Source organism: Hyperolius riggenbachi, chromosome 7, assembly GCF_040937935.1.
Source record: "Hyperolius riggenbachi isolate aHypRig1 chromosome 7, aHypRig1.pri, whole genome shotgun sequence".
Classification (NCBI taxonomy): Eukaryota; Metazoa; Chordata; class Amphibia; order Anura; family Hyperoliidae; genus Hyperolius; species Hyperolius riggenbachi.
Genome location: NC_090652.1, coordinates 31584117 through 31728295, shown reverse-complemented (window position 1 = coordinate 31728295; position 144179 = coordinate 31584117). Strand labels below are relative to the sequence as shown.

At 45.0% G+C, this 144179-nt stretch overlaps 3 protein-coding genes across 8 annotated transcripts in view; 1 reads left to right on the top strand and 2 right to left on the bottom strand.

The window, feature by feature from the left end:
- EIF3CL (eukaryotic translation initiation factor 3 subunit C like) overlaps nt 1–1935 on the bottom strand; it is a 41817-nt gene extending 39882 nt beyond the window's left edge. For all 5 annotated transcript variants that reach the window (XM_068243860.1, XM_068243863.1, XM_068243862.1 and 2 more), the window contains exon 1: nt 1836–1935. The gene's annotated coding sequence lies outside the window, so the exon portion shown is untranslated. The remainder of the gene's footprint in view (nt 1–1835) is intronic.
- A 6194-nt stretch (nt 1936–8129) lies between these two features.
- CLN3 (CLN3 lysosomal/endosomal transmembrane protein, battenin) lies at nt 8130–39122 on the bottom strand. 2 transcript variants are annotated; one of them, XM_068243858.1, is made up of 15 exons: nt 38996–39122; nt 36614–36686; nt 34152–34242; nt 32887–32937; nt 32087–32166; nt 29391–29476; nt 29226–29298; nt 26460–26603; nt 23816–23937; nt 20245–20291; nt 16836–16904; nt 16695–16750; nt 13777–13870; nt 12249–12395; nt 8130–11123 (listed from the first exon to the last, which is right to left on the bottom strand). In XM_068243858.1, exons 1-15 carry the CDS (start codon nt 39105–39107, stop codon nt 11004–11006), a joined length of 1365 nt encoding a protein of 454 aa, XP_068099959.1. In that variant the 5' UTR covers nt 39108–39122; the 3' UTR covers nt 8130–11003. The 2 variants fall into 2 exon arrangements, with proteins under 2 accessions (XP_068099959.1, XP_068099960.1); XM_068243859.1 differs by lacking the exon at nt 38996–39122 and adding an exon at nt 38299–38317.
- A 7067-nt stretch (nt 39123–46189) lies between these two features.
- Nucleotides 46190–110772, top strand: LOC137525964 (uro-adherence factor A-like). Its single transcript, XM_068247174.1, has 6 exons — nt 46190–46246; nt 52075–52218; nt 61051–61129; nt 66533–73914; nt 76030–76349; nt 110618–110772. Exons 1-6 carry the CDS (start codon nt 46190–46192, stop codon nt 110688–110690), a joined length of 8055 nt encoding a protein of 2684 aa, XP_068103275.1. The 3' UTR covers nt 110691–110772.
- Nucleotides 110773–144179: the final 33407 nt, after the last annotated feature.

Genomic DNA, 144179 nt, shown 5'->3' with positions numbered 1-144179 from the left:
AGAGTGGCCAGCGAGCGACTTCTTCAGATGCCAACAGTGAGCAGCATCAGGTTGTATTGCGCCAGCTTCATTCATATCCTACTAGCGTGGGTGATTGTACTCCGGGCGTCTTCATTCATATTCTACCTGCTGGTATAGGAAGAACTGGGCAGATGAATGTTCTGGGCTAATGGAGGCTGCAGGACACTTGGGCTGTGCTGCGGGGTCCTTGCAGCCTCCTTCCACCACAGCACACCCATCCGTCCACGCTTCCTTCACCAGCGAGTAGAATATGAATGAATGTGAATACCACGTGATGCTGCTCACTGTTAGGAAGAGGAAAAATAATCGCAAAACAGCCCACCATAAAATTACATACATTTGACAAACAGCTATTCAGTGGGGATTTATCAAGTTTGGATGGAGCTGTAATCTACTCTGCTCAGAGGCAATTAAAACTGGGGACCCAAGGTGAGAGTGCTAACCACTATACCGCACTGCATGCTTTTTCAGGGTTTACGGCTAAGGGCTCGTTCACACTAAGGACGTTTTTGCCCTTTTTTCAAAAGCAGGCGATTTTCAAAATTGCCCACAAACCGCTTGTGCAATGAAGGTTCATATCAGCGCATTGTGCCCACTTTGCAGTCAGCAAAGCTGTGCCTGTACCATTTTTGAGGCAATTCCACCTCAATGAAAGGTATAGGAAGAGTGCTGAACGCTTACAAAATCACTTTGTGGGGCGATTGCGTTCATGTTTTAAAGAATAAATACATTGGATTTATTCTTTTCCGGGTCAAAGAGTTCACTTCCTGACAGGGAGTCAAAAAATTGCTCGGGTAAAGCGTTTAGAAAAGCGCTTTAAAAAAAAAAAAAACAGCTTGCAGTGGAGCACTGGGGGAGGGGAGCGGAGCAATGCTTTTCGCCGCTGCTAGATTTGGGTGCAGCCAGCACCGCCATAGACTATAATGGGAATCAGTCTATAGCGGCGCTCAGTGAGTAACTTCGGCGCCGTCAGAGGACGGAGCAGAAGTTGCTTAAAAAAACACAATAATTCGTCCTCCAGCAATCACTGGAAGCCGAATTTTTTCATTCCCCCACTATCCATGGCGGCCTGGAGGGGGGAATAGTAATTAAAACGGCCCTGACTTGTGCAGAAGCAGGATCAGCCATATAGCGCTGTATCCTGCGCCCAAGTCTACCGGCGCCGATTTTAAATGTACTCGAGGGGAGGGGGGGGGGGGGGCAGCGCACAAAAAAAGCTTGCATTTTTAGGTGGGAATGAGGCCTAAGAGTATTAGAAGCAGAGAATCAGAAGGGCATTGTTTAAAAGGGAATAAATATGGCAGCCAAAACATCCCTCTCTATTTAGGAGTACTTTAAGTGTAATAGGTACTTCCTGATCCCAACACAAGTAACTCCATGGGCAGAGGTACCTTGATATGAGATTCTAGGTGATAGACTACAGCTGTGCATTAGATGACAATTCCTGAGCTAAGTTATATTTTCATCAGCAGTAAGCTCCTGGTGCCAGCTGATTGTTATCTCCTGGGTCACAGCTGTGCGTGCAATCCCTGGCTCCTGGGGTGAGTCATGCTATATCTATATATCTCTCATCTCGTGGGGTCGCTCCCAGCTGATTGCTAGCCCATGTGACCAGCACTAAGCTGAGGCAGACACTGCAGGCAGCTCCTGGGATGGAGGAGGGAGTCCCAGCTGGCCTGGAGCCACCATATTGCCGCATTGTGCGCCCTCATCCCCGCTCCCCAGCCCAGCAGGCCGCAGAGGACCCTCCCACGCTCGGAGTGACCCGGCTGTACGGTCTGCAGGCCCTCCCCAGCCGCCTCTCCCACTCTCACCTCTTAAGCCGCTCACACGCGGCAGTCCAGGCTGATCTATTCTACAGCGCCGAAAAGGCTGAATAAGCAGCGAGCATGCGCGAAGCCGGCGCAGCAGATATTACCTCACTTCCTGATCGAGGACGACTACACTTCCCGGCATCCTCTAAACAGTGCACAGCTCCTCCCTGATATCTGGGATGTCTCGTATTACTTCAGCTCCCTGCCTTCCAGGACTTGCCAGACTACATCTTCCAGCAGCCTCCGAGTACATCTATCTACTCCCTGACTTCCGGGATATCACCTGACTACATTACACCGCATGTCCATTCCAAAAGCAATCTGGTTATAGTCTCTAATATAGTAAACCTCTGGCTATAGTAAACCCAGGTTCCAACCATGTTCCTGTATACAATGTATGGCCAATTCTGATGTAGTAAACTTCTGTTATAGTAAACTACTTGGCCAGCTCCCTTGGGTTAACTATAAAGGGATTCTCCAGAGCTAGAAATTAAATTTGAATTATTACTAGAAATTATTATTAGAAAGAATGGTACTTTTATCAACCTGACCTGCAGAACGGCTAGGCAGTCAGACCCGCTGGAATGGCTAGGCAGTTAGAATCGCTGGAACGGCTAGGCAGTTAGAATCGCTGAAACGGCTAGGCAGTTAGACCCGCTGGAACAGCTAGGCAGTTAGACCCGCTGATACGGCTGTGCAGTTAGACCCGCTGGAACGGCTAGGCAGTTAGACCCACTGGAACGGCTAGGCAGTTAGACCCGCTGATACGGCTAGGCAGTTAGACCCGCTGGAACGGCTAGGCAGTAAGACCCGCTGGAACGGCTAGGCAGTAAGACCCGCTGGAACGGCTAGGCAGTTAGACCTGCTGGAACGGCTAGGCAGTTAGACCCGCTGGAACGGCTAGGCAGTGAGACCCGCTGGAACGGCTAGGCAGTGAGACGCGCTGGAACGGCTAGGCAGTGAGACCCGCTGGAACGGCTAGGCAGTGAGACGCGCTGGAACGGCTAGGCAGCGAGACCCGCTGGAGCAGCTAGGCAGTTAGACCTGCTGGAACGGCTAGGCAGCGAGACCCGCTGGAATGGCTAGGCAGCTAGACCCGCTGGAAAAGTGTAATGTGTCTCTTGAATGAAGTCTCGGCCGGATTGATTGGTATATTTCAAGCTGTGTACATTTGCATAACGTAAACTTCAGTAAAGATCAACAGCAACAAAAAAATATATAACTGGGGCTTCCTCCAGCCCCCTTCAGGGTCATTAGTCCCTCACAGTCCTCCGAGGTCACCTGGATCCGCAGCTAATTCCTCTGGTAATTCAGCGAGTTGGGGGTAACTATGTATGCGCAGCTCAGCTGCACGTGCATGCCCCAGTCACCGGGAGCATGTATGACCGGACTGCACGTGAGCCGACCGGCAGAATTACCGGGCCATGAGATTTGGCACACACATAGTACATAACCTGGAATAACATATACAATACTTTTTATCCCCATAACCAAAAAGTGGATGGAGACAAATACAAATTTCACTGGGAAAATGTAAACAGCCATTCTTACACTGTTAATGGTAGGGTTCTCAAACTTTGCACAGTTGGTCATTGGGTGACTGGGATTAATATTCAGAAAAGTGGGTGGGGGTGTTGTATTCATAATAATATGGTGGAACATTAGACTATGACTATGGTAGGGATTAGAGTGTGAGCTCCTCTGAGGACAGGCAGTGACATGGCTATGTGCTCTGTAAAGTGCTGCAGAAGATGTCAGTTCCATATAAATAAATAATAATATGGTAAGACATTAGACTATGACTATGGTAGGATTAGATTGTGAGCTTCTCTGACAGTCAATGACATGACTATGCACTCTGTAAAGTGCTGCAGAAAATGTCACTGCTATATAAATTTCGCTAATAGCGAATAAATAAGTTTGGATGTTTGTTACTCGATCACACAACAAAGGCACCTATCCCTACCTACCTACCTATGCTAAAGGGACCTGTACCCAGCTACCTATGCTAAAGGCACCTGTACCCAGCTGGCCAATGGGAAACGGGGAGGAGAGAGGAGGCACGGCTGAAGAGAGGCAAGGGGCGGTTCTGCCCTGACGCGACGTCATGGCTGGGGGCACGACACATACACACGCATGCATGCATGCTTCACTCACTCGCACTGCCCGCCGGAGCGCTCCATCAGCTGCCAACATGTTTCTAATCTGCCTTGCAACTGAAAGAGGGGAGACCAGACATCGCCGCTGGAGGGAGGTAAGTGATTGAGCACCTATCCCTACCTACCCATGCTAAAGGCACCTATCCCTACCTATGCTAAAGGCACCTGTACCCAGCTACCTATGCTAAAGGCACCTATCCCTACCTACCCATGCTAAAGGCACCTATCCCTACCTACCTATGCTAAAGGGACCTATCCCCATCTACCTATGCTAAAGGCACCTATCCCTACCTACCTACCTACCCATGCTAAAGGCACCTATCCCCACTTACCCATGCTAAAGGCACCTATCCCCACCTACCTATGCTAAAGGCACCTATCCCCACCTACCCATGCTAAAGGCACCTCTCCCCACCTACCCATGCTAAAGGCACCTCTCCCCACCTACCCATGCTAAAGGCATCTATCCCTACCTACCTATGCTAAAGTCACCTATCCCTACCTACCCATGCTAAAGGCACCTATCCCCACCTACCTATGCTTAAGGCACCTATCACTACCTACCCATGCTAAAGGCACCTATCCCCACCTACCTATGCTAAAGGCACCTATCCCTACCTACCCATGCTAAAGGCACCTATCCCTACCTACCCATGCTAAAGGCACCTATCCCTACCTACCCATGCTAAAGGCACCTATCCCTACCTACCTATGCTAAAGGGGCCTGTACCCAGATACCTATGCTAAAGGGACCTGCACCCAGCTACGTATGCTGAAGGGACCTGTACCCAGCTACCTATACTGGAGGCACTTGTGCTTGGGGGCTGTTCATGACCCGGAAGGGGGGGCCGGGGGGGCACTTTAAATGTTGGCAGATCTCCTGAACTCGGCAAATTTTAAAGTAGCTCGCAAGCCGAAAAAGTGTGAGGCACCTCTGGTATATAGTGTGTGTGTTTTCCGTTGATCTCAGGTACCACCTCATGAGCAAGTTAGCAGTGCCTGTTCTCTGGAAACTACGCATAGGTTAGTGATCAGTACAGACAGGCGCACAGCTGCAGTATGGATAACTGAAACCTTTAGGGCCCTTTTCCACTTGCAATCGCTAGCGTTCGTGCTAAACGCTAGCGATTAAGCAAAGTCCCAAATTTCCCGCCTATTTGCACTGCATAGCAAAATCGCAGTAAAAATTGCTCCGCAGCGAGATCGCGCTTCAGTAAAAAAAACGAGTGGCGATAGTGGAAAGTATCTACTGCGATTCCTGTTAAAATGCAAACTGTAGTGATTTTAAAATCACTAGCGGTTTGCGGTTTTGCGATTCAGCATCGCAAACGCCGCTAGTGGAAAAGGGCCCTTAGTGTATATTACAAATGAGCACTAGGAGAATGTGCTCTGTAGGCGTTTGGGATTAGCTGGGTTGTAGCAGCTGTGGCCATGTTTGCTTTCACACTGGAAACATCTTGGTTATTTTCTAACACTTACCAAGAGTCAAGTAGTGACTTTCCCTATTCCAAGCAATCAAATATTTGTTTTTTTATTTCCTAAGATACTAGAGACCCATGATGAAACACGCTTCCTGCGTCCAGCACTGGCGTTTTATTCTTTAAAGTGTACCTGTGCCCAATAAAGTCGTTTAAAGAGGATCTGCACTGAAAATAGCGTAATGAATAAAATTGCTTACGGTAGATTATATTTTTTTTGTCCATTGTAGCCAGCAGTGGTGTGCCGAAATTTCGCATATGTGAAATCTCGCATTGAAATTTGCATTTATGCAACGCACTTGTAATGCACAATTTCAGAGAAAATCGTAATTAATTTGTTATGTAATAGTAATATTTCATAATTTCGCTTAATTTTTCGCAAACTTTGTGCCTAGTCTGCCGACTTTAGCAGTTAATAGCAAAGACCCCATATATGCTATTGCCACCAGAATTGCTACATATGTTAAAGCTAATGTAACCCGTTTTTTTTTTTTTTTTTAAAGTCAGATACTCACCTAAGGAGAGGGAAGGCTCGGGTCCTAATGAGCCTTCCCTCTCCTCTCCCTGTGTCCTCGGTGCTGCGCTGGCTCCTCCGTTCGTATCTCCCGCGGAGGGGACTTCGGAGGTCTTCGGGAGCCAAGTCCTCCCGAAGACAGGCGGCGCACACGCGAGTGCATCATAGAGGGCGCGCGCAGTGTAGAGCGTCCGTCTTCGGGAGCACTCGGGTTCCCGAAGCCTCCCTTCGGCCAGGAGACAGCGGTATTTGACCAAAACGGTCAAATACAGCTACGGGGGAGCCAGGACAACAGCAGGCACCGGGAGAGGAGAGGGAGTGCTCTATGGGACCCAGAGCCTCCCTCTCCTTAGGTGAGTATCTGACTTTAAAAAAAAAAAAAAAAACGGTTTTCATTAGCTTTAAAGGGGAACTGAAGAGAGAGGTATATGGAGGCTGTCATGTTTATTTCCTTTTAGACAATACCAGTTGCCTGGCAGCCCTGCTGATCCTCTGCCTCTAATACTATTAGCCATAGCCCCTGAACAAGCATGCAGCAGATCAGGTGTTTCAGTGGTTCAGACTTATAAGTCTGATCTGACAAGACTAGCTGCATGCTTGTTTCTGGTTTTAATCAGATACTACTGCAGAGAAATAGAGGGCTGCCAGGCAACTGGTATTGATTAAAAGGAAATAAACATGACAGCCTCCATATACCTCTCTCTTCAGTTCCCCTTTAAGAAGAATATTAAGTATAAGTCAAAAATTTTTTTCAAAAAGTCATTGTAGTTTTTTGAAAAAATTGATTTTAAATATGGAAAGTAAAATGGTTTTTAAACTGTCATTTTTTCTTTGCATTTTTAAAATCGATTTTCTCAAAAACTACAAGGTCTCTTTGGAAAATTCTTTTTTGTACTATTCTCCTTAACATACTGTGTGTAGCAATTTTGGTGTTACTACCACTGCCAAAGTCAGCATCAAATTACGCAAAAATTAGCCTAGGCCAAGTAGCACTGTGAGGGCGGGGCTACATCCAATATACAGCAATATATAGAAAGTGTTTCTGGTGCTTTAAAGGATACTCGAAGTGACATGATGAGATAGTAATGTTTATGTACAGTGCCTAGCACACTAATAACTAGGCTGTGTTCCTTTTTTTTCTTTCTCTGCCTGAAAGAGTTAAATATCAGGTATGTAAGTGGCTGACTCAGTCCTGACTCAGACAGGAAGTGACTACAGTGTGATCCCTCACTGATAAGACATTAAAAATGTCACCATGTAATAAATGTCAGAATGTAAATCAGGGATTTAAAAGATTTTACAATGGGCAAACACTGACTAAATCATTTATACATAATTATTGTAAAAATGAAGCACCTTTTTATTACATTATTTTCACTGTAGTTCCTCTAACAAAGGAAAGGGGCGGGGGAAATACTAGGCTACAGGAAGGGGAGTGAATAACTGCAGCACTTGAGGGCCTGGAGGAGGTATTGGCTGCACTGAAAATTCACTAGTAAATTTGTACGCGTTTTATGCAAATTTTCATACACTTGCATTAGTCAAATATACATAATCTGCCTAGTAACAGCTTAGTCGTGATTGCTGACAACTTCCTGTAACCCTGAATTTGCACCCAAATAATGCGAAAATTTGCGTTGCTGTGCGTTGCCTATGCAAAGCATTTTACGCGAATCCTACGCGAGGTCCGAAAAAATTATGCAGGACGTCAGATATTTTTCACGCATACGAAAATTTGAATTGAATGGAAACAGACCCCATTCACTACCATTAGTTTCCAAATCAATGCAAATTTTCTGAGAGAAAAATCTGACACAAAACGCACAAGTGGAAACCAGGCCTTAGAATAGGAAGGAGAATATGATACAGATATTGCTGAAAAAGTAACTTCGCACTATCCGGAACCAAAAAGAAGAGGCGTTGGTAAGAAATGGACCTAGCGTCATATCCTCTTGTAGCCACCAGTCAGGTGAGAAGCATTTATGGAACTCACACCTATAGCATGACATACAGTGCCCACAGTTACAGCAGATAAGTACATTTTATCCTCGCACAATCACATCAGAAACCAGAAAAGTTTACATTTTTATTTTTTATTGTTCTTACTTTGAACAGGAGAGACTAAATCAAACCTTAACTATAAAAGATTAAAAAATATTGCACTTTTTTTTTAACAAAATCACAATACAAAGATATTTACACCTTTTTAGCAATAAAATAAACACCTTGTAGAATACCAACCAGTAAAGAACCAGAGCTAGATCTTGTTAAACAGATGCACCAATGAAATGAAAAAGCACATAAAGCGATAAAGTTTTTTTTTTAGTATTAGTGGTTTTGGTTTTACATGCTTTTCTGATTGATAGAATCTGCAGCTACAATTTGAAGGATAAAAACGTATAACTGATATGAATTGCTGATCGATCAATAACACAATTAATATGCCTTAGTGATTTTGCCAGTTTACTTGCCCTTTAATTGTACAAAGTTAGGTATTAGATAGAAAGGATCAGTACCACATTAACGTTCTCACGCTGCCCCATGTAGCAATAATTTTCCCACAAGCCCTGGATGGCATTCAATGGGGCCGATATACTAATTCTAGAGAAGTGATGCATCAAAACTGCAGGTGCGGAAAGATTGCAAACCCTGCCTGGGTCATATCGGACCATAGTGAAGGTGGAAGGTCAGATCTCAATTTGGAAGTTGAGAACAGTAATTTGCAGGACCTATCATGAGATTTTCATATAATAAATCCAAATGTCTATGGGATTGATACATTCAAAATTCTTGCTGCAAGTGTACTACAGTAACACAAACTCGAATGGATAAACCATTGGGCAATCCCTGCTATATTCTGATATGACCCAGGAGAAGGCTGAGGGTCTTCTAACCTCAGTAAAACAATGACATTTCACAGTCCTTCCCTTCTCTATCCAAAACTAGAGAAAAAAAACATTGGGGGCTGCAGTTTAGCAAATCATAGGACAAAACAAAAACATGTCAGTTAGTTAAAGGAAGAGTAATGGCTGGTACATCAGTCCATGGGCATTATAGATGGTTGACCGCTAAAGAGCACCTGTGTATCCTGAATAAAAAGCCCCACCAAAGACTGACCTTAAGGACAGACCAGCAGAGCTAGTGCTGACGGGATCGGCACTGCTCAGCACATTGTACCTGCCCCGCCCCTATTGACATTGAGTACTAGGTGAGCAGCCTAATGTTAAAGCACCGGCTCAGTTGTGCGTTGCCATAGAGACAATACTTTTTTTGTAAGATCGTCGGTTCCGGCTGTATCGGTTGAGTTTGGTGTCAGCTCTCAGGTTTTCAATAGCCAAATGTCAGATATAAATTATGGTGTACAGCCAAGCTCCATCTACTGACCAGGTGGCTTCCAGGGTGCCCAAATGATACCCTTGCCAATGAAGACAGCAGAAAGTGAGTATCTGTTAGTGTTAACAGGGCTAGGAAGGTGAGCTGATAGGCTACGGGGTGGTCAACAGTTAGGGTTAGGTGTCAGGATAGACCATATGTTGGTGGGGGGGGGGGGGGGCCGGCTTTGGTAAGAGAAGATGCTTACGATAGGTGGGTGTTCAGGTTGACCATCAGGAAGTGCATAAGGTTAATGGGGGCATTAGGTGTTAGGAATAACTGACTATTGGATGTGAAGTTCAGGCAAGGCATCAGTAAAAGATGTCCCACCCCCCCTTCCCCGACGCAGACGGCGTACCAGCGAAACCTAGGTCGGGTTGGAGAGCGGAAAAGCTTACACTATCTTGAAAAGAGCACTTTGGAAGTGCATTTTATTGACCGTGGTTTTACGTATATGGGACCCACAATGTAAGTGGTTTTTATTGACTTTTCATGGTGGACAATAAATGTTTGAGAAACTATACACAACCGTTTAATTGTGACAGTCTGTTGTACACAAGGTGACTAAACATTGTGCACAGCGCTGAGAAATGACTGTGTATAACATCGGAGGAAGGTACTATTAAGTAGAAGGAGATTTAGGGATAGCCAGTTCATGGGACAAGCCCTGGAAACCCTGATGGAAACCCTGATGGAAACACAGTCACAAGGTGAGAGTAGAAGGCTGGTAATCCTTTTTGGGCACAACCATTGCTCGATCAATCGCCTATACTTCCGTTTCCTCTCCACCTGCGCTCGTCTGTCAGTCCAGAGGTCCCTACGCAGTACAAGTATGTGGGCGCCACCCAGTGTTAATCTATGGTGAACTCTGACTGGCCAGATATATGCCAGAAACCTCAATCAGTGCTCCAAACTAAGGGCTCAGACGATCAATACTGAAAGAAATAAAAGCATGTGATCTTATTGCAAACCCCTCAAGCAAGGCACAGGGGACCCTGAACCTCACTATTCCATACTGAACGACTCCAGGCCTTTAGTGTAACCTCACTATTCCATACTGAATGGCTCCCAGGCCTTTAGTGTAACTTCAATGCATCAACTGGCTGTCTCTGTATTGGGCCTCAGTAGTTAAAGCATCACAAATATCAGCATTGAGTGAAAAATGTGTCTCTTTCCAATGCCTTCCAATCAGATTCCTCAATACTGACCTAGAAAAACAGGAGGATTTGATTGGCTGTTGAGCTAATACTTCCCTCAGAAGCTAAAATAATAATAATAAATTACATATATAGTGTGTGTCACTAACTAATGTACCTATGTCTTAATGTACTAATACTAACAGACTTGGGTATTTGTGTGGCAGTGTGGAACAAAACGGTCATGTAGTAAAGTTGATAACAATCAGTTACCCGGTCACGGACAGCATATTTGCTGTAGCAAAGGACCTCCGACTTTTGAGGAACAACATGTCTAAGCATGCCCTGCCAACCAGCTTGTGCCGAAACCTGTAAATTGTCAAGAGGCGGAGGTTCTACACAGGTTTAAGGCTATATCACAGTGACTGTGGCCTTTTATCAACTTCATGCAGATTGGTCCATGAGCCTTTGTGCCTCTCTACCCAGAGTCCTCTGCAGCACTGGTGACATCACGGCAGGCCACAGAAATAGTTGTGAACGGGAATGGCCACGAATCCGGAGATTGAGATCCCCAGAGTGTCCGATACGCAGGCAGCAGCCATGGCAAACTCCTTCTCTTCTGGTTTACTCTGTAGGAAAGACGGAATAAATCATGAATAATACATATCTGCTGTTTCAGTGAGCATACCTTTTATATCCAGAGAGGATGAGCTTCCCTAGGAGAGGTTCTCCTACAGAAACATGGCTGAATGGTCAGGTATACCATTTCTACAGCTCTGATTGGCTGGCTTGACTCATGTGATCATGACCAACTTCCTTCTCTTATGGGCAGATTGTAACATGAAGCAAGTTTGCTTCTCTGCCTTCCTTTTTTAAACAGGTAAATTTATTAGAAATTAAAAAAAAAACAGAATATACAAACATATAGTACTCAGTACAATCAGGGCCGGTTCTAGACTTTTTGCTGCCTAAAGGTAGTCATGTGAGGATGCCCCCCCCAACGATTTGGAATGATTGCACATCACCCAACAATTTACTCTGCTTCATTTAATGTTCTCACATGACATGCTGCAGCTCAACACAATAGCACACTGGCTGGCTGTGAGTCTGTGACAAACTAACTGCTCACCCTCATCCACTCCATTCCTCCTCAGTCAGGACAGCAGTGCCACCTCCTTCCTTCTGCTGTGCAAGTCAAATGAAACACTGCTGCTCTCCTGCCCCTCCCCCCCTCTCCTCACTCACTGTCAGACTCCTCACACAGCACAACAAGCTGTTTTTTCCAATGATGACCTCTTCTCCTCGCTCTCCTCTCGCGTCTCCTCCTACTCTGACTGCATGCTGTTAGTGTAAATACAGTACAAACATGCTGCCCCTGTAATTTCTGCCGCCTGATGCAAATGTTTCACCTTGCTTCATGAGAGAACCGGCCCTGAGTACAATCATTTGGAGAGGCAAAGAGAAAGAACTTATGTCATATGTTATCCATTTTGCAGCTTCATACAGTGCTTTTCAATATATACAGTGGAGTCCCCTCCCCCCCTCCCCCTATGTTTTCTAATATTTCCTTTTAGAAGCCTAAAATAAACGGGTAGATCATCTGGCTCCAACCCACTGAACTTAGACTAGCAAAAGAGGACAGTGAGTGATGCGAGATGTTTATGGGACTATGTAAAGCTTTGCAGGAAAAGTCTTGGCTCTACATATTTGTATAATAAAAAAAAAAACAAAACAAAAAAAAAAAACAGACTTACCTTCTCAGCAATATTATTGAATGTGTTAACGTAGGCCGCACCTCCAAGCAGGCCCTCGAATATAATAATGAGGAACATCACCGGCAGCGTGAGCTTGGGAAGGAACAGGAAGTACACTCCGAACAGGAGGAAGATGGCCAGACCACACTGAGGAAGAGTAAGACAGATACACGAATGAGGCGGTAACCAGGAAAAGGACGATGGTGAGATTAGAAGAGGAAAAAGGAGAGAGGAGGTGGAGAGCTCAGAAGCGTGACACCACTTTATTGGATAAAAGCACACAATACAAATCGCACTTACTAAACCTTAGCAGTAAACTCGCATCTCATGGGCATTAGAATCTTGGCTACTACTGCTGCTGGCCACAGCGGTTAGAAGGGCTACCGTCTGATATAAATAGCAGCAAATGAGCCAAATTAGGTAAAAAAGTGCCATGGATGATTGTAGTCACAACTCAAACCAAAAAAAGAAAGCCATCCATATAGCAAGTGATAATAATAATAAATTGTAATACACTAGGTACCAGCAAATATGAACAAGTTTATTAGGGACTTATCCCTTTAAAAACAAAAATAAAACACATAGCAGGGGAAACGGGCTAGCTGTCACGGCTACCGTCTGATGACGTAGTATTGAAGAAAAAGACAGGTCACCACTGTGAAGGTGCCAAGCCTTATCTGGACTTTGGGCTGTGTGATACTCCTGTTTAATGCCTGAGGAAGCTGGATTTTGCCCGTGAAACGCGTCGCAGCTTGTTCTCGGAGTATGTGAATAAAATATTTTTGACTTTAAATGACAGCATCGTGTCTGTTTTTAAGTAGGCTGGTCCACCACCACCACCGGAATATTTTAAACTTTTTATTGTATTTTACACTACTGGCGCCTCTGTACATTGTTATATTGTGTGCTAGGCACTGTACATACACATGTCTATCTCATCATGTCACATGTCACGTCGATTATCCTTTAGGAAATAGGAATCAGGAAGGAGATAACATTAGGCCCTTTGTACAAGCTCACACCACCTATTATTCATACATACGGAGGGTGGCGCATATTAAACAGCCCCGGCTGCCTACCACTCAGAGCCAAATTGTCCACAAGGCAAACCTGGAGAGAGACCAGGGCCCTGGCAGGTGCTAGACCCCACCAACTCTTACTAAAAAAGCCAAGTGATCAGCAGCAGTGGGCAAAAACTGCTATCTTGCCTAAGGCTCTATGTGTGTGTGTCTGTAGTGTGTGTGGTGTGTGTGTGTCTGTAGTGTGTGTGTGTGTGTGTATTTTCTCTGGCTTTGTTGCAGCCTATGTTGCCTTTACCCATACGGCACCAAATACGGGCAACAAAGACTGTAAGCCAGAGACACGACACTCACAGCAGGGATGGAAAGAGTACAGAGATGGGCTGGCAGATACTCCTGCACTGGTGGCCGGCAGAGAGAGAAAGGAGAGAGATTCCGCTCCTTCTGTTGTATTGTCCTTTTGCTGGTTGTATCTACAGTAGCTTGAGCAGTTATGTGCTCTTCCTCACCTGCATGACGGATAAGATCCAGATGCGTCTGATGGCAAAGCAGCGTACGGATGACCGCGATATGAACACTCCGGCTTGGTACAGCAGCTGATAACTGAGGGCGGAGACAATCACACAATGCGATTAGTGCACAGACCAATGTGCAGGAGACAGGAAAGGTACAGCAACCAATCAGAACTCAGAATACAATGATCTAACTTCAGTAGCGTACCTGTGGCTGCTATGCACAGAATCAGTGCTTCACCCGCTGTCCTTATAAGTGACAAACTACAGATTTCAGAGGAAGCAGGATTGGAGACGTATAAAGAAAGGGACATTCAATACTGCCCTCATCATATCACCATTTTTTGGAGGCAGCAGAATATATTGTAATACGCAAGGTGTGGGGAAAAAGCAGAAAGCTATTGGAAAAACGTGAATGCGGAATGCAAAGTGCAATTCCGACCGGGAACATGGATTATAATGGCCAATATTATTATTTAGTATTTTATATAGCGCTGACATCTTACGCAGCACTGTACAGAGTACATAGTCTTGTCACTAAACTGTCCCTAAGAGGAGCTCACAATCTAGTCCCTACCATAGTCCTATGTCTATGTATGTATCAAGTAGAGTATGTATCATAGTCTAGGGCCAATTTTAGGGGGAAGCCAATTCATTTATCTGTATGTTTTTGGGATGTGGGAGGAAAACCAGAGTGCCCAGAGGAAACCCACGCAGACACAGGGAGAACATACAAAACTCCTTGCAGATGTTGACTTGGCTGGGATTCGAACTGGAGACCCAGCGCTGCAAGGCGAGAGCGCTAACCACTATGCCACCAGATGCAATAACGTGGGTAATAGATGGCAGACGAGGCACCACTCATATGCAATTTGGATTTATTGTAGGCTCAGCAATAAAGGTACACCAAAGCGTATACATTTTGGTCTCTGAAGAAGCAGGATTCCCACGAAATGGCTGTAAGGCTGGCATCTTTGTACCTTTACGCTTTGGTGTGGTTTTCTGGCTGAGCCCACAATAAATCCAAATTGCATATGAGTGGTGCCTCGTCTGCCATCGACTATCCACGTTACTGCATCTGTTACGAGTGTAAGCTGGTCCTGCTGGCTGGGTACTGGGAGAACACAAAGAGCACACAAAGGGCACAGAAGAAAACACAAAGGGCACACAAAGAGCACACAAAGAGAACACGCAGAGCACAGAAGAGTACACGCAGAGCACAGAAGAGAACACGCAGAGCACAGAAGAGAACACGCAGAGCACAGAAGAGAACACGCAGAGCACAGAAGAGAACACGCAGAGCACAGAAGAGAACACGTAGAGCACAGAAGAGAACACGTAGAGCACAGAAGAGAACACGTAGAGCACAGAAGAGAACACGCAGAGCACAGAAGAGAACACGTAGAGCACAGAAGAGAACACGCAGAGCACAGAAGAGAACACGCAGAGCACAGAAGAGAACACGCAGAGCACAGAAGAGAACACGCAGAGCACAGAAGAGAACACGTAGAGCACAGAAGAGAACACGTAGAGCACAGAAGAGAACACGTAGAGCACAGAAGAGAACACGCAGAGCACAGAAGAGAACACGTAGAGCACAGAAGAGAACACGCAGAGCACAGAAGAGAACACGTAGAGCACAGAAGAGAACACGTAGAGCACACAAAGAGCACAGAAGAGAACACGCAGAGCACAGAAGAGAACACGTAGAGCACAGAAGAGAACACGCAGAGCACAGAAGAGAACACGTAGAGCACAGAAGAGAACACGTAGAGCACACAAAGAGCACAGAAGATAACACGCAGAGCACAGAAGAGAACACGTAGAGCACACAAAGAGCACAGAAGATAACACGCAGAGCACAGAAGAGAACACGTAGAGCACAGAAGAGAACACGCAGAGCACAGAAGATAACACGCAGAGCACAGAAGAGAACACGTAGAGCACACAAAGAGCACAGAAGATAACACGCAGAGCAGAAGAGAACACGCAGAGCACAGAAGAGAACACGTAGAGCACAGAAGAGAACACGTAGAGCACACAAAGAGCACAGAAGATAACACGCAGAGCAGAAGAGAACACACAGAGCACAGAAGAACACACGCAGAGCACACGCAGAGCACACAAAGAGCACATGAAGAGCACACGAAGAGCACACGAAGAGCACACGAAGAAGAGCACACAAAGAGCACACAGAGAGCACACGAAGAGCACACGAAGAGGAGCACACAAAGAGCACACGAAGCGCACACGAAGCGCACACGAAGCGCACACGATGCTGCTGTGATGTAGGTAACATAACATGTTACTACACAGCAAGCAAACCTCTTCTCGGTTCAGAGGTGCTTTAGATACTGTATATACTCAAGTATAAGCCTAATTTTTGGGGCCAAAAAAAGAAGTGGCCCAAAAGTTGGGGTCTCGGCTTATATTCGAGTCACTACTCTTTGAGTAACACCCACAGTGCTCCCACTATATGCACAATGGTGCATCATCTGAGCGAGACCACACACCTGACATTTCCATGGGAGGTCCCAGCTAACCTCATCTTGAGTTGTAGCCTTGTAAGGCATACAGGGACAGTGTCTACTGAGTGGTGAGAATCCGTGCATTCCTATATCAAGTTTTAGATACAAAGGCTCTGCATTTCTTGCTTTATCTTTAGAGTAAAAGCTTGGGGGGGGGGGGGGGTCGGCTTATACTTGAGTATATACAGTATTTTGAAAAGCTAATTTACTAGAATGTGGTGAATTGTGCAGAGGGAAAAGGTTATCCGGAGCAGGGCCATGAGGTGCTGAAAAAATCTGTAGAAAAGGGCTGTGAGGAAAGCGTGGTGCAGCAAGCCTTGCCGAAGGTACAAAGACAGGAAGCTAAAGAAAAGACTGATGGGGTTCACCATACTCCAGGCCACTTACCATCTGTACTGCTCCGAGTGGCTTAATATACTTTTCGGGAAATAGATCAGCTCAAACTATACAGAGGAGAAAACAGAGATATTTATTGTGCAATAGTGACATCTCTCTCTCCATCCACCACCCAGCGTGACAGGTACTCACCAGACCCTGGTTAATGAAGTATTCCGCAAAGTACACCAGAGACAGCGGAATCATGTACTTCAACAGAGACTGTAAGGGGCAAAAGGAAGACACTGCATGAGAGTTATTGCTGCAATAAGACTGGAAGAGGCAGAGGAAGACATTGTACCAGATACACAACCCCTTTTACCCTACCACTGACACAGACTGGCAGAGAAAGACATTGTATGCGACACATAACTTCCTCTATTCAACCACAGACACAGACTGGCAGAAGCAGAGGAAGACATTGTACAAGATACACAACCACTTTTATCTTACCACTGACACAAACTGGCAGAGGAAGACATTGTACTAAACACACAACCTCCTTTGTCCTACCACTGACACAGACTCAAAGAGGAAGACAAATGGCCTCAATTCACTAAGCTTTATCAAACACTTTATCAAACGTTTGATAATTTACCTCATGAGTAAAATCTAATTTTGAATTCACTAAGGTGTTATAGATTTATAGAACATTTTATCGATAAAACATTTGATAAATCTAGAACACCTTAGTGAATTCAAAATTAGATTTTACCCATGAGGTAAATTATCAAACGTTTGATAAAGCTTAGTGAATTGAGGCCGTATGAGACACTCAACCTCCTCTATTTATCCACTGATACAGATTGGCAGATGCCAACTATCTCTCACTATTTGCTTTATTTCCTCAGGGTATTCCAGTTTCCACCCAAACTGGCCTTAGACTATAAAAGGGACATTAGACTATGCCTATGCATTCTCAAAAACACCAATTCAGAAAAGCCTATAATATGCTATAGGAAGCATTGGAGGTTTACTGCCTCATCCGCTAACCCTTGTTTCTCCTCCCCTGATGACTCCAACCCACTACCACTAGATTGTAAGCTCATAAGTAAAGGGACTACCTCATAGTGTTTCTTACCCTGCTGTAATAAGGGCCGGAGCTACCATAGGAAAAAATAGGCAATTGCCCCAGGGCCCCAGAGCCTGTAGGGGCCCCCAAGGTGTCCCTCCCCCATCCTAACTGTTGCTCCCCAGGGACTCTGCAGAGTCTGTTAAGTTGGGAGGTGATTGGGGGAGGGTCAGCAGCCAGCTCAGGGCCCAGGAGGGAAATTTGGCTGCAACAAAGGGCCTCTAATGACGCCTTTTGGTCGGGGGGTGTCAGTTGAGGGGCCCCCAGGCTAATTTTGCCCTAGGGCCCAATTGTTACTTGAACCGGCCCTGGCTGTAATTTATCATATGAACACGTACCAGTACTACAAAATGGAGACACAGAGAGCCCAATATAGTTTAGCAAGTACTGGTAAATGGATATGACAAGTAAGTATGTATTTATACTCACAAACATGGTTTCCCGTCCAGGGAACCACTATATCAGCAGGTGAGGAGATTAGACCTGTCCCCACTCAGGATTAAGAAGTCACTCTCTGTAGATAGGAAAAAAGGGGCAACACCCTCCACCAAGGGTGGACTCAGGAACTGTATAAGCAGACAGAGGCGCCAGAAGAATATACTAAAAACTTTAAGGGCTCATTTCCACTATCGCGAATTCGCATGCGTTTTTCGCATGCAAATTCGCATAACAATACAAGTGAATGGGACTGTTTCCACTTGTCAGGATTCCTTTGCGTTTTTCTGTACAGAAAAAATTCGCATGGCAGAGCCATCAGAATTCGCATACCGCTATGCGAATCGCATACAATGTATTTAATAGGAAATTCGCATGAGGTTTTGGTATGCGAATTTTCATGCAAATTTTAATGCGAATTCGCATAGAAACAATGGAAAAGCACACCAGCACTGCCATGGTTAAATTCGCATACATCGTCATCCACGCGAATTGACGTGCGAATTCGCAAGAAAATTCGCATGGACCCGCATGCGAATTTCGCATCCGCATGCGAATTTTTACCGCTGCGATTCGCACCGCACAAGTGGAAATGCAGCCTAAAACGAGAGGAGGCAGTGGTGGACTTACCTCCTCCAAGCAGACACATACAGTACGAATGCTGTATAAATTCAAACAAGAAAATATTTGTATACTCCAGAAAGCGCAAGCACTTGCACTTTCTGAAGTATACAAATAAATCTTTTGTTGTTTGAATTTACACAACATTCGTACTGTATGTGTCTGCTTGGAGGAGGAAAGCCAACCGTTGCCTCCTCTCAGTTTAAAGTCTTTAGCATATTTTATTCTTCTGGCGCCTCTGTCTGCTTACAACGTACCAGTACTAGTGATGTCTCAAACCACTCATTAACTAAGTATGCATTTGTATTGCTGGATGTCCTGATTGTACAGAGTTTTGAACGTCTCATGTATCCTTGCTCCCCACCATTGATTACTTAGTACTGCGGCGCCTAAATTACCTAAAATATGATCCACCCCTATGTAATGTTATAAGCCAAAAGTTCACAAACTGGGGTTTATAAGAGCTGACCCAGTGAGTAATTGTCTAGATAGAGATCACTTTATTCTTGTATAGTTTTCAATTTTTTTCTAGTCAAGATGTAGACTAACATTCAGGTTTGATAAGCAGATTTCCAGAAACCGCGAAAACACCCTGACACGTTTGGTGGCAAGAAGCCACTTCCTCATGTTTCGTGTGTCTCTGAGGAGGCGGCTTCTCACCGTAAAACATGTCAGACGGTTTTGCCGTTACTGGAAATCTGCTTATGAAACCTGATTGTTACTCTACATCTTGTCCAGAAAAAAAAATAAAGACTGCACAAGAATAAAGTGACCCCTATCAAAACAATGACTCACTGTATCGACTCCTATCAACCCCAGTTTGTCAACTTTTTGGCTGACTGTTGTTGGCTGGCACTTGCAGTTGTATCTCCTTTTCAATGTCATCGCTAGACATCATCACTGAAATGCCTGCAGAAGGCTGTACAGCAAAGCCTCTCGTAAGGTAGAAGGGTGGGACGGAGGCCCCCAAAATATATGGGGGTTAAAACTTAAACATAATGTGTAAACAAGAGCTAATCGTTTACCTCTCCAGAAGATATAGACACCAGTTCAACTGGAAAAATATGTATTCAAAAAATTGACAACGTGTTTCACGGGTCATGGTCTGCTTCCTCAGGTCAATACAAAAATGGCTCAGCAGCATAAGAAGTAGAATGCAGATGCCTAAACACTCTACTCCTTATGCCGCTAAGGCATTTTTTGAGAGCTACAGAAGGTGAAAGAGTTAATGCAAATTTGATGCAGCTTGGAAATAGATCTTCCAAATGCAGAAGTGGCTGCATAAAATTAGCATACGATTTACATCAACTTGGAATTTTTAGCATCTCATTGGGGAGATGATGTAGTTCATACATTTTGCTAATGCTGAGGACTTATGCTGGGGTGTTGGATGAATGGAGAGGCGCTTGCATAATTATTACATCTTTATCTCACCTTAACAATCTGCAGCTTCTGTAACACGGTCAGATGAGAATCCTCCCCTGCAAGAACAATCATCAAATCAAACCTCCGTATCACTGGGAACCTAAAGTGAGAGGGATACGGAGGCTGCCATATTTATTTCCTTTTAAACAATACCAGTTGCCTGGCAGCCCTGCTGGTCTATTTGACTGCAGTAGTGTCTGAATCACACACCAGAAACAAGCATGCCGCTAATCTTGTCAGATCTGACAACAATATCAGAAACACCTGATCTGCTGCATGCTTATTCAGGGGCTATGGCTAAAAGTATTAGAGGCAGATGATCAGCAGGATAACCAGGCAACTGGTATTGTTTAAAACAAAATAAATATGGCAGCCCCATATCCCTCTCATAAGACTTTCAGCCAAAATAGATAGGAAGATCCAGGATTACTGTGATGTTCTCTCCGATCACCTTATTTCCTCCTCTTAAAGAGGAACTCCAGTGAAAATAATGTAATAAAAAAGTGCTTTATTTTTACAATAATTATGTATAAATGATTTAGTCAGTGTTTGCCCATTGTAAAATCTTTCCTCTCTCTGATTTAAATAGCGACATTTATCACATGGTGACATTTTTACTGCTGGCAGGCAAAGTTTGCTTTTTTTTGGCAGTTGAAAACAGCTATAAACAGCTATTTCCCATAATGCAACGAGGTTCACAGACAGGAAACTGCCAGGATCATGGTCCTTACAGTTTCCTGTGGGAGGGGTTTCACCCCAATATCAGCCATACAGACCCTCCTGCTGATCCGTTTGAGAAAAGGAATAGATTTCTCATGGGAAAGGGAGTATCCGCTACTGATTGGGATGAAGTTCAATTCTTGGTCGGAGTTTCTCTTTAAAGGAAACCTGAAACAAATACTCTCCCAGGATTTATACTTAGTTGGGGCTTCCTTCAGGCTGTTTGGCCCCTTTCCATGGGGGCTGGAGGAAGCCTCAGGTAAGTATAAATCATGGGCCAGAATTCATCTCAAGTATGTTAAAGCAAATGTGTGGTGATTAATATAAAGTCAGGTACTTGCCTATAGAGAGGGAAGGCTCTGGATCCTATTGAGCCTTCTCTGTCCCCTCTCTGTGTCCTCGTTCCCCCACTGTCCCCCAGTGATGTTACGCCTCCTCTATAAGCCCACATGTCCCAGAACACAGTACAGAGCCGCCTGTCTTTGGGAGCACTCCGACACACAAACGCTCCCGAAGACTTTCCGAGGAGCCCCGAAAGCGTACAAATGAAATTACCGCCGGAAGACTTGGGTGCAGGATACAGCCGATATATGGCTTACCCTGCTCCTGCATAAGCCCCGGCGGCATTAATTACTATTCCCCCTCCAGGTCCACGTGGGTGGTAGGGAATGATGTCATTTGGCTGCCAACTATTGCTTGTGTTTTAAAAGTAACTTCTGCTCCGTCTTCTGACGGCGCTGAAGTTACTCTTTGTGCTCTGCTATAGCTGTAATTCCTATTATGGTCTATGGTGGCGCCGACTGTGCCCAAATCGAAGTGTTAGGGTTGAATACATACAATGGGCGTGAGAGCGCTGGAACAAGGTGAGCGAGACGGGACTGGGAAGGTTCTATAGCATCCAGAGCCTCCACTCTCCTTAACCCCCTTGCCGGTTATCCCGAGCTCAGCTCGGGGTAACCTGCGCAGGAGGATTCCTCAGGCCCCGCTGGGCCGATTTCTATCAAATAAAAAGCAGCACACGCAGCCGGCACTTTGCCAGCCGCGTGTGCTACCTGATCGCCGCCGCGTGCAGCGGCGAAAGAGGGTCCCCCCAGCCGCCCGAGCCCAGCGCAGCCGGAACAAACAGTTCCGGCCAGCGCTAAGGGCTGGATCGGAGGCGGCAGACGTCAGGACGTCGGCTCACGTCCATGACGTCACTCCGCTCGTCGCCATGGCGACGAGGAAAGCGAAACAAGGAAGGCCGCTCATTGCGGCCTTCCTTGTTACTTTTGATCGCCGGAGGCGATCGAAAGTGCGGATCCGGAGCGCCCTCTAGTGGGCTTTCATGCAGCCAACTTTCAGTTGGCTGCATGAAATAGTTTCTTTTTAATTTAAAAAAAACCCTCCCGCAGCCTCCCTGGCGATTTTAATAGAACGCCAGGGAGGTTAAGTATCCGATGTTTTTTACCTCGCTTTAGCGTTACTTAAAAGTGAACCTGTGGCAGGGGGAAAAAAAAAAAACTTACATACTTACCTAGTTAGCGGGAGGTTTCTGTTTAGATCAGAGGATTCCATTATCCTCCTCAACCCCACCACTGCCACGCGCACACCCTCTGAACATATCCGACAAGGGCTCATCTGATATGTTTTTGTGTCCACGCTCCCTGTCATCTGCTACCATGACCGTACTGCACCTGCATGAGTACAGCCACCACGCCTGCTCAGTAAGACCTCGTTCAGACTATACGCGCTGCTGTGCGCATTTCGGCAGCGTGGATAGTGTGCGACGCGCAAGAACGGTAGAAGGGCATAGACGGCCCTTCTACCGTTGCCATCATATGCGCTGTGCAACAGTGCGATGCATTATCGCACTGCTGCATGCATTTTTCGGGAATCACAGCGCATAGTAGCGCAGATGGCGTGCGATAGGTATCCAAAGTACACTTTTTTTGCTCTGAGAGCTGCCTTTGCATTTTATTCATAACTGTATATTTTCATCTTGTAATGTAAGCAGAAATGCTTTCTGAGTGTCTGACTGTGTTCAGGAGAGTCTGCTGTGTTAGAAAAGTGTTTACTTCATTGTATCAAGTGAGGAATGTAAACACAAGATAACATTAGCTCCAGTTGGGATGCGTCCAGCTTTCCCTGCAGGGAACTTGTTAGTCCTGTGTTTAACCCTTTTAATGCTGTTCTAGTAAAAAAAAAAACCCGGTGCTAGTATATAATATGCAGTAAAAAATGTTTTAGAGCAAAGAAGACATGCTGGTTTCATTCCGCTTTAAAGTAAACCTGAGGTGAAAATAAACTGATGAGATCGACAATAATATCCTCCTACTCTTAAAAAGGACCTTTTTTTTTTTTTAAATATCCCATGGTTTTAGGTTATATTTAAACATTTACATAGTAGATTGAATGATTTATTGTTTCTGCTCCATGTCAGCCTTTTAAGTGTCTCAGAGTTAAAATTCATGAACTATTGACCTTTTTTTTTTTTTTTTTTTTTTTAATCTCCCCTGCCCTCAGAAGTTGTATTCTGCCAGGAAAACCTTTATGGTTGTAATTTACTTATCAGTGATGATTACTATATTCCCCACAAGGAACTGACAAGACAGAAGCTGCCACTTACATGCCTGAAAATTATTTAAAAATTAATTAATTAGGATTACAGTGGGGGCGTCGTCATTCGCCTTCACCTTGCACCCAAATTTCCCTGCGCCTTTTTTACATGTACACTGCCGTCACCGGGCGCGGCATATACAAATCTTTGCCCTATGTCGTCATAAGAATGGCATCAAGACAAAGTGGCACAGCAAGTCAAGGTGAAAACCAGATAACAACTGTAGCCATGGTTCACAATGAGAAGAGCTCCTGGAATCCATACCTGTTTCTTGAACTGAAGGTTCGCCCAGCAGGGGGCGCCGGGACCCTACCAGGGAACTCCCGGATCTGTTAGGGAACGTCCATCGAGGCAGCGAGTCCGGGGGGATCAGTAGGAAAAAGTAACTAAAAGAAAGAATACAAAACGTTGTGTGTGGAAGGGCGTTTACTTTCTGATGGCTGCACCCAATTCAAAAATAAAGTTGTATTCAGAATCCCCTGTATTATATATATTACCGAAACCCTTTCTTCTTACTTTGTTCGGCTTAAAGAGACACTGAAGCGAAAAAAAATGATGATGTAATGAATTGGTTGTGTAGTAAGAATTACTAGAACATTAGTAGCAAAGAAAATATTCTCATTTTTATTTTCACTTATATATAGTTTTTTTATAACATTGCATCATTCTCTAATATTTGCAGGTTACACACTACTCAGCATTCTTTTACAGAGCAAGCTGGTGAACTTTTGACCTGTCCTCTGCAAGAACAAAAACAATACAGTGACTGACACGTGAGATAACAAGCTTCAGAAGACTGAGCTCTCTGTGACTTTGAAAGTCGTGGAGCTCAATGGCTCTTTTGCATAGATAACACCTGGAGTTTCTTAACTCTTCCTGTACTGGAAACAATATTAGACTTATGTCTCTGTTCCTAATGTTTTATTTCCTAGCTGTACTACACATACAAATTATTATATCATAATTGTTTTTTTCACTTCAGTGTCTCTAAGTGTTAAAAATATCTTATTTTTTTTCTAAAAAAAGCATATCTTAGGGGACACCCTGTAAGGTTTTGTGGCCGTCACTAGTTTACATACAGTTACATACAGTTCGTTGTATTTGTTAGATGTTCAAATTTAATTGGTACAAATTTCACCTCTTTAAAGTACACCTGAACTGACAGCGATATGGCAGCTGCTATTAACCTCTTTCACGTCTACTCATAATTACCAAAATGAAATACTTGTAAAAAAACAAATAAAACAAAAAAACCACCAGGGACTATTTAATATGTATGTTGTGAGGGTATATTCCTGTTATTACTGTAGATAAAGGCTTGTAATTATTGATATAGTATAAAGAAAACACTAAATGGAAAAAATATACCTTTATTTCCAAATTAAATATTATCACTATACATTGCACTAGGAGCACAATTTAAATATTGTAATAGCCAGGACAAATGGGCAAATAAAATGTGTGGGTTTTATCTATTGTAGCAAAATTGATTTATTGAATTGAACTATAATGGCTGAAAACTGAGAGATAATGATATTTTATCATTTTGTTTTCTTATTACGTCTGTCAGCCTATTTCGCCGCCTCTCCCCCACCCCTCTCAGTCTTCCTTCACTGAGAGGGGCGGGGAAGAGGTGGAGATACGCGGCTGACAGCCGCGTGTGAGGCAGGGCTGCAGCTCATAGCTCTGCCTCACACGGAAGAGTAGAAGGCAGCAAAATCCATGACCAAGAAAAGTGGTGGATTTTGCAGGGGAGAGGGAGGGCGAGTTAGGGGGGATTTAGAGTTTACAGCCGCGGGAATGCGGCGGTTTAGGTAGGGCTAGCATAGGCAGAAGCCTATGACAGCCGATCGCCGTGATTGGCCGGCTGGGGGGAGGGAGGGGATTTAGAAAAAAAAAAAAAGAAAATGTCCAAAAATATTAAAAAAACAAACAAACAAATATTTATAAAAAAAAAAAAAAATAAACACAGGGGGGGCGATCAGACCTCACCAACAGAGAGCTCTGTTGGTGGGGAGAAAAGGGGGGGGGAGATCACTTGTGTACAGAGGTATACGGCCCTGCAGCTTGGCCTTAAAGCTGCAGTGGCCAATTAATGTAAAATTAGGCTGGTCACTAGGGGGGTTTACCACCATGGTCCTCAAGAGGTTAAGGGCTCGTTGCAGGGCCGTACAACTCAGCACAAAAGTGATTCCCCCCCACACACACCTTTTCTCCCCACCAACAGAGCTCTCTGTTGATGGGCTCTGATCGCTCCCCCAGTGTTTATTTATTTTATTACAAATATTTTTGTTATTTTTCTTTAATAAAATTGTGCATTTTTTAAAAATATTTTTTCCACAGTCAGCCTATAATCACAGCAATCGGCTGTGATAGGCTTCAGCCTATCACAGCGGATCGTTCCTGTGTCCCCCAGGGGGACAGCCGTGTGACAGTGCAACGCTGCTGTAGTTCACTGCGCTGTACATAGTTATTAGACAGCAGTTTCGCCGTCTGTCTCAAAGCGGCGATCGCGCTGGGAGACTGAAGGTGGAGCTCCGTCATCAGAGCAGAGATGCACGCTCTCCTGCAAGCCCCATAAGAAGCCATTCACGCCAATCGCCGTGGAGGGGTCCTGGGGCTGCCGCCGCATTCACGTGAATTGGCGTGGAGCGGTCGGCAGGTAGTTAAAATGCATATAAAATAGAATAATTCTTAGCAAAAAGTAGTACCCGAAGCAGCAGGGACACTGTACACACACTAGATTTTTTGGCAGAGGAAGTGGATGTCGGCTGCCTTGGCCAAGTTTCATCTACACAGCCTTATTTCAATACTGTCAATGGTTTCTAGTCTCCTGATAGGCCGGAATGGTGCTTGTAGAAGCTACAAGTAACAAGTTAGCATGTAGTATAAGATCTCCTATACTCACCTTAACAAGAGCAGACCGGGGATAATCAGCATGACCAGCAGAGAGTTTCTTGGAGAAAGACCGGCAAGTGTGAGTCCCAGATAAGAGAGGGCGCCAAAGATGCCGGCTCCCCCTGTCCCTGAGGACCAGAAAGCCACCACATCACTGGGGAGGAAGACAGATGGGAGATTCAGAAAAAGACGCACACAGGGAGAGAGGACAGGGATGTCAATACAAACCTTTAAGTGTAACTGCAACTTCATGAAAAGAAAATATTATAAAACCAATTCTCTCCGGGACAATTTTCTGCACTGCATTAAAATGTACGCAGATGGAAATTGTGCCAGTAATGCTCCAGTGTGAATTGTCAAATTAAAACACACCCCCAAAAGATAAGCGCTTGTGCAATGATTCTCTATGAGAACGTTCACATCTGAGCGGTTCGTTTCCAATCTGCTCAGAAAAGTGCTGCAGGGACCATTTTTGAGGCGATTCCGCTTCAATGAAAAGTATAGGAAAACGCAAAATGCTCACAAAATCGTTTTGTGCAGCGATTGCGTGAGCGTTTTTAAGAATAAATACATTGTATTTATTATTTTCCAGATCAAAACGCAATCGCTCTGCAAAAGCACTTAGAAAAGCACTTGCCAAAAATTTCCAACGCACAAAAGTCGAAGAAAAAAAAAAGCATCAAAAAACGCCCACCGCGGACGGTCACGTGAACGGAACGCAAAGGGAACAAGGCTGAAATGAAGCCAATCTTGATGTAATTTCCTCTCTCACTCTTATTTTCTCCTAGAAACTGCACTCTCATATCTAGCTCGCTTTGTAAACATATAAGCACAGCATAGATCATGCTTCAGCAGCTTCTGCAGAGAAGGGAGGTGTATTTCCCTTCTCAGCCTTATATCACACTGATCTTCCCTCAGTGAGGAGCAGGAATGTGGGAGGGGAGATGACAAGCTTCCTTCTATCCGGCAATGTGCCATACAGAGCCAGGCTGACTGAGATAATATTCATTACAGCAGAAACATTTATGATTATATTGGAATGCCTGCAATGCAGGGTCAGGTTGTATACTGCATAATAAACACACAGCAGTAGGTAAATGGAATTTGATTTTATGGCTGACAATCCTGTTTTAAAGGGAAGGTTCAAGCAAAATAATAAAAATGTGTTTCACTTACCTGGGGCTTCTACCAGCCCCATGCAGCCCATCCTGTGCCCTCGTAGTCACTCACTGCTGCTCCAGTCATCCGCTGGCAGCTAGTTCTGCTTCTACCAGCCCCATGCAGCCATCCTGTGCCCTCGTAGTCACTCACTGCTGCTCCAGTCCCCCGCTGGCAGCTAGTCCTGCTTCTACCAGCCCCATGCAGCCATCCTGTGCCCTCGTAGTCACTCACTGCTGCTCCAGTCCCCGCTGGCAGCTAGTTCTACTTCTACCAGCCCCATGCAGCCATCCTGTGCCCTCGTAGTCACTCACTGCTGCTCCAGTCCCCCGCTGGCAGCTAGTTCTGCTTCTACCAGCACCATGCAGCCATCCTGTGCCCTCGTAGTCACTCACTGCTGCTCCAGTCCCCCGCTGGCAGCTAGTCCTGCTTCTACCAGCCCCATGCAGCCATCCTGTGCCCTCGTAGTCACTCACTGCTGCTCCAGTCCCCCGCTGGCAGCTAGTCCTGCTTCTACCAGCCCCATGCAGCCATCCTGTGCCCTCGTAGTCACTCACTGCTGCTCCAGTCCCCCGCTGGCAGCTAGTTCTGCTTCTACCAGCACCATGCAGCCATCCTGTGCCCTCGTGGTCACTCACTGCTGCTCCAGTCCCCCGCTGGCAGCTAGTCCTGCTTCTACCAGCCCCATGCAGCCATCCTGTGCCCTCGTAGTCACTCACTGCTGCTCCAGTCCCCGCTGGCAGCTAGTTCTACTTCTACCAGCCCCATGCAGCCATCCTGTGCCCTCGTAGTCACTCACTGCTGCTCCAGTCCCCGCTGGCAGCTAGTTCTGCTTCTACCAGTCCCATGCAGCCATCCTGTGCCCTCGTAGTCACTCACTGCTGCTCCAGTCCCCCGCTGGCAGCTAGTTCTGCTTCTACCAGCCCCATGCAGCCATCCTGTGCCCTCGTAGTCACTCACTGCTGCTCCAGTCCCCCGCTGGCAGCTAGTTCTACTTCTACCAGCCCCATGCAGCCATCCTGTGCCCTCGTAGTCACTCACTGCTGCTCCAGTCCCCGCTGGCAGCTAGTTCTGCTTCTACCAGCCCCATGCAGCCATCCTGTGCCCTCGTAGTCACTCACTGCTGCTCCAGTCCCCCGCTGGCAGGTTGCCGACCTCGGAGGTCGGCGGGACTCATTGCGTACATTTTTACATATTCCCGCTAGTCCTGGAACACCAACACATACATTTTTACGCATTACCGGTTCAATGCGTACATTTTTACGCATTGAACCAGTAATGCGTAAAAATGTATGCGTTCATGTTCCTGCACTAGTGGGAATGCGTAAAAATGTACGCAATGCGGCCCGCTGACCTCCGAGGTCGGCAAGCAGCCAGCGGGGGACTGGAGCAACAGTGAGTGACTACGAGGGCACAGGATGGCTGCATGGGACTGGTAGAAGCCCCAGGTAAGTGAAACTCATTTTTTTACTTTGCTTGGACATTCCCTTTAAGACTCCTCCAGCACAAAAAGCTCAGCAGGACTGCAGCTAATGAAGTGTGACTGTTTCTTTCACGTTCTTTGACACAGTTCAGGTCCCCTGAAAAACGAAGCATGCTGCTTATATGAGACAGTTACCTGTAAAAGAAGGCGGTGAGGCTGAGGAAGGTGATTTCGCCCAGCCCAGATGACACGCTGGCAAACACCACACCTGCAGGACACAGAGAGAGATACTCTTAATGCTTGTTACATGGAGCAAGAGGAAGGCATGACCACCGCTGACCACGGGAACTCTGCACTCACCCAGAAGACTCACCGCCACGTCCGTGGAAAAGGACACTATGAGAAAGCTGCTGGCGGCTGTGATGATGCAGACAGACACCCTGTAACTGGAGACAGGAGGGGACACTCTGTGACATGTTAAAAGACAGACAGAAGGAAGCATTGTGTTGCTGTGCTGAGTTAAAGAGACTCTGAAGTCTCATTTTTTTCTATGTTTTTATAATGTAATCCTGTTTAGCATTATAGCCTAAAGGTAATTGCCGAATTCCGACAAAAAACAAGGGTTTATTCATAGAGAAATAGCCCTGCAAAGCTCCGGGGCTCGCAGGGCTTTACTTCCTAGAAGAAGCAGAGGTTTAGGCTGTAGCTCTGCCTCCTCTGCAGTCAATCTCTGCTGATCGCCGCCTCTCCCCGCCCCCTCAGTCTTTCACTAGTTGGGGCGGGGAGGAGGCGGAGATCCGCTGAGATTGATTGCGGAGGAGGCAGAGCTACAGCCTAAAGCTCTGCTTCTCCAGGGCAGCAAAATCTGCGACCTGCAAAGTCGTGGAACTTTGCAGGTTGTTTTCTCTATTAATAATGCCTCGTTTTTCGGCGGGATTGCGGCGATTCCCTTTAGGCTATAATGCTAAACAGGATTACATTAAAAAAACTGGAAAAAATGAGACTTCAGAGTCTTTTCAAAAGACACCCAAAGTGAGAGGGATATGGAGGCTGTCATATTTATTTCCTTTTAAACAAAGCAACACATTTCCTGATCCTCTGCCTCTAATACTTTAGCCATAGACCTCAAACAAGCATGCAGATCAGGTGCTCTGACCGAAGTCTGACCTGATTAGCTGCATGCTTGTTTTTAGGTGAGTGATTCAGACCCTACAGACCAGATAGACCAGCAGGGTTGCCAGGTAACTGGCATTGTTTAAAAGGAAATAAATATGGCAGCCTCCATATTTCTTTCACCTCAGGATCCCTTTAAGTTTGGCTGCATTTGCTGCATGCTTGTTTCAGGGTTTTAACTCGGACACTACTGATGCATGAAAGATCAGCAGGGCTGCCAGGCAACTGGTATGGTTTTAAAAAAATGAAATATGGCAACCTCCATATCCCTCTAAGGCCTCTTTTCCACGAGCAGTTGATAGGCAGTGAAATGCCTCTCAAACTCTCACAACTGCTCACTGCTGCCTGATATATAAATATGTTAGTTCTATATAAATGTATAATAATAATAATAATAATAGTGTGTGACTGTGGTGAGGACGGAGTGTAAGCTCCTCTCATGAGGAGACTGGTGGAAATGGATCAGTGATGTATGCACAGCGCTGTGGAATATGGCAGGGCTAGATAAATGTACTAGCTGATGACTCGGCGTTGCCAGGGTATGTATTTGGCTGGTGTTGACTCCGCCCACTTTTTCTAACGCTAACACACAAACACTCAATGACCTAGTTTGTGAGAGTTGCGGTCTTTGGCATCAATAATTTGCGTTGAAATGAAACAAATCTTATTAGCTGTTTGTGGCTCCACCCCCTTTTCTGAATTTGAACCTCAGTCACCCAATGACCAACTGTAGCAGGTTTGAGGCTTGTGCCATTAACAGTGCAAGAATGGAAGCCATTTTAATACTCCCCTTGAAAATCAATAAACGAATTTTGATTGGCTTTTGTAGGCCCCACCCACTTTTCTGAATATTAATCCCAGTCACCCAGTGACCAACTGTGCAAAGTTTGAGAACCCTGCCATTAACAGTGTAAGAATGGCTGCAGTTTACATTTTCCAGTGAAATTTGTATTTGTCTCCGCCCCTTTTTTGGTTATGGGAATAAAAAGTATCCTACACTTTATTCCAGGTAATGTTCTATGTGTGTGCCAAATTTCATCCAAATCCGTTCAGCCGTTGCTGCGTGATTGAGGAACAAACATCCAAACAGATTTAACAAGTTTATAATATTAGTAAGCTAAGATAATAATAGTGTGTGACTGTGGTGAGGACATTAGAGTGTAAGCTCCTCTGGTGCAGCCGACTGATGGGAATTAGTCAGTGATCTCTGTACAGCACTGTGGAATATGTCCATGTAAGTGTAGACTAAAGCTATATAAATGTATACAGTATATTCTGGCGTATAAGACTACTTTTTAACCCTTGAAAATCATCTGAAAAGTCAGGTGTCGTCTTATATGCCGGGCGTCATCGATGCCGGGTGATACGCCCTGTCCTGTTACCGCCTCTCAGATCTCGCTGCTGAGGACTGTAGTGGAGCGGCGCAGGCGCACATGTGCGAGATCTGAGAGGCAGAGAAAGAGGTAAATAGGATACAAGGGTGGGGCCAGAAGGGTGAAAGAGGCGTGTTTTATGGGCACAGCACAATCTATTCTTCCATACCGCTCTGATACACAGGTAGACAAGGAGAGCTGACCAATGCACTTATGGAGAGGGAGAGTTGACCAATCCAACCAGTCAATTGCCTGTTTACTGTTATATACTGGGTACCACATACAGTACAGCACCAGTACATACATACATACATACATACATACATACATAGCACCAGAATATGTTTTTTTTTTTGGTGCGCGTTGGAAGAGGAGTAGTCCTATACGGCGAGTATATCCCAAACTCTATATTTTAACTTATACGCTGGAATATACAATAATACAAATAATGTGTGACAGTGGAATATTCCTCTTATTAAAAACAGCAATAAAATATGATGATGCTCTCACCTGTAGGGGATGCGTTCAATGTAGAATGGCGCAGTAAACTTGATTACCAGTGTGGGCAATATATCAGCCAGAAGGACGGCCTGTAACATCAGGAGACAAAGCATTAAAGGAGAACTGTAGTGAGAGGTATATGGAGGCTGCCATATTTATTTCCTTTTAAGCAATACCAGTTGCCTGGCTATTCAGCTAATCCTCTGCCTCTAATACTTTCAGCCATAGGCCCTGAACAAGCATGCAGCAGATCAGGTGTTTCTGACAAATTTAGACAGATATGACAAGATTAGCTGCATGCTGGTTTCTGGTGTGAGTCAGACACTTCTTTAGGCAAATAGACCATCAGGGCTGCCAGGCAACTGGTATTTCTTAAAAGGAAATAAATATGGCAGCCTCCATATCCCTCTCACTACAGTTCTCCTTTAAGCTCCATACACACACTCAACAGCGGTCTTTTATGCAGCACAATTCTCAAACCACTTTTGTTGTGAAACAATTTTAACAACCAAAAAAAAGTTGCTTGCTATTGTTCACACCACTGATAAGACTGAAAGATGTCAATCCAACTGTTGGATTGAAGCCTTATCAGTGGTGTGAACAATAGCAAGCAACTTTTTTTTGGTTGTTCAACTTGTTTCACAACAAAAGTGGTTTGAGAATTGTGCTGCATAAAAGGCCGCTGTTGAGCGTATGTATGAGGCTTTAGTACAACAGACAAGGAGCAGCATGAGGAAGTGTGATAAAGCTTCTTGTGATAAATCAGCTTGTCAGATAGAGAGATAAGACTGCGCTGGATGAATACGTACGGCAGTGGAAATCTTGTTGCAGTCGTATGGGCTCGAATTCGTAACATTCGCCTGGAAAGGCAAACAAGCACAGATTATACCATAAATAACAGCAATGCCTTTATATCCCAGCCTGCGGAAACTTATTATGTGACGTCTGCATGTGCCTAAAAGAGAGCCTGTCACATGCTGTATTCATAATAATATGGTAGGGCATTACACTATGACTATGGTAGGATTAGATTGTGAGCTCTTCTGAGGACAGTCAGTGACATGACTATGTACTCTGTAATGTGCTGCAGGAGATGTCAGTGCTATATACATACATAATAATAATATGGTAGGGCATTACACTATGACTATGGTAGGATTAGATTGTGAGCTCCTCTGAGGACAGTCAGTGACACGACTATGTACTCTGTAATGTGCTGCAGGAGATGTCACTGCTATATAGACACAAGTTACTTACGGTAACGTCTTTTCCGGGAGTCGGAAGGACAGTAACCCAGATGAGAGATGCTTCCCTCCACTTACTGCTGGACAGGAAAAGGTTAAAAACATCACAGTGCACAGCGGAGCATATATAACTCAGAATCAGCTCACCATCCTCAGTAATAACCAAGATGACCACAAATAATGCTTAAACACTTTAATATTTTTCACATAACCATAGTACAAATAAACCCGGGTGGGTAGTTTGGGTGCTGTCCTTCCGACTCCCGGAAAAGACGTTTCCGTAAGTAACTTGTGTCTTTCCCAGGGTCGTCTCCAGGACAGCAACCCAGATGAGATACAAAGATTAACGGTATCAGAGTGGGATAACTGCATGTAAAACCCTTCTACCAAAAGACAAATCGGAACTAGCTGATACATCCAATCTGTAATGCCTAACAAAGGTATTTTTGCTCGATCAGGTGGCCCACACCTTCTCTGTCCGTGGACAGGAAACGAAACTGAGGATGGCGAGCTAATTCTGGGTTATATATGCTCCGCTGTGCACTGTGATGTTTTTAACCTTTTCCTGTCCAGCAGTAAGTGGAGGGAATCATCTCTCATCTGGGTTGCTGTCCTGGAGACGACCCTGGGAAAAATACATAATAATAATATGGTACGACATTAGACTGTGACTATGGTAGGATTAGATTGTGTGCTTCTCTGAGGACAGTCAGTGACATGACTATGTACTCTATAAAGTGCTGCAGAAGAGGTCTTTGTTATACACATACATAGTAATATATAGTAATAACTGTGTTAACTGACACTGCCCCCTGCTGGAGGAAACTTACCGGCACGGTCTCATTGGTCTGTGTGTGGAGGATGTCATGGGCAGCGCTCAGCATCACAACGTAAGCAAAGTTATTACATAAGCCCAGCAACCTGTGACGGCAGACAAGAGTTACAAAGAGGACCTGTTAAAGTTAAACTCTAGAGCATTGTCACTTACCATGTGACCAGACTGACATCCAACAGACTATTAGAAAACGTTTCTCCTTATGTACAGAATTAAATGGTGATGTTTTCCACACCACAGTTTTATGGACTTTTATAGAATTTCCCACACTGAAGTGTGCGCCCAGCCTGAGGTGACCGTTTGGCCAACTGATCATTCCAATCTGTTTCCCAATCGATAACGGATTGAATGAGAATGCCAAATCAACACATACAATGACGTGTGACCATCAGATCCAGGCAAGTTCCTGCAGAATTCCTGCTTCTGTCACAATATACTGATTGTTGGTCTGTGCACCCAAACTACGTGACACGGGAAATATTTACTGCCACAATTGCTTCAAGACAAACTGTAACCAAGGATTAAACAAAGAGAAACTGTAACCAAGGATTGTACGTCACCCCAATCAGTAGCTGATACCCCCTTTCCCAGGAGAAATCCTTATATTTTCACAAACGGATCATCAGGGGGTCTGTTTGGCTGATATTGTGGTGAAACCCCTCCCACAGTGTGATGTCAGCAGCTAGGTACGGACAGCAGACTGTGGGAGCCTTGTTGCATTGTGGGAAATAACAGCTGTTTCAAACTGCCAAAAAAGTATCATTTTATTCCCACAGACATCACCTGCCAGCAGCCAGCAGTCGGCATGTAATACATTTCAGAATGTCAGGGCCCATTTCCATTACATGCTAGCTACATAGCCGCATCGCACTGCGGGTGTCCTGACCCCAATGCATGGCAATGGAACGGTTTCCATTCTGTGCATTGCGCGCGGAGTGATCCGAGAATCTGCACCCGCCTGCAGATTCTAGCACAGCGGCATCCGCCCGACGTCCCCATTGGGAGATGCAGAAGTGACACGAACGGCAGCGGAAGTGATGCAGCTGTGTGAGAATCTGCAGCATTCCGCAGATTCTTGGATCGCTCCGCACCGCTCGCAACGCAAACTATTTCATTGCCGTGCATTGGGGTCAGGACACCCGCAGAGCGATGCGGCCATGTAGCTGCATCTCACCGCATGTAATGGAAACAGGCCCTTAAAGGGAGTTCTCAGAGACAAACATCATAATAGATTTAAACATACCTGGGGCTTCCTCCAGCCCCATCCGCACGGATCGCTCCCACGCCGCCGTCCTCAGTCTTCTCAATCGCCAGTACCGGGTCCCATCACTTCCGCCAGATGCGACCAGTCTTTTGCATGCGCAGGCACTCCTTCTGTCTTGCCGCCGCCTGCTTTACACATGGTCCTGCGCAGTACGGAGGGAGCGCACTGCGCCTGCATTGACTGGCCCAAGTGACGGGACCCGGTACCGGCGATTGAAAAGACTGAGGATGGCAGCGTGGGAACGATCCATGTGGATGGGGCTGGAGGAAGCCCCAGGTATGTATAAATCTATTATGATGTTCGTCTCTGAGACTCTTTAAAGGGCAACTGAATTGAGATGAATACTGAGGCTGCCATATTTATTTTCTTTTAAACAATACCAGTTGCCTGGCAGCCCTGCTGGTCTATCTGGCTACAGTGGTGTCTGTATAACACCAGAAACAATCATGCAGGTAATCTTGTCACATTTGACAAAAATGTCAGTAACACCTGATCTGCTGCATGCTTGTTCAGGGTCCATGGGTAGAAGTATTAGAGGCAGAGGATCAGCAGGACAGCCAGGTAACGTTTATTGCTTAAAAATAAATAAATATGGCAGCCTTCATATCCCTCTCGCTTCAGTTGTCCTTTAAAGAGGAAAAGCAGTGAAAGTAATAAAAATGCTTCATTTTTACAATATTTTCATTAAATAATATATCTATATACTGCTGTATATTGGTAAGTAACTCCACCCTCCAAGTGATGTTTACTCAAGTCAAGGATGCCATGCAGCTCCCTGCCCCAAAACAATGTGCTGTTTCTGCTTACTTCGGAACATACAGTAAACAAACATTCTGCAGTGGTGCACCTGCCAGCAGTTAAAATGTCCCCTCCTGTGATACATTTCAGAATGTAAATCAGCGTGAGAAAACTAATTATCGTAAAAAAAAAAAAAAAACAATTAATTTCAATCAAGTTGCATTCAATAAAGTTTCCCTTTAATAGAGGTTCTTGCAGGTACCAAAAGCTGCCGCACCTTAGCAGACTTGTCTATTTGGTCACGTTTTTTGTTTAAGAGGAACTGAATGGAAATAAAACAAGAACAAGGCACTCGAGTGTCGGTTTCGCAAGTCCTCAATAAACATTTCTAATACAGAAGTCTGACGTCACTGAAATCAGGTCAACGGAGTGTGCCCGCTGTCTGCAGTACTTACCAGAACGCCGCACGGTTCCGCCAGTGTGACGAGGTGGAAGCCGGAAGAATGTGAGGCAAGCGGTCATATTCATCTATAACACAGCAGAGAAAAGAGAAGATATAATCTACCTATTTACAGCACAGCTCTTGGCGCTAGTCTAGTTTAGGAGACCCACCAGGAAACCTCATAGGGAACAATTCTCCAATCACAGCACCTTCTACAGCATAAAGCGTTCTGATTGGCCGAATAGTGTGGGCGTAGTTTACTACAACCTATTGGAAGCCTAGTGAGAGGGTACCATTCACCCAATCACGTAAGAGTAATTTCCCCATGAGGTTTCCTGCTGGGTCCCCTAAACTAGACTAGCGCTATGATTCCTATAACTGAAACCGAAACAATAATTGCAGTTGGTTGCTATAGGCAACAAGAGTTTCTCTTTTGTCACACAAGGCAGGTCAGGATAGGGCTCAGGAAAGGAGGTAGGTATGGAAGGTGCCTCCAGTCAGGATTTATAGCCAGAGACACCTGGAGCAGTCCGGGGGTTTGATCTCCACCTACAAGTGTCAGGGCATGCTGACACTTCTAGTGCCATGACAGCTGGAGAGACACAGGCTGCCCCATGCAGTGTCCCTGTGATCATGTCACATTATCACCCTTTTCCCCTCACTTGCCCCCCAAACCTCTGGGTCAAAGGCAGAGTCAGTATCATCTGTATCTGTGGTCTTCCTCCTCCTCTCCATCATCCTGCTCTGCCAGGAGGTAATCCAGGCCACCGTGGGCTTCATTCAGTATTTTTTCCCCTGGGTCAGGGGTACTTTAAACATTAAAAGGGCACTATGGCGAAAAATTGCAAAATTTAAAATAAACATAGACAAATAAGAAGTATGTTTTTCCCAGTAAAATGAGCCATAAATTACTTTTCTCCTATGTTGCTGTCACTTACAGTAGGTAGTAGAAATCTGATAGAAGCGACAGGTTTCGGACTAGTCCATCTCTTCACGGGATTCTCAGCAAGGCTTTTATTCTTTATAAAGATATTCCCTAAAAAGGATTTAAACAATGATGCTGGCCAGCTTCCCTGCTCGCTACACAGTTTTTTGGCAGTTGGACATAGCAACTGCCATTCACTAACTGCTTTAGAAAATTAATAAATCCCTGAGAATCCCCCATGAAAAGAAGGACCAAAACCTGTCGCTTCTGTCAGATTTCTACTACCTACTGTAAGTGACAGCAACATAGGAGAAAATTAATTTATGGTGCATTTTACTCTGGAAAAAAACATAATTCTTATTTGTTTATGTTTGCACATATTTTAAATTTTAAAATGTTTCGCCATAGTGCCCCTTTAAGAAATGAAGATCTGCTTTGTTGCCCATAGCAACCATGCAGCTTCACGCTATAATTCTTTAAGCGGACCTGAACACAGAATTTCCTCTCTGCTCTAAAAGATAAGCAACAGCATAATAACCTTTACAGAAAAACATGGCTTTGTTACTGTTAATACAAATCCTGCAATAGATCTGCAGCATGTCTACGTCCTGCTCTCATGGAAGCAGGCATAGGGTTAACATCCTGTGTTTACACATTAGCTGCTCTGCCATGGAAGAGGAGATTCCTGAGCTGACACAGCTGAGAGATCAAATTACAGTGGTGATCAGACACAGATGGGTTAGAATTAGACAGGCTAAATTCTAAATACATACAGGATACATTTCTCTCTGTTTTCCTTTCCTGTGCAAGAGTTCAGGTCCACTTTAAGGTGCCCATTAACGGTACAATTTTTTCATCAGACCAATCTTTTGTCACGATTTTTACAATTGCAATCAGAAGGTAATGATCGATTGTTCCCCTAAACGTGACAATTAGGGAATTTTTTTCCCAATTTGATCATAAAATCCAACATTTGCATCGATTAAATTCTCTTTTCTAATCGACCATGGAGTCGATTTACATTGATTTTCACCACACGCTGCACAGTTTTCTGATTGGAGTCGGTTGCTATGGGCTAAGATTTTTCCCCTGTATCACAACAGTCACACAAGGGGCAGTTAGGACAGACCAGGCCAGTGCTCAGGGATAGAGGGTGTCACCAGTTAGGATTTATTAGCCAGAGACACAATGGGGCAGTCCCTGGACACTGCCCCCCATCCCCCCCCCCCCCCCCAGGGCTGTGATCTCCAGCTGCTACCAGTGTGGGCATGCTGAGACTTGTGGTGCCATGACAGCTGGGGAGACATAGGCTGCCCCATGCAGTGTGATCACGTGACATTACAATCCCTCTCCCTGATCATGTGACATGCTGTGACAGCTGGCGAGGAACAAGCTGCCCCCCCCAATCCCGTGACATTATCCCCACCCCATCACGTGACAGGACTACCCCCTCTCCCCGGCCCCTCTTACCCCCTGAATCAGACTCGGTACTGTCGTCCATGATCATCCACAGCACTTCATCAAGCACATCCAGCTTTGCAAACACAGCAGCTTCCGGGAGGCAGGCCGTTTCCGCGTTCATGGACACGCCCCAGCCTGGTTACTGTTGCCAGGGCCGGGATGCTTTAAAGTGACAGCAGCAGCATAAGCAGGGAATGAGGTTAGAGCTGCAGGGAGGGGATGGGGGTGTATATACTGAGCCAGATACACCCCCTATGTCTCCATGTTCAGTCACTGATAGAAAAGACAGAAGCAGGAAATATGGGTGCCCACTAAAGGCAGAAGTCTGGGCACCGCCATAGGCACCCATACCGCCCAACTTTTTGAGATGAGAAAGAGGGACACTTAAGCCACGCCCCTGCCACACCCCTGATCACGCCCCTGCCACACCCCTAGTCACACATACTATAAAGATTTCATAAGAAAAATATGATGTTTTATAATTTAAACCACACTGGTCCTTTCTATCCTGGTTCATTTTCCTTCATAGTAGCATTTTACAATTAGTAATATATATTAATTTAAAGGATGGGAGTAAAGTTTAGAGTCAATCAAACAGATTTTTAGTAGAGGAATATATATATTTACATAGAAAGAGGGACAAAGTCCTGAAAGAGGGACAGATGAGGAGGAAAGAGGGACGGGGCTCCCAAAGAGGTACTGTCCCTCCAAAAGAGGGACAGTTGGGAGCTATGGGCACCAATTGAAATAGCTGTATTGAAGGCAGGGCCGGCCTTAGGTTTCACAGCGCCCTGAGCGAGACCTGATTTTTGTGCCCCCCTTCATCCTCTTCACGCATCCGCGCACACACACGCACGAAAAATACTATTAATAACCACGAATGGATGGAAAGCGTGCATTATCCTGAATATACTTAAAAATGAAGGCTAAAACCTTTCAGGAATATTAATAAAAACAGTCAGTGGGACAGTGTTAGCCACCCCCCCCCCCCCATTTAGAATGATAGCACAGCACTGACAATTTGCCCCACGCATTATAGCTGCAGTGCGCCCCCAAACCCCCCCCCCCCCCGATCTCACGTGTAGGTGCCCTCAATATAGGTTGCCAAGCATAGGTGCCCCCAGTATAGGAAGTCAGTTGAAGGTCTCCATCGCCCCCATAGGTAGCCAGGCGTAGGAGCCTCCAGTATAGGTAGCCATGTGTTGGTGCCCTCAGTAAAGGTAGCCAGCTATAGGTGTCCCCAGTATAGGAAATCAGGTAACCAGCTATTAGGCGCCCCCTTGGAAGCCCTCTGGTCGCACAGGTCTTGGAAGCCCTCTGGTCGCACAGGTCAAAGGCCGGCTATGATTGAAGGGAAATTTAGGTGCCTGATAAATAACAGGTGCTGGGTCCAGCTACAGGCGCCCAAATTACCTCTCAATGCTGCTATTTAAAAAAATCACTTTTTTTCTTTGCTGTTTTTTTTTTTTGTGGCAGGGGGTGGCAATTGGTGGGGGGGGGGGGGGGGGGGGGCTCAAGTAAGGTTATGTGTGGGAGAGTGGTTAAAGCATAGCTCCCAACTGTCCCTCTTTTGGAGGGACAGTCCCTCTTTGGGAGCCCTGTCCCTCTTTCCTCCTCATTTGTCCCTCTTTCTGGACTTTGTCCCTCTTTCTATGTAAATATATATATATATATATATAGATATATATATATATGTATGTATATTAAATGTGTTTGATTGACTCTAAACTTTATTCCCATGCTTTAAATTGTTATATTACTAATTTTACAATGTAAACATGATGGAAAATGAACCAGGATAGAAAGCACCAGTGTGCTTTGAATTATAAAACAACATATTTTTCTTATAAAATCTTTATGGTATGCGTGACTAGGGTTGTGACGGGGCGTGATCAGGGGAGTGGCAGGGGCGTGGCTTAAGTGTCCCTCTTTCTCATCTCAAAAAGTTGGGAGGAATGGTTAAGGTTAGGCGTCAAGTAGGGTGTCTGGGTGTAAAGTCCATGTTTTCCTATGGCTCAATTCCTACTATACACATTAGCTGAAAGCTTTTTTACAATGCACTCCTATGGAAAGTTAAAACGCATCCATTTTTCAGTGTATATGGGCCCATTTCCACTTGCAAAGTGATGCGATTGCAGCTACCTAGCCACATCGCATAACTTCCGCTTGTAGTTGCGTCACTTCCGCATCTCCCGATGCGGAAGTGACTGGAGTATATGGGACGCGGATGGGGCCATGCGAGAATTTGCGGCATGCTGAAGATTCTCAGATTCTACTATTGGCTTTCCTGGGTGCCCAGATTTCCAGGCGCCCTTTTATTACTTACGCAGAAAAGACTGCTGCCTATTATAAGACTTGTCTTTTCTATGCATTAGAGTACTGCATTAGATAGTACTCTGGCCCCTAGGCCAAATCTGACCAACAGAGCCATCATATTTGGCCCTGAAGTAGTTTTCCCACTTTGCATTATGGTTGGCCCACTCTAGACCACCAGGGAATAGGGATGGCAGGACACATTCCCCGGCGAATGGTTCCCTGTGAATGTGCACTACTCGCGTGCTTGTGAGTAGCGCAAATGATGCGGGCCGTTCACACCCACCCTATACATTCCCATAATGACATTTTTCCACCCTTCACCCTCAAGTCAAGTGGGAGAGGACGGCCAATCAGACATGATCACCACCTGGGCCACACCCTCCCTATAAAAAGCATGATCTCAGCGGCCATTTTCATTCTCTATTAGTCATTTGAAGGTAGAGGTGCTGCTGCAGGTAGAGGGATAGTGAGAGATAGGCTTTTTTGTGATTATTGTGCTGTGTAGCTGCTTCCTAGGTGGTCCGCTACTTGCAGTCCACCAGCTAGGGAGTCAGGTCCTTTTGAGGACTGTTCCTGACCACAAAAGTCCTTTTGAGGGCTGACAGTGACATTGACCCTGCTGTACTTACTGTATAATTTGTTGTTGCTTTTTGTGTGGTGTGTTGTAGCAGCACAACAATACCATATACAGTGTAATGTGCTGCTGCTCACCGTTATAGCCCACCATCCCATATTTAGTTTCTGACATTTGTGAAGCGACGCATGCTTTGTGAACCCCACACAGCGTCACAGCAACATCCATGTGACCGACCGTATTGTGATATCGATGATATCTGTACATACCTCCCAACTTTTTGAGATGAGAAAAAGGGTCACTTAAGCCACACCCCTGCCACGCCTCTGCCACACCTGCATTACGCCCCTAGTCACGCATACCATAAAGATTTCATAACAAAAATATGTTGTTTTTTAATTCAAACCACACTGGTCCTTTCTATCTTGGCTCATTTTCCTTCATAGTAACATTTTAAAATTAGTAATATATCAATTTAAAGGATGGAAATAAAGTTTAGAGTCAATCAAACACATTTTTAGCATATTAATATACATATTTATATAGAAAGAGGGACAAAGTCCTGAAAGAGGGACAAATGAGAGGGAAAATGGGACAGAGGGACAGGGCTCCCAAAAAGGGACTGTCCCTCCGAAAAAGGGACAGTTGGGAGCTATGTCTGAATGCCTCCAAGAAAACAGTGTGACAGACATTTGTGCCAAATACCCCTTTTCTGGTCACTGCTTGCCTGCCCCGGGCCTCCTATGATGCCAGGTGACACCACTTTCTAAGGCGGCATCAGCGTCAGGGCGGCATCAGCGTCAGGGCGGCTCCCCCCCTTCCCCCCCCCCCCCACTAGGGTCCCTTTCCGGTGCTCCCCTCCATGCGGAACAGCAGCAGCAAGGCAGCTGAAGGCACATCAAAGGGGAGACCCGTCGGCGGTGCATGTTCATCAAAGAGGATTGCCGCTGCTGTTCTGAATGAAGGGGGAGGAGAGCACTGGAGGGGGAACCTAGGGGAGGGAGGAGAGAAATCAGACCCACCTCCGGTAAACAGCTGACCACCCCCTTTCCTCTGCTATGTGAGCGATCGTTTGGGAGGGGAGGGGGCGCATCCACAAGTTTGCCTCAGGCGGCAAAAAGTCTAGAGCCATTCCTGCTGCCTGCTCTGTGATATACGCGCACTGTTTTCATACTGGAAGGTGCTCCTCTTTTCCATTTCACAATATCAGAGGGTATACCTGACAAACACGCGTGCCCTGTATGTATGGCAGAATGTATGACAGAACAGTACAGTGTACACAGGATCATTTCTTTATCTGCAGGAAGTCATGTCGCTGGTCTGGTGCTGCAGCTGCTGCAGTGCATTCTGGGTCGCAGTGGTCAGTCTATAAACATGACTTGTCAGCTCTGAAAGGAAGAAGCCACATCCTGTTGTGACATGGCCGGTGTCACAATTCAGGACCTTAGGTGACAATATCACCTTCTTATGAAACGGGTGACAAATGAGGGTTCTAAACACTGTAGAATGTCAAATGGTGATCCTCATATGTTTACCCACATCAAAACATTATGATTGTAAAGGAAGCCATGTTTCAAGTATAAAACCGACATTACACAATATCAGTTGCCTGGCAACCCTGCTGATCTCTGTGGCATCAGTACTGCATACCTCCCAACTTTTTGAGATGAGAACGAGGGACACTTAAGCCACGCCCCTGCCACAACCCTGCCACACCCCTGTCACACCCCTAGTCACGCATACCATAAAGATTTCATAAGAAAAATATGTTTTATAATTCAAACCACACTGGTCCTTTCTATCCTGGTTCATTTTCCTTCATAGTAACATTTTAAAATTAGTAATATATCAATTTAAAGGATGGGAAGAAAGCTTAGAGTCAATCAAACACATTTTGTAGTAGAGAAATATATATATTTACATAGAAAGAGGGACAAAGTCCTGAAAGAGGGACAAATAATGAGGAAAGAGGGACAGGGCTTCCAAAGAGGGACAGTCCCTCCGAAAGAGGGACAGTTGGGAGCTATGCAGATGTGTCTGAATCACACACCTGAAACAAGCATGTAGCTAATCCCGTTATACTTCAGTCAGAAACACCTGATCGGTTCAGGGTCTATGGCTAAGGTTGGGTTCAGACTGTGCACGTTGCATAATGCTTCTGTTATAATGAGAGTGAACAGCAATAAAGTTAGAATAACGCGCTCACCTACAACGTAGTACTGTGAACAGGCCCATAGAATTGTATGGGCAGTGAGTTGGCATGCAGAATTATTCTGCAACGCAGCAGACGTACTGTACTGTGAGGGTCAGTTTCCACCATGCCAGCTTGCATTTTGGATGATGCGCACTTGCAGTGATGCAAGTACACATCCGAGTCCCTGTATCTCTGGGACCCAGATGGAGCTACCGTTAGCCCACACACGTTACCAGGGTACTGTGCGCATTGCTATGCGAATGCGTGGTATGCCATTTGTTGCCATAGTAACGCGCACATTACCCTGGTAACACATATGGCATTAATAGTGTAAAGGTGGTCTTTAAGGATACAATTTGCCAAAGGATCGTTTACAGAAGATTCTTCGCATGAACGATAGGAAATTATCGTTCGGGACCAGTAATGGACAAAAATCTCCTAACCAAATTGATTTTCATATTGATTTCACTAATCTGATCAGATTGGGTTAGGAGATTTTTGTTCATTAGTGGTCCCAAATGATCATTTCCGATCGCTCATATGAAGAATCGTTCGTAAACAATCGCTCAATAAATTGTATCCTTAGTTAGTGGCTACAGGCGCTGCTCCACCATGGTTAGTACCGGATGACAGTTTTTATGTGCTGTGGGTGCTCCGAAAATGTATATTGAGACGGATATTCATGCATACATTAGGCCTCAGGGGGAAGGCCCAGAGCTATTATTGGAAAAATGTGCTTTTCTATAAAGTGGGTGTGGCCAGACTAGGAGATTCCCAGTGTGCACAGGAATGGAACTCCGTGGCCCTTCTGCTTCACTGCTGGCCTCCCCCTCCATCTTGAAGCTCCGCCCTCCCATTTATGCCTGAGGCATGCATGTACCACCCTTTTTGTATGCACTTCCCCCGCGGCTGTGTGCAGGAGTTTCGGCCGGGAGCTACTGTGCACAACTGTTCGGAAACGAGATCAAAGAGGGTGTGGAGAAGACGGAGCATGCCCCCTTGCTCTGACTGGGTTCAGTCAGAGCATGGGCGTAACAATCACCCCTGCCAACCCTGCCCAGAGGCTTGGGGGGGCCCCTCCTCCTCCCTCTCCCCATCCCCAATTAGCAAAAATACCTCCTCATTTGCTCACAAAAGCCATCCCCGTCACCTTTCACACCATGCAGAGTAGCGGGAGCGTGTGTAATTTTTTTCCTGCTTCCAGATGCTGCTTCACAGGAGAAAACTATCTGCTGCCATTCGCTGGCTCCCGATCCCCCCATGTTCTCATTCCTTCCCTTGCCTCACCTCAATGCACTTCACGGCAGGGCCGAGGCAGAGGTGAGAGAGGCTCCAGCCTCAGGGCTCAGTGTAGGAGGGGGCGCAGGGCGGGGCAGAGGCGAGAGAGGCTCCAGCCTCAGGGCGCAGTGTAGGAGGGGGCGCAGGGCGGGGCAGAGGCAAGAGAGGCTCCAGCCTCAGGGCGCAGTGTAGGAGGGGACGCACAGCTCACTCGGCTATCATTCCTCTATTGTGTTTGAAGCAGAGAGAAATAAGAAAAGGGGATACATGGCAGTGTCTACAAGCCAGATAACTAGAGATTAAGGTGTTGGGAGCCCTGGGGCACCTCTAAGTCTAATAGCAATCAGTGTGTGACAGCTGGGGTGGGAGGGATGGAGGGGCGCACTTTGGTGTCTCAGCCTTGGGTGCTGGAAGACCTCGTCCCGGCTCTGTTTCACAGCCTGGAGGCCTATCTCATACGGGCCATAAAACAAATGGCCATCATGATCTTCACACCCATAACAAGTGCAGCCACAAAACACCTGATCTGATGTATAATCCCCTGTATGGGAGGAAGGGAAGGTTAGTAGTTGGGCACCCCCTGCGATCACTGAGGCTGCACCCCTTTAGTTACGCCCCTAGTGAGGCGCATATTTCATTTCTGAATGGGGTCCTCCTTTACCTCGTCGCCCGAAGCATAAAGACCTCCAGCAGTGAAGCAGTTATAAAAGTAAAGAGGAAGTATGTGCTGCAGAAGCAGGAATATTACACACTGCTTGTGGTTTACGGCCACTTCCCGCAGAGAAGGCTCATCAAACAGCCAGAGAGACAGCTGAGAGACACCCCAGCTCCAGAGAGCCCCATGGAGTTCCTGCACCGCCATTTCCCGCGGGTGGCCCAGGCAGTACGGAACGCGCTGGTAAGCAGGAGGGGGTGGGGTGCTGCAGCATCACGTCCGGCCATGTGAATGAGCCCCAGGGCAGGTGTAGCTGTCAGCTTTCACTCATATTACTCCAGCAAGACGAGTGTGCTATACACTATGCCAACGCTGCTATCAGAACAACGCTTGCTATCGGTCATTGTTAGGCGTAGGTGGGGGTTTTCTTTTATCTGGTATTTATATATCGCCAACATCTTCTGCAGCACTTTACAGAGTACATAGTCATGTCACTGACTGTCCTCAGAGGAGCTCACAATCTAACCCTACCAAAGTTATAGTCTAATGCCCTATCATATTATTATTATGTATTTATATAGCACTGACATCTTCTGCAGCACTTTACAGAGTACATAGTCATGTCACTGACTGTCCTCAGAGGAGTTCACACTCTACTCCTACCATAGTCATAGTCTAATGTCCTACCATATTATTATGTATTTATATAGCACTGACATCCTCTGCAGCAATTTACAGAGTACATAGTCATGTCACTGACTGTCCTCAGAGCAGCTCACAATCTAATCCTACCATAGTCATACTCTAATGTCCTACTATATTATTATTATGTATTTATATAGCACTGATATCTTCTGCAGCACTTTACACAGTATATAGTCATGTCACTGACTGTCCTCAGAGGAGCTCACAGTCTAATGATACCATAGTCATAGTCCAAAGTCCTACCATATTATTAGTATGTATTTATATAGCACTGACATCCTCTGCAGCAATTTACAGAGTACATAGTCATGTCACTAGCTGTCCTCAGAGTATCTCACACTCTAATCCTACCATAGTCATAGTCTAATGTCCTACTATATTATTATTATGTATTTATATAGCACTGATATCTTCTGCAGCACTTTACACAGTATATAGTCATGTCACTGACTGTCCTCAGAGGAGCTCACAATCGAATCCTACCATAGTCATAGTCTAATGCCCTACTATACTATTATTATTATGTATTTATATAGCACTGACATCTTCTGCAGCACTTTACAGAGTACATACTCATGTCACTGACTGTCCTCAGAGGAGCTCACAATCTAATCCTACCATAGCCATAGTCTAATGTCCTACCATATTATTATTATGTATTTATATAGCACTGATATCTTCTGCAGCACTTTACACAGTATATAGTCATGTCACTGACTGTCCTCAGAGGAGCTCACAATCGAATCCTACCATAGTCATAGTCTAATGCCCTACTATACTATTATTATTATGTATTTATATAGCACTGACATCTCCTGCAGCACATTACAGAGTACATAGCCATGTCACTGACTGTCCTCAGAGTAGCTCACAATCTAATCCTATCATAGTCATTTGTCCATCATAATCTAGGGCCAATTTTAGGGGGCAGCCAATTAATTTATCTGTATGTTCTTGGGATGTGAAAGGAAACCAGAGTGCCGAAAGGAAACTCACGCAGGGAGAACATACAGATAGTTCCCTGGCTGGAATTCAAACCAGTGACCCAGCGCTGCAAGGGGAGGGGCTTAGTGTTAAGTGTAGGAGGGGGTAGTCCTAGGCTTAGGTGGAGGGGTTAAACCAAGCAACGCAGTCCGTATTACTGGGACTTCAGGTTTCCTTTAACCTGACGAATCTAAAAAATAAAATTAAAAAAAAAGAGTCTCACTTACCTGGGGCTTCTTCCAGCCCCCCGCAGCCGCCCTGTGCCCGGGTCTTTACTAAACAATCCTCCGCTCTCCCACGGTGGCTCACTTTCGCTTTCTTCAGTCACCGTCCACTGCGACTGCGTGGCCCTGGCCACTCGCATCCTCGTTCGCTCACCCGTCTCTTGGAGCATATTGCGCAGGCGCAGTAGAGATCTTCGCGTACTGCGCCTGCACAGGACGTTCCCAGCTACGGGAGCGCATACGAGGACGGGTGCAGCCAGGGCTACGCAGGCGCAGTGGACATCGACTTGCAAGTCGGTGACAAAGAAAGTGAGCTGTGGCCGGGAACCAGAGGGTTGTTTGGTGCACGAGCACCGAGCGGCTGCTGGTGGCTGGAAGAAGCCCCAGGTAAGTGAAAGCTTTTTTTTTGTTTTGTTTTGTTTTTTTATTACACAGGTCCACTTTAACCACTTAAAGGATACCCGAAGTGACATGTGACATGATGAGATAGACATGTGTATGAAAAGTTCCTAGGACACAAATAACTATGCTGTGTTCCTTTTTTTCTTTCTCTGTCTGAAAGAGTTAAATATCAGGTATGCAAGTGGCTGTCTCAGTCCTGACAGGAAGTGACTACAATCTGACCCTCACTGATAAGAAATTCCAACTATAAAACACTTTCCTAGCAGAAAATGGCTTCTGAGAACAAGAAAGAGATAAAAAGGGGAATTTCTTATCAGTGAGGGTCACACTGTAGTCACTTCCTGTCAGAGTCAGCACTGAGTCAGCCACTTACATACCTGATATTTAACTCTTTCAGACAGAGAAAGAAAAAAAAAAAGAACACATCCTAGTTATTTGTGTGCTAGGCACTGTACATACACATGTCTATCTCATCATGTCACATGTCACTTCGGGTATCCTTTAAGTACCAGCAGTCTCTGCCACCTTAAGGACCAGAGATTGATGGTACAATAACGACGGAATCACCGCTGCACGCCGGGATCCTAAGAACACCCACTCTGCCGTATGTAATGTAATGCCTATAGGAGTGCTCTACATTGATAGACACGGCCAGGAGCCAATGAAATCGGCTCCTGACCGGCTCACATGGCTCTGCCTTCATAGAGACAGGCAGAGCAAGTGTGCTGCGGTGAGAGACGTCGGGATTCAGCAGCGAGATCGTCGGGGAGCGGCGAAAACGGCGGATGCACGCTGCGGCGGTGATTGAAACCTACGCCCTACCAGCCAGGTAACCACCAAAACAGGTCATAGATTTCAATCACCGCAGTCCTGAAGTAGTTAAAGCACAAAAAATTAGTTTTGTAATTGTAAATAATAAAACAACATATTCAATGTATTTTGCATAGAAAAAAAACACCTTTTTTTAAATATAAAAGGGAAATACCTGCTGCATCAATTCATAGATCCTCATTTCCTGCTCAGCCTCCGCTAGCTGCCTGTGCACTCCACCACCAAGTCTATTTCAACCCACATCTCCCCACTAGAGGCTTAAAGGGGAACTGAAGAGAGAGGTATATGGAGGCTGTCATGTTTATTTCCTTTTAAGCAATACCAGTTGCCTGGCAGCCCTGCTGGTCAGTGGCGTAGCTAAGCAGCTGTGGGCCCCGATGCAAGTTTTACAATGGGGCCCCCCCAAGCACTATATACATAACAATTGATACGGAACACCAAAACCTCCCAATGGCAACTACAGTATCAGAGGTGCAAGAAGGGGATGGGGAGCTGTTTGTTAATGATCCCTACTATTCAAAGTATCTATAGACGTGATTCTTATGAGCACAGGAGGAATAGAGAGCTAATACTGTAATTGAGGGAGGGCCCTTCGGGGCCCCTTTGGCCCAAGGGCCCCGATGCGGTGGCTACCTCTGCACCCCCTATTGCTACGCCCCTGCTGCTGGTCTATTTCTCTGCAGTAGTATCTGAATAAAACCAGAAACAAGCATGCAGCTAGTGTTGTCAGATCAGACTTATAAGTCTGAACCACTGAAACACCTGATCTGCTGCATGCTTGTTCAGGGGCTATGGCTAATAGTATTAGAGGCAGAGGATCTGCAGGGCTGCCAGGCAACTGGTATTACTTAAAAGGAAATAAACATGACAGCCTCCATATCCCTCTCTCTTCAGTTCCCCTTTAAGGTGGCCACACACCATACAATTTTTTAAATATCTGTTCAATTTAAGAATTGCAATCAATTTTTCTGACTGATTGTAACATTTCAAAGATATGACCAATGTACCACACACCTGTGTTCAATTTTCTCCTCAATTATGATAAAAATTATTGGAAAATCAGAGAAAATTGCTAGGGTGTGTATATTAATAAATTGACAATCTAACACACACCATACAATCTTTACAAAGATTTAAGAGAAATATCTGGCATTCCGGATCGATAAAAATCGAAGAAAACGGGAAATCTGATCGGAATTTTCAGTCGAATGAAAAAAAAGCTTTCGATTTTTTCGGGAGATCCGATCGTTTTTATCGAATTGCCTTAAAATCAGATAATTTTATTGTTTCGTGTGTGGCCACCTTTAGGGTAGGTTATCAGTCTGTAGGGGGCGTGGCTTCAGCTGGCAGTGCAGTCACTCTGCAGCCTTCATGCCCATGTGACTTCTCACCGCCACTTTGATCATAGAGACCTGACGTTGTGTCGGCTAGATCTGCCAGCAGAATGGCCAGTGGAAGCCCAAACACATCCACATAATATTTATCAGGGCCGGTTGAAGCAACACTGGGGCCCGGGGCAAAGTCAACCTAAAGGGCCCCCAGGCCTCTGACTCCCCTCTACCTGGCTCCCGAACAGGGGCGTATCTAGAAATCACTGGGGCCTCCTGCAAAACTTTGGATGGAGCACCTCCCGCCAACACACTTTCTGCACAGGTAAACTGAGAACCAATGTTATTCAGTTGGCTAGGGCACACTTGAATGTGTTTTCCCTGTGCAGATAAAAACAGACAGCAGTGAAGCACTGTGCACATTTTTAACAATGCTGTACAGAAGACCTGCTGTACACTGAATAGGGACTGTCTACAAATCTTTGTCTGTAAAGCTTTGAGTGACTCCTTATCAGTGGCTGAGCAGATGCAGTCATTAAAACAATTGTGCAGCGAGCAAAACATTTTTTCTTTTCTAGCCCTTAGTTGTCAGTCTTTCAGAATGGGGCCCCCTGCAGCTGCATCCCTTGCAGGGTCTATTGTTACACCCCTGCTCCTGACCCAGATACCCCCCCCCCCCCCCCGTTCTTCCCTGCTTCAAGGATGTAATCACTGGGGCCCCTGTAGTGCTGCCACTTTCATCCATCCACGCTGGCTGCAATACTGCAGGTGCATCCTTGCAGCAGGGTGAAAGCTGGGGAAGGGGGCAGCAGAGCTCAGGGGCCTGAATCGCTCGGGGCCCAGGAGCAATTTATATTACATAGCTCAGCTGCACGCTGTGGAGCAGGAGGAGATCAAAATGTCAGACTATCGTCAGAGGGGCCTGACGCAGACCGGATGCTCCTTAACGGCAGGGGCCATCAGAAATTTTTGGGCCCCATACTGAGCAATCCTACTGGCCCCCCCTCACTCCCCTCTTCCCCCACATGGCGAATCCCAATCTTTGAAGGAATTAATACACTAACGTCTGTGTGACCACTTTTCACTCTCTCCCCTGGCTGGGAGCGTTCTGCATATACTCAGTTCGTTAAGTCTATAACTGCGCTTGCACAGAACGCTCCCAGCTATGGCAGTACGATGGAGGAGGCGCTGACTGACTAAGTTAACTCCTGGATGACCCACCGGCACTTCTCGCCACATTAATGGGCAGCCCATGTGTGGCAATGCTCACCGGGCCCCAGATTCCCTTGGGCCCCATACAGCAGTCCCCTCTGTGTTGTCCTGAAGGCGGCCCTGCTGATCGGACATGTATAATCCGACATCAGGAGCTTAAAACAGCGCTTCACTGTCACTGAAAGTGTTAAGCCTGGACGTTGGCTTCAAAGCCAGATGCAGATATGTGATTTCTTGCTGAGACACATGAGCCGCAAATCATCAAGGCATTCCTGCACATCACCCATAGGGGGCAGCATTTGTTTATCCTCGGGGCCTAGGGATAGTTGGACCATCAGATTTTCCTGCACACATCAGTTGATGTCCTCTGTTCTGTTTCTTGCAGGTTTTCATCACCAATGTCACCGCGCAGGTTTTTGGTGCCCCACCGGATGCTCCACAGCCCAGACATGCCACGCCCCATGTGCCAATTCAGACCACGGCGAAGACAGAAGATCCAACCACACAGGAAGAGACCTGCAGCGAGCAAGTATGTGATTCCAGTCTGTAGAAGGATTGGTTTATACTGTTACCTCCCCAGGCCAATACTCCTGTCGCCTCCCTTGCGTGTACAGTAGTTCTTCCCACATACTGTACCTCCCAACTGTTCCTATTTAGCTAGGACTGCCTCAGGTTGGGAGGTATGGTCACTTGGCAAATCCCCTCCCCCCATATCCCGGCGCGCCACCCATCCTGTGCGCCCCCAGCCAAGCGGCATAGCTATGGACCTCGGGGTTAAAGCCCCGATGCAGAATTTGGACCTGCCCCCCCCCCCCTGCACTGGTATAGTAGCCTAATATACCGCAGTATGGTAGCCAGATAGGCTCCCCCTCCCTCCCCAGTATGGTAGCTAGATGTACCCTGTCGCCTCTTTTCAAACCCCCCTCTCTCCCGTACGATAGCCAGGTATAGGTGCCCCCAGGATAGGTAGCTAGGTATAGGTGCCCCCAGTATATCTAGCCAGGTATAGGTGCTCCCAGTATAGGTAGCTAGGTATAGGTGCCCCCAGTATATCTAGCCAGGTATAGGTGCCCCCAGGATAGGTAGCTAGGTATAGGTGCCCCCAGTATATCTAGCCAGGTATAGGTGCTCCCAGTATAGGTAGCCAGGTATAAGTGTCACCAGTATAGCTAGCCAGGTATCGGTGTTTCCAGTATATCTAGCCAGGGATAGGTGTTCCCAGTATAGGTGGCCAGGTATAGGTGTCATAAGTATAGCTAGCCAGGTATAGGTGTCTCCAGTATAGCTAGCCAGGTATAGGTGCTCCCAGTATAGGTAGCCAAGTATAGGTTCCTACAGTATAGGTAGCCAAGTATAGTTGCTTCCAGTATAGCTAGCCAGGTATAGGTGCCTCCAGTATAGCTAGACAGGTATAGGTGCCCCCAGTACAGCTAGCCAGATATAGGTGCCCCAGTATAGGTAGCCAAGTATAGGCTCCCCAGAATAGGTTAGATACCCCCAGCTGCCCCCAGTGTATGTAGCCATGTAAAGGTGCCCCCAGTATAAAGTAGGTAGCCTGGTATAGATGGCCCAGTGTAGGTAGCCAGGTGTAGGTGCCCCTAGTATAGGTAGCCAAGTATAGGTGTCCACAGTATAGGTAGCAAGGTTTAGGTGCCCCCTGTATAGGTAGCCAGGTATAGGTGCCCCCAGCATAGGTAGCCAGATATAGGTGCCCCGATTATAGGTAGCCACATATAGGTTCCCCCAGTATATGTTGCCAGACATAGGTGTTCCCAGTATATGTAGCCAGACATAGGTGCCCCAGTATAGGTACTAAAGCAGCACGTGGGAACTTCACGGAGGACAAGCGGCAACCTCTTCAACCTAGGCCCTTACTACCGCGGCCCCTACACCACTGCCAAAGACTCATTATATGCAGCAGAGTATGGGCGCACCGATAGCAGGGCTTCTCTCAAATCCTTCGCTCACCTCTCACTCTGGTGACTGGTTCTCTCCGTGTTGCGACGTAAGATCGAGATGCCGGGCAGGAGAGAGAGTGGTGAGCGGTGAGAGTACAGTACCGCTTTGAGCAGCTGTATTCTGCAAGTTTGCAAGCTGTACGCCACAAAGGCTACTCTTATTACACGCTTGCAAACAAAGTGCAATCTTAGCTTTGGAAATCTGCAGCTGATTTTTTCAATCATGAAAAAAAAGCTCCTGGAGCCCCGGGTGGATGTTTGTAGCAATTTTCAAAAGAAGTAGAGTTTTACTTTAAATAAAGCAGGAAACAGGATCTGTTTCCACTTCCTGGTTTACATAGACCGTATTTTGGCATTAAGCCCGCTATGGCAAACATACTGACACAGGCGACAACTTACTAACTCCACTACAGACCTGTATTTCCCATGTGACACTCAGCATTCTGTCACACAAAGCCACACAGATACAATTGTTTATTATTTAATAATACATTATTATTATTTAGTATTTATATAGCGCAAACCTCTTCTGCAGTGCTGTACAGAGTATACAGGATATAGTGACAGGATTATACAGTATATACTCTTTACAGCTCTGCGGAATATGTTGGCGCTATATAAATACTATGGGCTTGATTCATTAAGACAAATAGCATGGCTTATCAGAGATAACACGCCTTATCAAAGTTAACACACCTTATCAGAGTAGCATAGCGATCTTATGCCTGCTAATTGGCAATGACGAGAGCTCCACTCGTCCTGTCCTGAGCCCCTGCGGGTTCATAGCATTCACTATGCTACTCTGATAAGGCATGTTAACTTTGATAAGGCATACTATTCGTCTTAGTGCATCAAGCCCTAAATCTTACCTCCCATCTTTGAGAGAAGAAAGAGGGACACTTAAGCCACACCCCTAACCACGCCCCCGATACACCCCTCGCCATGCATACAATAATGATTTCATAAGAAAAATATTGTTTTATCATTTAAACCACACTGGTCCTTTCTATCCTGTTTCATTTTCCTTCATAACGTTTGAAAATAAGACATATATCATTAAAAGATGGGAATAAAGTTTAGAGTCTATTAAATACATTTTTCAATAGAAAAATACAGATATTTACACAGCTCAGTCCTGAAAGAGGGACAAATGAGGAAGACAGAGGGACAGAGGGACTGGATTCCCAAAGAGGGACAGCTGGGAGCTATGACATAATAATAATAATAATACATTTGTAACATCCATGTACAGCAGCCCCCTCCCATTCCATGTGCTGCCCCCTCCTCTATGTGTATCATCCATGTGCAGCAGTCCCTCCCATTCCATGCGCAGCCCTCTCTTCCATACCTAACATCCATGGTGCAGCAGCCCCTCCCATTCCATGTGCTGCCCCCTCCTCTATGTGTATCATCCATGTGCAGCAGTCCCTCCCATTCCATGCGCAGCCCTCTCTTCCATACCTAACATCCATGGTGCAGCAGCCCCTCCCATTCCATGTGCTGCCCCCTCCTCTATGTGTATCATCCATGTGCAGCAGTCCCTCCCATTCCATGCGCAGCCCTCTCTTCCATACCTAACATCCATGGTGCAGCAGCCCCTCCCATTCCATGTGCTGCCCCCTCCTCTATGTGTATCATACATGTACAGCAGCCCCTCCCATTCCATGTGCAGCCCTCTCTTCCATACCTAACATCCATGTGCAGCAGCCCCTCCCATTCCATTTGCAGCCCTCTCTTCTATGTGTTATATTCATGTATAGCAATCTACTTTCCCATTCCATGTGCAGCCCCCATCCTATTCCATGTATCTATGTTGACCAGCCCCTCTTTTTTATGTACAGCTCCCTCTTCTATATGTTGCAGCTGCATATTTGCAGCCTCTTTTTCAAATAATCTTGTAGGGGCTAAAAAAAAACCCCAATCTTGTAGGGAGAGAAAAAACAGGCGCTCAGGGCCGTCTACCACTACAGAATGTCTAAGGCACTTGAACTTTGTAGCGGTTGTAGCCGCAAAACGCGTTGTCTGATGTGCATAATGAAAAGCATATTCCTAATGAAAACCTTGCATTCTTGAAATTGGCATCACTAAGGTAAGATCTTCTTACCAATTTATTAGTCCATTTGAATAATTATACCTTGGGCACCTCCTACCCTCCCTTAATCTTTTTCAAATAGTTCCTTCACTTCCATCTACACTACAGCCTCCCTTCTTCCATGCCCAGCTACTCCCTATGGCAGCAGCTACCCTAGGCGTGGGCCTATGTGATCTTTTCGGTAATCAGGCCCTAAGTAAAATGTGAAAACTGTGATTTCAACACTGCTTTAGGCTTCCCCAAAGCCAGATTTATACTTTTCCCACCCCTAAGCCAACTTTCTTGTACAGCACCCTTGTGCACCCCCCTATTCCATGTCTAACATTCATGTACAGCAGATCGTTTCAGTTATATACAGATCCCTTGTGCAGCAGCTCCCCTCTTCTATGTGTTGCTCCCATTTTCAGCCTCTTCTTCCATATGCCGCAATCCCTCTTCCATGTTCAGCCTCCCCTTGGCCAGCTGCCGCCCAAAGCCCGGGCCTTGGTGGCCTTCCCAGAAATCCAGCCCTGGGTTTCCCATACAGCATTAGCAAGCGACTTGTGCAGAGCTCCCCTTTATATTCAGCATTGACACACACTTCCTCTTCAAGAACGTGCTCACGGTTGGTGACATCACCCTTCTGCTTCCTATTTCTCTAAGTGGAAGTTGCTTCTCAGTCTGGGACAGCCAGCTACCTTTACATTATTCACATCAACACAAACACAGCTTTCATAACTCCGCACAAAACACAAAGGCAGCGTTCACACTAAGACAATTTTTGCCATGTTCTCATGGCCGGTTCTCTGTTTTGCAATTTTTTTAAGGTTTGGTTCTTTGACTTTTTCCTCTGCGACTTCACGTTTTTGAGAGCATTTGTTATGTGATTTTTCATGCTTACCAATTAAGTTAATTCCCATGAGGATGTTTCTAAAGTAACTTCAAAATTGGATACGAACTTCGCAAAACGAATGCGATTTTTCTGCATTTCCATTGACTTACCTTAAAAGCGAATTGCACATTATACATGCAAAATGCACAAAAACCACAAAACGCACACACAAAAATTAAAAACTGCGGGTCAGATTTGATGCCATTAAAATATAGTTGATGTGCGAGAAACGTGAAATCGCAATTCTGCATGACGCACATGAATCTAATAATAATCTAATCTAATAAGTGTGAATAGCTTCAAAATTCAAAAATAATAAGAAGACAAGACAAATAACATTTCTATTGTGCTTTTCTCCTGGCAGAATTAAAGTGCCAGAGTTGCAGCCACTAGGGTGCGCTCTATAGGCAGTAGCAGTGTTAGGGAGTCTTGCCCAAGAACTCCTTACTGAATAGGTGTTGGCTTACTGAACAAGAAGAGCTGAGACAATCCAGGTTGCCTGTGTCAGGCGCAGAGCCCTTAAAGGAACCCTATCGATTAACATGTTTTGTTCAATTGAGATAGGACATGTTTGGGAAGTGCTGCTAAGTACTGGTGTATACATTTGAATGCTTATATCTTTGTTTACTGTTATCTAATTCCTTTCACACTTTTATGACAGCAGTCTGCTCTAATCTGAGCCATGAGGGGAGTGGGAATTCCCTCACAGTGCATCTGTTAACCCTGTGCATGTGAGAGAGAAAGTCCTGTGTCCTGTGTCTCTGACTGAGCTCTCTGCAGAGAGCAGAGGAAATGTCTCTAATGTGAAACATAAACATTTGTATTTGTGTGTGTGAAACATGACAGGCTTTTAATATAACTCTGCTTCAATATTACACTGTTCTTAGCATGTCAGACTGCAGAGGTTTATACCTTTGAAAATGAGTCATTCCAAACCTAGCTAAAATCTACACATAATGAATTAAAGCTTTTGCCTCTGATATTGAACATGAAAAGTAGGAAAATGTTTACACGGCTACTTGGACATTATTTGTACATTGTCATTTTAGAACACTTGGTTTGATATTGTTCCTTTAACCATTATACTATCCAGCCACAATAATAATAATAATCATTATTATTTATATAGCGCCGACATATTACGCAGCACTGTACAGTGTATATATATATATCTTGTCACTAACTGTCCCTCAAAGGAGCTCACAATCTATTCCCTACCATTGTCATATGTCTATATTATGTAGTGTAAGTACTGTAGTCTAGGGCCAATTTTAGGGGGAGCCAATTAACTTATCCGTATGTTTTTGGAATGTGGGAGGAAACCAGAGTGCCAGGAGGAAACCCACGCAGACACGGAGAGAACATACAAACTCTTTGCAGATAGTGCCCTGGCTGGGATTCGAACCAGGGACCCAGCGCAGCAAGGCGAGAGAGCTAACCACTACACCACCGTGCTGCCCTAATCATAATAATAAGTAAAATCTGAAAGCTGATATTGTTTTGCAAACTTATGTGGCTTCATCAGAACCTTCCTGATGTCGGTAACATCACGGTTTGCATATTGCAACAAAATAGATAAAGAATAGTTCATTATCTCCATATAGTGGTGGGCATAACAACTCATAATTTACGGATCTCCGTAATTATGAGCCGTAATTGCGGATTCCAACATCGAGGTTGGAATTCGTAATTGGCCACGGTTACGAGTTGCGACTTCCAGTGGCTTAAAGTGGACAAAAATTAAAAATACAAGATTTTTGAAATAAAATCTATTTTATAAATTATAATAATAAATAGCAGCCTTTTTTCAGCTGCATGATGACAAATATAAAATATTTTACATTTATTGGAGGAACCCCTCCCTTCCTTTCATATTGCGGACAGAATCCGGCAGACTGGTGGAGTAGGTGGTGTCCAGAAAAGGAGGAATACTAATGGCTGCCCCCTGTATAACCCTAGTTATGAAAAGAGAAAGGTGAAAAGCATGCACTGAAATGCTCATAGGCTAGAAGGAGTGTTTATTTATCTTTGTATGTGTCAGAGTGCTGCAACTAAATATTTTGAATTAAAAAAATTTTTGGTTTGGGTCCGCTTTAAGGAGCTTGTGGGCCCTGGTGTGAGTTTTACATGCGGCCCCAAGCACTCTATTGATATGGAGCCTCAAAACCTACCAAAGACAGCTGCAGTGTCAGAGAGGTGTAATCAGAGAAAGGAAAAAAAAGTTTATCAAAGTAAATCCATGGTAAGAGTGATATGGAGGCTGCCATATTTATTTCCTTTTAAACAATACCAGTTGCCTGGTAGCCCTGTTGGTTTAATTGGCTGCAGTAGTATCTGAATCACACACCAGAAACAAGCATGCAGATAATCTTGTCAGATCTGACAATAATGTCAGAAACACCTGATCTGCTGCATGCTTGTTCAGGGGCTATGGCTAAAAGTATTAGAGGTAGATCAGCAGGATAGCCAGGCAACTGGTATTGTTTAAAAGGAAATAAATATGGCAGCCTCCATACCCCTCTCACCTTGGGTTCTTTTTAAGGGTTACTTACCACTATTTTATAGCATCAATGCAAAGTTAGTAAGATGGATGAAGGAGGGCCCTTAGTTGACCCCTCTGGTACAGGGGCCCTGGTGCGGTTGTATCACCTATTGCTACGCCACTGGCGTACATTACAGAAGTGCAGTGTTTTTGCATGTTTGGACCAATCAGAATGTCCCTAGCAACCAATAGGACTGAGCAGCTCTATTGGCCATGCTTATTCTTTGTTGGTCATTTATGGTGATGTTTCAACCTGTCCTTAGCTTTATCTTTACTGGATTCTAATATAATGCTAAAATTGCTTTGTGCAAGTGTATGTTGTGTTAGCCTGTTTTACCGCAGGGTAGCGCAACAACACTGCAAGCCAAAGGTGCCTAGCACACTTACTGCATCACGTTGCACTGGAAGTGCCGATCGGCAACCTAGCCGCCGCAAAGTCATCAGAGCGTCAGACTTCCGCAGCGACGCCCTGGCTGCTGAATGCATGCAAGTCAATAGGCAGCACATGGATTTTTCAGGACCAAGGCTTACACCCCCTCCCCCCCCCCCCCCCTAGTGACCAGACTATTTTTACAATATAATGTTCTGCAGCTTTAATAGCTTGCTGCAGGGCCATATCACTTAGCAAGCAAGTGAATCCCCCCCCCTTCTCTGCCCACCAACATAGATTTCTGTTGGTGGGCTCTGATCGCTGGTGTAATGATTGTCTATTTTTTTTATTCATTTGTATTTTTTTTTTATACATTTCTCTATTTTTGTATTTATTTTAAAGAGACCCCGAGGTGGGATTTAATAAAGTTGGTAGGGCACAGAGGCTGGTTGTGCACACTATCATCAGCCTCTGTTGCCCTATGGTGTGCCTCCAGGATCCCCCTGCGCTCTGCTGTCCCCTGTAACAAAAAACCACCGTGCTAGAGACACACACAGCGTGTTGCCAGCAGGCTGTTTACCTATGTGGTGCCTGTCAGCGCCGCTCCCCCGCCTCCTCTATATCGGCACTCCCTGCCTGCGTCCCTTCCCTCCAATCAGCGGGGAGGGAAGGGACACGGGCGGGGAGCAGCGATATAGAAGAGGCGGGGGAGCAGCGGTGACAGGCACCACATAGGTAAATAGCCTGCTGGTGACATGCTGTGTGTGTCGCTAGCACGGCGTTTTTTGTTACAGGGGACAGCAGAGCGCAGGGGGGTCCTGGAGGCACACAATAGGGCAACAGAGGCTCTGTGCCCTACCAACTTAATTAATTACTCCCCTCCCTACCCCCGACAGCCAATCACCACAATCCCCTCTCATAGGCATCAGCCTATGAGAGGGGATCACGATCGGAGCCTCTAGGGGACAGCCGAGTGTCAGGGCTGTCCCCAGTATAGCGCTGCAGTAGATCGCAGTGCTGTACAATGTAAATAGATGGCAGTTTAGTCATCTCACAGTCTGCTGGTAGAGTGATGACGAGCGGAGCTCCGTCACTCAAGCGGGGATGCTTGTGCCGCAGCAGGCACGATCCCCTGTAAAACCTCGCCCCAGGACTTGACGCCTTTTGGGATTATGTGGTCCTGGGGCTGCCACCTTCCCGACACCTATCGCCATTAGTTGGTCGGGAGTGGATTAAATATGTTGGTGGCGGCGTGCATTGCGTGGAATGATGGAAATATGATGGGGAAACCCAGGGCTCCCAGTGACGTACTTCCTGTCCAGCAGAGAGTACATCACGTGGCGGGAAGCAGCACTATGCATATGACCCTGTCGGCGCACCCCACTGCAGGTTCATATGAATGAAGTTTTTTGTGATATGATGCAAAGGGGCGAAGCATCGCAACGCAATGGCCGTGTGTAAAACTGGCCTTACAGAAAAAATTCTACTTGTTGTTTCTTGGTGTCACCCTGTTGTTCTCTTTTTCCAGGCGAGGGACCTTCTAAACTCATGTTCAGAGTGCACCGAAGCCATAGAACTGGACGAAGAGAGTCCCGCTGCCCCTTCAGGTAAAATCTCACAATTTCGTAAAGCTGAGCACCTCCTGCAGGTCTGCAGTGTCCACCTACACATTGCTGTAATTGCCTGCCGAACACTTTAACGACAAAAAGATCTGCTTGTTATATCCTTCCTAAACAGAGATCAATGATTTTAAGAAATACTTGGGAATGAGGAAACCATAAAAACAAAGCATAAAGAAACATGACCAAGGCTACACCTGCTATTGCTGGAATTCTGTTTTTGTCCCCACGTTTATTGCCTGATAAAGCGGGCTCGGCCTGCGAAACGCGTTGCACTTTTGGGGTACCATATAATAAATGTGATTGCTACTTTTCAGACAGTCTTTCGTGTCTGCTTTATGGAGGTAAGTCCACCGCTTCCTCCCAGCAAATTTTAAAGGTTTTATCCACTTTTATTCTGCTGGCGCCTCTGTTCTCCTACTGCAAAATCGTGTCCACCCCTGGTGGAGGGGTGATCTACCCCTTTTTTCTCATCTACAGAGAGCGACTTCTTAGCCTTGAGTGAGGACAGGTCTAATCTCCTCACCTGCCTATACAGTGGTTGCCTTTGTGGTAACCCACGTTTGTGAGTATATTCTTCTCACTGATTTGCCTTACTTTGTTTATGTTTTAACATACTACACTATATTGGGCTCTCGGTTTCTCTACATTTTATGACCAAGGACCAGTATACTGTAGTATTCCAAGCATGCTTTAATAAATAATAGTACTCAAAAGTTATTGTTACTATCGAATGATAATATCTTCACTACATCAGAAATACATGCTGTGATGAAACCATTCCTGTATACGTCCTGGTATGCAAAGAAAGGGAGAAATTGGTAAACTTAACCACTTCCTTACTACCGCCACGATTATCTAACCCCCTGTATACTTACCGTTAGTGGGGAGAACAGTGAATGGGAACACAGTTACCCATTCATTGATCTAAGTCCCTATATCAATGATCACCAGCATCAATGAAATGCCTGCAGTCATTGTAACAAATACAGCACCACTTCGACGCGTTAACTTCCTGTTTGCGTACTAACAGAATGCGCAGGAAGAAAATGCGGGAGGATATCTTGTGTCCCAAATTAAAGCCAAATTAAATATTTGCCTATATACAAAGAAATTTAAAAAATACAGTTACCTTAGGGACTAAACTTTTTTAACCACTTCACAACTGAGGGGTTTTACCCCTTCAGCATCCGAGCAATTTTCACCTTTCAGCGCTCCTTCCATTCATTCGTCTATAACTTTATCATTACTTATCACAATGATTTGAACTATATCTTGTTTTTTTCGCCACCAATTAGGCTTTCTTTAGGTGGGACATTATGCCAAGAATTATTTTATTCTAAATATGTTTTAATGGGAAAATAGGAAAACATTTTGAAAAAAAAACGTGCACGATCGCAGGAGTGCGCGCACGTGCGAGCGGGAGCGCGGACAGTGGCAGCAGCGGCGGGGGGTGCGTATATCTACGCTCCGGGCGGGGAACTGAAGTCCAAAGGAGCGTAGATATACTGTACCCGGGCGGCGAAGTGGTTAATATGTATGTCATGAGAGTATACTACTGTTATTTTTGCAATTATGGGCTTGTAATTAGTGATGAACACAAAACAGAAAAAAAAAATCTTTATTTCCAAATAAAATATTGTCGCCATACATTGTATTAGGGAAATATTTTAAACGTTGTAATAACCGGGACAAATGGGCAAATAAAATGCGTGGGATTTATCCACAGTAGAATGTTTTATTTTAAAAGTATAATGTTTTTGTTATTGTTCCCATTAAAATGCATTTAGAATAAAAATTCTTAGCAAAATGTACTACCCAAAGAAAGCCTAATTGGTGGGGAAAAAAACAAGCTATAGATTATTTCTTTGTGATAAGTAGCTATAAAGTTACAGGACCACTATCCCGAAATTTCTAAAAACTAAAACTAAAAAAGATTTAATCTGGAAAGAATGCTAGTAGAAGGGATAGTGAAGGGTTAAGAATTAGTTAAAAAATAAATCCCCCTGCCATTTACACATTCACAGCAGTCGTGAATGTGAGAGCTCTTCCTAGGGACAGCTCCTATCTGCCTGGCTAACATCACAGAAGGAGACAGTTTTACTGCTTGAAAAGCCATTTGCAGCCCTCAGTACAGTCTAATAATCTGAGCCAGCAAATAGGAGCTGTCCGTCGGAAAAGCTCTCACATTCACTACTGAAAAAAGTCCCCTGGGGGGTACTCACCTCAGGGTCCCAATGAGGCTTCCCCCACCCCTGTAGCTGCAAGCAGTCCAGCGCTGGCTCCCCTGAAGTCTCCGTCAATCCTCCCTCGACAAGCCTGACAAGCACTGATTTATTTACCTTCCTTGGCTCCAGCGGGGGCGCTGTTGTGGCTCTCCGCTCGGAGATAGGCGGAAATAGCCGATCTCCCTGGGGTCCGCTCTACTACGCAGAGGCAGGGGACTTGCGCCTGCGCAGTAGAGCAGCCCGACAGCGATCGGCTATTTCCGCCTATCTCCGAGCGGAGAGCCGATACTGCGCCTGCACTAGAGGCGGGAAGGTAAATATTTACATCCCCACTGTTTGGAGGGGCACAGGACACAGGAGGACGGGGGGAGCCTCGATAGGATCCGGAGGCTTCCCCCACCCCAGGTGAGTACCCCCCAGGGGAACATTTTCTCATTACAGGTTTTCTTTAACCCTTCACTATCCCTTCGACTAGCATTCTTTCCAGAATAAATCTTTTTTAGTTTTATTTTTTAGAAATTTTGCGATAGTGGTCCTTTAGTGGCGAATGAATCGGAGGAGCACTGATATGTGAAAATTGCTCTGGTATAGAAGTGGAAGAAAACCCTTAGTAGGGAAGTGGTTAAGATATAGATCGACCATATGAGATGATATTTCCCCTATTTAGAACAACTGGGACCTGACTACCCTGCTCGATTCTATGTTTCTTGTATAGTATAGTTTGTGGTCTATTATATAGGATAGCCACAAGGGAGGGATGAGGGTGGTGTTATTAAATGGGGAGGGAAGAGTCGGGGGTGGGTAGATTCTCTCTACGGAAGCAATGTTCCTCAGGAATATTTGTGACTTGTTAATTCATTCTGAAACCTGTATATATGTGACATGCCAACCTGTATATATGTGACATGCCAACCTGTATATATGTGACATGCCAACCTGTATATATGTGACATGCCATTGACTCTCAAGGGAGGACTGTTAACTTTTTGAAAAATCACAATAAAATAAAAAAAATTAAAAAAAAAAGATCACCTAGGAGAAAACGGGTTACAGAGCAGCACTGAGCTAGTAAGCACTAGCCCTGTTGACTCTCACAGAAATTCTGCTACCAAGTTGGTCCATCAAGTGATACTATATTCAAGCTTAAAGCAGTAGAGACAGCCCTACTATCCCAGAAAAACACACACACATGCACGCACGCACGCACGCACGAGCACACACACACACGCACACATATATATATATATATATATATATATATATATATATATATATATATATATATATATATATGTGTGTGTGTGTGTAGATAAATACTTGATCTACTTACATAACATGTGTATTGTACTGTCCACGTTTTCATTTCAGTGAATCTTATATAATAAATAGAGAGAAAATTATTCCGGACATTTTCCATCTTTACTCCCACTGACTGAAGCCAATCCTGCTGTAATTTCCTTTGCCTGAAAAGTATGCATTGCCCGCCCTCCTCCCCACTGAGCTCTGTACTAGGGACCGCACTGTCATATCTAGTTTGCTTTGTAAACAAATGTGAACAGAGCATGCATCAGATTTCAGCAGCTTCTGCGGAGGGATGAGGTGATGTAGCTTCTATTTCCCTTCTAATGGTGGCCATACATGGTACAATTTTTTCATACAATCTTACTACTTCTATGTAGTATAAGGGTAAATTAAGTGAATATACTGAAAGGATAATTTAGGTAGTTCCCTTATACTACATAGAATTGGTAAGATTGAATGAAAAAATTGTACCATGTATGGCCACCTTAAGACTCGTGTCGCACAATCTCCCTTAACTGCCCTCAGCCAATCAGCGAGGAGCAGGAATGTGGAAGAGGAAGAAGGGGAGATAACAAGGCTTTTTTTTGGCTTCCCTCTTTCCGCCAATGTACAAGAAAAGAGCCAGGGGGGACTGAGATAAGATTTATTACAGCAGACACATTTATGATTATATTGGAATACTTGCAATGCAGGGGCAAGATGTAGAGTACAGTACTTAATAAACACAGTGGGTAATTGAAATTTGATTTTACAGCTGTCAATCCCTCTTTAAGAAACCAACGCAATATGTTCTGTAAGACGGTTGCCTATATCATAAAGATTACATTCACATTTGAATGGTAGTATAATATTTTCACCTGCAGTTTAGCATAAAGTGAACCAGAGGTGAGAGTGATATGGAGGTTGCCATATTTGTTTCATTTAAAACAATACCAGTTGCCTAGCTGTCCTGCTGATCTATTTGGCTGCAGTAGTGTCTGAATCATACCTGAAACCAGCATGCAGCTAATCTTGTCAGTTCTTATAATAATATCAGAAATATCTGATCTGCTGCATGTTTGTTCAGGGTCTACATCTGAATGTATTAGAGGCAGAGGATTAGCAGGACAGCCAGGCGACTGGTATTGCTTAAAGCAGTAGGATCAGCCATACTATGCCAGGGAAAATCACATATATAAGTAGATAAATACTTGATCTACTTACATAACACATGTATTATAATGTCCACATTTTGCTTTCAGTGAATTTTATATAGTAAATGAAGAGAATTCTGTTCCTGGTGGGGGCCATGTCTTTTGCCCACCGTTTAGGCTAAATCCTGATGTCATTTCTGCCCTTTACTTTTTTTTCTTTTCTCCTCCAATCGCTGAGTCACCTCAGCCTTGCTTGTGAACACAAGTGAGTAGGGGATTAGGGTTCAGATAAGCAGCTAGGCAGGGAAATAAACGGAAGAGGAGGAATATATTATAGATAATAAGAACCCCCAGCATGCAACTGTTTGGCACTGACTACTAAAGGGCCATTGCTCCTAAGGTATGTGATACTCCAAACCATAACAGCAGAAAAAGTTTTGAACGTTTTGAATGCAGGATTAGCATATTTATCACTTAATACACTCAGACCAGTTGCTGTTGAAATTTGATTTTTATGGTGACGATCCCGCTTTAAAAGGAAATACATATGGCAGCCTCTATATAACTCTCACCTCGGCTTCACTTTACAAATATCTAGTATTTCCACTGATACACTAACCACCAATTCTAAATGGACCCTTAGGATTTTTTGTACCAATGCTAAATGGACTATATCCTACAAAATGTGCAAAATTCTGATGCTAATCTCAACTATTTATATTTAACAGGAAATGAAGACAATCAAACACAGGATACAGATCTGAGACCCCAAAAGAGTAATCTTGAATTAAGATGGGACTCCGAGAACAAAGAGATCGATAAGAAGCTTAGCGAAATTCACACCACAGCAGAAATACAAATCACAGCTTACAGCTATAAAATACAGGCAACAGATATCCATCAGTCCACAGAATCAAAAGACACAGAGATTATATTTCATAATGTCGAAGGCTTTATCCGTCAGGAGCAAGACATCCCTCCTGGCCCTCTGCAAGAGAAAAACAAAAAACAAGAATCATTCATGGTTCAGGAAGCCAAAGCCATGCAGACTGGAGGTGCAGAAATATTTAAGAATGAAATATCAAATAATGAAACGTCAATGAGTTCAGATTATGAAGACCAAAGAGATAAGCAAGCTACTGAGGAACCAATTTCTGAAAGTCAACTTGACAAAAGCTGCATTCTAAAGAAGGAATGCATTCAACCAAGAGTGGAGTTGGTGAACCTTACAGGAGAAGACAGGTTAGATGACGAAAGAGAAATAAGAAGTCTTGTTGTAGAAAGTGGGGAATTTAACATCCAAGTTGACCAAGAGTCACACATTCAAGTGGAATCTATTGCTTTAGGTACAATGCAGGATGATGGGGAAAATTTCTTGGATGTTACTGAAGTCCATAAAAAACAGGTAACACCAGTGAGTGAAGTGGACAATCCTCCATGCTACCAAGGAAAAGATACTCAAAATACTCTGGAAGCCTTACTGGAGACAGCAGTTCGCTTAGCAAAGCACTGTGATTCAGTTCAAAAATTTGAACAAGAACCTGAGAGTTTTGGAGGTCTTAGAGAAGAAAGCAATAACTTTATTATGGAGGAAAAGAGGAATGTAGAGGGTGGACAAGATCAAACTGAAATTGGTACTTCAGAAGAAGCTGAGGTGACTGGATTGGTTCCAAAAGCAGATGGAAAAACTCAGTCCAGCACTTCTGAAAGTCGACATGAGGTTTCCAAAACCAAAAAGTCAAAAAGAAGAGTTCATTTCTCTCCCAGTACAGAAGATTTTTTCCAAAAAAAAGAGCGTGTTTCTAAAAGTATACTTGATTTGATCTGTGATGATGACATATTAGAAGGGCAATTACAACCAACTATAGATGACTTTGAAGCCTTAAGTAGTTCAGACTTTAAAGAATCAGATCAATATCCAAACAAGGAAAGAGAAGGAAATTACCTTGAAGATGATGCACGCTTCTGTCAAGATGGCGGACAAGCAAGTACAACCACTGAACTAACAGTTAAAGAACGTGAATGCAGTGATGCAGGATGGGCAGTTTGGTATGATGACTGCCCAATTCAAAATATTGGAAGTGATGAGAGTTTTAAATCTTTTGGAAACCAAAATGTGTGTGCGAATTTCAAAATGGAGGAGTCAGTCACAGCAGTTTCAGATAGCAAATCAACTGAACATCATTCTGATAATGTTCCTTCAAGCAAGGAGATGGTTTCAGAAGAAACTAATGCAGGACTCTTAAAAGAAATTGAAAATGAATCACAGACTTCCGAAAGAGCAGAGAGCCATTTGAAAAATGATTCAGTGATAGTCACAGATCAAGTAGAGGATACTGCAACTAAAGATGACTTACTATTACAAGAACAAAAGAGAATTGATCAAGACTCAATTGAAGATGATGAGCCATTAAAATCATTGGGAAACATGAGCTACCAAGTTGAATGTCTGAAAGGGTCAATTGCATCTGTTACAGGCGTACAAGCAACTGAAGAACATTCTGATTACCTACCTTCAAGCAAGGAAGATGACTTTGACTTGACTGCAAAGATAGTAGTTACTAGTGAAATTGTAAATCAACAAACCGAGATCTCAGCAGAGTATGAATTGCAAAATTTCCATGGTGTAATGAGCAATTTAGAAAATGAGTTTTTGATGGTCTCTAATCAAACAGAAGATACTAGAAATAAAGATGAGTCAGTCTTAGAAGAAGCAAAGAGCAAAGCAGATGATAATGATGAAACATGTGAATTTTTGGAAAACATGGTCTACCAAAAAGAATTTGTAGATTTTAAAACAGAGGAGTCTGTCACATCAGTTACAGAGGGACTGTCAACTGGAGATCTTTCTGATTACTCTTTTTCAAGGAAGGAAATTATATTTTGTGAACCCGAGTTCCTTGAAAATGTAGTGGAACCCATAAACGAGACCGCAAGTCTTCAACCAACAGAGCTCTTTACGGAACATGATTTACTGAATTCCAATGAAGCAGTGAGAAGATCAGAAACAGAACCTATGATAGCCTCAGAGAAACCAGAAGGTGCTGGAAGTAACAATGAGATAGATTTCCAAGAAGCAAGGAACAAAACAGAAGACTTTCTTGTTGAAGGGATAGTACTTCCAGAATATAACACTTCTATTGATGAGGATAAAGAGTGTAACAGCCAGTGCAGTGATACATTAGTAACAGTGGCGGGAAATTTACCATTACATGACCAGCTAGAAGAAGACTTACTTGAGCAATGTGATTCCAGAGACAGTAATAAAGAAAACCATGAAGAACTGTATGAAAAAGAGCAAGCTGCATCACTAGATGACAATTGTACACCAGTTCTTGAGGAGTTTGAAATATTCACTTCTCAAGTAGAAGAAAATCATGGACACTCAACTGAAAAGCAACATGATGACTATACATATGAAGGTTTGCTCTCAAAGACCAGTGAACAAGGAAAAAGCATTACAGACAAGAGTGACCACATGGAGGCAGAATTAGTTGCGGAAGATGAGTTTGGGGCTAAATATGAAGATTCTCAAACAGATATGGGTGAAGATGACTATATACGTGAAGGTTTGCTCTCAAAGACCAGTGAACCAGGAAAAAGCATTACAGACAAGAGTGACCACATGGAAGCAGAATTAGTTGCGGAAGATGAGTTTGGGGCTAAATATGAAGATTCTCAAACAGATATGGGTGAAGATGACTATACATGTGAAGGTTTGCTCTCAAAGAACAGTGAACCAGGAAAAAGCATTACAGACAAGAGTGACCACATGGAAGCAGAATTAGTTGCGGAAGATGAGTTTGGGGCTAAATATGAAGATTCTCAAACAGATATGGGTGAAGAGCATGCTGAAGAAAGCAATAATGCTGCAAACATATCTCACCTTGAACAAGACCATTCAGAATTCCATGAAGATGAGGAATACCATGAAGAACAAGATCAACTCATTTATGAAGACTCTGAAAAAGAAGAACAGGAGATTACCCAGCAGAATGACATGTACCAGACAAGTGGGGATATGGAAAATTATGGCTTAGGTAATGACTTAGAGGAGCCAGCTGTGGTCAGTGAGTTTGCATCAGACATTGAATCTGGTAATATTGTCCACACTGATGTTTTACAAATTGCCACAGATGCTTCAGAAGGCAATATCACACCAGAAAGAACATTTTCAGACAATATGAGCCAGTTGAGCAGTACATTAGATACCATGCAAGAAAGCCCCTTACGCGAAATCACAACTGAAGAAAAACAAGCTGATAATTTATACTTAGAACAGGAGTTTCATGGTCAATACTACTCAGCTGAAGACAATGATGAAAACAAAGAATCCAAAGTGATGAGCTATTTTTCACTCCATGAAGATGCAACTGATATTGTATCTGTTGCAGAACACACAGTTGAGGTAGAACTTACCTCGTCCAAAGATGATTTCTGTTTTAAAGACAGTAAGGCAGACCTCAAAAATAAAGATGACACAGGGAAAGTTCTAGGAGAAGTAATCTCATTCGATACAGACGATATTGTGAATTTACTTCATGAGCGTGAGAGGCTCAGCAGTGTCCAGTTGGAGGAAGATAAAAAACCTGGACAGACAGGTTCTGGGGTGCCTGATGAAGAATATCTTGAAGAATCGTGTGGAAAGGAGACAGTTTTGACGTTAGATGATATATGTGCATCAATTGTTGAGGATGTTTTGAAAGAGGGCATGTCATCAGAAGAAAGCTATGAAAATTTTGCAGAAATAACATTTAATAAACACGATGAATTCCATAATAAGATGTCTACTTGTAGTTTTGAAGAACAACAAGAGGACACAGCTGAGAAGCAGAATGATGAGTGTCGACATGTAAGTACGCAACTACAGATCACTGAATCACAAGAAGAAGAAATATTTCGCACAGACCATTCAGTGGTAGATTTAATAGCTGAGCAACGGTTTGTAGCTGAAGAGCAATTTACAGTTGAAAATAAAGTGTCTCCACTAACAGATACGAGTGAGGACCATGCAGGAGAAGGCATGCATGATTCTACAAATTATGAATTTGATATGTTCACTGAAGGTACAGAGGAATTCAAACCTCACTTTGAGCAACGTTATTCAGAAATCCAGAAAGAAATGAATGAAGATCAAGATACATTAACTTCCAAACATACTGAAAATGAAGAACAAGTGACTTATCAGCAGATAGGTACATGTCAGTCACGCTCAGATGATAAAGGCTCAGATGATTATTTACTTCAACAAACCAACATCGTTGAGTTGGGTATTGTATCAATGATAGCATCTGCTACTAGAGAAGATTCAGATGTCCTTGAATGCTCCAGAGGAGATAGCCAGCCAGATGAAACCCCTAAAACTCAAGAAAAAGAATTAGACCTGTTGTCAGAAATCCAGAGTATTATTAGCTCAAGTACATTAGACCAAAGTGTAAGTGAGTTACCAGTGGAACAAGATCATTCTCCAGATAGTCAGTATACAAGTAAACAAGAACACAGTGTCCTGGACATAGCAAGTTCTACTGGGAAGGAATTGGACAAAGAGATGGATGGTAAGTTGATTTCTCCCCAGTTAACAACATTGCATCTAGAAAACATTTTGGAGATGGCATCAGTGTCCAATTATGAGGTTGAACACATTTCTGAAACTCAAGAATTTGAACTCTTAGGAGAAATTCATAGTCTCCTTAGCCCGGGTTATAATGAACACAAGTTCCCTGAAATAATAGAGCATCTGGATTTAGATGTAAAATCGACAGTTAATCTAGAAGACCAAAGTCAACAGCTAAATCTAGAGCAAACTGAAGAGTTTGAGAAACCCTCTGTAACTGAATCACGTTTGGAAGGTTCCTTTGAAAATAAAGACATGAATTTGGGATCTACTTCTGACACAGGTTATGAAGCTAGTCATGATCTTTTTCCAGAAATTCACTCTGAGACTACAACAGATCATGCTTTAAATACCACCACATTTATGTCTTCTGCCACAAGCGCAAAGCTACATAGAAAGTCCTCTGTTCATCGACGTCAGGAACATCCAGCAACATTGGAAATGGAACCAGCTGAGCCACTTCCACCACCAGTAGTCAGTCTGCAATCAGAAGAAGTGCCACTGTTCCCAGGAGAAATGCCTGTTCTTCAAGTATCTTTACCAAATTCAGCCCCACCTACTTTCTCATCACCTCCTGCCCAGGAGGAGGCCAGTGAGGAGAAGCCCCCATCTGAGGAACTTTTGGCAGAAATTCACCCTGAGGTGGATCATGTGTCAAATACCACCACCATACTACGTAGAAAGTCCTCTATTCGCCGACGTCAGGGACGTCCATCAACATTGGAAATGGAGCCAGCTGAGCCACTTCCACCATCTGTAGCCAGTCTTGAGTCAGTGGGAGTGCCACTATCCCCAGGAAAAATGCCTGCTCTTCACGTATCTTTACCAAATGTAGCCTCACCTATTGCCTCATCGCATCCTGCCCAGGAAGAGGCCAGTGAGGAGAAGCCGGCCCCCATTGAGGAATTTTTGTCAGAAATTCACTCCGAGGCAGATCATGTGTTAGATACCACCACATTTATGTCTTCTGCCACAAGCCCACAACTACAAAGAAAGTCCTCTGTCCGTCTACATCAGGGACATCCAGCAACATTGGAAATGGAACCAGCTGAGCCACTTCCGCCACCAGTAGTCAGTCTGCAATCAGAAGAAGTGCCACTATTCCCAGGAGAAATGCCTGTTCTTCATGTATCTTTACCAAATTCAGCCCCGCCTACTATCTCATCACCTCCTGCCCAGGAGGAGGTCAGTGAGGAGAAGCCTTCATCTGAGGAACTTTTGTCAGAAATTCACCCTGAGGCGGATCATGTGTCAAATACCACCACCATACTACATAGAAAGTCCTCTATTCGTCGACGTCAAGGACGTCCATCAACGTTGGATTTGGAACCAGCTGAGCCAATTCCACCACCAGTAGCCAGTCTTGAGTCAGTGGGAGTGCCACTATCCCCAGGAGAAACACCTGCTTTTCACTTATCTTTACCAAATGCAGCCTCACCTACTGCCTCATCACATCCTGCCCAGGAAGAGGCCAGTGAGGAGAAGCCCCCCTCTGAGGAATTTTTGTCAGAAAATTACTCCGAGGCAGATCATGAGTTAAATACCACCACATTTATGTCTTCTGCCACAAGCCCAACACTACGAAGAAAGTCCTCTGTTCGTCGACGTCAGGGACGTCCAGCAACATTGGAACTGGAACCAGCTGAGTCACTTCCACCACCAGTAGCCAGTTTGCAATCAGAAGTTCCACTATTCCCAGGAGAAATGCCTGTTCTTCACGTATCTTTACCAAATGCAGCCCCACCTACTGCCTCATCACCTTCGGCCCAGGAGGAGACCAGTGAGGAGAAGCCCACCTCTGAGGAACTTTTGTCAAAAATTCACACTGAGGCAGATCATGTGTTACATGCAATCACACTTGTGTCTTCTGCCACGTTAGTGGATACACATGAAAATGAACGACGTATAACAGCAGAGCAGGATTCTCAACATATACTCAATCATTCTAAGGAAGGGAAAGATGAAAATGTTAATTTGGAGCAAATCATAGTGGAGGAACAAATGGTCAGTGAGCAGTATGCTACCTCTACAGAAGACGTTGCTTCCACTGAGGAACCCAATCAAGAATTTGGTCGCAAAGTCAACCAATATGTTCTTACTGAAACTGTGACTATTAAAACAGGTGTAGAAGAGGCAGACTTGTGTGTCATCAGCTCATCCACAAAGACTGAAATTTCAGTAATAAGTGAGCTGTTTGGAACAGAGGATAAAGACGAGTCAGTTGTCAAATCACACATAGAAGCTGATCATATTCAAGAAGAGGTAGACAGAATTCATAAAGTACAGTCCTCTAATAAGGAAGAAGTCATCACTGTCAAATTGGAAGGTGTTGAGCAGGAAAATACAGATCCTAGTGGCAAGAAGGAGAATATACCAATAATACAGACTTCATATCATGAGGACATCAATCAAGGTCAAGTGCGACCTCTTGTGGCTGAAGTGGGAATGACAGATGAACCAGTTGTACAAGAAGAAGCTGATCTAGACAACAATATGGTGAGTTCCTAAAACAACTCTAGTTATTCCAAATTAACTTAAAGAATCTGAATTAATTAGCAGAAACCAGAGAGAGATATAGCTTGTATTGATTACACTGTCCACCTTTATAGGTGGTCAAACTAGCACACTGCACCTGGAGGCATCTGTTCTGTTTTGAATGTTTCTAAAAGCTCCTGATAACCTCCCATCACACTTAGTATGTTTGTGTTGGTCTCGGGTCGTCCTTTCACCAAGAGAGGGTTGTCCTTGACCTATGTAGAAGGTGAGACCTGGAGCCCTTATGGTGCAGTATCGTTGAATAATGGTTACGAAATTAATATGTGAATAGTTTATACTCACAAAAGTAAGTTGCAGTCCTGCAACCACCGTATGCGCATGCGGAAAAAGACCCTTTCCGCTCGGTTGCCCGGACACTAAGGGAACCAGGTGGTCGCTCTCCTCCTTGGGTCCTGTCCACCGGTAGGCTACGCTGTCCCGGTGGTGAGGATAACACCTCGGAGAGGTGTGGGGTATACAGAAAAAGTATGTTGGTGGAGGCGCCCAAGTTATGTATTTTTTAACAAAGTTGCATAGGTGTGGAACAAAAATAAAAAATTTAAAATTAAACTATATAATAAATAAAGGAGGTCTCTTATCTCCAAAGAAGACTCACTGGATGGAAAAAGGAATCTTTATTATAATAAAAACGGTTATACTGTAGACAACGTGTTTCACGGGGCACAGCCCGCTTTCTCAGGTCAATAAGACAGATAACCTTATTACCAGCCGTGCAGAGCGGGGGTGCATAGATCAAATGCGCCTCCGCTCTGCACGGCTGGTAATAAGGTTATCTGTATTTATTATAGTTTTTATTTTTTATTTTTGTTCTACACCTATGCAACGTTGATAAAAAATACATAACGTGGGTGCCTCCACCAACGTGCTTTTTCTGTACTCCCATCACACTGAAAGCCTGTATTGGTGGAACACCTAAATAAAGTCATGCAATTGAAAGAGGTCTGATTTATGCAGACATTCATAGGCCGAAGGTCAAAAGTGATCTTGTAGACCTGGCTGGATTTACTGTCAGTTGTCATCTGCTAATTGACTAGAATTTGAAACCCTCTCCTTGGTCATATCAAGGGTAAATTTGAGAGTCAAAACATCAGCCAGAGAGACCCACAATTGATACGAGCCAGTCATTTATTTTTCTATATATGCTCAAAATTCCTTTCGAATAGCAGCAATACTGATTAAACAATCTTAATTCAGCAGAACACATGGCAGCCTACACACATCCGATCTAACTAATCCGCATAAAGGAATATGTCTGATGAAACTCTGTGATGCAGTGAGATGCGCCACGTGTCCTCTCACATGATCACAGCTTGGCAAACTCAGCCCAGTGTGGGAGGTCGCGTCCAGCGTCCCACCAGTGCGTCAGAAGTTGGCTGAACAGCAATAGGAGCATTCCCTGGAGTGGTAAGAATGTATTTTGGTCCCACAAGAGGTTGTGCAAAGGCTTGCATTCAATGGGGATGTACCACCAATTGAGCTGTGTTTAGAGGTATAGTACTCTTAAAGTTTACCAGAGATGAAATGCGACATGATGAGATAAATGTGTATGTACAGTGCAAAACATATTAATAACCTGTTTTAGCTGTTTTATTTTGCTGCCTGAGTTATTTTTTAAGGTATGGAAGTGACAGCTTCTGTCTTGTCGGTACCTTGCCTGGAGTAAAGTAAACATCACTGACAAGCAAATTAGAGCTATAAAAGTTTTCCTGACAGAATACAACTTCTGAGAGCAGAGGGAGATAAAAACAAAAGGGTTTAAGTGCCCCCTCTCATTTAGGGACACTTAATTGGCTGCCACTGAGCAGAGACAACAAAACATTCAATCTACTTTGTAAATGTTTAAATATAAAACCATGGGATATCTAAAGAAGTAATTTTTAGGAGTAGGAGGATAAATACAATTGTTTATCTCATCAGTTTATTTTCATTGCGGGTTAACTTTAAGGTGGTCATTTAACACTGTTTGCAAATAGAGTTTTGTTTTTTAATTTATTATATGTTCAGATTTCTTTTGAGCTAATATCTGTGAGCTTTACATGATTGTCCTCTGCTCAGCTCCCTCACAGTACACTGGATGTCAGCGCACAAAAGAGCCGCATAGAACTACGCAGAAAGATCTCAGTTCGTCGACGTCAGGGACGTCCAACAACAGTGGAGATAGAACAGGCTGAGCCACCTCCGCCGCCAGTAGCCAAGCCACGATCAGTGGCAGTGCCAATATTTCCAGGGAAAATGCCTGTTCTTCCTGTATTCTTACCAACTGCGACCCCACCTCCTGCCTCATCACATCCTGCCCAGGAGGAGGCCAGTGAGGAGAAGCCCGCCTCTGAGGAACTTGCTATCAAACCAAAAAAAGGATTCATGAAGCATGCTGGGTAAGCAAGATCACTACAATAATTAGGAAATAGAAATAAAAGAAAAGCAGGTGAATTGAGCACCGCTGATAGCTTGAATAGTATGCCAAAATGTATGGTTCCTAAATATATATCTGTATTAACCAGCCTGGCGTTCTATTAAGATCGCCAGGCTGGCGACCGGACGTTTTTGCATGAAAGCCCAATAGAGGGCGCTCCTAATGCGTACTTCTGATCGCCTCTGCCATGGCGACGAGCGGAGTGACGTCATGGACGTCAGCCGACGTCCTGACGTCAGCCGCCTTCAATCCAGCCCTTAGCGCTGGCTGGAACTGTTTGGTCCGGCTGCGCTGGGCTCGGGCGGCTGGGGGGACCCTCTTTCGCCGCTCCACGCGGCGCATCGCCACGCTGCGGCGGCGATCAGGTAGCACACGCAGCTGGCAAAGTGCCGGCTGCGTGTGCTCCTTTTTATTTGATGAGAATCGGCCCAGCAGGGCCTGAGCAGCAGCCTCCTTCTGGTGGCAGAGTGGCAGCAGAAGGTAATTCTGTGTACCCTGGCAGTGGGAAACACAGACAGACAGCAGCAGCAGGAGGAATGGAGGAGTAGTGTGAGTGTGGCAGCAGGCAGGCAGCGTGACATAATAGCCCTGGTACCTAGCGGTGATACCAGGGCTGTAAATAAACACAACAGGAGGTCCCAGACAGCGGTCGTGCAGCCCACATCGTGTCCAATACACAACTGGGACAACACAGTTTTCAACCCGGGCACCTCAGAAAAATTAAACCTTTTTTTTTTTTTTTTTTTTTTTTTTATGGTTTTTTGGTTTTGTTTGTACAACCAATTACACAGATATATAGCTATTGTTTGACGTAATAGCTGGTGGCAGAGTGGCAGCAGAATGTAATTCTGTGTACCCTGGCAGTGGGAAACACAGACCGACAGCAGCAGCAGCAGGAGGAATGGAGGAGTAATGTGAGCAGCTATTGTTTGACGTAATAGCTGGTGGCAGAGTGGCAGCAGAAGGTAATTCTGTGTACCCTGGCAGTGGGAAACACAGACAGACAGCAGCAGCAGGAGGAATGGAGGAGTAGTGTGAGTGTGGCAGCAGGCAGGCAGCGTGACATAATAGCCCTGGTACCTAGCGGTGATACCAGGGCTGTAAATAAACACAACAGGAGGTCCCAGACAGCGGTCGTGCAGCCCACATCGTGTCCAATACACAACTGGGACAACACAGTTTTCAACCCGGGCACCTCAGAAAAATTAAACCTTTTTTTTTTTTTTATGGTTTTTTGGTTTTGTTTGTACAACCAATTACACAGATATATAGCTATTGTTTGACGTAATAGCTGGTGGCAGAGTGGCAGCAGAATGTAATTCTGTGTACCCTGGCAGTGGGAAACACAGACCGACAGCAGCAGCAGCAGGAGGAATGGAGGAGTAATGTGAGCAGCTATTGTTTGACGTAATAGCTGGTGGCAGAGTGGCAGCAGAAGGTAATTCTGTGTACCCTGGCAGTGGGAAACACAGACAGACAGCAGCAGCAGGAGGAATGGAGGAGTAGTGTGAGTGTGGCAGCAGGCAGGCAGCGTGACATAATAGCCCTGGTACCTAGCGGTGATACCAGGGCTGTAAATAAACACAACAGGAGGTCCCAGACAGCGGTCGTGCAGCCCACATCGTGTCCAATACACAACTGGGACAACACAGTTTTCAACCCGGGCACCTCAGAAAAATTAAACCTTTTTTTTTTTATGGTTTTTTGGTTTTGTTTGTACAACCAATTACACAGATATATAGCTATTGTTTGACGTAATAGCTGGTGGCAGAGTGGCAGCAGAATGTAATTCTGTGTACCCTGGCAGTGGGAAACACAGACCGACAGCAGCAGCAGCAGGAGGAATGGAGGAGTAATGTGAGCAGCTATTGTTTGACGTAATAGCTGGTGGCAGAGTGGCAGCAGAAGGTAATTCTGTGTACCCTGGCAGTGGGAAACACAGGCAGACAGCAGCAGCAGGAGGAATGGAGGAGTAGTGTGAGTGTGGCAGCAGGCAGGCAGCGTGACATAATAGCCCTGGTACCTAGCGGTGATACCAGGGCTGTAAATAAACACAACAGGAGGTCCCAGACAGCGGTCGTGCAGCCCACATCGTGTCCAATACACAACTGGGACAACACAGTTTTCAACCCGGGCACCTCAGAAAAATTAAACCTTTTTTTTTTTTTTAATGGTTTTTTGGTTTTGTTTGTACAACCAATTACACAGATATATAGCTATTGTTTGACGTAATAGCTTGTGGCAGAGTGGCAGCAGAATGTAATTCTGTGTACCCTGGCAGTGGGAAACACAGACAGACAGCAGAAGGGCAGTACACAGCAGCCCACTGTAGGTGTAAAATGTGTGGCTGCAGGCGACGTAATAGTCAAACTGAACCAGGCTGGCTTAGTGAGCAGGAGCCAGGGGGTGGTAAAGGGTGGTAAGGCACATTAACGATGGTTCTTAGCCAGTTCATGTCCCCCTCTCGCCGACAACAGGGGCCAGGAACTCGCCTTCCACCCACGCCTGGTTCATCTTGAGAAACGTCAGTCTGTCCACAGACTTGTGAGACAGACGTGAGCGTTTCTCGGTGACCACGCCACCAGCTGCACTGAAGCAGCGCTCGGACAGCACGCTGGAAGGGGGGCAGGACAGCACTTCCAGGGCGTACTGCACCAGCTCGCTCCAGATCTCCAGGCGCTTGACCCAATACTCCATGGGATCAACAGGGGCATCGCTGTCAAGCCCGCTGTAGGACCCCATGTAGTCAGCCACCATGCGGGTCAGGCGCTGGCTGTGACCGGAGGAGGATGCTGCTGCATCATGCACCTCCTCTCTAGTCACTGCTGCCGGAGCCTCTACAGTCCTGTAGAGCTCGTGGCTGAGAGACAGCAGGTCTGTGGGGCGCTTGCTGCTGGATGCAGGCACCTGCTGCTGCCTCTGTGCTGGCTGCTGGACAGTGGGGGTGGAAGGCTGGGGGAAGGCTTCCTCCAAGCGCTCAACAAGGGCCTGCTGCAAGCTCCTTATTTGTTGCGCTGGGTCTCCTCCTGCAGGCGGCAGGAACTGGCTCAACTTCCCCTTGAGGCGTGGGTCCAACATCATGCTGATCCAGATGTCCTCCCTCTGCTTCATCTGGATCACCCTGGGGTCCTTGCGCAGGCACGCCAGCATGTGCGCTGCCATTGGGAAGAGGCGGGCCACGTGTGCTGGCACATCGACGGCAGTGCTGTCCTCCTCATCCTCCTCCTCTGCCGCCTCATCCTCTCTCCACCCCCGCACCAACTCAGCTGCGCTGTGCTGATCCCCCTCATCAGCAGCAAGGTCAGGGACCTCCACCAAGTCCTCCTCCTCCTCCCCCTCAGAGGTGGACTGTGCAGCTGCTTGCCGCTCCTGCTGGTCCAAGGCTGCCGCTCCCTGTTCCAGCAAAGCATCGAGGGCCCTGTTCAGCAGACAAACCAGGGGCACCCACTCGCAGACCATAGCATGGTCCCTGCTCACCATGTTAGTGGCCTGCAGAAAGGGAGCCAGCACTAAGCACACCTGCTGCATGTGCCTTCAGTCATCATCGGGGACGATGGACGGGATGTTGCTGGTCTTGTCCCTTCTCCGAGCGGCGGAAACAGTGGCCAGGGCAAGGTACTGGTTGACAGCGTGCTTCTGTTCAACCAGACGCTCCAACATCGCCAGGGTGGAGTTCCAGCGAGTCGGAACGTCAAGGATCAGCCGATGGCGTGGCAGCTCCAGCTCCTTTTGCACGTCTTCCAGGCTCGCACAGGCTGCAGCCGAGCGCCGGAAGTGACGCACAACGTTCCTTGCCGTTTCCAGCAGTTCGCCCATCCCCTGGTAGGTGCGCAAGAACTTTTGCACCACCAGGTTCAGCACGTGGGCAAGACAGGGGATGTGGGTCAGGTTTCCCCTGTCTATTGCGGCAACCAGATTGGCCCCATTGTCGGCCACCACCTCTCCGACTCTGAGGCCTCTGGGGGTCAGCCAAATCCTCTCCTGCTCCTGGAGTTTGGCCAACACATGGGTTGCCGTCAGTTTGGTCTTCCCAAGGCTGACCAAGTGCAGCAGCGCTTGGCAGTGGCGGGCCTTCACGCTGCTGCTGAGGCGGGGGGTTTGGCCAGGTGTGCCGGAGGATGGCAGAGGATCGGAGGAACCTGCTGCAGTTCCCCTGACCCTGCGGGGGGGCACCACCCACTGTGTTGCTGCTGCTGTGCCCGCTGCTGCTCTCCCATCCTCACCCCCTTCCACCAAGCTGACCCAGTGGACAGTGAAGGACAGGTAGCGGCCTGTCCCGAAGCGGCTGCTCCAGGAGTCCATGGTGACGTGGACCCTTTCACCAATCGCGTGCTCCAGCCCTCGCTCCACATTGGCCATCACAAAGCGGTGCAGTGCAGGAATGGCCTTGCGGGCGAAGAAGTGTCTGCTGGGGAGCTGCCAGTCTGGGGCTGCGCAAGCAAGCAGCGCACGCATGTCGCTCCCCTCCTGCACAAGCGTGTACGGCAGGAGTTGGGAGCACATGGCCCGTGCCAGCAAGCCGTTCAGCTGCCGCACGCGACGGCTGCTGGGAGGCAGAGCCCTAACCACCCCCTGGAAGGACTCGCTCAAAAGGCTCTGGCGTGGCCTTTTGCTGGCACGGGAATCAGCAGACACAGCAGAGGAGGCCACTGAGGACTGGCTGCCAGAACAGGCCTCAGTGTCGGCGGCAGGAGTTGCAAATGGGGGAGGAGCAGTGCGTTTCCGCACTCCTGCTGGTGCTGCTGGAGCTGCAGGAGGGCGGGTGGCTGCTGTTGCTGCTGCTGCTGCTGCTGAAGGCTGTGCAGTGATGGGTGTGGTGCCACTGCCAGCACCAGATGCCTTCAGCCTCTGGAACTCCTCATGCTGGTGGAAATGTTTCGCAACAAGGTGGTTGATGAGCGAGCTGGTGCTGAACTTTAAGGGGTCTGCACCTCTGCTCAACTTCCGCTGACAGTGGTTGCAAGTGGCGTACTTGCTGTACACTGTGGGCATGGTGAAAAAACGCCAGATTGGTGACAAAAACGACCCCCTACGGCATGGAACCGCTGCTGCCTGTCTCCCTGTGGTGGTTGGGGGGGGGGGCTTGGGTGCGGCTGGTGGTGGTACTGGCAGATGCTGCTGCTGCTGCTGCTGAGCCTGAGACACCAGCAGGCTGTGGGACCTGCCTACTGCTGCCAATGCTTGCAATGATGCGCCTCCTTGCAAGGCCCACAAGCGCATCCTCCTCCTCCTCCTCAGAGCTGCTGAGGACGACATCCCCTGGAGGTGGTGGCACCCAGTCTCTGTCTGTCACCGTGTCATCATCATCCTCCCCCTCCTGAAACATGTCCTGCTGGGATGATGACCCCCCAAACTCCTCTCCTGATGCATGGATGGGCTGCTTGACTGTCGCCACAGTCTTGCTGTCCAATCCCTCATCCCCCAAAGTGCCCATCAGCATCTCCTCCTCAAGATCGCCAACAACAGCAGACAATTTACTCATGATGCCTGGGGTCAAAAGACTGCTGAATGACAGGTCGGCGAGTGACGGTGAACTGGCCTCCTCCCCAGGCCCTGCTGGGCGGCTGCTGCGAACAGGGGTGGTGGTGGTGGTGGTGGTGAGGGTGGAGGCCTCGGATGCAGAGCTGATGGCGGGCTGCTCATCCTCCGTCATCAGTTGCACCACAGTGTCTGCATCCTTTTCCTCAATGGGACGTTTCCGACCTGGCTGGAGGAAAATCGGAGCAGGTGCTACACGCTGCTGCTGCTGCTGTGTCTCTGCAGCGTGAGTTGCAGATGCTCCTGCTGGGCGGCGCCCAAGGCGTCCACGGCCAGTGGCTATGGGAGGAATGTTAGCCACTGACGCTGCTGCTGCGGAACTGTGCATGGTGGCGCGCCCGCGCCCGCGGCTTGCCACAATGCTGCTCCCTCTCCTCCTGATTCCCTTGCTGCCCTTCCCCTTGCCCAAACCGCGCTGGCTGCCACTTCCAGACATCTTCGATGTTTTGGGCGTAAACACAAAAGTTTTTGAAAAGGGCGGGTGAAAAGTGGGGTACTTTAATGGAGTGGGTTGGTGGGTGAGGTGACTGAGTGAGTGTCCCGACTCCCTAGTACAGTAAGTAAGTAGTAACAGTCAGGAAGTACAACTAGCAGTTACAATAATCAGTAGTAATCACAAGGAAATAGAGTGTGTGTACACTACAGACAGTGAGTGCACGCACGCGCAAACACGCGCAGGAGCTGGCCTATGAACAGAGAGTGAGTGAGTGTCCCTAGTACAGTAAGTAAGTAGTAACAGTCAGGAAGTACAACTAGAAGTTACAATAATCAGTAGTAATCACAAGGAAATAGAGTGTGTGTACACTACAGACAGTGAGTGCACGCACGCGCACACACGTGCAGGAGCTAGCCTATGAACAGTGACTGAGTGAGTGTCCCTACTACAGTAAGTAAGTAGTAACTGTCAGGAAGTAGAATTTACAATAATCAATCAGTAATCAGAAGGAAATAGAGTGTGTGTACAGTACACAGACAGTGAGTGCACACACACACGCAGGAGCTAGTAGCCTATGAACAGTGACAGTGAGTGTCCTAGTACAGTTACAGTATATAACTATTCAGAAGGAAATAGAGTGTGTGTACTACACAGACAGTGAGTGCAAGCACACGCAGGAGCTAGCCTATGAACAGTGACAGTCAGTGAGTGTCCTAGTACAGTTACAGTATATAACTATTCAGAAGGAAATAGAGTGTGTGTACTACACAGACAGTGAGTGCAAGCACACGCAGGAGCTAGCCTATGAACAGTGACAGTCAGTGAGTGTCCTAGTACAGTTACAGTATATAACTATTCAGAAGGAAATAGAGTGTGTGTACACAGACAGTGAGTGCAAGCACACGCAGGAGCTAGCCTATGAACAGTGACAGTCAGTGAGTGTCCTAGTACAGTTACAGTATATAACTATTCAGAAGGAAATAGAGTGTGTGTACACAGACAGTGAGTGCAAGCACATGCAGGAGCTAGCCTATGAACAGTGACAGTCAGTGAGTGTCCTAGTACAGTTACAGTATATAACTATTCAGAAGGAAATAGAGTGTGTGTACACAGACAGTGAGTGCAAGCACACGCAGGAGCTAGCCTATGAACAGTGACAGTCAGTGAGTGTCCTAGTACAGTTACAGTATATAACTACAATACAAAATACAATCACTAAGTAGTAGAGGACAGCAGAAATACTGTCTAATACTATCTAATACTGTCTAAATACTAATGAGAAATAAACTAACAGAGGACAGGAGGACAGCTGCCCACACAGGCAAGGCCCTGAGGCCTAAAGCTGTAAGCCTGCAGCAGCTGTCTAAGTCTCTCTCTATGTAACACAAAAGCTACTAACTAAAATACAATGTCTATCTAACTAACAACAATATAGGTGTGTATAGGAGGTGTATGTGAGCAAAAACGCTAGGTAAATGACCACAATAGAGCTCTTGCTAAGCCAAAGCACAAAGGAGCAACTCTCTCTCTATGCAAGTCTCAGGCAAGGACGGAGAAACGGAACATGGCGGCCGCTATTTATAGGGTAGGGGCTGGCCAGGGTCCCCCTCTGTGATTGGCTGCCGTCAGAGGGCCTGGGAGCCCTCTGATTGGCTCTAATGACATCAATCTGGGCTATGACGCTATTCGAGCTCGGTATTCGAGCTCGAATAGCGCCGTTTGCTCGAATAGCTCGAATAGTGAATGGGCTATTCGTGTTTACTCGAATAGCCCATTCGAATAGCTGCAGCTATTCGGAGCTCGAATACCGAGCTCGAATAGCTGAAAAAGAGCTCGAATATTCGAGCTACTCGAATATTCGAGCTCTGCTGAGCACCACTGGTTGGTGGTGGGGGGGAATTAGGGTTAGGACACAGAGCAAGATTAGTATTCAATGGAAGGGGGTAGGAGATGGACAGGGAGCAGAAATAGTTTTAATGATAAGGAGGAGTTCTGAGGGTGGTAGGACATGGAACGGGCATAATATTTATTGATAAGGAGGAGATAAGTTAATTGGCTTCCCGCTAAAATTGGCTATGATACATACACTACACATTACATACATAGACATAGGACTATGGTAGGGATTAGATTTAGGGATGGTCAGAGATGCCAATTTCCAATTTCACAAAAAATCCGATTTTCTCCAATTATAGATTCCGCGGATTTCAGATTGATTTCCGAGTTCCGATTTCTGAGTAGCCCTTTTTTTTGGGTCATTTTTGCATTCTCTGAGATACTTCCCAGTTGACTCAGCATTTTCTGATTATTCCGATGTTAAATAATTCTGTGATTGGGCTAAAATTACCGGGTTGTGGTAATGCAGTATTTCCACCAAAATTTCAATTCCGCGAAATCCGAATGAGCTTCCCTAATTAGATTATGAGCTCGTCTGAGGGACAGTAAAGTGACAAGACAATATACTCTGCTGCACATCGCTGCATAAGTTATAAATAATCCAGGAAACAGGTCGCTGCAACCACTGCACCTCCTGTGATCGGGAGCAGAACACCAAACGGCCATGAGAATGTAGTAGAGAAGAATTCCGCTGCACCAATCTCAGGGTAAAAGTCCAATTTTTTTGAGGCAATTGTGGACAAACTTTATCACTACTTATCACAATGAACTGATCTATATCTTGTTTTTTCCGCCAACAATTAGGCTTTCTTTGGGGGGTACATTTTGCTAAGAGCCACTTTACTGTAAACGCATTTTAACAGGAAGAATAAGAAAAAAATGGAAAAATGCATTATTTCTCAGTTTTCAGCCATTATAGTTTTAAAATAATACATGCCTCCATAATTAAAACTCACGTATTGTATTTGCCCATATGTCCCGGTTATTACACCGTTAAAATTATGTCCCTATCACAATGTATGGCGACAATATTTTATTTGGAAATAAAGGTGCAATTTTGCATCACTATTAACAAGTTTAAAATAAAAAAAATATAGAAATATTTCATCTTTACATTGATATTTAAAAAGTTTAGACCCTTAGGTAAATATTTACATGTTTTTTTTTTATTATTGTAATGGTTTTTTTTTTTATAGTAAACATTTTATTTGGGTAGTTTTGGGAGGGTGGGAGGTAAACAATAGATTTATAATGTAAATGTGTGTTCATTTTAATTTATTTTTATTTTCAGTTGTATTATTACATTTTGGCCACAAGATGGCGGCCATGAGTTTGTTTACATGACGTCACTCTAAGCGTAACACACGGGGAGGGAACGGCCAGAAAAGGCGCAGCTTCCGAGAGAAGCTGTCGCTTTTTCAGCGGGGGAGAGGAATCAGTGATCGGGCACCATAGCCCGATACATTGATTCCCTGGCTACCGAATCCGCGGCCGGGAGTGCGCGTGCACGCGCACAATCGGCCGCGGGAGCGCACGGTAGCGCGCATGGTTCCTGGACGTAGTTTCTACGTCTAGGAACCAAAATAGGTTAAAAATAAAATGTGCTATTGATGATGGAACAGACACATTTTATTTGCTCATTTGTCCCGGTTATTACAACGTTTAAAGAGACGCTGAAGTGTCAAAAAAAGCATCTTTTTATTTAATAAAAGTGTTTAATATAATAGCCCTAACTAAACCGCCGCATTCCCGACGCTGTAAACTATTTAAATCCCCCCTAACTCGCCCTCCCTCTCCCCTGAAAAATCCACGACTTTCTTGGTTGTATATTTTTCTGCCCTAAGCGCTTCTGTGTGAGGCAGAGCTATGAGCTGCTGATCCGCCGCTGACAGACGCGTGTGAGGCAGGGCTGCCTCACACGCGTCTGTCAGCGGCGGATCTCCGCCTCTCCCCCGCCCCTCTCAGTGAAGGAAGACTGAGAGGGGTGGGGGAGAGGCGGAGATCCTCCGCTGACAGACGCATGTGAGGCAGGGCTGCGGCTCATAGCCCTGCCTCACACGGAAGCGCTGCCCGGATTGCCCCCCGGGGAGTTTGGGGGGATTTAGTTAGATTAGGGCAGCGGGGATGCGGCGGTTTAGGTAGGGTTATTATGTTAAACACTTTTATTAAATAAAAAGATTGTTTTTTTGGGACTTCAGAGTCTCTTTAAATTGTGTCCCTAGTACAATCTATGGCAATACTATTTTATTTGGAAATAAAGGTGTCTATTTTTCCGTTTAGTGTTTTTTTATATTATATTAATAATTCCAAGACTTTAATTACAAAATCCACAGTAATGACATACATATTAAAAAAATCCCTAAGGTAACTATTTATATATATTATTTTAAATGGTGTAATTTTTTTTTATTTTTTTGTGTGTTTTGTTTTGGTATCTATGGTGTAGGGGAGGAAGGGGTTAAAAATAATAATAAAAAAAAAAACCTATTTAATTCTCCTATGGATTCGTGTTTAGAGTGCATTTGGATGTATTTTTACTTTTTGGCCACAAGATGGTGCTAGACTGTGTTCCGTGTTGAACAAATCTAACACGGAACCAATGTTTACATACTGTTTCTGTCGGATTTTTTTCTGATCAACACTACAGGAAGCTGTAAGTCATAGTGTGATGTCAGGAGTCGGGACCATAGTTCTGACATCACACTGTGGGAGCCTTGTTGCATTGTGGAAAATAATAGCTGTTTACAGCTGTTTCCAACTGCTAAAAAAGCAAGCAGCATCTCCTTCCACTGACATCACCTGCCAGCAGTAAAAATGTCACCATGTGATAAATGTCAGAATGTAAATCAGGGAGAGGAAAGATTTTACAATGGGCAAACACTGACTAAATCACTTATACAGATTTATTGTAAAAATGAAGCACTTTTTTATTACATTATATTCACTGGAGTTTAAGTGACAAAACAATATATACTTTGTACTGCACAGCGGAAGGTGTCTGCACTATATAAATACTAAATAATAATGCACCAGTCGCTAACACATGTGTGGCTACAAATACCACCAACTGCATTACATAACAACCGCATGGGTATCCTGAATAATTTACTGCATTTTACTGTATGTCACTACAGGCCCTCTTAAACCGATTAGCAGCACTGCCCGTGTTATCTTCTGTGAGATAACTCAGGGCGGGGCATCCTCGGTCGGCTGATCTCAAACTGCTTAGTGCTTAGCGGGTGCAGGGAGTGATAAGTGATTTGATATTTACCTGCTCTGGATGCAGGATGCACTCTCTTCCTCCACCATTAAGTGGCGCTGTAACCCTGATATCCTCCTCCGTGTCCTGATCTCCTCTGATCGGGACTGAAGGAGAATGTCAGCATTATAGCGCCACTGGGTGGGGGAAGAACAGAGCAGATCCTGGTAAATATCAAATTACTAAGGGCTTGTTCACAGCTAGGGCGTTTTGCATTTTCTTTAAAGGGAACCAGAGAGGATCAAGAAAAGCTTTTATACATACCTGGGTCTTCCTCCAGCCCCATACGCCTGGATCGCTCCCACGCCGCCGTCCTCCGCTGCCTGGATCCATCGATACCGGGTCCCGTCATTACCGCCAGTCGGCCAATCGGCAGTCGGACGCGGCCAATTCTCCGCATCACAAGGGGCTCCCTCCATACAGTTACGCGTGTAGCTGCCTACTGCGCAGCCGCATGCGCACGGGTATGGAGGAAGCCCCTGTGATGCAGACAATTGGCAGCGTCCACCGGAAGTGACAGGCCCGGTACCGGCGGATCCAGGAAGCGGAGGATGGCGGTGTGGGAGCGATCCAGGCTTATGGGGCTGGAAGAAGCCCCAGGTATGTATAAAATCTTTTTCTATTTTAACAAAGCATTCCTCTCTGGTTCCCTTTAAGCACCGGCAATTTTCTAAATCACCCTAAAAGCTCTTGTGCAATGATTCCCTATGAGAGTGTTCACATCTGAGCGGTTCCATTCCGATTCGCTCAGCAAAGCGCTGCCTGTATCATCTTCGGGGCGATTTCCCTATAATGGCAGGTATAGGGAAATCGCAAAAGTGCTTGAAAAAGCGCTTAGTATAGTGATTTCCTCAGCGCTCTTAAGAATAAATACAATGGGCTTGATTCACAAAAGAGTGCTAACTGTTAGGACGACCGTTTTCACGCGAATTTTCGCATTGCGCGTGCTCGCGAATTTCCGCGCAAAACGATAACGGTTTTGCACGCAAATGCAATTTTTTGCATGAAAAGATATGGATTTCGCGCAAAAATTCGCGATCGCGCGCAATGCGAAAATTCGCGCGAAAACGCCCGTGCTAACAGTTAGCACTCTTTTGTGAATCAAGCCCATTGTATTTATTCTTTTCCGGGTCAAAGAGTTTACTTCCTGAAGGAAGTGAAAAAACAAATCACTCTGCTAAAGCGCTTTGAAAAGCACTTTACAAAAAAACGAAGCGCGCAGGTAAACGCCGGGAGGGGGGAAAAATCACTCACAACATCAAATATCGCTGGCGTCAGCGACTTCAATTTTTAGATGTGAACAAAGCCTTATTATTCCCTGCACCCGCTCTCCATTAGGCTGAGGGAGACACACTGGGAGGCAGGAAACATCGGGGTGCTGCAGCCCTCGTTAAAAAATAAAAGACTGCTAAGGGGTTAAAGGACCACTATCCCAAAAATCGTAAAATTTAGAATACATGTAAACCTTAGGTAAATATTTACATGTTTTTTTTATTTTATTATTGTAATGGTTTTTTTTTTTTTATAGTAAACATTTTATTTGGGTAGTTTTGGGAGGGTGGGAGGTAAACAATAGATTTATAATGTAAATGTGTGTTCATTTTAATTTATTTTTATTTTCAGTTGTATTATTACTTTTTGGCCACAAGATGGCGGCCATGAGTTTGTTTACATGACGTCACTCTAAGCGTAACACACGGGGAGGGAACGGCCAGAAAAGGCGCAGCTTCCGAGAGAAGCTGTCGCTTTTTCAGCGGGGGAGAGGAATCAGTGATCGGGCACCATAGCCCGATACATTGATTCCCTGGCTACCGAATCTGCGGCCGGGAGTGCGCGTGCACGCGCGCAATCGGCCGCGGGAGCGCGCGGTAGCGCGCATGGTTCCTGGACGTAGTTTCTACGTCTAGGAACCAAAATAGGTTAAAAATAAAATGTGCTATTGATGATGAAACAGACACATTTTATTTGCTCATTTGTCCCGGTTATTACAACGTTTAAAGAGACGCTGAAGTGTCAAAAAAAGCATCTTTTTATTTAATAAAAGTGTTTAATATAATAGCCCTAACTAAACCGCTGCATTCCCGACGCTGTAAACTATCTAAATCCCCCCTAACTCGCCCTCCCTCTCCCCTGAAAAATCCACGACTTTCTTGGTTGTATATTTTTCTGCCCTAAGCGCTTCTGTGTGAGGCAGAGCTATGAGCTGCTGATCCGCCGCTGACAGACGCGTGTGAGGCAGGGCTGCCTCACACGCGTCTGTCAGCGGCGGATCTCCGCCTCTCCCCCGCCCCTCTCAGTGAAGGAAGACTGAGAGGGGTGGGGGAGAGGCGGAGATCCTCCGCTGACAGACGCATGTGAGGCAGGGCTGCGGCTCATAGCCCTGCCTCACACGGAAGCGCTGCCCGGATTGCCCCCCGGGGAGTTTGGGGGGATTTAGTTAGATTAGGGCAGCGGGGATGCGGCGGTTTAGGTAGGGTTATTATGTTAAACACTTTTATTAAATAAAAAGATCGTTTTTTTGGGACTTCAGAGTCTCTTTAAATTGTGTCCCTAGTACAATCTATGGCAATACTATTTTATTTGGAAATAAAGGTGTCTATTTTTCCGTTTAGTGTTTTTTTATATTATATTAATAATTCCAAGACTTTAATTACAAAATCCACAGTAATGACATACATATTAAAAAATTCCCTAAGGTAACTATTTATATATATTATTTTAAATGGTGTAATTTTTTTTTATTTTTTTGTGTGTTTTGTTTTGGTATCTATGGTGTAGGGGAGGAAGGGGTTTAAAATAATAAAAAAAAAAACCTATTTAATTCTCCTATGGATTCGTGTTTAGAGTGCATTTGGATGTATTTTTACTTTTTGGCCACAAGATGGTGCTAGACTGTGTTCTGTGTTGAACAAATCTAACACGGAACCAATGTTTACATACTGTTTCTGTCGGATTTTTTTCTGATCAACACTACAGGAAGCTGTAAGTCATAGTGTGATGTCAGGAGTCGGGACCATGGTTCTGACATCACACTGTGGGAGCCTTGTTGCATTGTGGGAAATAATAGCTGTTTACAGCTGTTTCCAACTGCTAAAAAAGCAAGCAGCATCTCCTTCCACTGACATCACCTGCCAGCAGTAAAAATGTCACCATGTGATAAATGTCAGAATGTAAATCAGGGAGAGGAAAGATTTTACAATGGGCAAACACTGACTAAATCACTTATACAGATTTATTGTAAAAATGAAGCACTTTTTTATTACATTATATTCACTGGAGTTTAAGTGACAAAACAATATATACTTTGTACTGCACAGCGGAAGGTGTCTGCACTATATAAATACTAAATAATAATGCACCAGTCGCTAACACATGTGTGGCTACAAATACCACCAACTGCATTACATAACAACCGCATGGGTATCCTGAATAATTTACTGCATTTTACTGTATGTCACTACAGGCCCTCTTAAACCGATTAGCAGCACTGCCCGTGTTATCTTCTGTGAGGGCGGGGCATCCTCGGTCGGCTGATCTCAAACTGCTTAGTGCTTAGCGGGTGCAGGGAGTGATAAGTGATTTGATATTTACCTGCTCTGGATGCAGGATGCACTCTCTTCCTCCACCATTAAGTGGCGCTGTAACCCTGATATCCTCCTCCGTGTCCTGATCTCCTCTGATCGGGACTGAAGGAGAATGTCAGCATTATAGCGCCACTGGGTGGGGGAAGAACAGAGCAGATCCTGGTAAATATCAAATTACTAAGGGCTTGTTCACAGCTAGGGCATTTTGCATTTTCTTTAAAGGGAACCAGAGAGGATCAAGAAAAGCTTTTATACATACCTGGGGCTTCCTCCAGCCCCATACGCCTGGATCGCTCCCACGCCGCCGTCCTCCGCTGCCTGGATCCGTCGATACCGGGTCCCGTGATTACCGCCAGTCGGCCAATCGGCCGGCGGACGCGACCAATTCTCCGCATCACAAGGGGCTCCCTCCATACAGTTACGCGTGTAGCTGCCTACTGCGCAGCCGCATGCGCACGGGTATGGAGGAAGCCCCTGTGATGCAGACAATTGGCAGCGTCCACCGGAAGTGACGGGCCCGGTACCGGCGGATCCAGGAAGCGGAGGATGGCGGTGTGGGAGCGATCCAGGCTTATGGGGCTGGAAGAAGCCCCAGGTATGTATAAAATCTTTTTCTATTTTAACAAAGCATTCCTCTCTGGTTCCCTTTAAGCACCGGCAATTTTCTAAATCACCCTAAAAGCTCTTGTGCAATGATTCCCTATGAGAGTGTTCACATCTGAGCGGTTCCATTCCGATCCGCTCAGCAAAGCGCTGCCTGTATCATCTTCGGGGCGATTTCCCTATAATGGCAGGTATAGGGAAATCGCAAAAGTGCTTGAAAAAGCGCTTAGTATAGTGATTTCCTCAGCGCTCTTAAGAATAAATACAATGGGCTTGATTCACAAAAGAGTGCTAACTGTTAGGACGACCGTTTTCACGCGAATTTTCGCATTGCGCGCGCTCGCGAATTTCCGCGCAAAACGATAACGGTTTCGCACGCAAACGCAATTTTTTGCATGAAAAGATATGGATTTTGCGCAAAAATTCGCGATTGCGCGCAATGCGAAAATTCGCGCGAAAACGCCCGTGCTAACAGTTAGCACTATTTTGTGAATCAAGCCCATTGTATTTATTCTTTTCCGGGTCAAAGAGTTCACTTCCTGAAGGAAGTGAAAAAACAAATCACTCTGCTAAAGCGCTTTGAAAAGCACTTTACAAAAAAACGAAGCGCGCAGGTAAACGCCGGGAGGGGGGAAAAATCACTCACAACATCAAATATCGCTGGCGTCAGCGACTTCAATTTTTAGATGTGAACAAAGCCTTATTATTCCCTGCACCTGCTCTCCATTAGGCTGAGGGAGACACACTGGGAGGCAGGAAACATCGGGGTGCTGCAGCCCTCGTTAAAAAATAAAAGACTGCTAAGGGGTTAAAGGACCACTATCCCAAAAATCGTAAAATTTAGAATACATGTAAACCTAAACAAATAAGAGGTACATTTCTTCCAGACGTCAACGAGCTATAATTTTCTTTTCTCCTGTGTTGCTGTCACTTACAGCAGGTAGTAGAAATTTGACATTACTGACAGGCTGTGGGCTAGTCCATCTCTTCATGGGGGAGTCTCAGCATGGCCTTTATTCTTTATAAAGACTCCTTGACAAGGATTTATACTGTACAAAAATGCTGGCCAGCCTCCCTGCTGGCTTAACACTTTTTTGGCAGTTGGACGGAGCAACCGCCAATCACTAAGTGCTTTTGAAAATAAAGAAAACCCTGACAATCCCCCATGAAGAGATGGGCTAGTCCAAGAACCTGATTCTGTCAGATTTCTACTACTTACTATGTGTGACAGCAACATAGGAGTAAAGTAATTTATGACTCATTTTACTCTGGAATGTACTTCTCATTTGATTGTGTTTCCATGTATTTTAAATTTCACGATTTCCGTGATCGTGGTCCTTTAAGTAGAGATGATACTACATGTAAACATGTTTACCCCATCTTGCTGCATGTCACTTCAGGTCCCCTTTAAATTTGGCCAATATATATGAAGGGGTTAATGGACGTGTGGCTCATAGAATATTCTGCCGGAGATTATAGCTGCTGAATCACTGCAGCCGCCACTTCTGCATTACTCCCCGCAGTGCTCCCCTGTTATACATGTGCATCTCTTATCTGACCGGCAATCACATGCTTTGCCGGAGGATCATGCTGATGACCCCAGATGGCTGCTAAATCCTTCCCCAAAACTAGTGTTGGGCGAACAGTGTTCGCCACTGTTCGGGTTCTGCAGAACATCACCCTGTTCGGGTGATGTTCGAGTTCAGCCAAACACCTGATGGTGTTCGGCCAAACTGTTCGGCCATATGGCCGAACTAAGAGCGCATGGCCGAACGTTCCCCGAACGTTCGTCTAGCGCTGTGATTGGCCGAACGGGTCACGTGTAGTGTTGGGCGAACATCTAGATGTTCGGGTTCGGGCCGAACATGGCCGCGATGTTCGGGTGTTCGAGCCGAACTCCGAACATAATGGAAGTCAATGGGGACCCGAACTTTTGTGCTTTGTAAAGCCTCCTTACATGCTACATACCCCAAATTTACAGGGTATGTGCACCTTGGGAGTGGGTACAAGAGGAAATTTTTTTTTAGCAAAAAGAGCTTATAGTTTTTGAGAAAATCGATTTTAAAGTTTCAAAGGGAAAACTGTCTTTTAAATGCGGGAAATGTCTGTTTTCTTTGCACAGGTAACATGCTTTTTGTCGGCATGCAGTCATAAATGTAATACATATAAGAGGTTCCAGGAAAAGGGACCGGTAACGCTAACCCAGCAGCAGCACACGTGATGGAACAGGAGGAGGGTGGCGCAGGAGGAGAAGGCCATGCTTTGAGACACAACAACCCAGGCCTTGCACGAGGACAAGAAGCGTGCGGATAGCAATTTGCATTTTGTCGCCATGCAGTCATAAATGTAATACAGATGAGAGGTTCAATAAACAGGGACCGGAAACGCTAACCCATCACAGATGTTCATTGTTCATGTTACTTGGTTGGGGTCCGGGAGTGTTGCGTAGTCGTTTCCAATCCAGGATTGATTCATTTTAATTTGAGTCAGACGGTCTGCATTTTCTGTGGAGAGGCGGATACGCCGCCGATCTGTGACGATGCCTCCGGCAGCACTGAAACAGCGTTCCGACATAACGCTGGCTGCCGGGAAAGCCAGCACCTCTATTGCGTACATTGCCAGTTTGTGCCAGGTGTCTAGCTTCGATACCCAATAGTTGAAGGGTGCAGATGGATTGTTCAACACAGCTACGCCATCTGACATGTAGTCCTTGACCATCTTCTCCAGGCGATCGGTGTTGGAGGTGGATCTGCACGCTTGCTGTTCTGTGTGCTGCTGCATGGGTGTCAGAAAATTTTCCCACTCCAAGGACACTGCCGATACCATTCCCTTTTGGGCACTAGCTGCGGCTTGTGTTGTTTGCTGCCCTCCTGGTCGTCCTGGGTTTGCGGAAGTCAGTCTGTCGGCGTACAACTGGCTAGAGGAGGGGGAGGATGTCAATCTCCTCTCTAAAGTCTCCACAAGGGCCTGCTGGTATTCTTCCATTTTGACCTGTCTGGCTCTTTCTTCAAGCAGTTTTGGAACATTGTGTTTGTACCGTGGATCCAGAAGGGTATAAACCCAGTAATTGGTGTTGTCCAGAATGCGCACAATGCGTGGGTCGCGTTCAATGCAGTCCTAGGCCGAAGAGGTCATAGCCTAGGGTCACAAAACCTGTTTATTTGGGCAATTTCAATGGTGGCGAGTCTGACGTACATAAATCGCAGCAATGGCCGTTAGCAACGTCTGAATCTCACGAAATGTCTCATGCAGGTAGAAGACATATTGTTAGACTTGGGCTCCAAAGATGGGTTCCCTACATCTCTGCAAACCAGAGTTACAGGGCTCCAAATTTGGTAAAATCCCCCATAGGCTTTCATTGGGCCTCCTATTTACAGTTCCAAAATCTCACATCTTTTCAAAGGGCAATTACTCAGCAGTGGCAAATTTTCTAGCATTGTAGGGACCCTTAGGGGGAACATGACTGGTGAGTTTCGGGCCCCTAGGCCAAAGAGGTCATAGCCTAGGGTCACAAAAACCTGTTTATTTGGGCTATTTCAATGGTAGTGATGGTGACGTACATAAATCTCAGCCATGACCGTTAGCAACGTCTGAATCTCACGAAATGTCTCATGCAGGTAGAAGACATATTGTTAGACTTGGATTCCAAAGATGGGGTCCCTACATCTCTGCAAACCAGAGTTACAGGGGTCCAAAATTGGTAAAATTCCCCATAGGCTTTCATAGGGCCTCCTATTTACAGTTCCAAAATCTCACATCTTTTCAAAGGGCAATTGCTCAGCAGTGGCAAATTTTCTAGCATTATAGGGACCCTTAGGGGGAACATGACTGGTGAGTTTCGGGCCCCTAGGCCGAAGAGTTCATAGCCTAGGGTCACAAAAACCTGTTTATTTGGGCTATTTCAATGGTAGTGATGGTGACGTACATAAATCTCAGCCATGGCCGTTAGCAACGTCTGAATCTCACGAAATGTCTCGTGCAGGTAGAAGACATATTGTTAGACTTGGATTCCAAAGATGGGGTCCCTACATCTCTGCAAACCAGAGTTACAGGGGTCCAAAATTGGCAAAATCCCCCATAGGCTTTCATTGCCTCCTTATTTCACTTTCCAAAATCTCACATCTTTTCAAAGGGCAATTGCTCAGGAGTGGCAAATTTTCTAGCATTGTAGGGACCCTTAGGGGGAACATGACTGGTGAGTTTCGGGCCCCTAGGCCGAAGAGGTCATAGCCTAGGGTCACAAAAACCTGTTTATTTGGGCTATTTCAATGGTAGTGATGGTGACATGCATAAATCTCAGCCATGGCCGTTAGCAACGTCTGAATTTCACGAAATGTCTCATGCAGGTAGAAGATATATTGTTAGACTTGGATTCCAAAGATGGGGTCCCTACATCTCTGCAAACCAGAGTTACAGGGCTCCAAAATTGGTAAAATCCCCATAGGCTTTCATTGGGCCTACTATTTACCGTTCCAAAATCTCACACCATTTCAAAGGGCAATGGCTCAGCAGTGGCAAAACTCACCAGTCATGATCCCCCTAAGGGTCCCTACAATGCTATAAAATTTGGTACTGCTGAGCCATTGCCCTTTGAAAAGATGTGAGATTTTGGAAAGTGAAATAGGGAGGCAATGAAAGCCTATGGGGGATTTTACCAATTTTGGACCCCTGTAACTCTGGTTTGCAGAGATGTAGGGACCCCATCTTTGGAATCCAAGTCTAACAATATGTCTTCTACCTGCATGAGACAATTCGTGAAATTCAGACGTTGCTAACGGCCATGGCTGAGATTTATGTACGTCACCATAACTACCATTGAAATAGCCCAAATAAACAGGTTTTTGTAACCCTAGGCTATGACCTCTACGGCCTAGGGGCCCAAAACTCACCAGTCATGTTCCCCCTAAGGGTCCCTACAATGCTAGAAAATTTGCCACTGCTGAGCAATTGCCCTTTGAAAAGATGTGAGATTTTGGAAAGTGAAATAGGGAGGCAATGAAAGCCTATGGGGGATTTTACCAATTTTGGAGCCCTGTAACTCTGGTTTGCAGAGATGTAGGGACCCCATCTTTGGAATCCAAGTCTAACAATATGTCTTCTACCTGCATGAGACATTTCGTGAGATTCAGACGTTGCTAACGGCCATGGCTGAGATTTATGTACGTCACCATCACTACCATTGAAATAGCCCAAATAAACAGGTTTTTGTGACCCTAGGCTATGAACTCTTCGGCCTAGGGGCCCGAAACTCACCAGTCATGTTCCCCCTAAGGGTCCCTACAATGCTAGAAAATTTGCCACTGCTGAGCAATTGCCCTTTGAAAAGATGTGAGATTTTGGAACTGTAAATAGGAGGCCCAATGAAAGCCTATGGGGGATTTTACCAATTTTGGACCCCTGTAACTCTGGTTTGCAGAGATGTAGGGACCCCATCTTTGGAATCCAAGTCTAACAATATGTCTTCTACCTGCATGAGACATTTCATGAAATTCAGACGTTGCTAACGGCCATGGCTGAGATTTATGTACGTCACCATCACTACCATTGAAATAGCCCAAATAAACAGGTTTTTGTGACCCTAGGCTATGACCTCTTCGGCCTAGGGGCCCAAAACTCACCAGTCATGTTCCCCCTAAGGGTCCCTACAATGCTAGAAAATTTGCCACTGCTGAGCAATTGCCCTTTGAAAAGATGTGAGATTTTGGAAAGTGAAATAGGGAGGCAATGAAAGCCTATGGGGGATTTTACCAATTTTGGACCCCTGTAACTCTGGTTTGCAGAGATGTAGGGACCCCATCTTTGGAATCCAAGTCTAACAATATGTCTTCTACCTGCACGAGACATTTCGTGAGATTCAGACGTTGCTAACGGCCATGGCTGAGATTTATGTACGTCACCATCACTACCATTGAAATAGCCCAAATAAACAGGTTCTTGTGACCCTAGGCTATGAACTCTTCGGCCTAGGGGCCCGAAACTCACCAGTCATGTTCCCCCTAAGGGTCCCTACAATGCTAGAAAATTTGCCACTGCTGAGCAATTGCCCTTTGAAAAGATGTGAGATTTTGGAACTGTAAATAGGAGGCCCAATGAAAGCCTATGGGGGATTTTACCAATTTTGGGCCCCTGTAACTCTTGTTTGCAGAGATGTAGGGACCCCATCTTTGGAATCCAAGTCTAACAATATGTCTTCTACCTGCATGAGACATTTCATGAAATTCAGACGTTGCTAACGGCCATGGCTGAGATTTATGTACGTCACCATCACTACCATTGAAATAGCCCAAATAAACAGGTTTTTGTGACCCTAGGCTATGACCTCTTCGGCCTAGGGGCCTGAAACTCACCAGTCATGTTCCCCCTAAGGGTCCCTACAATGCTAGAAAATTTGCCACTGCTGAGCAATTGCCCTTTGAAAAGATGTGAGATTTTGGAAAGTGAAATAGGGAGGCAATGAAAGCCTATGGGGGATTTTACCAATTTTGGACCCCTGTAACTCTGGTTTGCAGAGATGTAGGGACCCCATCTTTGGAATCCAAGTCTAACAATATGTCTTCTACCTGCACGAGACATTTCGTGAGATTCAGACGTTGCTAACGGCCATGGCTGAGATTTATGTACGTCACCATCACTACCATTGAAATAGCCCAAATAAACAGGTTCTTGTGACCCTAGGCTATGAACTCTTCGGCCTAGGGGCCCGAAACTCACCAGTCATGTTCCCCCTAAGGGTCCCTACAATGCTAGAAAATTTGCCACTGCTGAGCAATTGCCCTTTGAAAAGATGTGAGATTTTGGAACTGTAAATAGGAGGCCCAATGAAAGCCTATGGGGGATTTTACCAATTTTGGGCCCCTGTAACTCTGGTTTGCAGAGATGTAGGGACCCCATCTTTGGAATCCAAGTCTAACAATATGTCTTCTACCTGCATGAGACATTTCATGAAATTCAGACGTTGCTAACGGCCATGGCTGAGATTTATGTACGTCACCATCACTACCATTGAAATAGCCCAAATAAACAGGTTTTTGTGACCCTAGGCTATGACCTCTTCGGCCTAGGGGCCTGAAACTCACCAGTCATGTTCCCCCTAAGGGTCCCTACAATGCTAGAAAATTTGCCACTGCTGAGCAATTGCCCTTTGAAAAGATGTGAGATTTTGGAAAGTGAAATAGGGAGGCAATGAAAGCCTATGGGGGATTTTGCCAATTTTGGACCCCTGTAACTCTGGTTTGCAGAGATGTAGGGACCCCATCTTTGGAATCCAAGTCTAACAATATGTCTTCTACCTGCATGAGACATTTCGTGAGATTCAGACGTTGCTAACGGCCATGGCTGAGATTTATGTACGTCACGATCACTACCATTGAAATAGCCCAAATAAACAGGTTTTTGTGACCCTAGGCTATGACCTCTTCAGCCTAGGGGCCCAAAACTCACCAGTCATGTTCCCCCTAAGGGTCCCTACAATGCTAGAAAATTTGCCACTGCTGAGCAATTGCCCTTTGAAAAGATGTGAGATTTTGGAACTGTAAATAGGAGGCCCAATGAAAGCCTATGGGGGATTTTACCAATTTTGGACCCCTGTAACTCTGGTTTGCAGAGATGTAGGGACCCCATCTTTGGAATCCAAGTCTAACAATATGTCTTCTACCTGCATGAGACATTTTGTGAAATTCAGACGTTGCTAACGGCCATGGCTGAGATTTATGTACGTCACCATCACTACCATTGAAATAGCCCAAATAAACAGGTTTTTGTGACCCTAGGCTATGACCTCTTCGGCCTAGGGGCCCGAAACTCACCAGTCATGTTCCCCCTAAGGGTCCCTACAATGCTAGAAAATTTGCCACTGCTGAGCAATTGCCCTTTGAAAAGATGTGAGATTTTGGAAAGTGAAATAGGGAGGCAATGAAAGCCTATGGGGGATTTTACCAATTTTGGACCCCTGTAACTCTGGTTTGCAGAGATGTAGGGACCCCATCTTTGGAATCCAAGTCTAACAATATGCCTTCTACCTGCATGAGACATTTCGTGAGATTCAGACGTTGCTAACGGCCATGGCTGAGATTTATGTACGTCACCATCACTACCATTGAAATAGCCCAAATAAACAGGTTTTTGTGACCCTAAGCTATGACCTCTTTGGCCTAGGGGCCCGAAACTCACCAGTCATGTTCCCCCTAAGGGTCCCTACAATGCTAGATAATTTGCCACTGCTGAGTAATTGCCCTTTGAAAAGATGTGAGATTTTGGAACTGTAAATAGGAGGCCCAATGAAAGCCTATGGGGGATTTTACCAAATTTGGAGCCCTGTAACTCTGGTTTGCAGAGATGTAGGGAACCCATCTTTGGAGCCCAAGTCTAACAATATGTCTTCTACCTGCATGAGACATTTCATGAGATTCAGACGTTGCTAACGGCCATTGCTGCGATTTATGTACGTCAGACTCGCCACCATTGAAATTGCCCAAATAAACAGGTTTTGTGACCCTAGGCTATGACCTCTTCGGCCTAGGACTGCATTGAACGCGACCCACGCATTGTGCGCATTCTGGACAACACCAATTACTGGGTTTATACCCTTCTGGATCCACGGTACAAACACAATGTTCCAAAACTGCTTGAAGAAAGAGCCAGACAGGTCAAAATGGAAGAATACCAGCAGGCCCTTGTGGAGACTTTAGAGAGGAGATTGACATCCTCCCCCTCCTCTAGCCAGTTGTACGCCGACAGACTGACTTCCGCAAACCCAGGATGACCAGGAGGGCAGCAAACAACACAAGCCGCAGCTAGTGCCCAAAAGGGAATGGTATCGGCAGTGTCCTTGGAGTGGGAAAATTTTCTGACACCCATGCAGCAGCACACAGAACAGCAAGCGTGCAGATCCACCTCCAACACCGATCGCCTGGAGAAGATGGTCAAGGACTACATGTCAGATGGCGTAGCTGTGCTGAACAATCCATCTGCACCCTTCAACTATTGGGTATCGAAGCTAGACACCTGGCACAAACTGGCAATGTACGCAATAGAGGTGCTGGCTTGCCCGGCAGCCAGCGTTATGTCGGAACGCTGTTTCAGTGCTGCCGGAGGCATCGTCACAGATCGGCGGCGTATCCGCCTCCCCACAGAAAATGCAGACCGTCTGACTCAAATTAAAATGAATCAATCCTGGATTGGAAACGACTACGCAACACTCCCGGACCCCAACCAAGTAACATGAACAATGAACATCTGGGATGGGTTAGCGTTTCCGGTCCCTGTTTATTGAACCTCTCATCTGTATTACATTTATGACTGCATGGCGACAAAATGCAAATTGCTATCCGCACGCTTCTTGTCCTCATGCAAGGCCTGGGTTGTTGTGTCTCAAAGCGTGGCCTTCTCCTCCTGCGCCACCCTCCTCCTGTTCCATCACGTGTGCTGCTGCTGGGTTAGCGTTACCGGTCCCTTTTCCTGGAACCTCTTATATGTATTACATTTATGACTGCATGCCGACAAAAAGCATGTTACCTGTGCAAAGAAAACAGACATTTCCCGCATTTAAAAGACAGTTTTCCCTTTGAAACTTTAAAATCGATTTTCTCAAAAACTATAAGCTCTTTTTGCTAAATTTTTTTCCCTCTTGTACCCACTCCCAAGGTGCACATACCCTGTAAATTTGGGGTATGTAGCATGTAAGGAGGCTTTACAAAGCACAAAAGTTCGGGTCCCCATTGACTTCCATTATGTTCGGAGTTCGGCTCGAACACCCGAACATCGCGGCCATGTTCGGCCTGTTCGGCCCGAACATCTAGATGTTCGCCCAACACTACCCAAAACCCGAACCCATGATTTATTTCTTGTTGAATTCTATTTACTGTATATTCTGGTGTATAAGACTACTTTGTAACCCTTGAAAATCTTCTGAAAAGTCAGGTGTCGTCTTATACACCGGGTGCCATTGATGCCGGGTGATACGCCCTATCCTGTTACCGCGTCTCAGATCTCGCTGCTGAGTACTGTAGTGAAGTGGCGCAGGCGCACATGTGTGAGATCTGAGAGGCAGAGAAGGAGGTAAATAGGATACAAGGGCGGGGCCAGAAGTGTGAAAGAGGCGTGTTTTATAGGCACAGCGCGATCTATTCTTCCATACCGCTCTGATAAACAGGGAGACAAGGAGAGCTGACCAATACACTTAGGGAGAGGGAGAGTTGACCAATCCAACCAGTCTATCACCTGTATACTGTTATATACTGGGTACCACATACAGTACAGCACCAGTATCTGTTCATACACAGCACCAGAATATGATGTTTTTTAATTTTTATTTGGTGTGCATTTGAAGAGGGATAGTCTTATACAGTGAGTATATACCAAACTATATTTTAACTGGAAAAGTTGGGGAGAGGGGGGGTCATCTTATACACCTAGTCGTCTTGTTCAGAATATACGATATTTAATTTACCGATACCTTTTTACACATTTCCAAACTCATGCTGTATATTTAAACATAAATAGCAATTAGAGGCGCCCCAAAAGGACACAAAAGAACCTCTTCCTTTCCTTTTAGGTCAACAACCTTTGCAGCCGTGTTAGGGATAGGACCCTCCTTCCTCCACAAATGCAATGTCACGTATAATCACAGCGCCAGGGTTTATGTTGCCATATAGATATTCCAATCCACCTCCAGAGTCCCCTCCTATATCCTGGGTATTTCGATATGTGCTCCGTGCAGCCCAGTATAGGGAATAAAAGACTAGTTTTGGCCTTTCGCCGTCATCAGGGGATACCCCCTGATGACGGCGAAAGGCCGAAACTAGTGGGGACGAGAGCGGGCTATGCAGCTGAGATCGTTACCATTTTGTTGCTGAGTACCACGAGGGTGGGAAGTGACCTAGCCGGAGAGGGTCCTAATTGGTTTGGGACCCTCATTATGTGAGTGAATATGTACATATTTTATCCAGCATTCTGAATAAATTTAGTCTGAATATTATCCACTGAGAGCACCCCTCTCTTTTCTTTTATTCCCTATACTGGGCTGCACGGAGCACATATTGAAATACCCAGGATATAGGAGGGGACTCTGGAGGTGGATTGGAATATCTATATGGCAACATAAACTCATGCTGTATATTGTTTTTGCTATACATTGTATTAGAAACATGTTTAATGTGAACCCGAGCCAAACCTCGAGTCAAAGAACGAATACTTACCTAAGAAGAAGGAAGTCTCTGAGGTTCCCCACGCCACCCTCTGGACCACCGCCGCTGCCTGGACACACCTGAAGTTTGCAGTTGCACTCCCCTTCATGCATGGGCATGGCCATTCTACACACACGCAAGCATAGCCATGCCTATGCAGGAGCGCAGAGTCACTTGGGCACGAGTGGTTTCGACTTACTTCCCAGGCGCCGCAGTACTCGTGCCAGTACTCTTCATGGATGAAGAGGAGCGTGGTCGCGGTCATAAATCCACCAAGCTCTTGTCAGATTTCTTTTGATGGTCCATCATCGTTCTGGAGGATGGTGTGGGAAACCTCTACGTTTTCTTAGGTATCTGTTGACCCAAGGGTACCCTCAGGTACACTTTTATATGGGACAAGGGGATGTCTGGGGATGCCAGACCCCGAATAACATCCCCCTTGGTGGGGGAATAATATTTAAAGGAAACCAGAGCTGAGGGAAAAAAGTTTTATACATACCTGGGGCTACTTCCGCTGGAAAGATACGTAGAGGGCACACTTCTGCTGCGTAGACTGGCAGCGACTGGCTGAAGTCACGGGACCCGGTACAGAAGTTGGAGAAGACTGAGGATGGCGGCGTGGGAGCGATCCGAGAGCATGGTGCTGGAGGAAGCCCCAGGTATGTATAACACTTTTTTTTTTTAGCTCAGCTCTGGTACACTTTAACAATGCTGGGGATTTTGCAGCAGCAGAGAGAGCCATCATTCAGCTCACCCTGCACCTAACTCACCGGCGAAAGGCATAAACGTACGCTGAGGAGGGAGATGAAGACTATAAGCGAAGGATGTCACCCCCCAAAAAAGCTAAAATGTTTAAAAGATAAGAAGGCTTACCTCAATGATATACTCTCCTAGCTGTGGCTGTGTATGAGCATGGTTGTACTGAGCATGTGCGAGTGTGGTCCGCACATGCCCAGTAGCATGAAGCTGTTTGTACACCACTCTTTCCTTTGTGCACAAGTAGCAGTGCAGCCGCGCTCATACACAAATGGAGCAGTCAGAGGATTTTCACTACTTAAGTACCTAACGTAACGTAACCTAATTTAAAAAAAAAAAAATGTGTTGTTTAGAGCCAAGCATAACACTTGATTAAAGTAAAGTTCCACTTTTGTAAAAAAAAATATAAATCAGAATACAAGCATCAACCTAAATCAGTGGTGCTCAAGGCTTTTTCATAATGTTAAAGGGACTCCGAGCACCTCTCATGGGCATGCCTTTAATACTCTGACCAGTAATGCAAAGTACTTAAAGATGCATACCTTTATGTAGCTTGTGCTCTCCTCTTTCATTTGATGCCTGGATCGCCGTTCTACACCAAACAGTTTTTGTTTGATTTCAATTTAAATATCGCGGCTGCCATTTCGCTATGTTATAATTTCCAGGTCACCCCTGTCTTCTCTGTTAGAGAAGTGCATCACTGAATGAAGCAGGAACAGGAAGTGACACGCATAGCCATTGCAAGAGGCGGCTCCAGAGGGGTCATAGCACGACTTTGTTGGAAGTCGTCTGTCTTAAAGGCATGCCCATGAGAGGTGCTCGGAGTCCCTTTAAAGAGGAACCCCAGTGAAAATAATGAATGTAATAAAAAGGTCCTTCATTTTTACAATAATTATGTATAAATGATTTAATCAGTGTTTGCCCATTGTAAAATCTTTCCTCTCCCTGATTTACATTCTGACATTTATCACATGGTGACATTTTTACTGCTGGTAGGCGATGTCAGTGGAAGGAGATGCTGCTTGCTTTTTTGGCAGTTGGAAACGGCTGTAAACAGCAGTTACTGTATTTCCCACAATGCAACAAGGCTCCCACATTGTGATGTCAGAACCATGGTCCTGATATCACACTGTGGGAGGGGTTTCACCACAATATCAGCCATACAGAGCCCCCTGATGATCTATTTGAGAAAAGGTAAAGATTTCTCATGGGAAAGGGGGTAACGGCTACTGCTTGGGATGAAGTTCAATTCTTGGTTACGGTTTCTCTTTAAGTTAAAAATTATCAATCCTGAAGAGGGATCAGATAAGCAGTGATCACATGACTGTACTGTAGGGAATAGAACTGCTGAACCAAACATTTTTTTCTAATTATAATGTTCTGAGGCTAAGGACATTGAACTGTTGTTACTCTAACACAAACTTTTCAACATAAATAGCCACCTAGCCTGAGAATTAGCTAAGCTTTCAACTGCAGCCACTTCCTTTAGCCTTTTTAGAGCTTTGTGGTACAGTAATGGGGTCAGCAATGGGTCCATTATAAGCCACACATAAGCACATTGTATATTTTACTGCAGCATTGTCTTTTTGCTGACAAACAGTGAAAGACAAAACTTCTCCAATCATAATGATGAATGTGAAATTCCCTTTAAGTTACTCCAAAACAAATAATAGTCGGGGAAACCCTTATTTAGCCCAATTGTAAATAGCCAACACTGAAGATAGAAGACCCCCCTCCCCCAGGTTCACCTTTGTTAAGTAAGTTTCTGCTGAGTGTGAAACCCCGGGGTAAGTAGCCCAGAAGGGAACTTTCCATGGACTCTTACATTTTACAATATTAGGCCATGTGTAACTTTACGCATATAGGAGTTTATTAACCCCTTCACTTCAAGAGTGCAGAGTAGTGCTGAGCACAAATTTTGCATAATTGTGATTTTGCATCATAATGTGCAATTATGAAGCAAAATCGTAATGCAAAATTTGGGGTAAAATCGTAATTAGTTCGCAATTTTGCATAATTTTACATAATTTTAGCATAGTTTCATGCCAACCTTGGCAGTTAATAGCAACGCCCCCCTGCATGCTATCATCACCAAAATTGCTATGTATATTAAAAAATAATCTTTTAACTACTATACATCCACGGCATGCAGATGGGCATAAATGCGGCGGTAGCCCCAGGACCGCCTAACGCCGTTTGCCGTAAAGTCCTGGGACAGGGATTTGCAGAAGATCGCGCGCGCCGATGCTCCACTCCATCATCAGCCTCCCAGCGGCTAGGAGACTGTTTCGCCATCTATTTAGTCTGTACAGGGCTGCGATCTATGGCAGCGATGTACTGGGGACAGCTGTGTGACACGGCTGTCCCCCTGGGTGGCAGGGAAGCGATCCGCTGTCATAGGCTGAAGCCTATGACAGCCGATCGCGCTGATTGGCTGGCGGGGGGAGGGACAGTTGAGGGGAGAAAAATAGTAAAATGTATTTAAAAAATAAAGAAAGAAATATTTATAAAAAATAAATAAAAGTAAACCTTCTGGGAGCGATCAGAGCCCACCAACAGAAATCTCTGTTGGTGGGCAGAAAATGGGGGGGAATCACTTGTGTGCTGAGTTGTACGGCCCTGCAGCGAGGCCTTAAAGCTGCAGTGGCCTATTTTGTGTCCTGGTCACTAGGGGGGTTTAAGTCCAGGGTCCTCAAGTGGTTATAAAGACCTTGTAGTTTTTGAGAAAAAGATTAAAAAAATTTAAGAAAAAATTATTTTTAAAGAGGAGCTGTTAGGTATAAGGTCTCAGAGAAAATAAACACATATATCAGTAGCTAAAGATTGGCTGTACTTACATTACATATGCATTTCACTGTCCACGTTTGGATTTCACAGAATTTGTATATAGTATATGCAGAGATAGATGCTCCTGACAGCTCATGGCAGGCTCCATGTTTTTCTGTCAAATGTGTCGTCATGTCCTGCCTGCTTCCTGATCACAGATAAGCTCCTACTTGAACAACACAGTGTGCAGTGAATATTAATGAGCCATGTGGCTAGGAACAATAGCTGACTCCTGCAGAGTACTCTGCCCCGAGATTTATCAGTGCTACACAGCTAGACTGATTACAAGCTTCTGTAACCTCTCATTAGCAGCCGAGGGGAGGGCCCCAGAATGCTTTGCAGTTTAGCTGCGGCTTGCGTCTTTATGGGTCTATAACAGACTTGCTGATAAGCACACATCAAAGGTAACTGAAATTTTTATCTTCACTAATGGCTTTTGAGCTTCCTTCTAAACTGTTTAACACAGGAGAATAGAGGTTTAAATTAGCTTCTGCAGCCTGACAGTTACTCTTTAAACAGTCATTTTTTGAAGTTTAAAAAAACTATATTTTCTTTTGCATTTTTAAAATCAGTTTTCTCAAAAAGTACAATGTCTTTTTGAAAAAAATGTTTTTGCCTTGTTCCAACCTTTTTAACATATGTTGCAATTTTGGTGACGATATCATGTATGGGGGCTCTGCTAAAGTCGCCACAAAATTATGTGAAATTCTGAATGGATTACACAAAATCGGTTGAGTGTCCAAATCATTACGTATGGCCAAAATTGTGAAAATGTACATGAAATGTGCATAATAATAACAGATTACGATCATTGCTAGCGTATAGCTCACTAGCAAAATGTGATTTTTTTTTCCAAATACTGCTAATTTACTTATGTTCTATCAAGCTTATGTTGATGCAGATTTGTTAAGGACAGTCAGGACTCTCATTTGGTTTTGTACAGTTAGTTACACACTTTGAAGAGTTTTAGACATAAAGGAAAACATGGGGCTAAATTATAAAAAAAAATGCACATGAAATCTATGGGTTGGTGGCATTTGTGAATAAACAAACTGTAAAATGTAACTGGTTCTGGACAGAGCTTAGTTAAATCTACTTCCGGATTTATGTTTAATCCAGACATGTTATACACCATTCCCACGTGCCCTTGCCACACTCGCTTATAACCGTACTGCTGCAAAACTGAGCTGTCTCATGATAAGATCTGTGCACCATAAAGCAAACTAAGAACCTGGAATATTTTTTTTCTGAAATAAACCACCTTATAGTGTGCCATTGGTATGGCTACTGAGGTTGTTTTCACAGTTCAGCGCAGCACTGATTACTTTGGCAATAACTTTATTACTACCTATCACATCTAAATGATCTACATATATATATATATTTTTTAGGACAAATTAGGCTTTTTGTGGGTGATATATATATATTCTTTTTAGCAATTACTTTATTTTCTGTGCCCTTTAAAGGGAAAATAAGTAAAAAATGAAAAAAAAATACACTATTTATTAATTTTCATCCATTACAGCTTTAATGTTAACAGTTCTATTGTACAGGTAGTCCTCAGTTAATGAACGAGATAGGGACTGTCAGCTCGTTCTTAACCTGAATCTGTCCTTAAGTCGGGACTACCTGTCTGCGCCATTTTAAATGCAGAGTAAGCACAGCGGAACGTAAATAGAGGACATCTCACCTGATCCTCGGCAGTAGAAGGTCCCAGCGTGCTGCCAGGAAGCTGCGCAGCCCGTCCTCTCGCTGCATCCACTGTCCTCCCGGTGGCTTCACATGCGTTGCATAATGACGCAATCAGGAGAAGCCCCCTAGTGGCGGCGCCTGCTAATGCGTCATTATGCGACGCATGTGAAGCCACCGGGGGGACAGAGAACGGAGAGAGAGGACGGGCCGCGCAACTTCTGGGCAGCACGATGGGACCTTCTACCGCCGAGGATCAGGTGAGATGTCCTCTATTTACCTTCCTGCCTGCGCTTACACTGCATTTAAAACGGCGCAGAACAGGTAGTCCCCGGCAGCATGACGTCATCGCGGCGGGTCAGCGGGCGTTCGTATCGGCGGGTCGTTCGTAAGTTGGGCGTTCGTAAATCGGGTCTGCCTGTACATTAAAACCACATACGTTATTTGTCTATTTCTCCTGCTTATTACAACAGTTCATTTGTGTTCATAATGTATCATGTACAGACTCTATACTTCACTCACTGCTGCTTTTGTCTCCTCATGCAATGTTTATTGCATATGGGGGGGGGGATCGAACACTTTCATTCCAGCGCAGGAGACTTGGGCGCAGCAGTGAGTAACTTCAGCACCGTCAGAAGTCGGAGCTGAAGTTACTTATAAAACACTGGAAGCCGAATTATTTCATTCCCCACCATCCATGGTGGCCTGGAGGGGGAATAGTATTTAACATCGATGGAAATTTGTGCAGGAGCAGGATCACCATACAGGCTGTATCCTGTGCTCAAGTCTCCTGCACCGATTCCTCTCGTACGCGGGGGGAGTTGCTGTCATCTCTTTTCAACTCTGTAGCCTTTTTATCAGCTCAGAGATGAATTCGATTTTGTAGAGAGGATAGTGTGGTGACTTATTTTCACATCCTCTGGTAGGAAGTGGTTTTTAAGGTGTGCACCTCCTCTGACCCCCCGTACTGTGGGGCATTTTCATTTGCCTGGTGAAGTCATGCATGTGTTCCTGCCACATTGCATGCTGGGAGATTTGTGGATGCCCGTACAGAGATGTTCTCACATCTACAAACTACATCTCCCATCATGCACTGCAACTGGTGCTCACACACGACTTTGCCAGGAGTAAGAAAATGCAGCACAGACACTCAAGCCAACCTCCAACCCCCACATCCGCACACTATTATGAATTTCCCCCATGGGAAATAATTCCAGGGGCTCAGTTCATTTTAAGGGGCCAGAGCACCATGGTACCAGGGAAATTAGTGTACTGATCAATGATGTATTACTAATTTTAGCCTCATTTTAGGATGACAGCATGCATCTTCTAATGCATACAGAAATAGATTAATCCTGGCTTACCAGCTAGTCATCCTGCTATACTCTGAGTATTGCCAGTCAATAGAGTGAACTAATTTACAGTTTCCCGTTAAAGCAGGCTTAAACTCAGAACTTCCGCTCTGCTCTAAAAGATAAGAAACAGCATAATAACCTTTAAAGAAAAACATTTATTTGTTACAGCTGATACAAATCCTGCAATAAATCTGCAGTGTGTCTACTTCCTGCTTTCATGGAAGCAGACATAGGGTTAACATCCTGTGTTTACAAATTAGCTGCTCTGACGAAGCAGCCAGCTGACACAGCTGAGAGTTTAAATTACAACTTGTAATTAGTCAAAGATGGGGGGGGGGGTGAAATTAGACAGGCTAAACCAGGCATGGGCAAACTTGGCCCTCCAGCTGTTAAAGAGAATCTGTAACAAAATTGTCATCCTTATTTCTTCTATCCTATAAGTTCCTATGCCTGTTCTAATGTGGTCTGGCTTACTGCAGCCTTTCCTAGTTGCACAGTGGCTGTGTTATCTCTGTTATATGATTTAATCTTCTCTCTTCTGTCGGGTCTGTCGGGCTCAGGCAGTCTGGCTGGAATGTGCTGCGCTGCTTGTGATTGGATAGAAGCTATACACACCCTCTCCAGGCCCCCTGCAAGCTCTCTGTGACTCACACACTCTGCTTACTTCAGCCTATCACAAGCTTTTAACAGCCATGTCTTTTGTTTGTAAACACTGCCTAAAACTGGTAATTACAAGCCAGGATTGCAGCAGAGAGCGGCAGAAACAGCACAGAGGGGCCCAGGAGAACATAACGAATAGAATGGTATGCTTTTTATTGTAAGCATTTTAGAGTACAGATTCTCTTTAAGGAACTACAAGTCCCACAATGCATTTGCCTCTATAAGTCATGACTGTGGCTGTAAGACTCCTGCAATGCATTGTGGGACTTGTAGTTCCTTAACAGCTGGAAGGCCAAGTTTGCCCATGCCAGGGCTAAACTCTCTAAATGCATACAGGGTGCATTTCACTATGTTTTCCTTCTGCCCTGTGCAAGTTTTCAGGTCCACTTTAACATGGTAAGATTCGCTGATAACTAATGCTGTGCATTGTTGTTTTCACGGACAGGTTTGGAATCCCTCACCCCCAGATGATGCAGGAGCTACAGGCCCGCCTCCACAAGAAGAAACCAAAGGAGTAACCGCAAACAGGACTATGCTTCTTCATGTGTGCAAATGGCTAATGTGGATGTAAATATAATAAAGGATGACTGAGTAATTTAAGGCACAACTCCACTTGTACCCAACAAATTGAAGTTGTTTTTAAAGTGATTTTGATGGACTCCACGTATAGGGTAGAGTCATTCAAGTTTCTTGGGTCCACAATCTCCAACAACCTAAAATGGGTCAACAATACTGTCACTATCATCAAGAATGCACAGCAGAGGAAGTACCATCTACTGCAGCCTAAAAAAGTCTGGCCCACCACGAATATTAATGGTGCAGTTCTACACTGTGATCATCAGATCCATCATGACATCATCTATGACTGTATGGTTCGGCTCCTGCTCTGTACTAGAAAAGGTGAGGCTGCAGCGCATCGTCCGAACAGCGGAAAGGATAATTGGCTGTAGCTTACCTTCCCTGCAGGATCTTTACGCTAGCAGGTGCAGAAAGAGAGCGACCAAGATTGCCTCTGACCCCTCTCACCCTGCTCTCTCCATCTTTCAGCTTATGCCAGGGATGTCAAGCCGGTCCTTCCTCACACGTTTTTGACACAGCTCAAATTAATTGATGGGTCTGAATCAGGATAGGTGTGGTCCATTAGGTAGAACACATTCCTCTCTTTCTCAGTCTATCCTAAACACTGGCATGGATCTGGCCCTCCAGGCCTGGAGTTTGACACCTGCGGCTTATGCCTCCAGGAGTGAGATAACGGTCAGTAGCAACTAAAGCTTCCAGGCACAGGAACAGCTTCTTCCCGCAGGCAGTAGTCATACTTAATGCAGAAGCCATGCTAGTGCTGCTAGGTGAACCCTTTTCACCCTGTTTACGGCCACTATAACTTACATACTGTCCTTGACTTGTAATATGTATATATTGTCTGTCCTTGTATTGATTTGTTTGTGTCTGTTAAGCAACTGCCAAGTCAAATTCCTTGTAAGTGCAAACTTACTCTGCCAAATAAATCTGTTTCTGATATAGGTGTTTTTGGCACTGAGAGCCTGCATAGTGCAGGACTGGATGCAGGGCCGGGCCGAGGCAGAGGCTGGAGAGGCTCCAGCCTCAGGGCGCAGTGTAGGAGGGGGTGCACAATTCATTCAGCTGTCATTCCCAATAGTGTTTGAATCAGAAAGAAATAAGAAAAGGGGATACATGACAGTGACTGCAAGCCAGATAACTAGAGATTAAGGTGCTGGGGAGGTTGGGGGCCCTGGGGCACCTATTAGTCTAATAGCAATCCATGTGTGACAGCTGAGGTGGGAGGGATGGAGGGGCGCACTTTGCTGTCTCAGCCTTGGGTGCTGAAGGACCTTGTCCCGGCTCTGACTGGATGTGACGGTATGAATGTTGTATCTGTAGGCGTAGAAACTGTTATGATGCAAAAGGGGCAAGGGAGATCTCAGCTCCTTTGGAGTTTTCATTAAAAAAACGATACAACCATGTGTTTTCTGTTCATCATCCTGCACCATTGAATACCCATACGGGTGCTGCCACTTCACCGGCTATACTGAGCGCTGGCAAGCCCCCAGCCGGTGCAGGAAAGCAGCCGGCCGGCAGTAAATTCACCACTGTTTTCTTCCACCTAATATTAATTCCAATAGACATTACTTGTCCCAACACTGCTGCTGAAACTAAGCTTCAAGTGATGATTTGGCTTAACTCAATTTAAAGCACACCTGAAGTGAGAGGAATATGGAGGCTGCCATATTTATTTCCTTTTAAACAATGCAGATTGCCTGGCTGTCCTTCTGCTCCCTTTGCCTCTAATACTCTTAAGCTGGCCATACACTGGCCCGATTTGCAGCCGTTTCGACAGCAGATTCGATCACTGGGATCGAATCTGCTGCCAATCGTTCGCGCTAAACGCACCCGCCAATCCGATTTCCTCCCGAAATCGGATTGGTTCGTTGATCGCGCCGTGCGGAAAAATACCGTCGATCGCCCGCGGGTAGGGAGCGCGTCACTAGCCGCGGCCGATTCGATCAGGTATACATTACCTGACGCTGGCTCCCGGGCATCTTCTCCGCGTCTTCTCCGCATCTTCTCCGTGCTGCACCGCTCTTGCTTCCATCCCAGCGTACATTAACTTCCTGTGTCACTGCAGTGACCAGGAAGTTCAAATAGAGGACACAGTGTATGCTGGGATGCGGTGCGGGGTGCAGCGCAGAGAAGAGGACCCGGAGCCAGCTTTAGGTAATGTATACGAGGGGGGGGGGGGGGGGGGACAGGCGGCAGGAGCAGCTCAACAGATTGTGATCGGTTTCAGGCTGAAATCGATTCACAATCTGTTTGCAGTAAAGGCAGCCCTACGATCCGTCTCTGATCAGATTCGATCAGATAGGGATCTGTCAGCTGGTCGATCTAATGGCAAATCGACCAGTGTATGGCTACCTTTAGCCTTGGACTCTGAACAAGCATGCAGATCAGATGCTCTGACTGAAGTGCGACGGGATTAGCCGTATGCTTGATTCAGGTGTGTGATTCAGATACTACCACATGCAAAGGGATCAGCAAGATGGCCAAGCAACTTGTATTGTTTAAAAGGAAATAAATATGGCGGCCTCCATATACCTTTTAGGTCAGATGTACTTCAAAGTTGTATGCAATACATTTTAAACTTGTATTATTTGCAAGCGACTGAAGTGAACAACTGCAGTTTACATTTAATTTGTATTTTGGTACTTTTGTGTGTCTTCATGGCTTTTTGGAATGAATTTGTAACTTTGACATTTGTTCATGTTTTTCTGTTTTGTATTAAGCTCCTGTCACCTGGGCGGCCAAACTGTGCACCTTATTGGGCATTTTAACCTGTTGACTGGTGAGCACAGAGATGTAGAGGAACGCCAGCCTAAACAAACATACTGTCATTAAGTTACATTATTTATGTTAATTAAAATAGGTAGGTAATATAATCTCTTACCCACCCTGTTTTTAAAAGAACAGGCAAAGGTTTGTGATTTCATGGGGGCAGCCATTGTTTTGGTTGAAAGGAGGTGACAGGGAGCATGAGACACAGTTCCAACTGTTCTGTGTCCTGAGCACCCCTCCCAGTTGCTAGGCAACGTGAATAACAACATAGGAAATCCCATCAAGCTTTGCACAGCATCAGGGGAAAAAAGCCTGGGCAGTTTTCTTTGATGGGGCGGAGCGTAGCTAAGAATGTAGCTAGAACTGAGACTTCTATAAGAAAAACAAAGGTCTGATGCTGTGAAACTGTTAAAGAAACACCAAGCCTTTTCAGTTCTGCTGAGTAGATTTTTAGTCTGGAGGTTCACTTTAAGATGTAATGGGGAACTAGGCAAGGTAGTAGATTTGGTGCCCCCTGGTGATCCTTTTGGTAAGCTGAAGTGGAGAGAGGTCAGAGAAGGTGGTAGGTGGACCCTTTGCCACCCACTAGGCCCCAGGCACCTGCCTAGGTTGCCTGGTGGATGATCCTACTCTGAGCACCATTCAGGTACAATTACATGAAGCCGAATGGCAGCGTTTGTAGCACCGAAAGAGTCATCGTTTGTCACACAGTGCAGTGGCATCACGTTGTGGCAGAAAACTGCGACGTCTTAACACGGCCGAACTGAGGTAAGTACCCATGTGGGGCAGTTTTAAATTCTTCACGTACATGTATGTTATTCAGATTGTCAGCACTTTCGCAATAGCTGCCTCTTTATACATTTCTATTTCATTGTCAAGACTTTGAAGTGCCAGCAACCAGGGGCGTAGCAATAGGGGGTGCAGAGGTAGCGACCGCATCGGGGCCCTTGGGCCAGAGGGGCCCTCCCTCAACTACAGTATTAGCTCTCTATTGGTCCTGTGCTCATAATAATCACTTCTATAGATACTTTAAATAATGGTAATCATTAAAAATCTGTCCCCCATCCTCTTCTTGCACCTCTGGCACTGTAGTTGCCATTGGCAGGTTTTGGTGCGCCGTATCAATTGTCATGTTTAAAGTGCTTGGGGGGGGCGGGTGGGGCAATGTAAAACTTGCACCGGGGCCCATAGCTCCTTAGCTACGCCACTACCAACAAGCAATCGATACCCAGCAAAGGAGCAGCAGCTGAAAGTGTCCTGAGAAGCGATAATGAAAGAAAAAGTGATGTGTGAGGAGATTCTGGCCGTTTGGAATCCTTCCATGTTTACCATCATTGCTCTGTGTGAGGGTGTGAGGGCGTGAGGAAGTTCCTGTGCTGAGTCTGTAGTGGAAATGTAGTATGAGTCTATCGGAGAGCTGCTTGTGGTTGGGCTGAATTTCCCGCTCTCCTCTGGTGACTCACATTAGCTGTCTTCCCAGCAGCTCCTCTCAGGGATCTTCCAAGGACTCGCCGAAGACTTCCTTTAAAGGAAATACTATTTACAGCATTTCCAGGACAGCCAACAAGAATTAGATTCATAATGATTATTACAGCCGAGTCCCCAGTATCCGGCAAACGGCCTAAAAAGCACTGTGTGCACTCAGCACTTAAACATAAGGCTGTTCATAACAGATGGAATGGGACATTCACAGACAGTATTCGTAAGATGCAGTTGGTTCATCTGCAGTCAAATGGAATTGATAATAGAAAAGCACCGTGATAAGACATTAGACTATGGCTATGGTAGGATTAGATTGTGAGCTCCTCTGAGGACAGTCAGTGACATGACTATGTACTCTGTAAAGTGCTGCAGGAGATGTCAGTGCTATATAAATACAGAATAATAATATGGTAGGACATTAGACTATGGCTATGGTAGGATGATATTGTGAGCTCCTCTGAGGACAGTCAGTGACATGACTATGTACTCTGTAATGTGCTGCAGAAGATGTCAGTGCTATATAAATACATAATGATAATAAGGGAGGACATTAGACTGTGACTATGGTAGGATTAGATTGTGAGCTCCTCTGAGGACAGTCAGTGGCATGACTATGTACTCTGTAAAGTGCTGCAGAAGATGTCAGTGCTCTATAAATACATAATAATAAATATGGTAGGATGTTATACTATGACTATGGTAGGATTTGATTGTGAGCTCCTCTGAGGACAGTCAGTGACATGACTGTGTAGTCTGTAAAGTGCTGCAGAAGATGTCAGTGCTATATAAATACATAATAATAATATGGTAGGACATTAGACTATGACTACGGTAGGATTAGATTGTGAGCTCCTCTGAGGACAGTCAGTGACATGACTATGTACTCTGTAATGTGCTGCAGAAGATGTCAGTGCTATATAAATACATAATAATAATATGGTAGGACATTAGACTATGGCTATGGTAGGATTAGATTGTGAGCTCCTCTGAGGACAGTCAGTGGCATGACTATGTACTCTGTAAAGTGCTGCAGAAGATGTCAGTGCTCTATAAATACATAATAATAAATATGGTAGGATGTTATACTATGACTATGGTAGGATTTGATTGTGAGCTCCTCTGAGGACAGTCAGTGACATGACTGTGTAGTCTGTAAAGTGCTGCAGAAGATGTCAGTGCTATATAAATACATAATATTAATGTGGTAGGACATTAGACTATGACTATGGTAGGATTAGATTGTGAGCTCCTCTGAGGACAGTCAGTGACATGACTGTGTACTCTGTAATGTGCTGCAGAAGATGTCAGTGCTATATAAATACATAATAATAATATGGTAGGACATTAGACTATGACTATGGTAGGATTAGATTGTGAGCTCCTCTGAGGACAGTCAGTGACATGACTATGTACTCTGTAATGTGCTGCAGAAGATGTCAGTGCTATATAAATACATAATAATATGGTAGGACATTAGACTATGGCTATGGTAGGATTAGATTGTGAGCTCCTCTGAGGACAGTCAGTGACATGACTATGTACTCTGTAATGTGCTGTAGAAGATGTCAGTGCTATATAAATACATAATAATAATATGGTAGGACATTAGACTATGACTATGGTAGGATTAGATTGTGAGCTCCTCTGAGGACAGTCAGTGACATTAGACTATGTACTCTGTAATGTGCTGCAGAAGATGTCAGTGCTATATAAATACATAGTAATAATATGGTAGGACATTAGACTATGACTATGGTAGGATTAGAGTGTGAGCTCCTCTGAGGTCAGTCCGTGACATGACAATGTACTCTGTACAGTGCTGAGGAAGATGGCGGCGCTATATAAATACTAAATAATAATAATAATGGGCAAATCGCTTGGGAAGCATCCCTATCTTCTGTGCGTTGTTTCCCATTTGCAGCCTCAATATTCCATATGCTGCAACCCCCGTTGTAGGTTTTAGCTGTAATGTTTCCTGTATTACTTATACAGTAAATTCACAGACCACTAAACAGCTCTCCGCCACATAAACAAACAAAACCAGTGTTTGACAATGCAGCTTATTTTATTTTAAGTAAAAAGAAAACAAACAAAAAACCACAAAACATAATAATATAAATATTAGGCAAACAAATTTTAAAATGATAAATAAAATTAAGAACAATTTGCCATAAATAAACGTAACAGACGTTATTACAGAAAAAAATACACTCTTTTCTTTGGACACAATGAAAGTTTAACTACGGAATCTTTGTTTTGTTTTCTTTTGGATTGAAGAAGGACAAAATAATCTGCCAAGTTTTTTATATGAATTTGTTGATACGATTGTTGACCTAAGGCAATCACTTCAACAGGGACGCAAACAGCAATACAGACCTACAGAGGGGTTTTAATCTCCTTCCAGACCTCTAACAAAATGTGCCTGAAACGGTAAATAGTTTTACTTAAAGGGATACTGTAGGGGGGGTCGGGGGAAAATGAGTTGAACTAACCCGGGGTTTCTAATGGTCCCCCGCAGACATCCTGTGCCTGCGCAGCCATTCCCCAATGCTCTGGCCCCGCCTCTGGTTCACTTCTGGAATTTCAGACTTTAAAGTCTGAAACCACTGCGCCTGCGTTGCCATGTCCTCACTCCCGCTGATGTCACCAGGAGCGTACTGCGCAGGCACAGACCATACTGGGCCTGCACAATATGTTCCTGGTGACATCAGCGGGAGTGAGGACACGGCAATGCAGGCGCAGTGGTTTTCAGACTTTAAAGTCTGAAATTCGGGGGGCGCATGCGCGGCGCCAACAGGATAAGACGTATCCTGTGTGAGCTCCGTGCCTGAGTAGCATTACGGGCCTATCTGCAGCAAAACCGTGAGACGGAACAGCTCCACTGCAACACCCCCACCTCCGGGAGATGCCCGGGAAAGGGAAGAAAGCAAAAAAGAATCGGGATTCCCCCTCACAACAGACCCTACCAGCGTTACTCTCCACGAAGCGGGCTAAGAAGGCAGACAAGATGGCGGCGGCGGCCTCCACACCCACTACCTCTCCCGCTCAAAGCCCACAACACTCTAGCGACCTGGACTACCCGATCCCTGTGGGCTATCCGCCGCACACCGAACTCTTGGCTAGCATAAGGGAAATGCTAAAATCCGAGCTAGCTACGGTGGTATCGGGAATCACTACGCAGATACGGGAGATTGGCGGGAGAGTTAACGATCTGGAGAAGAGAGTGGACTCCTGCGCCGATGCTTTAAAAACGGACAATACCAGGCTAGATACGCAAGACGCCAGAATCTCCCAGCTTGAAAGCAGGCAGGAGGACTCCGAAAATAGAGACCGGCGCTCCAACATCAGAATCCGAGGTCTGCCGGAAAATATCACAGCAATCAAGGAAGAGGCCCTCAACTTGTTCGCGGCCCTCCTACCACAAGTGGACCCAATAAACTTCAGAATGGATCGCATTCACAGGGCACTCGGCCGCCCACGAAACCCGGACCTGCCGAGAGATGTGATACTAAAATTACACTACTATGATGTAAAAGAGCAAATAATGATGGCGGCCAGGAACCTAACCGACCTACCAGACGTCCCTTCGTCCGTTCGCCTGTATGCGGATTTGTCACCCCTGACGCTACAGAAGCGAAGGTTGCTGCGACCGATCACTCAAACTCTGATACGGGAAGCCGTTCGTTACAAATGGACTTTTCCATGCGGCCTACAATTCCAGCTCAATGGCACAACGCAAACAGTCAAGACCCTGGAAGCAGGGAGATCCCTCCTCGAGTCAGCGGGCATACAAGTGGAACAAGCCTCAACTTCACCACTGACCCGTCAGGATCCACTACCACAGCGTCCAGAACGAGAATGGCAGACCGTCAACAGACGCAGATCGCCGGGACAGAGCTCGTCCACGTCCCAAAGTCCCCAGCAATCTCCTGCCAGATGAGTATAACATACCCCTTGGAGGCCCTATCTCCCCCCTCCACCGTTACTCTTGTTCCCTGTTATCACGAACTGTTTTGCTCTGCATTTTGAGTAATCATGCCTTTCCTATGCCAAGGCCTTTGATACAGGTTACTACCCCTGGACATTACCCGATCCGGTTTAACTACCCATATATAGTCCCCCTCTTGCATTGCCAATAAGGTTCATGAGTAGAATATGGGTTAGGACTATGTACCCTGTAAACTTTCTTCCCTACTTGCACTCCCGCGATAAGGCCCCACATCTTCCTGTTGGATCGGCACTCCCTATACAGCTTCCTATACAGCCACTGGGAACCGCAGACTTTAGCTGTGTACTACTCATGTGCTGATACCCTATCGATCAAGGAACTACTTGCCTTTCCCTCTAGTTGAACTCTCCCTTCCCTTTCAAACTACAATAATACTTACTGTGTGCCTATGGGCTCTATGCTTACATTATGTTAATGTTTAACGTTCTCTGCCTTGTTCAACAGGGGTGTATCCAACTGTTTTGATATTATATGTTCTATTGCTGTTATACCGCTCACAAACATGTTTAAAAATTATGTATGCCCATGCTGCTCAGGGTTTGCTTGCTGCCCCACTCAGGAGGTATGTTAAGAGGTGGCTATAATATGGCTGCCACTTCCACACCTCGTATGACCTGGGTCACCGAACTGACCCACAGTTTTGGACCAACATTTCGGTCCATGTTCTTTTTATTATTTTCTTCTGTTGCTATTACCTTTCACCACGGTACACTAATTACTGTTTCTTCAAGAGGGGTCCCCGTAAGCAAGCGTAGCATTTTAATTTTACTAGCTTTAGATGACTAAGGGAGCTGGTAATCTTGTCCTCAAGGTTCTTTCTTTAAATGTTAGGGGCCTCAACTCGCCCCAAAAACGTAGAAAAGTTTTCCACGACCTGAGCAGACACGCCCCCGACATAATCTGCCTCCAGGAGACACATTTCTCCCATCAATCTGTCCCTTCCTATTTTGACAAACGGTACACCACGACCTTCATAACCTCTGCCCCCAAAAAACACCGGGGGGTACTCATCCTAATCAGAAACACACTGCCGTTTGAGGTCACCAAATCTATATCTGATAAATATGGTAGATACATTATATTACATGGCAAACTATACTCCTGGAACATTCAACTTATTAGTTCATACTCCCCACCTGAAAAAGCATACAAAACTTTCCAGATCATTCAGAAACAGATCTCGATCTACCCCAACACACTTTTTTTGTGGTGCGGTGACTTCAATCTAACCTTAAATGACAAACTAGACAAAACTATACAGTCCCCAGATAAACTCACCAAAATACAGAGGAAACAACTCCAGGAAGCATTAGAAAATAACTTCCTTGTCGACTCCTGGAGGGAACTGCACGGAAGTAAAAGAGGATACACACACTACTCCGCAGCTCACAACTCTTATGCAAAAATTGACCACATATTAATTTCCTCCTCCACAGTCCCTCACCTGATCTATATGAGACATATCCCAACTCCCTACTCTGACCACGATATCCTGCTGACCAGTCTAGACTTAAACACAACTACTGCACAATTTAAATCTTGGAGACTTAACGAGACTATCCTCCTTAATTCTGAAACCCGAAAAGAAGTCACGACCACGCTACAAAACTATTTCGACAAAAACGACACCCCTGATGTCTCTAAAACAACGGTATGGCTTGCCCATAAAGCCGTCATAAGAGGTAAATTAATCCAAATAGCTGCCAGAGCACGCAGAAAGCATACTGAGGACCTCAATAACCTCTATTTTAAACTCCAGAGACTTAAATCGCTTCACCAATCTGACCACTCACTATTTCTGTTGAAACAGATCAAGGACACTGAACAGCAAATAAATATTTTGCTATCCGATAAAGTAGAGAAGGCTCTCACATGGACAAAAGCACGCTACTATAGATGTGCAAACAAGCCCGATACCTGGCTTGCCAATAAACTTAAGGGCCTAAATAAAAACAGAACCATTTATAAACTCCAGAACTCACAGGGCAAAACCACAAGTAACCCCAACGAGATCCTCCGTGTTTTCCACGACTTCTACAAAAAGCTCTACTCTGACTCCAATACCCCTCAACAGCATGATATCCACAACATGCTAAACTCAATCAAATTTCCCAAATTAACCCAAGAGACCCAAAAAGCTCTAAACATACCTATCACGACTGAGGAACTCTCCATAGCTATTAGCAGACTAAAATCCAAAAAAGCGCCGGGCCCAGATGGTTTTACAGCCATGTATTATAAAAAATTCAATGGAATATTAAACCACCACCTACTGGAGTTTATCAATGACCTCTGCAAACATAAACTGACCAACACTGAATTCCTAGAAGCCCACCTCACCCTAATTCCAAAACCTGATAGAGACTCACTTCAACCTAAAAACTACCGCCCCATCTCACTGCTCAATACTGACTACAAACTCTTTACCGCTATCCTAGCCACCAGACTAAACAGAATCCTCCCCGACCTCATAAATAATGACCAGGTGGGATTCATCCCATCACGACAGGCCACTGACAACATTAGACGGAACATAGATATCATAGCGCACGCCAACAAGACAAAATCGCCCCTAATGACACTCACGCTTGACATAGAAAAAGCTTTTGACATGATCTCCTGGCCCTACATGTTTACAGTTCTCTCATACTTAGGTATATCTGGTCATTTTATGTCCTGGCTACAACAAATATACTCCTCACCCAAAGCCTCGCTGAAACTATCAGGCACTCCCAATATCCCCATCCCAATCGGCAGAGGCACACGCCAAGGATGTCCCCTCTCCCCTGCAATCTTCGCGATTATAATAGAACCCCTTGCCTCTCTTATTCGCCTAAACAAAGACATACAGGGCTATAAAATATCCAATGAGGAATATAAACTAAGCATGTTTGCTGACGACATCATACTTACCCTCACCAGTCCAACTACATCCATACCAAACCTACTAAAGACTCTTAAACATTTTGAAGGCTTATCTGGACTAAAAATCAATTATGATAAATCTGAGGCGATGTTTTGTAACCTTCCTAACCAATTAGCCCAATGTATATCGAGCTCTAACAACTTCCAACATAGACTACACTATACCAAATACCTAGGAATTAAATTGACTAGCGACTATGACCAACTATACAAATGGAATTATACACCCCTCCTTAAAGATCTACGTGTCCTGCTCAGGTCGTGGAACCATTACAAGATCTCATGGGCAGGAAGAATCTCAAGTGTGAAGATGACTCTTCTACCAAAAATCCTGTATTTCTTCAGAGTCCTTCCGATCCCTGTTAGATCTAATGACCTCCGAGATTTACAGAAAGATATAAGCCTCTTTATTTGGGAGGGCAGGCGTCCCCGTATTTCTCAAAAAGTAATGTATTGGCACAAAAGCAATGGTGGCCTATCAGTCCCAAACTTAATTAAGTATTATAAGGCCGCTCAACTAGCGGTTCTTCCCACCATATACGGGGGCTCCCGTGCTCCAAAATGGGTCGAGTTAGAGAACTTACTTCTACACCCCTTATCCTGGAAAGGTATTTTATGGTCTAAATATCCTAATCACAACCTCTTAAAACAAGCCTTAACAACCACCTATCATACCTTTGACTTGTGGAAGAGAATCCGTTTTAAATCTACATTGCAATCTAAACTCTCCATGATGACGGAACTCTTCCACAACCCTGATTTCCCAGAGGGCCAAACCCCACAGACTTTCAAATGGTGGATATCCAAAAACATCCTCACATTGCCACACCTCCTAAATAGAGGAAGGGTCCCCACTTGGGTACAGTTTCTCAATATCCATAAGCCACCCAGGTTGGAATGGTTTCGAGCCAAACAGATACACCACTTCATCACAAATCTTACCTCTCCAGGCTCTAACCTAGCCCCTACCTCATTTGAAAGCATCTGCCTCCATGACCCCATGAGAAAAGGGATGCTGTCCATACTTTACTCAAACTTTAATAGTCCACCCTCCAACTTCAAACATAATTACCAAGCGGCTTGGGAACAGGACCTCCACATCACTTTAGACAACGAGGAATGGGTTCAATGCATGGAAACCTTATCCAGGGGAAGCATGCAAACATCAAACATGGAAATCTCCATACGCTTACTACATAGAACATATCTTGTCCCCTCAAGGCTGCACACAATAGACAAGACTAGAGACTCTATATGCTTCCGTGGATGTCAGGTACCAGGCACCATGCTTCACATCTGGTGGTCCTGCCCCAAAGTGTCCTCCCTGTGGAGAAGAGTCCACGCACTAATTAGCTCTACAATCCCTAATCGCATTACAAGAGACCCCAAAATCTTCCTCATGGGGTTTAAACCAAAATCATTTCCTCACGCCCAACATAAACTAGTGCAGTTTATTTTCTCTTGCACAAAAGCCCATATAGCTCACTCTTGGAATCAGCCCCACCTATCCTACTCGAAGGTCCTAGACAGAATCAATCACACACTAGTATGCGAGCGTATCAATGCAGTAGTCTTGGATAGATATAATCACTTTATTAAAACCTGGGGCCCATGGATAGCACGACACCTACCTAGAAGTACTCAAACTCTACTACCCATGTAAATCTTCCTGCCTACCAGTATTCCCTACAACAAACTGTCATAATGCTTGTTCAATACCCCCTTGTCTACCACTTGATACCATGAAGAGATTGTACCGTTGTTATCACTATTCTGTATTACTAATATGTGTGTTATTATGATATATGGCGCCCATGTTGGGTAGCCATGTTTCAATGCCTGTAACTTTCTCCTTTTTATAATTGGCCCTCGGGCCTAATAAAAGATTTTGAAACTAAAGTCTGAAATTCCAAAAGTGAACTGGAGGCGGGGCCGGAGCATCGGTGAGTGGCTGCGCGGGCACAGGGTGTCTGCGGGGGACCATTAGAAGCCCCGGATAAGTTCAACTCATTTTCCTTTAATTTTCCCCACTGGCGTCACTGAGTTCTGGAGTTTGTTCTTTTATCTCTGAATGACAGAGATAAGGTTTGAGAGGGCTTCTGTGCGCAAGTTACAAAGATAAACAGTCTATAAAATGCAGATATTCTGAAAATAGCAGCACTGAGCTTAAAGTTCAAACTGGATATTGCATGATTATGCACGATGACAGCTTCTGGGATTTTCACACTGATTACTTTTGGCCAAAGGCAGGTTGAGCAACTAAAAAGGTCAATAACGATTTTAAATTGTATGTCAAACTGTAGTCTCACGTTAAGGGCCTGAGGACACTGGAGTTGGTCTGCAACGCAGGTGGCTGTGTGATTTACACCAACAGGTGCATGGCTCCTTCGTTACTCAGCATTGCAGCGCTGACTCCATTCAACTACTAGACAGAACAGGACAACAGTGTTCAGCTATTCCGGTCTATGAATGTTGAATCACTTATGTCCTAATAGTTCTCTAGCATTGGTAAGCAAGACTTCAGTGTGACAGTTCTTGTTTTGTACAGGGTTAACTGTCACATGTGCTTTATTCATTTCCAATAAAAGGAAGAACTAGATGACAGTGCAAGACAGTTACATTGCACAATGCCGGCATGGCTGTGAGCAGTAGACTCATGTGTATACGTAGTACACAAATGCACTGTAAATTACTTTTTTCTCATGTTGCGGTCACTGCAGGCAGTAAAATGCTGACAGATCTGACAATAAGGCGTGTGTACGCGTGCAAACACTTGACGAGCATCTGATAACAGGCGTTGCGCCTGATCCAACTGGCAGTTATAAACATATTTTATAAAGACCTGAGAAACTACCGTAAGACAAAAAAAAATAAATAAAAAATAATGTAAACAATAAGACTGGTTATACTTTTTTTTTTTTTTTTTTACTTTTGCTCCTTTGCTTTCATTTTTGATTTCAGTTTAAATTCGGTCAACTTCAGGTTCCCAGCTACTCGTACAGGATGGCTATCAATCAATGTTACACTGAATGTAAACTGAAAGAAAACTGAGGTATAAAAAAAAAGTCTGTATTCCTGCAGCTAAGGGGCGGGTTTACTTGGTGACATCATCAGGCTCTAATTAGCTCAAGAAGACAACAAGGGGTGTCTCCATAACCAAGCTTGAGGCGCTTAACAGCACTGCAAAAAGATTGGTTTCTCAACTAGCGCACTACTTGTAAGAGTTTCTAGTTGTACTATTTGCCACTCAGTTATGCCAAACCCCCAGTCAATTATGTAATACCTCCAGCAGGTACTATAAAATGATTTATATGGCAGTAGATACATATTTATAACCCAGTTCTCTTTTATTATAATAAATATTAAATATGAATACTGCCCAGTACAAAAAACAACAATAACTTATATAAAAATACAAAAATACTGTCAGGATAAAAACAAACACTGTAACGGAAATGTTGGCAAGGCATGATGGGAGACTGGGCGGTGACTAGATAAGTTGATTGTCTAAAGAAATATCCCTCATTATTCCTTAGCATTATTAACCAAGAAAATACCCATTTTAGTGCTTTATAAAAGTACAAAATGGAGTATCTGATTGGCTGTATAGGCCCAACTAACAAAAAATAAGCTTGCTACGGGCGCAAGCAGCTCTTTCCATAGGAGCAATTTCCATAGCCTCCGACTGCGTTCTACTAAAGCAAACCTGTAGCGAAAAAAATCTAATGAAATGTATGAGTAGTACTGATAATGAATAACTATTAGTGTCAAAGAAAAGAGTCTTTTTTTATTTTCAGTTATATAGCTTTTTTTTTTTATATAACATTACATCATTCTCTAATATTTGCAGTTTACAAAACCCACTCTGTATTTTAAACTATAAAACAGAGCAGAGCTGATGGCTCTTTGCACTTTCCTGCAGTAAAACCTTATGTAGAGCTGTCTCTCACCGTTTTTTTGTTTTTTTAAAGAGAGTCTGAAGCCAAATGAATTTCTTTTTTTATTGTACACATATGTTAAGTATTAACACTATAGCTGATTCACCGAAACAGCGCGTCAGAACAAGGTTTTATTCCCTCAAAATCCCAGGGCAATATTCCACGACTTTCTAGGTCGTGGATTGTGCTGCCCGGGGGAGGCGGAGCTTTGTGCTGTAGCTCTGCCTCCAGTCCAGTCAATCTTTGCTGATCGCCGCCTCTCCCCGCCCCTCTCAAGTCTTCTTTCACTGAGAGGGGCGGGGAGAGGCGGCGATCAGGGGAGATTGACTGGACTGAAGGCAGAGCTAGAGCGCAAAGCTCTGCCTCCTTCAGGAAGTGTGAGGAGAATTTTGCCCCGGTGATTTTGGGGCGATTAAACCTCGTTCAGCGCCGCTGATGTGGCGAATCATCTATGGTGTTAATGCTTAACATATGTGGACAATAATAAAAGTAAATTAATTTGGCTTCAGACTCTCTTTAAGTGCTTCAGAAAGCAGTACTGTCTTCGACCTAAGTTGGGTCGGAGAGCTCAGAGAAGCTCTTTTGCATAGATAACAACTGAAGTTTCTTAACTCTTCCTGTATGGGAAAACAATATGAGACTCTTTTCTTTGCTACTGATGTTCTATTTCTTAGCTGTACTACACATAAAATTAATTATTTCATAAGTTTATTTTCGCTTCAGGTTCCCTTTAAAATGTTATTTCACCAATACTTATGTATTTCTGGTGGGTCTGGTAGGATCAGTCAGCCTGTGGTCTCCTCCTTCTTTTGGAAACTCTTGTAATGGGATATTCCCACTTCCTCTGTTTTATTTTCATCATGATGAAGGAAATAAAAAAAAACAGCAGAAGGCGTAGGAACCAATTGTTAAGGGTGCAGCATGTAAACAAACTTGGACTCTTAAAGTTGGCCATACATCTATCGACTTGGTGGCCGATCGACCATCCGATTCAATAATTATTATCAAATTGGATTTAAATCATGGCCAATCGATGATGCAACCAATTTTGTTCTCAGCATGTCAATCGGACATGCTGCATGATGTCGGGCCATCATTGATCGGTTGGGCGGCAGTAACAGCAAGTGATATCGAGACGAGCAACGATCGTGACGAAACCCCTTGGCGCTGTCCCCCCAATGTCAAATGTGTGCCGCCCCCCGTCCCCTCGTGCCCGGTTCAGTGTGGTTTACCTGTCCATGTCCACCACGGGCTCTGGACTCCAGCCATACCTGCTCCCCACGTGGTTGCTGGAGTAACGTGGGTGTGTGTTGTCACCAGCACCGATGTGTTCACAGGCAACCATGTGGGGTGCATGTATGGATGGAGGACAGCAGACAAGGACAGGTAAAGTATAGTCCACCGGTCACCGGGGGGCCACATCTGACATCGGGGGGCAGTGTCGGGCCGGCGAGGCGGCAAATGCGATCACAAGGCCGATTCCTGATAGATTTCAGCATGAAATCGATTGGGAATCAGCCTACAGTGTATGGGCAGTCGACAGATCTCTCTAATTATATTTGATCAAAGAGAGATTTGTCTCTTGGTCGAATTTGCCCATCCTCTCTAGATGTATGGCTACCTTAATAGATCTCAAGACTGGAGTCACCAAAAGACGAAGAAAACCTTAAGCAGTCTACCTCTCCAGGATCCACTAAACTTTGAAATATCAGTTCTGGGTAGACTGAAGTTTTAAATTGATAATAATGGTATGTATAAGAAGCAAAAACAATGTTGAAATAAGCTCAAAACCGAAGATAGGCAGGCTTACAGTCAGTCTTTGAGGTCTATGGATTGTCCAGATAGCAGCAAATGAAGCCAGTTTAATTAACCGGCATTTGTACGTACCCTTGAATGGTTTGAAGTCACCATATATCTCAGTTTCCCATCAGCCTTTGAGGCATAGCTTGGTTTATATAGTCAGTATTCTGGTGCATGGGGCGAAGGAGGATGAAGAAACTCAGAAATGTGAGTTATCGCTCTGCCCCCTCACTTTAGCTTTACGTCATGATGGAGCAGAGTGTAGTCCCTCACTGCCCGAGACAGTGTTTGCTCCAGGCTCCGGAGGGCTTGGTACATCTGGACCTGGCTGCACCAGTCATTTCCGTTACCCTGGGGTCCGTTAGGAGTCAGGGGGCTTAATGGACTGATTCCAAGTGATTGCATCTACAAGAATAAAAAAAAGAATGGTTGTGTGACTCTCAAGTGAAATCATTATTTTAGAGCAGAACCAAATACATAAAACAGGTATGTGGCCATTTCAAAAAAAGGGCTTTTAGCAATTTCTGTTCAAGGGGCATAACAATAGCCCCTTGCGACCCCCACAATTACAGGGGGGCCCGGGGGCCCATTCCTCCCTCTCCCCACCCACATGGAAATTAGAGCAGGGAGCGGTGTAATATTTACCTGCGACCCCTGCAATTACAGGGGGGGGGCTGGGGGCTTTGGATGCCCACTCCTCCCTCTCTACACCCTCATGCAAATTAGAGCAGGGAGCGGTGTAATATTTACCAGCGACCCCTGCAATTACAGGGGGGGCCGGGGGCTTTGGATGCCCACTCCTCCCTCTCTACACCCTCATGTAAATTAGAGCAGGGAGCGGTGTAATATTTACCTGCGACCCCCACAATTACACCCTCCCTCTCTACACCCTCCCTCTCTACACCCTCATGTAAATTAGAGCAGGGAGCGGTGTAATATTTACCTGCGACCCCCACAATTACACAACTCCTCCCTCTCTCCACCCTCAAGCAAATTAGAGCAAGGAGTGATGTAATATTTAATTGCGATCCCTGCAATTACAGGGGGGCAGGGGCTTTGGAGGCCCACTCTTCCCTCTCTCCACCCTCATGCAAATTAGAGCAGGGAGCAGTGTAATATTTACTGGTTCCAGTGCTGTGGGTCTCCTCCACAGCCGCACACTCTCTGCTGCCATTCTCCACCTCCTGATCACATGACCAATGCACAGTAGAGAGTGTGTGGCGGTGACGCATGGAGGAGACCTGTAGCTTTGGAGGTAATTAAGACACCCACTCCCTGCACGACTCTGCATGGTTCTTGTGGGGCGGGGGGTTATATACATATATTTTTTGCTTATTAGCTGGCTACACTCGTGAGGGGGGGGGGGGTTGTTTGAGGGACCTATGGACCTAGGTTGTCTCCTTTTTTGCTGGGAGGGGGGCACATACATTCTAGTTATGCCCCTGCTGTGTTCCTTAGTTCTCCATAACTAGTGTCATAGTAATTTGCACCTATTATAGCTGACGGAGGGAATACATAACCAAAGTATCCCTCTACTATCTGCAAAGGAACTTACTCAGTTGACTGGATTTAAACTCTGTCTCTCAGATGGTGGTCGTGTCATGCGAACTTATGGACTACAGCAGCTTCTATTCACTTTCATCGCTGCCTACATAAGACAGCCTCTTACTGTGGGAACTTACCCTACAAACTCTGTCACATTTGCATCTCTAATGGCTTCAAAGCAAGCAGCTCTATAGAAAGTAATGGTGAGGTGAGGCAATCTCCTGATGGCTGTAGGTTGTTTTTTTCTAAATAGGTAAATTACAGGATTATTGCTAGAGCCCTTGTTGAATTACCCACATTTTTAGCTAAGGTGCGAAAAGTCCAAAAGCCCTTAAGGACACTGTGAACTTCCAGTTCCTAAAGAAGAGAGAGAGGTGTTTGGAGGAGTACATATTATCTCGGCGCCACTCAGTTCGGCGCGGGGGGAGAGCCGAATGACAGCTCTCCTCGCTGCCGCTAAACTCAGGCGGCATTAAATACTATTTCCCCTCCAAGTTGTCACAACAAGTTGACAGCCGCCAGACCCCCGAATTACTGCTACGTGGGGCGCGCATCATAGCATTGCTGCTATGATGGCGCCCAGCTTCCGCGCTCGGCTCTTAGAGCCGCGCGCCAAAATGAACTGATTCTGTTTGGAGGACTACCTTTGACCGGAGTTCCTGATGATTCTCCTGATAAAGGGATGGAGCTGCCAGGTGTGGAAGGTGTTATTCAATCCCTGGAGTGATCCTCTTTTCTCCCCATAATAGGATTCAGCAGCATCTACAGCTAGTGGTGGTGGGGTTTGGGGTTACATGAGTGGTGGCATGTCCTACTTCAATTTGAACTAGGAGCTCCTTATTATGTCATCAGCTTTTGAAAACTAGGGACGGAAGTATATGCTTTTTGGTTTTACAGAATTCAATGGGAAGATACTTTTTTTATGTCTAAAGTTCTGCTTAAAACCAGCGTGAATGTCCTCATTTTAGAAGTTCACAGAGAGACACTACGGAATGCCAACCAGTGGCGTAGCAATAGGGGTTACAGAGGTAGCGGCCGCATCGGGGCCCTTGGGCCAGAGGGGCCCCATGGGGCTCTTTCTCAACCAAAGTATTAGCTGTTTATTGGTCCTGTGGTGGTAATAATCACTTCTATAGATGCCTTGAATAGTAGTAATCATTAACACACTGTTTCCCATCTCCTTCTTGCACCTCTAATACTGTGGATGACCTTGGCAAGTTTTGTTGCGCCGTATCAAGAGTGCTGGGGGGCCCAATGCAAAACTTGCACCGGGGCCCATAGCTCCATAGCTACGCCACTGATGCCAACCATCCTTATCACCAGCTCACCACTGACTTTACAAGAGGATTCTGTAAACCCACTGAGGTAAAGTATAGCTAAAGTGACATCGGAGGTAGTGACAGTCAAACAGCATTTTCCAAGAGTCATGGCCAAAATATTTTGGACAGCGGGTACAGGATCTAATGAAGACACTTTAATGTAAGTATAGACTTCTGGACTTCAGTCTGGACTCTGGACACATTATAAGATACACTTTTTTCATTTGCACAATTGGAGTGTAATGATCGCTGCTGCAGCAGCTATTACTGGAAGTATTAGTGCTGCAGCTCAGGCAGTTCTGATCTATTTCCATGCAAGTTGCATAGCTTTGTCTGTCTTTCCCTGCTGTCAGCTTGTGACTGATTATCATTCACCTGTGTGGGAATCTGCATGTCTGCTCCCATTGGATGACCTCAGTATAAAGATCTGCTTCCTGCAGGGTTTCCTTGGGTTTTCATAGCTTCAGCCTAAGCCTGTCTTGCTGTCGCTTTAGCCCCCGATCGTGTTTCTTGTTATAAAGATACTTTGCTGGTCTTTGCATCATATATTGGTTCATTGCCAATATATATGCATACCAGCACGTTTATTATTTTCCTTGTATTTGTGTTACGTTAATACATCAGTGTCGCTGATGTATACGTACACGAACTGTTTATATCCTGTGTGCAGTTAGTCAGCTTTCCAGCACGTTTTGGTAGGTTGCGCGTACCGTGACCACCCGTGCTGAGGTAGTTACCCTGCTCCTGGTTCTGTTTGTGGATTGCGTTCATCTCTGCGAAGAGATAACGAATCCTTCTGAATCCTGTTCTGTTACCGTTTGTGGATTGCGTTCATCTCTGCGAAGAGATAACGAATCCTTCTGAATCCTGTTCTGTTACCGTTTGTGGATTGCGTTCATCTCTGCGAAGAGATAGCGAATCCTTCTGAGTCCTGTTCCCTGTGTTACTCCATTCCTAGTCAGCGTTCCTGCTTATGTCATATATCGGTTAATTGCCGATATATACATATGTTAGTCAGACGTAACAAATAGTTTCATTGATAGCTGTAATTGTAATACGCTAGGAAAACATACTTATTGTATATTTATCTGTGTTACGTTCTTCTATCTCAATCCTGCTATTTTCTGACTATCCTGTCCTGTCTTTGTGAGGCACGCCATCGCCGCATCGCATTGGCTGCCTCATTCCAGTCTGTCTGGTTTTGGACGCTTGCTGTCGCTAAGTAGCCGCTAGCTAGCAAGCGTTCATTCTGACTACCTGTCCTGATCTCCTCAGTTCTGGTTTATGCGCTCAGCGCTACTTTGCGCTGAGACGTTATAACGAAAGCATTGTTTGTGGCTGTCAGATCTGCACTGGCTCTGTGCGCCACAATCTCCTATTGGAGTCAGTCCTCCCCTCCACTATACTAGGGATAGCCTGTTTCCTGGTGCTAGTGTGTGTACCTCCTCCACGCCAGCTCATGCGTTGCATGCTGACTGTGGAGAATACACCACCAAGCCTCACATTATGAAAACCCCATTACCAATCCCCATTGTGGGGGGGATTCCCAGAAAGTATGACACTGTTAATTATGGTTCCTGTTCCTTTAAGAAATTTGAAGAACTTAGCTCTGAAACAGAAAATGAGTTTTTCTCTGAATGTGCCAGGTTCCTGACCAATCCTGATCTCCAAGCGACTCCTGTTTCAACCTGGGCACTCCAACTAAGTTATATTTTGTTTAAAGGGGAATTATTCCAGTGGGCATTTGATGTTCTCAATCATTCCGATTTGAAAGATAGACCGCTGGAATTTCTAGCGTTTGTGATCCATAACTGGTTGCGCATAGATCCATTGCCTTTTCCTCTTAATGAACTCCTGGCAGCAGGCCAATCAGCTGCTCCTTCAATTGCTTGCAAGAATGAGCAGCAAGCAGAAAGTGTTACTGATAATTTTCCTGCAGCTTTGAATAAATCACCAAAAACCGCAAGGTCAAAGGCAAAACACAAACGTTCTAAGAAACGTGTCCAATCTGCAGAATCGTTATCCTTAGCGACTGAGACCTATAATGAGATTCTGCCATTAACAGATAATGAAATGCAATTGTCTTTCAGGGGAGTTAAATGGACTTATGAAACTACTAATGAACTTTCCTCCCTGGCTAGGGAAAATAAAGATTTTTGTTTAAAAGAATTATCTGAGTATGATTATGAGGAGATATTACAGAGTATTGAACAAATCAACTTATTTGTAAAGCAAGGAAAGTTTGCATACACTACAGTTCAACACTTGCTACAGGTATTGGAAATTCTTAAGAATAAGGAATCTGCCAATCACCTGCTAATTAACCCTATACATGTGCCTGCCACAATCATATCTGCAAACCATGATCTGCCTGTTAAGTATGCATGGGATCCTCCATTCGAGAGGGGAGAGATGGAAGCCCTGGTCTGTGAATGGAAGAATGATTCAAGTTCATTTTGTCAATTTTACAGTGCAAAAAGTGAAATGGTATTGAACGCATGCATTAAGTCAGCCTATAACCTAATAGAGGCTGGTGTGTGTAGGTATGACTGTGTGGCTCCCTTGATTGATGTGTGGGAACTGATTTTGGATGATTTTTATGTGACTCCGAATTCGCAAATTTGGCGTTCTGACCCGCCTGCTTCAGCACCTTTGGCTGATTCAGCAGGTGATTCGGAGCTCTTTTTGTGTGAAATTGAAGTTCCTGCAATTCCACCCTGTACCATGGATAACTCAGTGTTACTTCCCAGTAAAACAGAAGCCACTGATACATTCTTAACCTTGCCCTGCGCAAATTTCTCAGCAGAGAATCCAGAGGTCCTGCTGACTTCCGAGTCCAGCCTAGCCAGTACTCATGACTCTTTGTTTAGTGAAACAGACACCAGAAAAATCTTGCCTGTCTCTGCAAACACTTCTGCAGAAATTACCTGTGTTAATAAAGTTCAACTCCTGTCTGATCCAGCAGATGCCAGTAGGTGCACTGCATCAGTTTCCGAATCCCAGCAATCCTGTCTAGTAAACTCAGAACCCCAGCATCTGAATTTTCCAATTTTACAAATGAATGGTGATTCAGATGCGCAAACATTGTGTCTTGATCTTCCTGTTTCTACACCTCGCTCTAGTTTCGTGAATAGCTCAGAGCATCTGCTATGTGAACCTGAAATCGCAGAATTATTACCTTGTTCAGAAAATTTTCCAATAAATTTGCCCTGTACCATGAATTGTGCAGTAGATCTCTCCAATGAAACTCAGGTCACAGAATCATTATGCTGTCCAGCAGGTGCTTCCATGGTTTTGCCCTGCAATATGGACTGTTCAGTGATCCTGTCCAGTGAAGCTGTGGTCGCAGAGTCTTATGCTTCACCCAGTACTTTGGATACTTTAAACCCTCTAGCAGAGGAGGCTGAAGCACTGCTTACCTCAGTTGGTGTTGCAGTAATATTCACTTGTCTAGCAGCTGTTTTGGAATTAAAGTCTGCTCTAATAAAACTTGATGAATTTCTGCCCAGCAAAGCAGAAGCCATTGAAATATTGTCCTCGTCAGCAAGTGTGTCAGATACCTTGCCCTGTACACAGTCTGATTTAACCAATGTTGAGTCCCTCTCCAGTGTTGTAACAGCCGAGGAACTCCAGCCCTGTCCTCTGAATGTTTCAGAAGTCTTGCCCTGTAACATGGATAATTCTGATTCTCTGGTCAAAATAATAGAAATCTCAGAATTTCAGTCCGGTCTGATGAGTGTTCCTGAAACCCAGCCCTGTATCCTGAAAGATTCTGGTTCTCTGGCCGCTGTGGCAGAGGTTCCAGAGTTCCCTTCCTGTCCAGGGAATTCCTCAGTTTTGCCTAGTCCAGTGGGGGCTGCTGCAATACTGACTTGTTCTGCAGCGCCTCATGAGCTCCAATCCAGTGTATTAAATGAGTCTCTGTCCAGTCCAGAGGTAGTTGTGGAGTCCCTGTCTGGTTCAGTGCATACATCAGAAGATTTGTCCTGTCTTGTTAGTGCCCCTGAATCTGATTTGTTACTGACTTTGCTGGAATCAGCGACATCTAAGTCTGATCCAGCATTCTCGTGTAAAAGTCCAGTAGTTGCGAAGTTTAGTCATGATGATTTTTTTTTGGCCAGTCCTGGTTTTGGTCCTGTCTTGGCTGACCCTAAGGCTCACAGTTCCTTGACATGCCCAGAGGTTTCTCTTGTGCCGGTGTGCCCAGATGTTCTTTGTGTGCCAGAATGCCCAAGTGTGTCTAAGGTGTTAGCGTGCTCTGATGCTTCCTTAGTGGGAACACGTTCTGATGTTGCCAGTCTGCCTGCATGCCCAGAGATGGTTCTGGTCCCTGAAAGCCCTGATATTGATGTTTGTCCTTGTGGCCCTGACTCGGGAATTGCCCTAGGTTCCATAGGGGTTCTTGATAGTTCTCCATGTGAGCCTAAGGGGCATTCTGACCTATGGGGATCTCTTTGGAGCTTCAAGGTGTTCTGGGAGGTCTCTGAGAAAACTTGTCCTGGTGCCTTGGACTGGTTCAACAGTGGGTTTTGTGTTTGTAAAGACAGTACCGGTGGGCATTGCAAAGGCTTTGGCGTTTCTGAACTGTTCCTGGAAGGCGGTGGGTATCGCTCAGGGAGTTTCGGAGGGCTTTCTTCTGGAAATCATGGTTCTGATGGGTGTCGCACTGGGGTTTGTAGTACTGATGGGCATGGTTCTGTACAGGGGCGGCGCCAGGGGGGTGCTTGGGGGTGCTCGAGCACCCCCTAGAATTGTCCAAGCACCCCCAAAGCACCCCCTGGAGTGAACTGACTTCAGGCGTCTAAAAGACGCCAAGTCAGTTCACACCGGCAGCACGGAGCAGCAGGCAGGGCTACGGTAAGATGGCCGCCCGGAGCCCTGTTCTGCAGACTTCGGGCTTCCATTTTCCCGTAGCCTTGCTCTCTGCATGCAGGCAGGAAGTCTCGTGGTGACGTCGGGAAGGAAGAGGATCGTGGGCGCGCGGGCGCTGCGCGCCACAATGAGGTCGGGACTCGGGACAGGAGGTCAGGAAAGAAGGTCTTCTGGCTGTAGGTGAGTAAATGGGTTTTTCTTTTCTTTTTCAGGTGATGCGGATTGTGCATATTGGGGTCATATCTGCTACGGATTGTGCATATTGGGGTCATATCTGCTACGGATTGTGCATATTGGGGTCATATCTGCTACGGATTGTGCATATTGGGGCGATATCTGCTACCGATTGTGCATATTGGGGTCATTTCTGCTACCGATTGTGCATATTGGGGTCATTTCTGCTACCGATTGTGCATATTGGGGTCATTTCTGCTACCGATTGTGCATATTGGGGTCATTTCTGCTACCGATTGTGCATATTGGGGTCATATCTGCTACCGATTGTGCATATTGGGGTCATATCTGCTACCGATTGTGCATATTGGGGTCATATCTGCTACCGATTGTGCATATTGGGGTCATATCTGCTACCGATTGTGCATATTGGGGTCATATCTGCTACCGATTGTGCATATTGGGGTCATATCTGCTACCGATTGTGCATATTGGGGTCATTTCTGCTACGGATTGTGCATATTGGGGTCATATCTGCTACCGATTGTGCATATTGGGGCCATATCTGCTACCGATTGTGCATATTGGGACCATATCTGCTACCGATTGTGCATATTGGGGCCATATCTGATACCGATTGTGCATATTGGGGCCATATCTGCTACCGATTGTGCATATTGGGGTCATATCTGCTACCGATTGTGCATATTGGGGTCATATCTGCTACCGATTGTGCATATTGGGGCTATATCTGATAACGATTGTGCATATTGGGGCCATATCTGATAACGATTGTGCATATTGGGGCCATATCTGATAACGATTGTGCATATTGGGGCCATATCTGATAACGATTGTGCATATTGGGGCCATATCTGATAACGATTGTGCATATTGGGGCCATATCTGATAACGATTGTGCATATTGGGGCCATATCTGATAACGATTGTGCATATTGGGGTCATTGGACGTGTTTTTTGTTAAAATCTGCTCACATTACGTGTATTTTCTTGAGAAAACCTGCACAATTATGTGAATTTTCTGGGAAAAGGGTCACCAAAACTTGGGCCCTCTGTCTTTGCGTTGCACTTTTAAAGGGAACCCGAGGTGAGAATAATATTGAGGCTGCCATATTTATCTCCCTTTAAGCAATACCAGTTGCCTGGCTGCCGTGCTGGTCCTCTGCCTCTTATTCTTTCAACCATAGACCCTGAACAAGCATGCAGCAGGTCAGGGGTTTCTGACAATATTGTCAGAACTGACAAGATTAGCTGCATGGCTTGTTTCTGGTGTAATTCAGTTCACTACTACAGCCAAATAGATCAGCAGGGCTGCCAGGCAACTAGTATTGTTTAAAAGGAAATAAATATGGCAGCCACCATATCACTCTCACCCTGGGTTCACGTTAAATTACAGTTAGCCCCGCCCTCATCCGGTCATGACCACGCCCATTTTTTCGCCGCGGCGCGCTTCGCGCGCCGCAGGTTGTAGCCACACCCATTTTTGGCGCGGCGCGCTTCGCGCGCCGCAGGTCGTCAGCTCCCCCGGAAATTGGTCCAGCACCTGCATAGCACCCCCTAAAAAAAATTCCTGGAGCCGCCACTGGTTCTGTAGGTTCTGGTTCTGATGGGTCCAGTCTTGTGGGGACTGATTCTGGAATTCGGTCTTGCCGGGCTGTCCCGGTCATCATGAATTATCAGTCAGACTGTTTTGTTGGAAATTTCAGTTTTGAAAAGCGTCTGGAATCCACTTTTAAAGGCGGGGGTACTGTAATGATCGCTGCTGCAGCAGCTATTACTGGAAGTATTAGTGCTGCAGCTCAGGCAGTTCTGATCTATTTCCATGCAAGTTGCATAGCTTTGTCTGTCTTTCCCTGCTGTCAGCTTGTGACTGATTATCATTCACCTGTGTGGGAATCTGCATGTCTGCTCCCATTGGATGACCTCAGTATAAAGATCTGCTTCCTGCAGGGTTTCCTTGGGTTTTCATAGCTTCAGCCTAAGCCTGTCTTGCTGTCGCTTTAGCCCCCGATCGTGTTTCTTGTTATAAAGATACTTTGCTGGTCTTTGCATCATATATTGGTTCATTGCCAATATATATGCATACCAGCACGTTTATTATTTTCCTTGTATTTGTGTTACGTTAATACATCAGTGTCGCTGATGTATACGTACACGAACTGTTTATATCCTGTGTGCAGTTAGTCAGCTTTCCAGCACGTTTTGGTAGGTTGCGCGTACCGTGACCACCCGTGCTGAGGTAGTTACCCTGCTCCTGGTTCTGTTTGTGGATTGCGTTCATCTCTGCGAAGAGATAACGAATCCTTCTGAATCCTGTTCTGTTACCGTTTGTGGATTGCGTTCATCTCTGCGAAGAGATAACGAATCCTTCTGAATCCTGTTCTGTTACCGTTTGTGGATTGCGTTCATCTCTGCGAAGAGATAGCGAATCCTTCTGAGTCCTGTTCCCTGTGTTACTCCATTCCTAGTCAGCGTTCCTGCTTATGTCATATATCGGTTAATTGCCGATATATACATATGTTAGTCAGACGTAACAAATAGTTTCATTGATAGCTGTAATTGTAATACGCTAGGAAAACATACTTATTGTATATTTATCTGTGTTACGTTCTTCTATCTCAATCCTGCTATTTTCTGACTATCCTGTCCTGTCTTTGTGAGGCACGCCATCGCCGCATCGCATTGGCTGCCTCATTCCAGTCTGTCTGGTTTTGGACGCTTGCTGTCGCTAAGTAGCCGCTAGCTAGCAAGCGTTCATTCTGACTACCTGTCCTGATCTCCTCAGTTCTGGTTTATGCGCTCAGCGCTACTTTGCGCTGAGACGTTATAACGAAAGCATTGTTTGTGGCTGTCAGATCTGCACTGGCTCTGTGCGCCACAATCTCCTATTGGAGTCAGTCCTCCCCTCCACTATACTAGGGATAGCCTGTTTCCTGGTGCTAGTGTGTGTACCTCCTCCACGCCAGCTCATGCGTTGCATGCTGACTGTGGAGAATACACCACCAAGCCTCACATGGAGTTAGAAGGGAAAAAGGAGGATCTCAAAAAGTCAACCTCAGGCTAAGACCATGATGCCATCAATACAGGTGCTGTTTGGCTAAGGAACTCACCTGCCGCCGGATGTGGTGGAGAAGATCTCGGAGGTCATTGCGTACACCATTGGCCTTCCTTTCTATATCTTTACTACCTTCTTCTTTTATCCACTTTATCAGCTGTTCCAGGTAGGTGGGATATACCTGTAGAGCTCTGTTCAGTTCACGAAGACGTTCACCTGGCTGAAAGAACACAAAGAGCCATAGATGTTGAAGTTATCAATCATAACACAACATAATACATTAAATCAGGCTTCTCATAGCTATACTGTATATTCCAGTCTATTTTTTTATTTTTTTCAGAGTATTTAACACTTTGGAGGTAACTAATAGGGATGGTCGGAAATGCTGATTTTTGATTCTGCAGAAATTCCGATTAACGAAAATACTGATTCCGTGGAAAGTCTTTTTTTGTAACTTTGCTCATAAAGTCAGTTAATTATAATACTTCTCAGTATTGGACCAGTCAGAGAATTTAGATTCTTACCGTAGTACTCAGAATACCACTGAAATTTTAGGCCAATCCCAAGACTAATTTCCAAGTCTTGTAATTGTTCTAAAATTACTGCGGTAATCAATCTTTAGCAAAAAAATTCTTCATTTTCTGATTTGTCCAATGCTTCTGAGTTCTGTCATTGGGCTAAAATTACCGAGTTGCATCACCGTGGCATTTCAGCGGAAATCCAGTTTCTAAGATCGATTTCCGATTACCACTGCGGTAATCACCTGTTTCTGGTCGGAAATGCAGAAATTTCAATTCCATGGAATCCAAATGAGCATCCCTAGTAACCAGGGGCGTAACAATAGATCCTGCAAGGGATGCAGTATCAGAGGCCCCCTGGGGGGAAGCCTGAGGGGGGCCCCTGCCTCTTGGGCCCTACAGGGCCATTTTTAGGGGCAGGAGGGGGGTGCAGCGCAGGAAGGGGGAGCAGCAGGCACAAATAGCAGTGGTGAGGGGGGCCCAACTCCCTCCCCCTTAGCTCGGGCTATCCAGCAATGACAGCTGAGGGGGCCCCATCCAAAGTTTTGCAGGGGGGCCCAGTGATTTCTAGTTAAATTTGTGACCAAAAACTTCAATAGATTTCACACCATTTACAATATGAATATGAGGTAAAAATAAAAATCCCATGAAAAATAGCAAACTGCCTTTAAAACACAAACTTCGTAAAAGTTGAGGAAGAACTTGTGTAGATTGTTGGATGTGCCACAGAACTTGACAGCATTCCAACTGTTGCAGCCAGAGCGGGATCATCCACAAGGCAAACCTGAAAAGTTGCCTAGGCCCTGGAGAGAGTCTAGGTGCCTTGTGGATGCTAGCCCCCACCAAATCTTACTAAAAAAAGCCAGATGACCATCAGTGGTGGGCAAACGCTGCTATCTTGCCTAGGGCCCCATTTATCCTTAATCCATTTCTGAGTGTAGCCTTTAGAGACAGAGTGGTTGAATGAAAACCATCCATAGCTATAATCTACATCTAATTGGAGATCTCAGGTGGAGGGATGAGGACTTGGGGATTGTCCCAATCTTGAACATTGGATGAACACTGGTGATGACATGGTATTATTGTTGCCCAATAACTATACTAGACATGATTTTTTCTTTAGGGAAGTCTCTCTTAGGGGTGCTCGGATACCCCTTTTCAAAATCCGAATCGATCCGGATACCCAGATAACAGGATCCGAATCGGATATCCGAATTCACACTTTTTTTTATCCGAGTAAACTCAGATATCCGAACCCAACATCTGGCGAGACTCTGATATCTGGATAGAAAACCGGAAGTTACCTGAAAATGGCTTAAAATGCTTCCAAAAGTATCTTAAAATGGTCAAAATCCCTTTCGGAGGGGTTCTCTCTCTATTTAAAAAATATCCGAATTGCTATTCAAAGTTCGGATAGTGGAAAAAGTTCGGATTATCTGGGTAGTTCGGATATCCGGAATCCGGATGAGCACAACTGGTCTCTCTCTGGATCTTCAAACCAAATCAAGCAAGTTTCCATATTTCAGGAGAGGGGCAATCAAAGTTTGCTATAATTTCCCTTGCCTGGTGGCTACACGCCTGCTATAAATATCAACGCGTTGTTAAACATCAAAGTGATCCATGGATATGTAAAAATAACCCGTCTACCCACCAGCGAGGAGAGGAGAGATACTGGGTTTGGTCCCCCCCCCAAAAAAAAATTTACTTATGAATTATCTTACCTCACTTATATTTATCCTTAAAGAGAAACCGTAACCAAGAATTGAACTTCATCCCAATCAGTAGCTGATACCCCCTTTCCCATGAGAAATCTCTTCCTTTTCTCTAATAGATCATCAGGGGGCTCTGTATGGCTGATATTGTGGTGAAACCTCCATACATAAATGTATCAACAACATCCAATGGGTGACAAAGTTGGAGGGACTAAGGGCTTGTTCACCTTAAGGGCGTTTTTTTTTTTTTTTTTTAAGCGCCAGTGATTTTCAAAATCGCCTTAAAAGCGCTTGTACAATGATTCCCTATGAGAGTGCTCACATCTGAGCGGTTCCATTTTGATCCAATCACCAAAGCGCTGCTTGTACCATTTTCGGGAAATCGCAAAGCACTTGAAAAAAGCGCTTTGTATAGCGATTTCCCCAGCGCATTCATAAATAAATACATTGTTATTTATTCTTTTCTGGGTCAAAGAGTTCATTTCCTGACTTGCCTCAAAAAGTGAAAAAAACTAATCACTCTACAAAAGCGCTTAGAAAAGCGCTTCCCAAAAAATCGCAACGCGCAGGTAAGTGCCGGGAGGCGCTAAAAAAATTACGTACAAAATCGCAAAACACCGTCGTCAACGTTTGTGATTTTAGATGTGACCATGGCCTAATAAAGCAGAACTTTAATGATATTTTATACGTTGGCTCTTAGGTGTTTTCTTTGCCTTTTTTCCCTTCTTTTTGTTTTGAAAGCAATTATATAACAGAGCGTTCTTGTGCGAAGAAGGAGTGTAGACTCACCTTTATCATCAGCCAGGCTGTGAAGTCAATGGCAACTGAAGGGAGTTCTGGGCCATTGCCTATGTGATCCAGATAAGAGTTCTTGAGTTTGAGTTCTTTCTGAAATAAAGATGAGAAGCCATTGAAGGAGTGCGAGAAACACCAGTTTTAACAGTTAAAGAGACACTGAAGCGAAAAAAAAATATGATATAATGATTTGCATGTGTAGTACTGCTAAGAAATAAAGCATTAGGAGCAGAGACATACCGTAAGTCTAATATTGTTTCCAATACAGGAAGAGTTAAGAAACTCCAGCTGTTATCTATGCAAAAAAAGCCATTGAGCTCCACGACTTTCAAAGTCACAGAGAGCTCTATCTTCTGAAGCTTGTTATCTCAACTTTCAGTAACTGTATTTTCTTTTTCTCTCCAGAGGACAGATCAGTAGTTCACTGGCCTGCTCTGTGAAAACATTTAGAATGCTGAGTATTGTGTAAACTGCAAACATTAGAGAATGATGCAATGTTATAAAAAAAAACTATACAACTGAAAATAAAAATATGAGAATATTGTCTTTGCAACTAACGTTCTAGTAATTATTCGTACTACACAACCAATTCATTATATCGTAATTTTTTTCTGCATCAGTGTGATCTATAAGATGTGATCCAGATAAGAGTTCTTGAGTTTGAGTTATAAAGATGAGAAGCCATTGAAGGAGTGCGAGAAACACCAGGTCATTGTGAAACAGTTAAAGAGACACTGAAGCGAAAAAAAAATATGATATAATGATTTGCATGTGTAGTACTGCTAAGAAATAAAGCATTAGGAGCAGAGACATACCGTAAGTCTAATATTGTTTCCAGTACAAGAAGAGTTAAGAAACTCCAGCTGTTATCTATGCAAAAAAAGCCATTGAGCTCCACAACTTTCAAAGTCAGAGAGCTCCATCTTCTGAAGCTTGTTATCTCAACTTTCAGTGACTGTATTTTCTTTTTCTCTCCAGAGGACAGATCAGTAGTTCACTGGCCTGCTCTGTGAAAACATTTAGAATGCTGAGTATTGTGTAAACTGCAAATATTAGAGAATGATGCAATGTTATTTAAAAAAAAAAAAACTATATACCTGAAAATAAAAATATGAGAATATTGTCTTTGCTACTTATTTTCTAGTAAGTATCCGTACTACACAACCAATTCATGATATCATAATTTTTTTCCGCATCAGTGTCTCTTTATAGCCCAGGTCCAGGGAGAAACAACATTTTCAATATGAAATGCATATCAGTTGTTACGTGTCTTTTCTGGTTAGTGAAGTTATAAATAATAATTTCATCAAGGCTTCCCTAGTGTGTTAAAGGACCACTATCAATAACCAAATGTTCTAAAATGACAATGTACAAATAATGTCTAAAGCTGGCCACTAACGGTCCAATTTCTAGCGAAAAATCGTTCGAGCGATCAAAAATTCTGATCGGATTGGTTGTAAATAATCTCCATTGGTGGACACAATCGATTATGAACGAGTGAAAAAAATGTCGCCCGAATGAATTTTCGTCGAACGAAAATTTGGATTTTCTTGGTGGTCGTGATAGATAGGAAGCAAAGATTGGTTAGTTGATGGTGTATTGAACGATTTTTCGTCCGATCAGAATTTCTGATCGCTCGAACGATTTTTCTCTAGAAATTGGACAGTTAGTGGCCACCTTAAGTAGCTATGTAAGCATTTTCCTACTTTTCATGTTAAATATCAGAGGCAAAAGTTTTAATTGGTTGTGTGTAGGTTGTAACTGCACTGGGATAAATCATTAGCAAAGGGGAGTCTGTGCTTCAGAGCCTACAGAATTTTTCTTTTAAAGCAAAAAAATAAATTTAGTATGAAAAGCCTGGGTGTCAGGTTTCACACATAATTACAAATGTTTATGCTGCACAAGATAAATTTCCTCTGCTCTCAGTGCAGAGTGCTCATTGAGAAACACAAGCAGCTGCAGTTAAGCTAGTGAGAACTGTAATCTACTAAAGGTATAAAGTACACACAGGGTTAACAGATGTAGGGAGAGGGATTCCCCCTCCCCTCATGATTCACTGGCCTGTCACCCTGGCCCGTCATCTTTCGTCAGTGAATTGTGAAATGAATTTAATAACAGTAAATAAAGAGCAGTGAAAGGTATACAGAAGGAGTTAGGAACACTAGACAAACTATTCTAATCTCAGTTTACATTTTTAAAACATGTTAGTCAATAGTGTTCCTTTAACTGTGTATTATGCATAGACCTTTTTCTATTTGTATTATTAATTGTTTTATTACCTGTCTAGCTAGGTGTGTGATGCAGACTTCCTGCACTAATGTCAGATGCTGTTGCTGCACTGAACAACAGGCTGTGTTCTAATCAAGCTCCTCCCCTATCAATCATTACCTACATAAGGTAGTCAGTGAGGAGCTGAAAGGGGCACCAGTTAGTCTTAGGGCAGCTTGCCCTGCCCACTTTTTCCAAACAAGGGAGAAGATGTAGGTAGGCGGGA

Excerpts from the sequence above, each read along its gene's own strand:
- LOC137525964 (XM_068247174.1), top strand. The coding sequence starts at position 46,190 with ATGGAGTTCCTGCACCGCCATTTCCCGCGGGTGGCCCAGGCAGTACGG. Across the intron at positions 52,219-61,050 it reads AAGAGACCTGCAGCGAGCAA|GCGAGGGACCTTCTAAACTC; the intron begins GTATGTGATTCC and ends CTCTTTTTCCAG. Across the intron at positions 73,915-76,029 it reads CTGATCTAGACAACAATATG|CTCCCTCACAGTACACTGGA; the intron begins GTGAGTTCCTAA and ends TCCTCTGCTCAG.
- CLN3 (XM_068243858.1), bottom strand. The coding sequence starts at position 39,107 with ATGAACGCGGAAACGGCCTGCCTCCCGGAAGCTGCTGTGTTTGCAAAG. Across the intron at positions 29,477-32,086 it reads ATTGAACGCATCCCCTACAG|TTACAGGGTGTCTGTCTGCA; the intron begins GTGAGAGCATCA and ends TCCTGTCTCCAG. Across the intron at positions 16,905-20,244 it reads AGAAGCTGCAGATTGTTAAG|TCTCTGTTGAAGTACATGAT; the intron begins GTGAGATAAAGA and ends TGCCCCTTACAG.